This window comes from Oncorhynchus tshawytscha, linkage group LG16 (assembly GCF_018296145.1).
Source record: "Oncorhynchus tshawytscha isolate Ot180627B linkage group LG16, Otsh_v2.0, whole genome shotgun sequence".
NCBI classification, from domain to species: Eukaryota; Metazoa; Chordata; class Actinopteri; order Salmoniformes; family Salmonidae; genus Oncorhynchus; species Oncorhynchus tshawytscha.
In genome coordinates, this window is record NC_056444.1 from 50,382,154 (window position 1) to 50,526,332 (window position 144,179).

The window sequence follows — 144,179 nt, forward strand, 5'->3', positions numbered from 1 at the left end:
TACAATATCAGACATTCACAGCCCAGTAAGCTGTACAACATCAGACATTCACAGCCCAGTAAGCTGTACAATATCAGACATTCACAGCCCAGTCAGCTGTACAATATCAGACATTCACAGCCCAGTCAGCTGTACAATATCAGACATTCACAGCCCAGTGAGCTGTACAATATCAGACATTCACAGCCCAGTAATCTGTACAACATCAGACATTCACAGCCCAGTAATCTGTACAACATCAGACATTCACAGCCCAGTAAGCTGTACAACATCAGACATTCACAGCCCAGTAATCTGTACAACATCAGACATTCACAGCCCAGTAATCTGTACAACATCAGACATTCACAGCCCAGTAATCTGTACAACATCAGACATTCACAGCCCAGTAATCTGTACAATATCAGACATTCACAGCCCAGTAATCTGTACAACATCAGACATTCACAGCCCAGTAATCTGTACAACATCAGACATTCACAGCCCAGTAATCTGTACAATATCAGACATTCACAGCCCAGTAATCTGTACAACATCAGACATTCACAGCCCAGTAATCTGTACAACATCAGACATTCACAGCCCAGTAATCTGTACAACATCAGACATTCACAGCCCAGTAATCTGTACAATATCAGACATTCACAGCCCAGTAATCTGTACAACATCAGACATTCACAGCCCAGTAATCTGTACAACATCAGACATTCACAGCCCAGTAAGCTGTACAATATCAGACATTCACAGCCCAGTAATCTGTACAACATCAGACATTCACAGCCCAGTAAGCTGTACAATATCAGACATTCACAGCCCAGTAAGCTGTACAATATCAGACATTCACAGTCCAGTAATCTGTACAACATCAGACATTCACAGCCCAGTAATCTGTACAATATCAGACATTCACAGTCCAGTAATCTGTACAACATCAGACATTCACAGCCCAGTAATCTGTACAATATCAGACATTCACAGCCCAGTAAGCTGTACAATATCAGACATTCACAGCCCAGTAAGCTGTACAACATCAGACATTCATACAGATGGGCCCAAAACAGCACAGAAGAATACCAGAAAGCAACCTGTAACCAAAATATCCAAAAACTCTTAGATAACTTTCTGGATACCACATTCTCTCACTGTAAAGAAGGTATCAATCTATCAGTACAAAACATCAACCATATATTCACGCAAACGGCAAAAGAAGCACAATTGAAATGGATAAAAAACAAAAGAGAAAAGACCACAGATGACAACTGGTTTGATGCAGATTGTAAAGTTATAAGGAATAGACTTAAAACACCATCCAACCAAAAGGATAGAGACCCACATAATGGTGAATTACGCCTTCATTCCTGTGAGACTTTAAAACTATAGACGTACACTCAGAACTTAAAAAAAGCACAGTACAACAGCAGGCAGCTGACACTAATTGAGGAGTCCATAAACACAGACAACTTGTGGCAAAATTGTAAAAAACGTAAAAAATCGAAACAAGAGGAATTAGCGATACAAAATGGTGACATATAGGCAACCCATTTTAAAACATTTTAAAACACAACACCGTTCAAAATGACACAAATGCAGAACAACGCCAAATACAGGCTCAGTGAGCACAGCCTTGCCATTGAGAAGAGTAAGACACAGGACAACCTGGCTCCCTGTAGAGGAAAGGTTGTGCAACCACTGCACAACAGCAGAACCTGAGACATTCTGCATTTCCTGACAAAATGTAAAAAATATAAAACAATTAGAGAGTCATTTCCCCAAATTTGAAACCCTTATTCAAGGTTTCAAAGACCTCTCTGATGAGAGTAGGCTACCCGTCCTGTTGGGGGAGGACGCAGAGAGCTGTGGGTTGGCAGCGCACTACATTGCTGCCTGCCATAAGATGAGGGACAGTGTCTGACAGACCAATCAACCTGCACATGTACTCTACTGTATGCTTATTGTTATTGTTGAATGTATGGTTATTTTGACACTTGGTTATTGTTGTTACTGTTGTCCCGTTGACAATTTTGATTCTCATTTTTATTTAAAAAAATATATATATATATATATTGTAAATATCCAAAATAAGCTTTGGCAATATGTACATTGTTACGTCATGCCAATAAAGTGAATTTAATTGAATTGAGAGAGAGGGAGAGAGAGAGAGAGAGAGAGAGAGAGAGAGAGAAAGAAAAAGACAGAGAAAGAGAGAGCGAGAGAGAGGGGGAAGTGAGAGAGGGAGAGAGCGAGAGAAAGAGAGAGAGAGAAAGAGAGAGAGAGAAAGAGAGAGAGAGAAAGAGAGAGAGAGAGAGAGAGAGCGAGAGCGAGACAGAGAAGGATATTGCAAAGATTAAAGAATAGAGAGCTCAACTGCATTCCCTCTGGTTGTGACCTGAGTAACAAACTGATCTCTCAACCAGAGGTTGCCTGTGACAGGGAACATTATATATAATGGTATATGTTTCTGTTGATCTCAACTAGATGAATTACTGCATTGATGTTTTTGACTGTCTCTCACTCTCTCTCTCTCTCTCCTCTCGTCTCCCCTTTCTCTCTCTCCTCATCCAGTCTTTACATGTGGAGAAAGTTATGTAAATGAAACTGAAAAAAGACCTCGCTCCCTTAATATGCAGAAAACATGCATGAATGTGTGACGGCTGAGCACAATGGAGATATGTGTTTTTATGGGATGAATGGAGTGAATGAATCAATGAAGGAGGAAGGAAGGAAAGAAGGAGAGACAGAATAAAGGGGCGCCTCTCCTCTGAGGATGCTGAGGGCCCCAGGATTAAGAAGGAACCAGAGGGGTCTCTTTGAGGCGAGACCTGCAACCCACAGTGGGCCACTGAGGCCTGGGGAGGTGGATGAGACATGAGCTTCAGGACAGCATAGCGTTACGGAAGGCAACCAGGCGCCACGGAAAACCTCCCCACACAATGCAGAGGGCAGGCCAGGGTCAAGTGGAACTCAAGTCCCTGGTTGTGACCAGGCCTGTGGGTGTCTCTGACCCTCTTCTCTGGGCTTGGGGAGGTCCTGGGAGCGGACAGGCTGTCTCTCAGCAGACCCTTTCTCTCCTTCAGCCAGAGGTCTTCATCGCTCCTCCAGGATCCAATCAGGGGTCTGAAAGTGGGGCCTCGCCAAAATGAACACAGTTTTCACACGTGGTTGCTCTATATTGAGTTATATGACAACTCATGCTGAGATACCCATTACGTCACCATGCGATATTGCGCTCTACAGCACTTCATCACCACTACCTTTACTGACAGTTCAGCTTTTGCCACTGGTGATCTTTTGCCACTTTTTGCCTGTGATCATAATATGGTTATTGAGTAGGGAGCGTCTGACAGACCAATCAACCTGCACATGTACTCTACTGTATGCTTATTGTTAAATGTATGGTTATTTTGTTGTTACTGTTGTCCCATTGTAAATATCCAAATTAAGCTTTGGCAATATCTACATTGTTACGTCATGCCAATGAAGCAAATTATATTGAGAGAGAGAGAGAGAGAGAGAGAGAGAGAGAGAGAGAGAGAGTGAGAGAGTGTGAGAGAGTGTGAGAGTGTGAGAGAGTGAGAGAGAGAGAGAGAGAGAGAGGTACGTGACCCATTATTGACCTACTGAATACAAAGCTGAGAATCTCTCATTCGCCGTCTGGAAATTCTTAACACATGACTCTCGCTCTTGCTGTTAGAAACATATGATCCTTATACCTATCCTCTATGTCCCTACATTCAGGTCAGAGGAAACACGACTACCATGAGGCTGGCACTCACTGGTCACTGGTCATGCTGACCACCTGGTGACCCTGGTCAGCTAGACCAAAGGCTGCGTGGGTTCACAGGCATCCTGTTTACGTATGACCTCTGACCTCACAGTGGGTAAGGCCTCAGATGTGTGGATGAGCTACAGGGAGCTGGTCAAAGGTCCAGTCTTCACAGAGCAGTGCAGTGAACCTGAATTAAACTGGGTAGCTGCTGCCCAGCTCCCATCACACTGGCTTTTAAGGCTTTATGGTCACACAGGCCCTTCGGCGAAGCCCACTCTCGCAGACACACACACAGGAGTGTCTGACTCTACAGTATCTCTGACAGCGGGGTTGGTGTATAAGTAGAGAATACAATGGAACAGATTACTGTTGTGTGGAGTTGTGTAGGGAGACCCTGTGGTCATTTCCACAGATTTCTGCCCAGCTAGCATATAACAGTCTGTGAACCATATGTTTCTTAGGTGGGACTTTCAGTACATTTCCTACAGGCTTCCTCATGATTGTATTTCAGGTCATGCTCTCAAATTGTTCCCAAGAACATTAAGAAACAAAAATTTTCTGTGTGAATTTCAGTACTTCAGCATACTGTTTTTCTGCAGGATTCATCAAGGTTCTAGTTAAAGTCATGTACTCGAAACGTTCAGAGAACATTAATAAGCAATGTTCTCCTGTGTGAATTTCAGTACTTCAGCATACTGTTTTCTGCAGGTTTCCCCATGGTTCTAGTCAAAGTCATGTTCTCAGAACGTTAAGACAACGTTCCATAAAAAACACAAGAAAACACTAGTAAGAATCTTCTACGTCCTCATAGTTGTGTTCAGGTGTGTTGGCCGCGCCCACTAATTGGCCACACCTGATCTTAATGAGTGCGTGTTTCCTTTGAAATGGGGTCTATTTGAATTTACTAAAATGAACAGCTTAGTATGAATACAAATATAAAAAACACAGAATGCTAGCTATGTCCTGGTGGCACAGTGGACTAATTCCATGAATAGAAAACAGAAAGTAACAGGATCAAATCTCACTGCCTGAATACAAAAAGTGTTTGCATGATTAATGCCTAAGCAAATTAATTTCCAAGGGTCCTATCTGCGCTTGGAATTAAAAAGAGTCAAACTAACCAAGCAGTGTTATTAAAACATGTTCTATGAATGTTATTTAATTACCTTCAAATAACCTATAATTTCCATTCTCGGAAGGTTAATAAAACATCCCATGAACACTTTCAGGGAACCATAGTAATACATTCTCAGAACCTCCCTGCAACCTAAAAATGTACTTTCCCAGAACAGGAGAAATGTTCACTTCCGTTCTCAGAACATTTAAAAAAAAGTTAAGTTTACCCGTCAGGAAACGTATGGCTTCGTTCACAGAACCAATGGGAAACCAAAAACGTTGTTCCCACAATTTCCAAGGAACCAAATGTGTTAACTGGGTACAGACTAAGATTCTGATAAACAATGAGTAACAGGTAGGGAGGTATACAAACAGACACTATGACATCAACACGTGACACACAACAGACAATAAGGAAACAGCCCTCACACAGGCCACAGGCCACCATTGAAATACAGAACCGTAACACAAAGGCCAGTGTATAACAGAGCCATATTTCTACAGATCGGCCCACTTCTCTCGCACTGTGCCACTGGGTCCACTCTTGCCCCCCGACAGTGCTTGTGTTTCCTTCCGCCTGCCTCTCTCTCTCTACTGGGTTCTGATCTTATGTTTTAGCCATCAGGGTACTACTGTTACCTCTCTGCTCAGTATTGACACCAGCCAACATCAACAGCAGAGGTGAGGACACGATGATGACTTAGCCATGCTGCCATGGTCAAAGATAGAGTCGTCTCAGCCAACAGCACCACCACCCACTACTGCTCTCTGGTGGTGGATACCAGAACTGCACTGCACTCCACAGGATTGTAAATTGAGATCCGGTTGGATAGATCAGATTAACTAGAACCACATGTTTACAGATGACCATGAAATATGGTTAAGCGATGGCGGCTTGGGTTCAACCCATCATAAATTATAGTAATCTAGAGGTATTGCTGTTTTAGCCCTACAGTAACAGAAACATTCATATTCAAATAAATTTGTCATTGAGGAAAATTTAAAACAGGAGTACATTTTTGAAACTGCATTTTTTCCCCTATCCTCAGATTCTGTCTGAACATTGTTTTGGGTTCTTTCAATCTCACCAAAGGAGGGCTGAAGTATTGGATTCTACACCATCTGCCTGAAAGAGACTACTTTACCATGGAGAGATAGTCAGTTCTACCTTCATACCGAGTGTGAATGGTATCTATGAAGGTGTGGTTGTGTCCCGTGTATGTTACGTTATCTGTAGAGGTGCCACTGTTCCCTTGTGGGAGTGAGTGTTGTCTGAACATGGCAGGTATGTTTTTGTCTGCAGTTGACTATGGTGTTTTGCAGTGTTGGGGAGTAGGGAACTAAATTCAGTAGTTAATTACTTGTTGTGCCATGTAGTGGTGTAGCTAACTACCGAAGCTAACCTATTTTTTTCCCACAAAAATAAAATATGCAATAATTGTGTTTATTTTTCGGCATCAGACCTGCCGGTAACACTTTACATGACACCTAGAGTCATAACACTGACAGTCACAACCTTGTCATAACTGCAGACATAACTTGTCATAAGCTGTTATAACAGTCATGACACATTTAGACCGGTTGTGCCATATATTGCGTGTCAGGCCTGTTGTGTCAAACTCACAAAACCTACCACACGAGGCAAAACATTGTCATTTTTTTAAATTGACTATATTAAATTGTAATTGTCTGACATGCAACTACCCTAAAGCTCAGTTGCTGATGACCAGGATGAATGCAGGAGCAGGACAAGACACTCTTTTTGACTGACGTCTGATAGAGGGCATGTACCTGATAGAATCATATATGCCAGATAGGCCTGATGGTCATAAGGCTTCTTGACAGTGTGATAGTGTATTTTCTTAGTCCAAGTCAAGTGACACAAGATGGTCAATATGCTTCACGAAAGTGTCAAAGTTAGTTTCCTACAAGCTGAATTAAAATATAAGAAAAAAAACAAGAATTCATGAAAGGATTTAACAAACTTTCAAATGAAAAGATTCTTGGCAGGGAGAAAACTGATTTGAATGAATGTGGTTTGAAACTTAGGTGTCAGTAAAAGCCACAATACAATGTCACACCAGGTGTAAACATATTGGTCATATGACAAGTTATCAGCTGTTATGACATATGACACCGAGTGTCAAGTAAAGTGTTACCGACCTGCCTAATTCTCACTTGAAACATACTGTTAAATAGAATAATTCACATTATTTTAACATACGACCACAAAGTGATCAGTCTTGCAATTTGTAGTCTGACATTTCCAATTGTCATATGAACACAAAGTAATTTGGATGCAGTGAACTACCCAGCTAGCACATAACGTTCTGAGAACCATGTTTCTTAGCGCTTGGTGAGAACGTGGTTTTTATTTGCACACAACTTTCTGGGAATGGTGCAGGATAGTTGCTTGGCTTTTGAACACTCAGCACATTTAAGGGACTTCACAAAAGAGAACCTAATTACTTTAATAGAACGTTCCCTAAAAGTTCAAACAAGGTCACATTTTAGGTCATGTTCTAGGAACGTTCTCCAACTGGTCTGACATTGGGAATGTTCTCAACTAGTTCAGAGAATCCTGAGAAACAACTGTGTAAATTTCAGAATAATGTTTCCTACAGGTTCTCGTGGTTCTATGTACAGTCCAAGAACATTAAGAAAACTTCCCATAAAATCCACAAGGAAACTTTAGTAACGTTCAGGTGTGTTGGCTGTGCCGACTAATTGGCTACACCTAATCTTAATGTGTGTTTGTTTCCTTTGAAATGGGGTTTGTTTGAATAGACAAATGAACAGCCTCGTATGAGTTTAAAAACAACATGACACACTAGCTCCATTCTGGTTGTGCAGTAGACTAATTCCATGGATAGGAAACAGAAGATAAGTTTGAATCTCACTGACGCCATGTCACAATAAAGAAATGTCTTAGCAAGATTAATGCCTAAGTTAATTCAGTTCCAAGGGTCCCATCTGTGCTTGGAATTAAAAACAGTTAAATCAGCTATGTCTCGCTTCAGTATAGCTTAACGTCTTCCAGTGTGAAGTAATGGGACGGCAAACTAGAGAAGCTTCCCCAACACTGGTGTTTTGGATGCTTTCCAGACAAATCCACAGGAATCTCACATCTGCAGTTCAGTAAATCATCCATTGCCACATGGAGCTCACGGAAGGTTGTGCACAATTTACAATCAACGCAAAAGGATGTCATATTTTTCAACAAAACATTTATTGCTGGCGTGACATGATGCAACCATAGAAAACCAACACCAGAAGAACCTGGTAACAACTGAAATGTACAAAGGGAGTGCAGTACACACACGTGTGGCTGTCTTAATTCCACAGTTCTTCTTTGTGCGTGTTCCCAGTCATACCAGTAGAGGCTCAGTGCAGGTGGAGGTGCTGCTGGAACCAAAGCACCACGTTGAGAAAGCAGTCAGCCTGAGTGTCCACACGAGCCAGAGAGTGGGCGTCCTCCGCAAACCAAAGCAACCTGCAAGGGGGGAAGCACAGTTGTATTTATGAGCGGACAATGTAGGAAAACAAAAACAACAAGTGTCTTATTGGACAAGTTCAGGTAGTTCCGCCCTGTTTCAGGTTGTTTTGCTTCCGTCGGGTACCTAACAAACACGGCCCAGAGTTCACACAGGTCAACGAACCGTCTAATAACATTGGTAAACTAGGACGGCGCTGCATAGCTGCCGTCTTACAGGCTCCTGACCAAATCCTGCTATTTTGTGTGGATTTTTCCTCCACTGAGCTTAAACTTCATTTGTACATAATGTTTCCGCCGTCGTTTCCTGTGACGGAAAACAGCTTCTGGACATCAGAACAGCAATCACTAACCTCGATTCGGATATAGATTCGTACTTCAACGAGTCGGCAGCTCTGGTTGTTGACCCCGGACCTGGCCCTGATCCCCGGGACTCGAAAGTGGAAGCAGCGGGGAAAGAGCGGCGGCGTCATGATTAGGCTCTGATGTCGGCGCGCATCTAGACGGCCATTGACATCTTTTGTTGGCGAACGTACAGAGAACAAACTAGACAAGCTCTGTGGGCGACTATCCTATCAACGGGACCTGAAGAACTGCAATATCCTATATGTCGAGAAGTCTTGGCTGAACAAGGACAATACACCTCACTGGCAAGATCAGAAGGCAGTGTTGGGTAAGCTGAGAGGGGTAGGAGGAGTGTCAACAATAGCTGGTACACATACTCTAATTTTAAGGAAGTCTCAAGTTTTTGGTCACCTGAGATCAAATACCTCAAGATAAGCTGAAGACCATACTATGGTACCAAGAAAGTTCTCATCTACAGTACCAGTCTAAAGTTTGGACACACTCATTCAAGGGTTTCTTTATTTTTACTACATTATAGAATAGTGAAGACGTCAAAACTATGAAATCATATAGTAACCAAAAAAGTGTTAAATCAAAATATATTTTATATTTGAGATTCTTAAGAGTAGCCACCCTTTGCCTAGATGCCAGCTTTACACTCTTGGCATTCTCTCAAGCAGCTTCATGAGGTAGTCACCCGGAATGCATTTCAATTAACAGGTGTGCCTTGTTAAGTTATTTTGGGGAATTTACTTCTTAATGTGTTTGAGCCAAATTCTATAGTCAGTACTGTGGTATTCTATAGTAATCTGTAGTTATTTTCTCATGTGGGCAGGATGATGGATAATATAACAAGCGGTTGTCACCTGACGGGGGAGCCCCTGCTCTTCAGAGAGCGGTACAGCTCCAAACCTTGGTGAGGGGACACTCTCCTGTCTTTACCCCCCAGCATCAGGAGCACTGGGGACTTGATCTGGACACAGAGGAAACCAAATTATATGCTTGTCTCATTGACAGCTTATAAGGGAGCGTGCTTGTACTTGTGTGAATGAACATCAAACCTGAGGTGCGTAGGATATGGGGGATTTCTGGAGCATGGTGGTGAGAGCCTCTGGGGTGGGCAGCTGGTCATAAGAGTACTGCAGCCCCACACAAGAGTAACGCCTAGGAAAGGTAGAGGGAGACAAAGGACAACTATCCATCAACCAACCAATTAATCGCATTGTAAAAATAACCATTTAAAAAAAACTGTTTCCATCCCCCAACTAGTGCACTTTAATTAGTGTTTTACAGTCTCCACTCTCCAGTCCTATACACTGATAGACAGGGACAGAGAGTGTCAAGTCTCACCAGTCCACGATGTCACTGGTTCCCAGTAAGGTGGCAGCGTTGATGACTGGGTTCCTGACTGCACACGCCTTGTAGAAGTCTGGGTACTGGCCAATCAGGTGGCAGGCCAGGAAGCCCCCGTGGGACCCACCCATCACCACCACTTTATCAGGGTCAAGGGTTAAGAGCTTCTCAGCAGTTTGGTCAGCAAGGGCAGTTAGTACAGCCCTCTGGGAATGATAGTTAGGTTGAGGTTAGTTGCTCAAGATGGGTTAGTAGTATCGAGTTCGAATACAAATTAGCAACCTGACTAGCACCGTGGGTTGAGAAACACAGTTGTATTGAAGGCTCTGGCTGTAGATATTTTCAGCTGAGAGCTCACTCAGTACCTGCACATCCTTGACGTCTTGGCTCCCGATGTTACCGGCCAGAGAGAGGATGCTGTCCTGGCCAAAGCCAGTGGAACCCCGGTAATTCACTACAACACAGAGAGCGAAACAATATTCTATCAGTGGATACCAGTGTGTGGGTGTGAGCCAAGGAGGAAGTCCACTATCTTACCCATGAGTACAGCAAAGCCCAGTTTGACCAGGACTGCTGTAGTGACATTCCACTCTGCAAAGAACTGGGAGTGCGGCCCGCCTGGGAAAGAACACAAATAAGCTTCAGTGAGTCCGCCGAGAGCTCTTTCATAGATCAGTTCCCATATACATAAAAGCGTCTCAGAATAAGAATGCCGATCTAGGATCAGTTTTTATACAAATATACAGCGAAGATTTGATCCTAGACCAGCGCTCCTACTACGAGACGCTTTATGAATATGGGCCCAGGATCTAGATTGTCCAGAGGTTTCTCTCACCATGGATAAACACCACCAGAGGGACCTTGGTGCGTGACGGAAGGTGGTTTGACGTAACCAGCAGGGCCCCGAAGTCTAGGCCAGCTGCATAAGAGACACACAACTTAATATGATTTTTTCTCAAGGACATAGTTATGGCAACCAGACAAGTTCTAAACTGCTATTGACTGACTCACAGTACTCGGGGTTCTCCTCCTGGGGCGTAGGGATGATGTCCAGAACATTGACGATGGCGCCACGTAGACACGACTCACCCAGAGGGTCCCAGGACACCTCCTCCTCCCCCCCGGCCAATGGAAGAAAAGCCACTGCCTGCAATTACACAATGCATATATGTTAATGTACTGCAACTGTACATGATGGGATTTGACCAGGTAACCTAAAGGACCACAGTGTGGTATAAGGGGTAACCTAAAGGACCACAGTGTGGTATAGGGGTAACCTAAAGGACCACAGTGTGGTATAGGGGTAACCTCAGTGTTTCCCACAAGCACATGGAGTAGCTAACCAACTATAAAAAAAAGTAACCAGGTGGGATCACCCAGGCGGTTAATCATTTTCTGAGAAACAAGCTCCATTTTGGTGGCCTCTAATACATTCTAATGCCTTGATTCCAGCCGAAAGTCAAATTATTGAATACTTTGAGTTTAGCTCCTAAATTTGATTTTTCTCTGGTATTGTGTTTAAAATTAAAAATGACTGAAATGTATGAATCCAGTGTATCGTTAGTGTTTATTAAATATTGTCTAGGCTTAGATGATCAGGACTAGTTTTTTTAAGTAAGCAAAGAATCCTTTATAAAACATTTATCCAGTCTTCTCTTGAGATTAAATCATTTTACTGCAAGATATGAATTGCCACAATGTTTGTTCTTCAAATGGTATTTTATTAAGATAAGACAAAAAAAACTACCAGTATGCGAAAGATGAAGCCAAATGAACTCCTACCGATGCGATTCGGTAGACTACTGACAAGTCACTCACTTTAACGTCACTGTGTGGCAAGTCCTGATAGAGTTCATATCGAAAATACAAAACGAGATCTTTAGTTTACTTGTCCCGATGCGATACCATGGACGTACAACGTATTTGTAGGATTTATGAAATGGTAAGGATATGAGATTGACTCTTTTTCAGGTTCGACAACTTTTATGAGTCAAGCTTGTTTGTCAATCAAATCACAGTTCTGCCCTACCAAGCAGAGCAGTAAATGCTCATAGAGTGAAACTGAAAAAACAAAAGGACTTGTTTTATTGTCCAGCCAAATTAATTGTAGGCAGATCATTGGAGATGTGGTTGTCTTAGTAAGAGATCATTTTTTATTTACATTGACATGATCTTTGACCCTAGATGGCAGTTACTGCCTTCTTGCTTGATACAGCAAATTAAATGCCTTTCCATGACGATTTTGTTACGTGTTCCCTAGTTGCGCCTTGATTGGCTGTGTTCTGTCACTCACGGGGACATTAGGTCACAGCAAAATCTACAGGTAGAGTTCGAAAACTCAAGCCCCTTGGGTGCTGTCATAGGCTGCATTCCAAACACTTAAAAGACATCCTTTCCCCTCAGCTCTCAAATTAAGTGGACACTTCTGATGACGTATCATGACGAGTACACACTTGCAGAGCAAGGGGCGAGGGAGGAAGGAATGATTTTTAAATGGACCGTCCTTGACCAGAAATTCATCACTCATTTATCCTGCGATGATTGTGTTTTCAGCCACCGGTGGCTTATGGGTGCTTTATATGCCCTACAGTCAATGAGTGCATGTCTATTTATATTAACTATATATTTATTAATATTACGCCAACTGTATGATAGCTAACGTTAGCCTGCCTAGCTGGAACTTAAGGAACATTTTTTAATTCTACAATTTCCAAAAGCTAACCAAACAAAAACATATTTATGAGACGTGTTTGTATTAGCAGCACAATTTCTAACTTATTTACATTCGTTTTTACTTACTGTTGACTCCATATTGACCTTGAGGTTTTACGTTTTGGCTGACTTCTCTTAGCGGATGTACAATAATCGAACTGAATTATGGGGCGTTTCAGGACCCGAAGTGAACATAATTGCACAACTGCAAATTCCATTAAAAACAAACTTCCCTTGCTTGGCTAATCATTTGGACCGACGACAAATATAGCCGCAGGGATTCCCCCAAGGGCATAAGGCGAGGGTAAGTGGATGAGAGAGGCTTTTCTGTTTCAAACACATCCATTGAGTTACATTAGCAGTGCCCATCCAAGAAGGCTCAAGGTCGTTGGCCACAGATATGTGATTTGACGTCATTTTTATCTACCGTAGCTTTGATTGTACTGACCATGTCAACGTCATACATTCAAAATCTTAGCGAGCAGTCATCATGAATTAAGTCGACAATCTACTGGCAAATCGTTGTCATATGAAGAGAAATGACGACAAAACTTATCGGTGCTCGTCGGCCGTTGGACATCAACATTACACACCCAGTTGGAAATCGCTAACTCGCTAATTCAACAATGAGTGATTTGGAAGGAATCAGTGCCTAACTGCAAACGTTGCAAAGCAATTACTAGCCTGCTATTCAGTGGAGTGGGTGTTTAAAAGGATAAACATTGAACACGATGGACCAGAAAAGGTTGAATACATTAGCCGTGCTGTCAATCCAGCATGACTTCTGCAGCATTCAAAACAACTGGAAACTCGGAAATCTCAAGACACATTTATTTAATCTCTAGTGACACCCCATCCCGTGAACGGGACAGTTGTCATCATCTGACACTAATTAGCATAACGCAACAGACATAAATCTTCCTAGAAAATAATCCTAATTCATGAAAATCACAAGTGAAATATTGGAACACAGCTTAACCTTTTGTTAATCACCCTGTCATCTCAGACTTTCAAAATATGCTTTACAGCCAAAGCTAGACAAGCATTTGTGTAAGTTTATCGATAGCATAGCATTATGCCTTGCTAGCAGCAGGCAACCTTGTCACGAAAATCAGAAAAGCAATCAAATTAAATCGTTTACCTTTCATGAACTTCGGATGTTTTCACTCACGAGACTCCCAGGTAGATAGCCAAAGTATATTTTTTCCCAAAATATTATTTTTGTAGGCGAAATAGCTCCGTTTGTTCTTCACGTTTGGCTGAGAAATCGACCGGAAATTGAGGTCACGACAACGCCAAATTAGCTCCATACGCCAAATTAGCTCCATAATATCGACAGAAACATGGCAAACGTTGTTTAGAATCAATCCTCAAGGTGTTTTTCAAATATCTATTCGATAATATATCCACCGGGACAATTGGTTTCTCAGTAGAAGCGATTGGAATAATGGCTACCTCTGTACTTTACGCAAGATTTTCTCTCCAGGAGCATCATGTGACCACTTGCGCAATGTAGCCCCCTACGGGTATTCGTCAACATACCTACGTAAAACTACGTCACAATGCTGTAGACACCTTGGGGAATACGTAGAAGGTGTAAGCTGGTTCATAGCACATTCACAGCTCAATGGGGACTCATTAGCACGCAACGCTTTCAAAACCTGGGGCACTTCCAGATTGGATTTTTCTCAGGCTTTCGCCTGCAACATCAGTTCTGTTATACTCAGACAATATCTTTACAGTTTTGGAAACGTTAGTGTTTTCTATCCAAAGCTGTCAATTATATGCATATTCTAGCATCTTGTCCTGACAAAATACTGCCCCTAGAGTCTCAACAGGTTAAGCAAGTCAGCCATATCAGCTATTATTTTTTAAAGACAGCAAATGTGGCTGAAAGACGGGTTTCACTGCCAGACAAGGCTCCGCTGACAGGCAGGTGTAGTAGTGATAAGGATTCACTCTGGCGCTGAAAAGACAGCTCTATAGCTGGGACAGCTTTATGTAGGTCTTAACCGTTTTGTGGGCACTGTTGGTCACCGTTATAGTGCAATTAAATGTACCGTTTAGTGTTGTGTAGTGGCTTTGCTAACATTCACCGAAAAATAAAAAACTTGGAGGGGGAGTTTGTCCCACCAAGATGTACATGCTAAAATGGCCATGGAGCATAAGAAAATAAATTAATGTGCCAGAAAATAATGTACTAAGTGGATTTCGACTCATTACCACATATGGGACGTGCAAATTGACAGACGATGAAGGAGCATCATGCTCTCTCAGAGGAGCTACAGAAAGATGGGCTCATTGTGATGGCTGGCACAGAATTTATGGAAACCACATGTTTGACTCGGTTCCATTTCAGCCATTACAATGAGCCCATCCTCCTGTAGCTCCTGCCACCATTCTCCTCTGTGGAGGTAGAGAGGCGGGACAGACAGGAGACTGTCAAACCAGCAGCGTCTCCCTGTCGTCGCTCACTGACTGACACGCGGGATAAGATGCATATCATTCATTCATTTTAGTGGGAGAGGGCTCGGTGGACTTTCTTTCCCCCAGACTTGTGAATTGTAAAAAGTAGCATAGTTAATTTAAGTGGAAAAAGTACCCGGGTGAAAATGTGTGTGTAACCGGCTGTATAGCCGACAGCCGGTGCTAATGGAAAATACTGTAACCTGAATGCCCAGACCTCTGTATAGGCGTAACCTGAATGCCCAGACCTCTGTATAGGCGTAACCTGAATGCCCAGACCTCTGTATAGGCGTAACCTGAATGCCCAGACCTCTGTATAGGCGTAACCTGAATGCCCAGACCTCTGTATAGGCGTAACCTGAATGCCCAGACCTCTGTATAGGCGTAACCTGAATGCCCAGACCGTTGTATAGGCGTAACCTGAATGTCCAGAGCGTTGTGTAGTGGTAACCTGAATGACAGGAGCGATATATGAATGACCACAATACTGTATTACCAGGCGTGGGGCCTCGTTCAGATGGGAACAGTGGACCACCATCAGGTTATTCTGGATGGTGAGAAGCTTCCAGCTCCCAAATTTCTCAGCTGAGGGGAGAGAGAAAGATTGAACGGTTTGCTACAGTTCGGACTAGTTTCAGTTTGAGAGGCTCGAGATGAAAACCTAACAGACTAATAATCATATAAAAGGAGAGGAGAGCTTACGGTCAGAGATGCGGGTTACTCTCCTAGTGATCCTGTCCACTACAAAGAGGTCCTGGGAGAGGGGGAGAGATGGGAAAGTGAGATCTTGGAGTACAAAGTTATTTGCGTCCGCTTGTGTGCATGTTTACACTATACCCTCCAGTTCCTCCGGGCGCTACTGAAGACCACTCTCTGGCTGTCTGACGCCCAGCAACGAGGTGGCAGAGCCTCATACAGCCCAGCAAACTCATCTAGGGACAGACAAGGGGGAGGGGGGGGTCACAGGAACGGGAGGGAGAGGGATTGATAGATTGGTCCGGGGAAGGAAATGGGTGAGAAGCAAGAGATGGAAAGTGCAGTAGGAATGAGGTGCCATTCTATGTCAAGTTCAAAATGTTGCATTAAAGTTATTCAATTTCTGTACCTTTCTTTGGCCTATTGACTACGCCCACCAGCAACGAGATATTCCTCATCTCCAGGTCATACTGTGGACAGAGAGAAGGTACAGATATAACAGTATAATAGTGCAGAGTACCACCAGCGAAGCATAAACAGCACTCCCCACTGACCTCCAGACCATCCTTGCTTCTTTCTGATAAGGCGATAACAGTTCCTTCATGAAGGGGCTGGGAGCAGGGGTCTGGAGGTAAGGCTGAGGACTAGGGGCAAGGCTGGGAGCTGGGGTCTGGAGGTAAGGCTGAGGACTAGGGGCAAGGCTGGGAGCAGGGGTCTGGAGGTAACGCTGAGGACTAGGGGCAAGGCTGGGAGCAGGGGTCTGGAGGTAACGCTGAGGACTAGGGGCAAGGCTGGGAGCTGGGGTCTGGAGGTAAGGCTGAGGACTAGGGGCAAGGCTGGGAGCAGGGGTCTGGAGGTAACGCTGAGGACTAGGGGCAAGGCTGGGAGCAGGGGTCTGGAGGTAACGCTGAGGACTAGGGGCAAGGCTGGGAGCAGGGGTTTGGAGGTAACGCTCAGGACTAGGGGCAAGGCTGGGAGCAGGGGTCTGGAGGTAACGCTGAGGACTAGGGGCAAGGCTGGGAGGGGAAGGGTCTGAGAGTTGGGAGGCTGGGGACTTACCTGCTGCATGGTGAGACACTGGCTGTGGGGACCAAACACCTGTCCCTCCAGGTACACCAGGTAGCGTCCATCAGGGCTCAGACGGGGGGACGAGACGGAGCTGGTGTCCCCAGACAGACACTCTGTGTAAGGATAGACAAAGGGTTGGAGGTTTGAGAGGAAAGATTAGCTTTGCTGTTAATTCACTGCGAATTAACAAGTTGTTTACCATGACAATGAACCAATCAAGAACACATAAAATACTCACCACAGTTTCCTTCCAGGTCCAGACAAAACAGAGCTGACCTGAAACCAGATGTTTTCATTTAGTCTTTCTAAAATAACACACAAGGGCATCTCTTGATCAGTCTATTACTCTGGAATATTGATTAGTGAGATGATGTAAACCTAGTAGACTACACAGGCTGCTCCTTACCTCCTATTGGAGCAGAACCTCAGGCCCAGTCTGAAGGGCTCATGCCACCAGCCCACAAAAAACACACACTCGCCATCATTGGCCCAGAGAGCCTGTGTTAACCAGACAGATACTCAGCATGACAACAATTACTGTACATTACATGATATTACATAGACTTACAAGACATGTGACTGGTGATCCTTCCAGTGAAGTTTCAAATACCATATGATGCTCTGCTAATACCTTCATGGGTGTGTGTGTGTGTGTGTGTGTGGCCCTTTTTCCGCTCACCTGGCCTGGGGAAACATGTGAAGGGACACCCTGCAGCACTGTTACCGTGCCCTTGGCCACGTCGGCCACACACAGCACTGGGACACTTTTACTGGTCAAGCCTTCCCCCCAGTCCTCCCAGTACATACTCCTGTCCTGATGCACAACAGGGGAAAAGGGTGTTGAAGCCATGAAAATAAAATAAACACTGGATCATGTTTACGCAACATAGCAGCCATCCTAAGAGTACTTCCAGAACCACCCGAATGTCACAGACTGCATCCAACTGAATGTATGGCTAAACATACAAAGACAATGAATAGAGGAGTGACCAGGGTGTTTCGGATACCTTCTCAGAAGGGCTTCCCAAGGGTCTTGCTGTTGACTCTCCAGCTGATGGGCTGGGGGCTGAAGTGTATGACTCTCCTATAGACCTTTTCCCCTCAGCTACATACAACAGCCTGCTCTCACATGTAGACCAGGCCAGGCAGCCAAACTGAGCTGCACATAAACAGACGGCGAACAAGAGACAAAGACAGACCGACATGGAGAGAGTGACTGGCTGAAGAATTCAAGCAAATGGACCCGATTAGGTCCACAGTGGAAAACGTCTAGCATCAGACAGAATACTCAGAGCACCATAGGCATTAAAACCACCCAAGAAAAGGCCTTTACCATCCTCATACACTCTCCCATGTTTGTTGAGAGCTGTGAGATGGATGATCTTTTTTAAGCTGCTGTTGCTCCACACCTGAAAATGAACAGACCCTATAAAAGTTCAAGCAAACCAGTATGCACCGTATCCAGATGGGTGAAGGAATTTAGCCAAATGATGACCGACACAGCCAGACCCCTCCATCCTTACCTCTAGGAACTGTTGTCCAGCAAACTGACCGCTGGTTTCCCTGACAACCGCCTTCAGATCTCCAGACAGGGAATAGGAACTCAGCAATCTATTTGAGCAGAAAGGAAGAAAGCATGGAAAATGGCAGCTTAGTGAAGGACCTATCGTACCTTTAAATAAATACCTACACAAATCTCACACACATTACGTCATCAACACCAGACACTGGGATGGAGAATGAGTGGTGGAGGAGTGTTAATCTGCCCGTCTGTCTACTTACTCGCCATGTAAAAGGCTGCAGGGGCTTGGTGGTTGGATGTCTATGTCGGTCTCTTTACTGTAGTTTTGAATCAGTGTCCACTGCTGGGCATAGTGCAGTCTGGCTCCCCGGAAGGTCTCACTCTGACTCCACTCTGATAGGTGTAGGCAAAGGAGAGGTTAATAACTATGTTTTTTTATTTTTTTTATAAATACATTTAAAAAAGTAATTCAAACTATTTTTTCCAACCAAGCAAACATAATAGCATACCTGCAGTCAAAAAAAATAAAATAACACACTTCCAGGTTTATGGCACAGACACAAATGTGAGTCCTCTATGTAACTCTAAGGTAGCAGCAGAGACCTAAGAGGAAGCGAGAAACCCCACACCCTAATTGTTTCTGGTTACATTACAGTCAGTCATTGTTAATAAGAATTTGTTCTTCACTGACTTGCCTGGTTAAATAAAAGGTTCAATTTTTTTTAAAATACGCCCTTTCAGTTTGTTAACCAACTCAGAAGCAGAAGTAAATTGACGACTTCAAAATGGTGATGGCCTCAGGCGCTACCGGTGGGCACAGACACCATAGTGGGACAGTTACGTTGCGATCTCTATTGTGTGTGTGTGTGTGTGCGCGCAGTGTCTCACCTGCAATTAAAGTGAAACTCGTGCCGTTTAATAGTGCCATGTAGTCATTCGCCGTCACGAAGGCAGAAATAGGGGTGGGATACCCACTATATTCACGGTACAAAGTGCTGATAGCATCGGGTTCCATTCGTGCCTAGGTGCAGTAGCGTTAGTTAGACATGCAGCTGTCAACTGTTTTTGGGAACACTTTTACAGTGCATTAGCTAGCTAACTAATCACTTCCATCGATTACAGGTGATATTAAAGCCATGTGACTGCATGCATTCAACAAACATTATGTATCAGCTTCATTTTAAAGGCTAGAGAGACGAATGTTAAAATAAACATAGACGGAACACAAATGTCAATGTTGAGCTAAAGTGGTACTTGTAAAATAAGTAATAATAACAATAGTTGTCTTTTACCAGGAACTCCATGTCGACACGACGGCCGATACCATTTCATACAGGGGCTGATGGAAGAGACCAAACGCAAGGTGGCGGCAGCAGCAGCAACACATTTGTAGGATTTCACAAAGGAAGTGATTAATGGCGCCTTGGGATTTCACCCCAACTCTGACGTCACCCCAACTCTGGTCCAAAGAATCCCAGATAACACTAACCATAAAAATAAAAACAATCTCCTGCCCCATCCAATCCCACAGTGATACATAAACTCAGCAAAAAAAAGAAACGTCCCTTTTTCAGAACCCTGTCTTTCAAAGATAATTCGTAAAAAAACAAATAACTTTACAGATCTTCACAGATCTTCATTGTAAAGGGTTTATACACTGTTTCCCATGCTTGTTCAATGAACCATAAACAATTAATGAACATGCACCTGTGGAACGGTTAAGACACTAACAGCTTACAGATGGTAGGTAATTAAGGTCACAGTTATGAAAACTTAGGACACTAAAGAGGCTTGTCTACTGACTCTGGAAAAACACCAAAAGAAAGATGCCCAGGGTCCCTGCTCATCTGCGTGAACGTGCCTTAGGCATGCTGCAAGGAGGCCTGTGGACTGCAGATGTGGCCAGGGCAATAAATTCCAATGTCCGTACTGTGAGACGCCTAAGACAGCGCTACAGGGAGACCAGACGGACAGCTAATCGTCCTCGCAGTGGCAGACCACATGTAACAACACCTGCATAGGATCGGTACATCCGAACATCACACCTGCGGGACAGGTACAGGATGGCAACAACTGCCCGAGTTACACCAGGAACGCACAATCCCTCCATCAGTGCTCAGACTGTCCGCAATAGGCTGAGAGAGGCTGGACTGAGGACTTGTAGGAAGGAAGGTCCTCACCAGACATCACCTGCAACAACGTCGCCTATGGGCACAAACCCACCGTCGCTAGACCAGACAGGACTGGCAAAAAGTGCTCTCACACGAGTCACGGTTTTCTATCACCAGGCAGGGGTAATGTTTCCATACCCTACATTACTCATCTCATATGTATATGTATCTTTATGTAATACATGTATCACTAGCCACTTTAAACTATGCCACTTTGTTTACATACCCTACATTACTCAACTCATATGTATATACTGTACTCGATACCATCTACTGCATCTTGCCTATGCCGTTCTGTACCATCACTCATGTACATATTCTTTATCCCTTTACACTTGTGTGTATAAGGTAGTAGTTTTGGAATTGTTAGGTTAGATTACTCGTTGGTTATTACTGCATTGTCGGAACTAGAAGCACAAGCATTTCACTACACTCGCATTAACATCTGCTAACCATGTGTATGTGACAAATAAATATGATTTGGTTGGATTTGCGTTTATCTTCGAAGGAATGATCATTACACTGAGGCCTGTACTCTGGACCGGGATTGATTTGGAGGTGGAGGGTCCGTCATGGTCTGGGGCGGTGTGTCACAGCATCATCGGACTGAGCTTGTCATCATTGCAGGCAATCTCAACGCCATGCGTTACAGGGAAGACATCCTCCTCCCTCATGTGGTACCCTTCCTGCAGGCTCATCCTGACATGACCCTCCCTCATGTGGTACCCTTCCTGCAGGCTCATCCTGACATCCTCCTCCCTCATGTGGTACCCTTCCTGCAGGCTCATCCTGACATGACCCTCCCTCATGTGGTACCCTTCCTGCAGGCTCATCCTGACATCCTCCTCCCTCATGTGGTACCCTTCCTGCAGGCTCATCCTGACATGACCCTCCCTCATGTGGTACCCTTCCTGCAGGCTCATCCTGACATCCTCCTCCCTCATGTGGTACTCTTCCTGCATGCTCATCCTGACATGACCCTCCCTCATGTGGTACCCTTCCTGCAGGCTCATCCTGACATGACAATGCCACCAGCCATACTGCTCGTTCTGTGAATGATTTCCTGCAAGACAGGAATGTCAGTGTTCTGCCATGGCCAGCGAAGAGCCTGGATCTCAATCCCATTGAGCACATCTGGGACCTGTTGGATTGGAGGGTGAGGTCTAGGGCGACTCCCACCAGAAATGTCCGGGAACTTGCAGGTGCCTTGGTGGAAGAGTGGGGTAACATCCCACAGCAAGAATTGGCAAAGTCCATGAGGAGATGCACTGCAGTAAAATGCAGTTGGTGGCCACACCAGATACTGTTACTCTTTACCCCCCCCCCCCTTGTTCAGGGACACATTCAATTTCTGTTAGTCACATTTGTGAAACTTGTAGTTTGTCTCAATTACTGAATCTTATGTTCATACAAATATTTACGCATGTTAAGTTTGCTGAAAATAAACGCAGTTGACAGTGATAGTACGTTTCTTTTTTTGCTGAGTTTAATTGGTACCTTTTCATGCCTTGCCTTTGGTATCTGCAGTACAATGTCAACATTCAAATATATTTTTTAAACCCACTTAAGGAAAATAATCAACAAATAGTCTTGGTGTGAGTGTTTATTACATTTAATTTATCCATAATCAATTAATTTGCCGAACCCTTTGGGTTATTATAGCATTGCTTGTCAAAATACATCTCCATTCTTCAATGCACTCCTTGAATACATACATATGCATTTGTATATACATATGCATTATTATGCACAACCAACCTGCATAAAAATATACATGAAAAATTACACCATAATTCTCTTAGTCCTCTTCCCATATTTGAAGTCTAAAAATAACTTACTTTAAAAACCATACTGTTCTCCCACTTTCAATAAATTAGAAAGTAAAATACATGACCAAAAATGGTTTTAGACGTTCTTCCAAAATACTAATTTAAAAAAAAGGTACAATAAACTACCTTTTAGTTTTATTTTCAGGCATCTCATAGGTCAGTTTTATTGAGGTGTTAAATAAAATAAAAACACGTTTGCACCATCTGCAAAGTCCCTGGTATGGCAGCAGCCACTGGGTCCTGTGAGACGAAGGGTAGGGAGCAGGATGACAATGCAACGTTACAGAAGGTTCACTATAGAAATGTACTGTGTAGAACAGATAGGATTGTCTGTCATTTTGACTAGGAAATCATGTCAGCTCTATTCATTACATTGGTCTCCAACATTCCAGACCTTTCGCTTCAATGAATACACCTCAGTATTCTTCTCAGTCCTCGTCCTATATGGCTACGGCACTTTCGTCAATTCCTCACATCACATCTGCTCTCTTGTCCCTCACTTTGTTCCTTAGTTTAGTCCTGGCTTTGAATGCCGCGGAGTTGAACAGATGCTGTGAGAGGAAAATAAAAACAGGTTAGACTTACACCCTTCAAAATAGAGAATGCCAATATGGAGGGCAGTCCTGTGAAGACTAGGCAAACTCATAACATTTCATGGTACTGCTAAATCAAAACGGACCAGTACATTTTTGTTTAACCGACATGCATTTACACTGAACAAAAATAAACACAACATGTAAAGTGTTGGTCCCATGTTTCATGAGCTGAAATAAAAAATCCCAGACATTTTCCATTCGCACAAAAATCTTATTTCTCTCAAATTTTGTGCACACATTTTTTTTTTTTTTTTTTTTTTAAAACACCCCTGTTAGTGAGCCTATCTTTCTACCTGACCAGTGTGGCATATAAAGAAGCTGATTAAACAGCATGGGCATTACACAGGTGCACCTTATGCTGGGGACAATAAAAGGCCACTTTAAAATATGCCGATTTGTAACAACAGAAGGCCACATATTTTTTCAATTGGCATGCTCACTGCAGGAATGTCCACCAGAGTTGGTGTCAGAGAATTGAAGGTTCATTTCTCTACCATAAGCTTCCTCCAACGTTTTAGAGAATTTAGCAGTACGTCCAAACGGCCTCACAACAGCAGAGCATGTGTAACCACGCCAGCCCAGGACCTCCACATTCGGCTTCTTCATGTAGTGGATCGTCAGTGGGGGGCTTCTAAGGAGTTTTTCTGTCTGTAATAAAGCTATTTTGTGGGGGAAAACTCATTCTGATTTGCTAAGCCTGGCTCCCCAATGGGTGGGCTGGCTGCTAAGTGGGTGGGCCTATGCCCCCCAAGGCCCACCCACTTGGCTGCACCCCTGCCCAGTCATGTGAAATCCATAGATTAGAGCCAAATGAACTAATTTCAATTGATTGATTTTCCTTATATGAACTGTAACTCAGTAAAACCTTTGAAATTGTTGCATTCTAAGTTGATATTTTTGTTCAGTATAATTAGACAGTGGAGTTCTCACATGAAATGCACCATGTGGTTGTTGAACAGGTAAGTGTCAGGTTAAGTGGGTATTTGTCAGTGGTTGTGGTTTCATGACGAGTGGTTATGTGCTGGTGGTAGGTGTGTTTGGAGACAGTCATAGGCCATGGGGGTCACCTTCTCGAAACGGGAGATCTTGCTGGATTTGACAGACGAGTCCAGTATCAGGGGGGGTCCCAGGCCAAATATGTCCCTCAGCAGCGGGTTAAACTAGAGAGACAAGACCAGGCACACCATTTAAAACTAGCCATTTCCAAAGGATATGTAAGAGGCAAGCAAGCATCAAACACCTTCCAGAAAGGTTTGATTAGAACATGCTGGTTGCAGAGATAGTCTTTTTATAGCATAGATATCAACTATATCCTACAAACACAATTATAGACCTAGATGTTTGTTCAAACCTGAAGATGGTGTCTCACTCCAGACTCCAGCACCTCTTTGAAGGCGTCGTAGACCCTCCTGCGCATCCAGCTGTCGATGTAGATGCCCTCCACACCAAAGCGGATCTTCTCCTCGGAGAAGTCCTCGTTCTGCACGACGTTGGGCAAAAATGTCATAAAAATTTTAAAAAATCAACATGACATATTTCTCTCACTGACTGACCAACGGTCTCCAGTTACAGTGACTGGCCTGGTGTGATTTAAAAACCCTCGAGCAACGTTAGAACCTTGCACCGGTTCAGGGCGACTCGTGGTTCCTCACCTCGATGTAATGTAGCACCTCTCTGAATATGGTGCGCTGTTTCCTCCTGTCGTTCTTGGCACGGTGCTTGTTGCCGTCGGTGGCCAGGCCCTTCAGGGACTCGCACAGCGTGTCGCTGTCTTCAAACTCAAATTCCTACACAGAAAAACAAAGATCAGCGGGGATTTCCCCCCCACTTCCTCTACATTGCCTGCATATTGTGTTTGAGCTGTCGAGCGAGTAGAACCAGAGCCTGTATTCACAAAGTGTTAGAGAACGTCGGTGCTGATCTCAGATCAGCCCCCCCCCATGTAATCATATTCATTGTGATCGAGAAAGCAAAACTGATCAGAAATCAGCACTTCTACTCAGATGCTTGATCCATACAGCCCCGGGTTGTTCATTAGGCAAAACATACCCTGTCTATATCTCTTCCCAGTTCAACCAGCAAGGCTATGGTCTCCCCCACAGCTATCCTGTAGTTCACGTCGCTGCTCTCCAGGCAGGCCTGTAGCTTGGGTAGATGTCTGAGCACAAGAGGAGACCGATGACGTGTGATGAGCAACGTGGCAGGTTATATATATATTCAGATCCTGGTTGTGTCTCAAATGGCACCCTATTCCCCACGTCGTGGTCATGCAGTGCACTTCTTTAGTCAAATATGCAGGACAGCACTACGGCACTAAATGGGGAACGGGGGTGTCATTTGAGACACTGTCGGTCTGTGTGTGTCACTCACAGGTCCAGCAGCACAGTGAGGCGGGAGGCGGGGCAGAGGGTGACGAGCAGGGCCCAGGCATGCAGGGCGGCGCCGTGGAGCCCAGGGGTACCGGCATTGGGGGTGGGCAGGGTGCCCTCGCGGTTGGGGTACGACATGGTGAACACACTCTCCAGGTGACTCATGGATTTCACCAAGTCCTGCCACAGAGGGAAAAGAGGAAAAAATTATGACAGAGAAAAAGCGAGAGAGAGAGAGTTCAGACTCAATTTCTGGATCTTGATTTTCCATACTACATCTCTTTTCCAGCTACAGAGAAATAGGATGAAAAGGATTTCTAGAGAATCTCACCTCTCCGTCTTCCGCAGCAGAAACGTAGCAGCACATACCCAGCGCTCGGGCACACTGCAAGAGGAAGAGGGATGAACAGCTTTAAAAAAAAACAGCGACTTACAAGAAGGCACTATTAGTGGAAAAACTGCCGTCGACAACAGGAGTGTGACGAAGGCCAACGGTGACACTCACGCTCTGGCGGGCGGCCACACTGGCACAGCCGTCAATCATGATGGCGCTGAGGACGGGCCGGAGGATCTTGAAACCCTCCTCACCCTCGTCCCCCCCGCCGAGCTGCACACACAGCTGGGCACACACAGTGGCCGCTGCAGCCTGCTCCTCTCCACCACCTGAGAGAAGAACGGAGAGAAGGGACAGAAACAGAGCAGAGGGACAGAAAAGGGGTCAGATCCCTTTTTACAAGCTCGACAAGAGAAGTCCGGCTATCGCGGGACTCGGTCAATCAGAAGATTAACTGAATTCGTAGAGCCTAAATTCAGACTCGATGAGGGTCCATTTAGGATAGAAATAGTTACATTTCAAGCCAAATAAAAAGGTATGGTAGAGCAAGTGTAAGTCCTAATCATCTTTTCAAGTTTTTACTCTGACCAACACCACCTAAAGTGATGTACGTTTGACTATATTTACCACTGTAATTCATAGACCACAACCCACACACAGTGCTGTGGCGTCTCACCCTTGCGCAGGCTCCTCTCCAGGCAGTCGCTGACGGTGAGGCGTCTCTCTAACAGGAAGTCATAGAGCAGCTTGGAGGAAAAGGCCCCTCCCAGAGAGTCTAGGGCTGCCAGGCGCGTCTTTGCACTGAGCGGGACGGGAGGAAGAGCCACGTCAGTACGTCGCTACACATCTCTGCCTAATGCTGTCGTTACGAGAGGACAACTCTTACACCATTGTTGGAAGTATTCACACCACTTGACTTTTTACAGAGTGGGATTTGTGTAGATTGTTTGTCAACGATTTAAACAAAACTCTCTCTCATTGGAAGATTTGTATAACATTTTTTTTTTTAAATCTACATATCATGAAAAATAAAACACTAATATATCTTGATTAGATTAGTATTGAGTCAATACATGTTAGAATCACCTTTGGCAGTGATTATAGCTGTGAGTCTTTCTGGGTAAGTCTAAGAGCTTTGCACACCTGGATTGTACAATATTTGCACATTCGCTTTACAATTCTTTAAGGTCTCAAGTTGTTTGTTGATCATGCTAGACCGACATTTTCAAGTCTTGCCATCGATTTTCAAGCAGATTTAAGTCCAAACTGTAACTAGGCCACTCAAAAACATTCAATGTCGTCTTGGTAAGCAACTCCAGTTGACATTTGGCCTTGTGTCTTAGGTTACTGTCCTGTGGAAAGGTGAATTTGTCTCCTGGTGTCTGTTGGAAAGCAACAGACAACCAGGTTTTCCTCTAGAATTTTGCCTGTGTCTAGCTCCATTCCGTTTCTTTTTATCCTAAAACCTCCTTAGTCCTTGCCAATGACAAGCATACCCATAACCACATGCAGCCACCACCATGCTGATGTGTTGTGTTTGCCCCAAACATAATGCTTTATGTTCAGGACAAAGTCCATTTCCGTGCAACATTTTTTGCAGTTTTACTTTAGTGTCTTATTGCAAACAGGATGCATGTTTTGTAATATTTCTATTCTGTACAGGCTTCCTTTTCATGCTGTCAATTAAGTTAGTATTATGGAGTAACTACAATGTTGTTGATTCATCCTCAGTTTTCTTCCATCACAGCCATTCAACTGTTTTAAAGTCACCTTTGGCCTCATGGTGAAATCCCTGAGAGGTTTTCTTCCTCTCCAGCAACTGAGTTAGGAAGGACACCTGTGTCTTTGTAGTGACTGTCTACACAGTCATAGACTGTTCTCTCTACTACCGCATGGCAAGCGGTACCGGAGTGCCAAATCTAGGACAAAAAGGCTTCTCAACTGTTTTTACCCCCAAGCCATAAGACTCCCGAACAGGTAACCAAATGGTTAGCCGGACTATTTGCATTGTGTGCCCCCCCCTCCCAAACTGCTGCTGCTACTCTCCGTTTATCATATATGCATAGTCACTTTAACTATACATTCATGTACATACTAACTCAATTGGTCTGACCAACCAGTGCCCCCTGCACATTGGCTAACCAGGCTATCTGCATTGTGTCCCACCACCCACCAACCCCTCTTTTTACGCTACTGCCATTCTGTTCATCATATATGCATAGTCACTTTAACCATACCTACATGTACATATTACCTCAACCAGCCCGACTAACCAGTGTCTGTATATAGCCTTACTACTGTTATTTTCAAATGTCTTTTTACTGTTGTTTTATTTCTTTACTTACCTACACACACACCTTTTTTCACACTACTGGTTAGAGCCTGTAAGTAAGCATTTCACTGTAAGCATTTCTACACCGGTTGTATTCGGAGCACGTGACAAATAAACTTTGATTTGATATTGATACACCATTCAAAATGTAATTAATAACTTCACCAAATGGCTCAAATGGATATTCAATGTCTGCTTTTTTATTTTAAAAAGTACTTGTACCCATCCACCAATAGGTGCCCTTCTTTGCAGGGCATTGGAAAACCTCACTGTTCTTTGTTGTTGAATCTATTTTTGAAATTCACTGCTCGACTGAGGAACCTTACAGATAATTGTATGTGTGGGGTACAGAGATGAGGTAGTCATTCAAAACTCATGTTATACACTAGTATTGCACACAGGCCATGCAACTTATGTGACTTGAAGCACATTTTTACTCCTGAACTTATTTAGGCTTGCCATAACAAAGAGGTTGAATGCTTATTGACTCAAGACATTACATTTTTTTTATTAATTTGTAAACATAATTCCACTTTGACATTACGGGATATTATTGTGTGTAGGCCAATGGCAAACAATGTAAATTAAATCCATTTCGAATTCAGGCTTTAATGACAAAACGTGGAAAAAGTCAAGAGGTTTGAATACTTTCTGAAGGCACCGCATGTTCCTATTGTCCATTTAGCCAAGTACTAGCAGCAACGGTGGCTTTCGTTTTTTGTGCAGTTAAAATGTGTACAATAAGTCCTTTCGTAAAAACATTTTAAAACCTGTGAGACGCACCTTTTGTCCATCAGGTTATCTATACATTGTTTCAGCTTGTCCTCTGTCTCCTCCTGGGCAGTCTGTTCATCTACTGGCTCACCACCTCCCCCTGTGGTGGACCAGATACACAAGGCAATGATGCTGTCCTCTCTGTCTGTCTGTGTCTGTGTGTCTGTGTGTGTGTACCCACCAGTGGCCTCGTCCACGACTGAGGCGCTCTCGCTGGCGCTGCTGTAGTGACTGAGCACGTCAGACGCCAGCTCATCATCACTGGCACCCGACTCACCCTTCACCCCATTCCTCCCGCCTATGGGAACGAGAGAAAGAATTGAGGACAGAGAGGAGAGGAAGTGAGAGCAGAAGACGAGTGAGCTCGAAGTGAACCATGTCGCTGTCAGTGGCTCAGCTGTTGGTGTCCGTCAGTAATGATATCCTAGGAGCCGCTCCTTATAGAGAGCAGGGTCTATTCTGTCCACGGAGCTGACACGAGCACATCCGCGTAGCTAAACTGGGAATGCTGGCCGCGTTGTTCCTGCGCCCATGACAGCACCACTCCTGTGCCCATGCCCGCACCACTCACGTCTGTCACTATGAAGTGCTTTGAGGGACTAGTTAGGGACCATATCACCTCCTTACACCCTAGACCTGGGGTTCTTAAACTTTTTCAGCTTGATACCCAAATGAGAAACTAACAGTCAACCCATGACCCAAATCGTCCTCCATAGGGCCAAACTAAGAAATAACTGTGATCATAGATGTATTCTCATAACTCGTGACCCACCTCTAACATGCCCAGGGCTCACTTTGATTCCCGAACCATAGTTTATGAAATCGCTATCCCACTTGGACAAGAGAAATACCTATGTACGAATGTTGTTCATCGACTATAACTCAGCCTTCAACACCACAGTACCCTCCAATCACATCACTAAGCACAGGGCCAATGGGTCAGAACCCCTCCCTGTGCAACTGGGTCCTGAACTTCCTGACACCAAGTGGTGAAGATAGGCAACCACACTGATCCCCAACAGAGCCCCCCTCCTGTACACCCTGTTCACCCATGACCGCGTGGCCATGCACTCCTCAAACAAAATCATCAAGTTTGCTAACGACACAACAGCCTGGTTACCAACAACGGTGAGACCGCCTACAGGGAGTAGATGAGAGCCCTGGCAGACTGGTGGAAAGAAAATAACCTCACCCTCAACACAAATGAAGGATTGTGGACTACAGCAGAAAGCAAGCCCCCATCCAAATCGACGGGGCCGCAGAGGAGAGGGTCAAAAGCTTCAAGTTTCTCAGTGTGCTAATCACTAACAACCTGAAACGGTCCTTTCACACAGTGTGGTGAAGACGGCCTAACAGTGCCTCTTCAAACTCAGGAGGCTGAAGACTTGGCTTGGGCCCTTACGACCTTCACAAACTTCTACAGATGCACAATTCGAGAGCATCCCGTCAGGGTGTGTCACCGCCTGGTACGGCAATCGCACCATCCGCAACCGCAGGGCTCCCCAGAGGGTGGCACGGTCAGCCCGATGCATCACCAGAGGCACACCGCCTGCCCTCCAAGAAGATCAAAAGGACCCCAGCAACCGAGCAAAGGCCTGTTCACCCCGCTAACATCTAGACGGCGGAGACAGAGGTGCATCAAAGACCGAGTGACTGAGAAGCAGCTTCCATCTCCAGACCATCAGACTGTTAAGCAGTCAACAATTGCAGCCCTCTGCCCAGTATCCTGCCCTGAACCTTGAGACTCCTGCCCTATGTACATACAGTCACGGAACACTGCTCACTTAAATGTTTACATACTACACGTAATATACTGTATTCTAGTCATGGCTCATCCTAGGTACCCTTAGAGAATTTTTCTGGATTATGTGTGTTTTATTTGTTGCTAGGTATTACTGCATTGTTGGAGCTTGACGCACAAGGATTTCGCTGCACCTGCGATAACATCTGCAAATCTGTGAATGCAATAAATGAATAACCTTTGATTTGAACCGACTGGCACTGCCAGTAGCACAGCTACCGGACTGTGGCCCTGACCTGACAGGTGGCAGAAACATCATAGTCTCCATAACATTAACATTTGACTGGTTCTACACTGTCTGCTATTAAAACTACAGATACCAACTGTTGGGCAAATGTTGATTTCCTGCCTTAATTCAATGTGAGGGACAGCTCTTCAGGACAACCTCTCACAAGTCTTTCAACTTGTACATGTGCTTCAATTAAATCAACAGTATTTCTGGTCAATTGGATAACATTTGACTTGTATTTTTCCATCTTGATTTGACAGTTCGTCTACCATGGAGGGCTTTATGGATATCAATGAGATCCATGACCTCAGTGGCCCTGACACAGGTATGACCTTTCCTCTTACTACAGTACTGTTCCCTGTAGACGCCATAGTTTCCATGTTCCACAGTGAGGTAGTACCCTCTGGGTCACACTGACACGACCTGCCTGACCCCCATCCCACACAATGACCGGTCGGCTCACTGCAACGACTATGTGACTGGCCCACGGTAATCCTGACATTAGAAAGTCCTGAGCCAGCATGGGAGCCTAACCCAGTCCTGGCCAGGCTGACCCCCCCACAGCCCAACCCCCCCACACCTTCACCTATATCTCTGTCCCACTAGCCCAGCCAGTCATCTGGCCTGCCCTAGCAGAGAGAGTTTTACTGGAGGAAAGTTCACCGGGCTGACAGACCTGGACGGAGGGAATCCAGCGATACAATCCCCTTCCTGTTCAATACAACAGTATTGTAGTGTCCTCAGGCTTGTATAATAGTATGACCTCCAAGCTTATGTAATATGGGCTCCCAAGTGGTGCAGCGGTCTAAGGCACTACATATCACTACAGACCCTGGTTCGATGCCATGCTGTATCACAACCGGAATTGATTGGGAGTCCCATAGGGCGGCACACAATTGGCCCAGCGTCGTCCGAGTTAGGGTTTGGCCGGGGTAGGCCAATTTGTTCTTAACTGACTTGCCTAGTTAAATAAAGGCTTACATAGTATGACCACATTTACTATGAAGTCCAAAGATAAACAATGGCTTCCAGAAAACATGTCCATTAATTTAGTTTCTATTCTACAATGACTGCCATTGATCTAATTCAATAAGTGTCACTCATCTCACCACTCTGTTACTAGTGATCCTGAGTGGGCCTTTATCAGTCACGTGACTTACTGGTCAACCTTGACACCCCCCCGGGGAGTGTGCGTGCCTGTGTTCCGAAACACCATGCACGTGTCAGCCCATAGCGATCACTCAACGTTGCCACAACTGTCTACAGTGCACCTCAGTCATGCCAAGGGGAGGCGCTTGAGTGGCATTGGCTTCCTGTGCCCACATATAGACTTAGTCTTGGCCAATTGGGTCTTTAACACAGATTTTCACAAGCAATTTCCCAGCTGCTCAAGGTTAAAAACCTACGGTAAGTCAGATTCTGGCACATCACAACATGACTGGAATTACAAACAGATTTCTCTGAGGAAAGAACGTGAACCATAGAGCATCAAAACAACACAGGGTGTATGCGATAGGAAAGCTGACGTATGGTAATGCTATGGTTTTGAGAGAGTGCCATGCAGCATTCTGAATGAAGCCTCTATGAGAAGAGTGAGGTCAGTGAGTTGGCTAACATGGCATCACAATCAGGAGAGGGGAGGGTGGCGCTGGGAGTATCCATCTGGTGATACAGCGTTAGCAGGACAGAGGGGGAGAGAATGCTGGGAATCCTGGGACATGAGACCAGCTGAGGTGATGTGAGGCAGGGGAAAACATATGGCAGTCAACTCCCAAAAGACAAGAGCTGTGTACAAATACTCATACGAATCACACTATTTGTGACATAAATTGAGTATGTAGTACTCAACTGGTCATAGTACGGATATAGTTAGTACGCCAAAAGTTCCCGGATGTTGTTCTAAATTCGCCAAAATATGAAGTATACAAGCAAGTGGACACTATTTCTGTGCTTTTTGGGCCAATAATGCATTTCTTCAGCAAATGGGCATGGCTTCACAATTCTCAGATTTGAAGAAAACGGCAAAAAATATGCTGCCAAAGTCCGACGAGAGAATGGATACAAATTCATAGCTTTAACTATGACAAATGTTAAGAAAATGTTGCGCAATGTCATAAAGTAATGACTTTTCAAATTAGTTACGTTACACATTGTTGGCTGAATTTGTTAGCTACGCTATCCTTATGAACCACATCGCATTACAGCAGTAATATGTACCGGTATGTTGTTAACTAGTTACCTAATGTTAGTTGACTACTAATACTTTGAACTTGCCAGGCAGTATATTAATTACAATCCAACTAACCAACGTTTATTGAGTTGATTATTCGCGTCATTCTTAGCTAAGTGTCATTGTGCGTTCTCAATGGACATAGACAGAATTAACAATCTACTTCGATTTCAGAGCACTCTCGTCTGAGTGTGCCAGAGTGCAGAATAACGGATGAATTTATCGAACGCTCAACACCCGTTGAATATATGTTGGCAAAAAAAAGCGTAATTAAATTGTTGCCAGCAGCACAGTTAAGGTCACCAACACTCTGGATAACAAACAGTCTAAGCAGCTCTGCTAGGGCGAGTAAAATGGTCAGAGTGAGTTCTGTTCTCTCATTTGTGTCTGGAAATAGCTAGCAAGCTAGCCAACGTTAGCCAGGTAGATTGGGTGCTTGACTGCCGTTGTGAGGTCAGAAAGCTCGGATCAACCCTACTCCTCAGCCAGAGAGCGAAGCACTCTAAATTTACAAACGGACAATCTGACAACGCTCTGGATTTACAAACGCCCAGAGCGCACTCTGGCACTCCAGATTGCATTTACGAACACACCCGAATTCGTAAAATGTCTAGCTAGTCATTTGTTATGCTAACAAGCTACCAAGAGGTTGCAAAGCAACAGCATCAACTTCCAGGTAGACAGGCGAAACGCTAGTACACTCAACTGAAATGATACCGATGGTTTACAGTATACTAAAATGACCTAATAGTATATAGTATGTTGTATATACCAATTAAGTATGTAGTATACACTATGTTAGTATGGGTATTTGAACACAGCTATGGTTAGGAACGCTTGAAGCTATTACACCTGCAACGTCATGGGCCATGCAAGACCATATTAATTGTGACAATGACGTCTAATGGTAAAGAGGAGTTAAGTGGGTGGGGAAGTATTGGAATGTGATGGTCAAACGGGAATAGTTGACAGATGGCCATAGGCATAAAATGGGTCCAGGTGACAAATGAGGAGTAAGGTTTGAAGCAGGCCAAGGGGTTGGAGCTCTGCTGTGTTACCTTTGAGAGACAGGGGGCCCTTGGCTGACAGCTGCAATTGTAGAACCTCATGTCGGAGAGAGCCTGTAAAAGGGGTTCAGGTGGGGAGGGGAGGATGGATAGCAAGTTGGCCGTGGGTGGAGGAAGAGACTTTTAGACAGAGACTAAACCTCCTCATGTTGCTTTCAGAAATATATCGCTTGCTTCCCCCAGACAGTCTTCTCTGTAAACCTGTCAGGACATTTTCTACAGTTGGATAATTCTCATAAATGGAACAAGATGAATTCTGCCATCTTTAGTATTGTCATATGGAGAGTTGTGTGTAAGTGTAAAATCTACTATGAGATTAGTCTGTGGTTGTGATAAACCTGGATTTTACTTGGAGATAGCTAGCTAATGCATTCTAGTTGAGCAGAAGTTCATTATGATCCATAATTTGGAGGTTTCTGCCACACTTCTGAAATTTGGCCACCTGTACATCTGGCAAAACTGAGTTTCAGCTTCAGCAATCCGACACAGAGAAGAACCCAATGGCATGCTCCTCTTCTACCCCTCGTCATATCCTTCTCAAAATCCATTGGATGAGAAAGCCAGAGGTCCCTCCCCTCTGATCTTCTCCTCCAATGGGTTTTGAGAAGGAGACGAAAACGTGAGGAGTACGCCATTGAAATGTCCACGGGAGATGTGTTGCGTCAGCATGTGATGTGCACTACTCACATCAAACCACAATTTACCAGGGGCGGCGAGCAGAACGCCCTGCTAGTTATATTGCTACAAGCTCTGGCAAACCTGTGGTCGGCACACAATAGGTATTACGAAAAGCGCACACACAATCATTGTAACTGTATGTCCCGCATTCCGATCTAAACGTGTGAAATGTGACAGCATTGCCGGTCAAAGAACCAGGCTCGAGTCGTGTTGGCCCATCACAGGCAAATGACCTCACTTGAGACATTTTCAGAGATTGACACGAACCCTGCTAAAAAAGTATCTCAGGGACAAGCGTTTTACCGTTAATGCTTGTCTCGCTTTAGAGCAGACTTGCCACTAACGTTATGTTACACTGTTTTATTGTCACTATTGAATGATCAAGTGGTAAATTATACAAACCAAAGTTAGCAAAGGCAAGATGAATTGGCTAGCTAGGAATACAAAAATAAAACAATGCATAGCATACAGTTGTCTTATAGCCGTTATAATGTATTAGTATCAAATAAATGTACATTCAATAAGGAAGTACTATAATAGCTAGTAACTTTGTTCCATATGCAGATCAATTCTGGCAGTTGCACAACACTTAGCTAACTAGCTATGCCATCTTACTTTGTCCAGTATAGAAGATATTACTTCTACTACACATGATCGTGTGTTGGTATAAAAAAATAAAGGGTTAGCAGTTAGCTTACACTTGTTTGAACCACGTTTCCCTTTTTTAATCCTTGGCATGTCGCCAGTCAGGTTTCTTCACCACTTCCCTTCCAATTGTCAGCAGGGCACCACCGGTGTCAGTCTTTTGAACACAATCCCAGAGGATATTCAAGTTCTCCGTTTGTGCGATGACACCAGATTTCCAAAACAAATATAGCCAAAACTTGGCTAGCCAAACTAACAATACACCCACGTCGCGTTTTCAGTGGCACCACGCTTCAGCCACCACGGCAGACAATATCATTGAGTTAGCTTTACAACTCGATGAATCTCGTTTTCTTCAATGTTTCAGAATATATTATCTGTGGTTGTCTCCGGGTAGCCGATATCTAATGCCAGGTTGAGATAGAAAATATTTGTCAAAGTGTTTGGGACAGAGTATCGAGCACATTACTGTTTCAAATTCCACCATCTTCTCCTCAGTAACCGCTTTCCAGACCGGACATGCTCCACCTCTTTTTAGATATTGTAGGCGAAGTTGGGTATTGTAGTCATAGGATGATTCTCACTCAAGTGTCCAAAGCATTAATTCATCGAATCAACCTGTTTGGGTTGTCTGTCTGAGGATTTGTGTGGTGAGGAACGGAAATAACACTAGCAGTTTGAAACTAATTCATTGGTTTATTTTGTGCCTTTTATCGTGTTTAATTATTTATAGAATCATTTATAAACAACACAATCTCAGTTAAATGGACAAAAACATAGTGTATTAATCAATCCCCATTGACTAATGCATGAATAAACAGTGACTATAGTCCATACAAATATGGCAATCGTACTCGCAGCTAATGAGCACATTTTAGCAAATGAGATCAGTGAAAGATAATATTTAACTTTGATCTAGTGGAGTCATGATGCCATGAAATTAGTGACCTCCAAAAATACAAAGCAATTTCTTCAAAGTTAAGGCATTCCACAACGAAGGGAAATGTGTATTATATTGTGAATTACACCCTATATGACAAGGAAAATAGAAGGGTGCTAGATACAAAAATGACATAATTACCTAGCTATACAAAATGAAGGCATTCACACGTCAATCCCAAAACATTCGTACAAGGGAGATGCGAGACCCCGAACACCTCTAAGTTACTTTACAATAGTCCCACTTCTAGTTTCTAAAGCTTTCCTTGTAAGTTTTTTGGCCACATGTTAACGCATATCATCAGTGATGTAGTGGTGGGAAGAAATATATAGTTGTGTAAAACTGATCGCCGGTCCCCTGTGAAAAAAGTAAAGGTCTCTATACTTTCGACGAATTTCTCCGTAAAAGGTGGGTCATTTGTTGAAGGTTAAAAAAAGGGGATGAGCTGCACTTACCCTCCACTACACAACATGTATTGTATTGTTAAGTTTCACTTTGTTGGGAATGTTGTTGGGAACTAAGATCATTGTACAAGCCTATTTGGAATCATATGGAGCGTTTGGTCCTGTTGATATATAGTATTAGGTTAGTAATTAGTGAACATTTATGTAACACACACGTCATTGGGTCACTAAGCCTGCAAAATGCACGTTTTTAAAAAATTCAACGTCTAATTGGTATTAGAAAGGAGAAAATAAGTTTTGCACACTAGTCCTGTTCAAGCGACATCCTGCTTTGTCTCTTGGTTTACGTAGCACGTTACGCTGCTTTTGAGGACCAGTCAGCGATTTCCATGCCCTGTCCTTCCAACCGTATGCAACATTCATACAACTCACTGTGGTCTGAGGACCATTAACACGCTTCAGATAACAGGAGTGAAAAGCCTCATCATCAAGGGTTCAGCTGTGTTTATAGTTGAGTTGAGCTGTGGCTGCAGGCGAGGCCACACACACACACACACACACACACACACACACACACACACACACACATAACCAGTTCTCTGTTGCTAAAGAAGCCTCGCAGTCCTTCAGCTTTGAGTGTCAATGCTCGAGGTAAACACAAGGGGGCAGAATTGCTCTGATAAACTGATCTCTGGTGGGAGAAGGTATGTCTGGTCAGGTCACTGTCCACTGGCATGCAGGCTGATCGCATAAACTGGGTGTCCATTGAGAGTAGTAATTCGTAGGCATAAAGGGCATCTTGGTGACCACCGGCTTCTTCCTCACCTCCACCTGAATGGGAGTTCCATTCTTGGCGTATGGCGCATCCACGTAACCCATGGCAATGTTCTGCTTCAGGCAGGGGGAGGGGCAAAAAAAACAGATGAAATGAAAGTTGAATCTAATCTCAAAAGCAATCCACACACAGCTGCATTTCAACGGAACAGTGGGCCAGTTGGGCCTAAATAACACTCCAGTGTAGGCCCACTGAAAGATAACTGAAATAATCAGGCGTGGCATCCTGATCCTAAGTAGGTATGATAACATTTTTACATATGATTATTCAAACCTCACCACAGTGAAAATACATAGATTGTTCTTGTATTTTGTCATAGCTAGTAGAGATCCTCTAACCCGAGGACACCAGACCCACACGCTTCCTTGCTGTCTTTGCCTTTATCTGGGGGAGAATGATTTCCGCACTGGGGAAATCCTTCGCCTGAAGCCGCCGCTTTCCTGCAAGTCCATCAAACAACCCAATTAGCACAAACAGAGACACAAACGCACACATAAACCAACACAAACACTGATGCACACACACACGCACGCACGCCCGCCCGCCCACCAACCCATACTGCTCTATAGGGGAGTGTATAATTTTGAGGAGTCACCTATAGTCCACAACAGGGTTGCCTCCACAGGGGTAGTAGAGTCATCGATGTCGTTGCCATAGAGACAGAGGCCTGCCTCCAGCCGCAGACTGTCTCGCGCCCCCAGTCCGGCCAGCTTGACCTCACTGTTGGCCAACAGGTGCTCAGTCACGGCCACCACGCCAGACTTAGGCACTGAGATCTGAGCAGGAGCAGGAGGAAATGTCTAATACTTGACAGGTTGCTTCACAGGGAAATAAACACATTCTTGTTTACAAAGGCCTACTGCTTTCAGACAAAGGATACTTGAAGGAAATGCACACAAGAACATCCACCTCTACTGAAGTACTAAGAACGAGTGAAAGAGACACCTCCACTCCATCCTCTCCGGGGGAACCACAGCGGGTCAGCCTGCAGCCCTGGGTCCCAAACACTGTGGCCAAGGTGCTGGTCATGAAGGTCAGCTTGCTGAGGTCATCTGTCAGACCCGACTGGAGCACCTGGGCCATGGAGGTACCTGAGGAGGACATGTACAGGGTTGTATTCATTAGTGCACACTGTAGCCAAATGTTTTTCAAATGGAAAACAAAAACAAGTGTTTCTTATTGGACAAGATCAGTCACTCGCTCCCTGTTTCATTCAGTCTGTTTTCTTCCATTTGGTGCCTAATGAATACGACTCAGGTCAAACACTACTTTAACGCAGGGCCATGTTCAGGAGGGCACAACGTTGTGGAACCTTCCGATATATAAACATATCGAGTAGAACTGTTGCCATAAGAGAACTTCCCTTGAACGGGCAATCAAACATTCCTCCAGAAACTCCAGATCCACACCATGGCCATCTGCTTTAAACTCTGCCAGTCTAGCTTACAGCAAGCACAGAAAGTCTCACATAAACGAAACACATACAGACATGACATATTATCAAAGCATTACAAATCCATCCAAAACGTGGATGTCTGCGGACTACTGACCTTCATGTTGGCGGAGTCCTTGTCTGCACAGCCAGCGTTGGACACCCCGTAGAGGTAGCCTTGGTCTGTCTTGGTGACGATGATATCATCATTCATTCCTCCCTTGTCATTGGTGAAGAGGGTGAGCGTGCCCTTGAGATTTAAAAAAAAAAGTGGGAGGAGAGAGTGTGTGTGTGTGTGTGTGGGTGTTATGTGTGCTTGTGTCTGTGTGTGGGCATGCACACACATGTGTGCCTTGGCTTTCAGACATTTTTCTCACCTGGTTGTCCGTCAGCTCTGCGACGTCTCCAACAATCATAGACTCCATGAATATCCCTCGGTCTCTCCCCCATGGACTTTGCTCTGATAGAGAGAGACACAAAATGGACGCTATGGCCAATACAATGACCGCCGGATATCTGACAGTTCCCAAATCTGCATAGTGAAATCCCTCTCGCCTGTAACACGTGGCTAGACGTCGAAGATGGAGCGGTACTGGCGAGTGCTTGATAGGTACGATGCGTTCAGTGTTCCCGGATGTCTACCTACCTATTCTTCTTAATTGACCATAGACAGTGAACGACAGTCCTACATACATTCTTTACAATGGTAAATAGCAGTGAGAGGTGTAAACAAGGTCTAAACAAAATATAACATGCCACTCTTAAAACGGATTAGTACTCAACCCCTCATTTTTCCACAGGGATACTATTAATCGAAGGAAGATTTCAGAGAAGGACCCTGTGACTTGCAGTGGATTAGTGTAGCCTTGGAGAAAGACATTACATTCTATTAACATCTGGCAGTAAATCTCCAGCAGCGTAAATTATGAAATGAAATCTCACGAGAACTGAGAATCGGGACATTCAAATAGATTCGTTCTCGAGATAATGGTTCTGAGGCGGGGCTATCAATAATCCCCTACTCTCATGCTTTTAATTAAAATCCTCATCTGTAGCAGCCAGTCAAGTGAGGGCATCGGTGCAGGTGCGGAGGCATTCCGCTGGGACAGATGTAGATTTGACTTGCGTGACCAAGTGTGTCACAAATAAGAGAGGGAAAAAACGTGGAGCATGAAAAACATGATCACTGTTCTGTCATATTGCAATGGTTTATGCATCAAAATAAGAACAAAATCAAGGTTTGATAACAAAATATATCGAAATCTTGAAGTCAGTTGAAGTCATAAACTATAGTTTTGGCAAGTCGGTTAGGACATCTACTTTGTGCATGACACAAGTCATTCTTCCAACAGTTGTTCAAAGACAGATTATTTCACTTATAATTCACTGTATCACAATTCCAGTGGGTCATAAGTTTACATACACTAAGTTGACTGTGCCATTAAACAGCTTGGAAAAGCTTCTGATAAGCTAATTGACATCATTTGAGTCAATTGGAGGTGTACCTGTGGATGTATTTCAAGGCCTACCTTCAAACTCAGTGCCTCTTTGCTTGACATCATGGGAAAATCAAAAGAAATCAGCCAAGATCTCAGAAAAAAATTGTAGACCTCCACAAGTCTGGTTCATCTTTGGGAGAAATTTCCAAACACCTGAAGGTACCACGTTCATCTGTACAAACAATAGTATGCAAGTATAAACACCATGGGACCACGCAGCCGTCATACCGCTCAGAAAGGAACATTCTTTGGTGCAAAAAGTGCAAATCAATCTCAGAAAAACAGCAAAGGACTTTGTGAAGATGCTGGAGGAAACAGGTACAAAAGTATCTATATCCACAGTAAAACGAGTCCTATATCAACATAACCTGAAAGGCTGCTCAGCAAGGAAGAAGCCACTGCTCCAAAACAGCCATAAAAAAGCCAGACTACGGTTTGCAACTGCGCATGGGGACAAAGATCATACTTTTTGGAGAAGTGTCCTCTGGTCTGATGAAACAAAAATAGAACTGTTTGGCCATAATGACCATCGTTATGTTTGGAGGAAAAAGGGGGAGGCTTGCAAACTGAAGAACACCATCCCAAACGTGAAGCATGGGGGTGGCAGCATCATGTTGTGGGGGTGCTTTGCTACAGGAGGGACTGGTGCACTTCACAAAATAGATGGCATCATGAGGGAGGAAAATTATGTGGATATATTGAAGCAATCATAAGACATCAGTTAATTAAAGCTTGGTCGCAAATGGGTCTTCCAAATGGACAATGACCCCAAGTATACTTCCAAAGTTGTGGCAAAATGGCTTAAGGACAGCAGAGTCAAGGTATTGGATTGGGCATCACAAAGCCCTGACATTAATCCTATAGAAAATGTGTGAGCAGAACTGTAAAAGTGTGTGTGAGCAAGGAGGCCTACAAACCTGATTCAGTTACACCAGCTCTGTCAAAAGGAATGGGCCAAAATTCACCCAAATTATTGTGGGAAGCTTGTGGAAGGCTACCCAAAACGCTTGACCCAAGTTAAACAATTTAAAGGCAATGCTACCAAATACTAATTGAGTGTATGTAAACTTCTGATCCACTGGGAATGTGATGAAATAAATAAAAGTTTAAATAAAATCTCTACTCTCTCTACTGTTATTCTGACATTTCACATTCTTAAAATAAAGTGCTGAACGTAATTGACCTAAAACAGGGAATTTTTACTAGGATTACATGTCAGGAATTGTGAAAAACTGAGTTTAAATGTATTTGGCTAAAGTGTATGCAAACTTCCGACTTCAACTGTATATGAAAAAATAATCCAAAAGTAGGTTCAAATGAATATACAATATTTCCAAGCACAAGGCCAACTGCATATACAAATCCTTTAGCATTGTTATGTTTTGGGTGGCTTTTAGTGAGCTGCATACATTTGCCCTGCAGGTTGATGGAACAGTACCTCTGAATTTGAAGCATGCCTCTCCTGCCTCGCGGCAAATCCGAGTCCAGCGCTCTGTAGACACTCCCTCGGGTCTCGGAAACCGAATCCGAACCCGCCAAACAGCATCCGAGCCCACATCGTATCTTCCTTGCAGACGAAACCACGTTCCATAAACACCTCGCCGTCGCCAACTCTTTCGACTCCGTACTCGGAATTCTGCTTTCTCAATAAAACAGCGACCATGGTCAGACCAAGGAATTTTGGGAAATGTAGTTGATTAAGTTACACATTCTTCAAACATTTGGAGGAAAAACACTACACAGGCTGGGATTGTGTATCAACACTAACATGTTGCTGTCATGAACAAAGAAAGATCGTACATGATTTGTTTCTACACTTCTCTTTCTTTCTATACATAAATAGTATGCATATTGTAGTACTTTATGATTGTATAGGAATGATGACGTTATAACAACATTTTCACACAAGCTTTGTCTTACTGTCTTTGCCTATTTTTAAAAACGTGAATACGCCTACTGTCAGGACACTTTCAAAACACAACCATCTCTGTCAGGAGGTCTGGACTTTCATGGCACAGATAGTAGGCCTACACTGAAGTCTGCATAAGGTACTGTAGCCCAGGGAAGGGCAACTAGTGGCCGAGGGGAATTTCAAAATTGGGTTCCCCATCAACAGTTTTTCTCTTGTTATGTCAGTGACTGATAGTCAGGCAATTAGCCATATGTCAGCAAAACGAAATGTGATTGGTAGTTACTCTAGCAGCCAGCAGAGAGGCTCCCATTGATCTTGTTTGTCAGTCTCACTCAGCTCTCACATTAAAAACTACAAACATCTTTTTCCACCCCATGGCAAAATGATTAGAATTGCATCAAATGTGTTATGAAATTGCTCAATCTTATCTCTGTATGGCAAAATGTGTAGAATTGCAGCAAACTTGCTTAAAACTGTAACATTTCTGGATCTGGGGTGATGGTACAGTAGCCTACCTCTCAAGCAGTAGCAATGTGTTACACTATATTGTGTCTCCTCATCCACTTCAATATAGCCTGATGTGTCTCACATTGAATAGATAAACTGTTAGCTTTACACTGTCATTGGATCACTTGTTGAATTGCATATTAATAACATATTAACACACTAAAAAGCAGTCTATTCGGGGACCTTTCACTTTGCTCTGTTGCTCTGTTCTGTTGCTTACTGTGTCTCCTCTGCCCCTGTTGGATAATGGAATGATCCTATGGCCCAGTAGCAGCTATTAATACCACCTTAGTTCCAGCTTCTATTTTAGGGTCGAAGCTGTTAGGGTAGGGGCTAGCAGCAGGGAACAGGGCAGGGTTCGGGGTCACAAGACACAGACTCAAAACACTGGGACTGGACTCACTTCCATGTGACGAGGCAGTATTTCAACCTGGACTCTATTTAGAAGGCTAATACCGTGGTGGATGAATATTCTGTTTGTGTGTATCATGGTCCTGCGTTCATCTCACCTTTTCCATCATTTGTTGACGACACGTATCGGGAACGTATTGAAAGCAGCTTTCTGTTCTTGTGGAGACACACTCAGAGACACGTGAATTCAGTATCTTTCTCCTGTATCATCATTAACAGAAGGTAAGAACAGAGAGAGGGAAGAACGCAAGGTGGCTGATTTTGGTGGATGGCACTAGCTGGACACTTGATTGATTGTGTGGATATTGTGTCCCGAAAGTTTTTGGGTGAAGCCCTGATACCAGAATAGGAAAAGGGGTAGACATGCTTGGTTTGATGAATCATCCATGTGTTTTTGTGTGTGTGAAAGTATTTCATGTGTCCCTTACATCATCAAAATAATAGTGCCTGCCTATCAATGCCATCATGCTGATATGTAGCAGCTTAGTGTGCTTATAGCATTGTTGTACAGTACATTTGTTCTGATATCAACTAGGCTGCATGGCTAAAATGGCTTCTTATTTTGGCTTGACGTGGGGGAGAAAATCACAGCCGGACAAAAGGCCTGTTCTCAATCAACTCTCCACTGGTCTTAGCCCTGAGTCCAAATTCCACGTTTCAGATAACAGTTTTATATAGATTTTCAGCAGTAACATTTAGAAATCTGGTGTCCATGACAGGCCATGTGGGTTCAATTTTGTCGCCCTCTTCTCTCTCTCTCCCTCCTTCCCTCAAGGGGAAATGGCAAAACCCCCTCCATCCCCTACCACTCCAGTATTTTTTACCCGGATCAGTGATCGGGACCTAACTGAGATCGAGCTACATTCCGTGGAGTCCATCAACGACCTACACCGAACCCACCCAGAATACAACCACAAAGGTACTAGACATTGCCGTGCTGTATCATACATTTATAGACTTGCATCCAAAGGCACCACTGAAATGTGCTGCTCATTGCTCCCCATTGGTTATAGTCGCTATAATCTCCACTGTCTCTATGCTCTCTTCAGGCAGCAGACGACCTCCTCTTCCTCCTGCTCCCTCCACCAATGGGAACCCCCATCTCAGGGACAGACCGGTGGTCTGTCAGACGGGGCATCCAATGACAAGTCGATGGCAGAGGACGTTCCGAGACCTGTTGACGCCCACCTCGTTTCGATACACCGTGATAGCACTGATGCTATTGATGCTACTTCTTATCTTCTATTTCTTAGGTAAAGCTATTCATTTGCTCTTTCTCAATCCAACGGTGCCTGCACATTTTGCCTTGGTGTCCCTTTGTATGACTGTGTTTCTGCGTTCCCCCCCCTCCCCCCCCTCCAGTGCAGCAGGGCAGCACTCTCCGGTCCCTAACTAAGGCAGTGAGGGAGAGACAGGCTGCAGCCCTAGAGATCTCCCAACTCATCCAGGAGCTGCAGGCGCTGCGCCATAACCTCTCAGCCATCACAGGAGGACTCTGAGGAGCAGAGGTCAGAGGTCACTGAAAGGAGAGGTCACTGAAAGGAACACCCTTCACCCCCTGGCCCCTGAGGGACCTGTCCTACAGGCCCCATGGACAATGAGACTGTTACACCAACATCAAGTCAAATCCCTTCCCTGCACATGGTATTGGAACTTGGGCCCACCCAGAAACAACTCCTAGCCCCTACTCCCGTATGATCAGAGCCCAGGTGTTATAAAACCCACAGAGAATGTTTCCTGATTTGGTAGACATATAACACAAAGAAGAGACTCATACAGTATGAATGCAGGGTTCTGAACACTGTACTCACACAACTGCACTCACACAACTGCACTGGGATACAGACATGGTTCAGGTTCGATTTGATCTAACTTTTAGAAGTGGTATTCTTTTGCATTTATGCATTTGACAGGAAATGTATTTTGAAATGCCACACCCATTTTGTTACTGAAACACTGTGCCGATTTGGGAAATTCTGTCTGACTATCACAACTTCAACATGTCACGCGTGGAATCGAATTGTGTTTAATGAGTACGCCGAGGAAGTGCCTTAGCATGGCAACTGCCACTGTTCTCAATTTGATACCCTTGGTGGAATTGCAATGAGGCCACTGTCCAACAACTAAATAAACAAGAGGTATTATTATATTATATATTGGTGATAGAGGCTATCCTTTCCTGACACTCCTCACCTAAGTATTAGTGATCGAGGCTACCCTTTCCTGACACTCCTCACCTGCCCAGTCCTGATAGCACTGGCACAGGAAGTTAGCGAGAAGGCGACAGAGGTCATGACACGGCTCAGGGAGGAAGTTGGAGAAGGGGCCAGAAAGTAGGATCATGTGGTCAGAGTATGGGTCCTGTCTGGCACAACAATCGTTGCCATGGCATCGCTCTTCGCTGCACCCCTCTCTTCAGGGTGCTGATGTACTCTCTCAGTTCAGAATGAATGTAGTCCCTCAGTATCACACACTGACGAGAGGGAGAGAAAGATTCATTTACAAATACAAAAAGATAATCTAATAGAAACTGAACTGCATACAATGTCTTGGTAATAATGGCTGTAGAGGTATGTATGCGTACAATAAATGTACATTATAGTGGATGTGCATGCACAGACTGAGGTCTTTAGGATCTGATCTTTGACTTAGCGAACCTCAGCTCCCCCCACAGCACTGCTCCTGCTTTCCCCAGCGCTGCACTCTCTCCCAGTGTGCGCACACACACACGCACGCACGCACACACACCACAGGAGGTTGGTGGCACCTTGATTAGGGAGGACGGGCTCGTGGTAATGACTGGAGTGGAATCAGTGGAATGGTATCAAATAAATGATTTCCAGGTGTTTGATGCCAATTCATTTGCTCAGTTCTGGCCATTTTTATGAGCCGTTCACCCCTCAGCAGCCTCCACTGACACACACACACACACATCTTTCCTGGTGTGTGCTGGCATCTCCTGCCAGGTGTGCCCATCTGGGCACTGTCAACATGCCCAGATTAATGGGAGACCAACTTTACCTAAAACTTAGATTCATATCATCCATGAGAAAAGTACATTCTGCCAGATATTATATCAAAGACGGTATAATATTCATAACATAAGAGCATCAGTGGTAGTGGGTTTTTCAGAAGTGATTATAACTCTGTAAAAACACAGTAATTGTCAGAAGGTGAGTGTAGCTGGTGCATGAAGTCAGGCGCAGGAGAGCAGAATGAGTGAGCAACGTACTTTACTCAACAAGGCACAAGGTAAACAATTACACTTGACCAAAACAAAGGGGAAAGATAAAGCACGGGTGCACCCGACAAAAAAACAGCCATCAACATTAACCTGACTGATCATGTAATAATCCCGCACAACACCATGGGGGAAACAGAGGGTTTAAATACAGGAACAAAATATTTGTGAAATGGAAAACAGGTGTGTGAAAACAAAGACAAAACCAAAGGAAAAAGAAAAGTGGATCTGCGATGGCTAGTAGACGGTGAGGCCGACCACCGAGCGCCGCCCGAACAAGGAGAGGCACCGGAAGTCTGGACAGTAAATGTTATACTTTACCTTGTTGAGTAAGTGGAGTGTGTGGGTGAATGCCAGTGCAATGCATAGGACAGTACAGGAGTGGCATGGGTGGCAGTGGGGTATTGGTTGACCAGGAGGGTGGCAGCAGATCACTAGCAATTAGCAATCTTAAAAGGTGACTCATAGAAAACATGTAACAAGACACTTAAATACACAGTTCTTTATTTCAACAGCAAAACGATTGAAACATGAGGCACACAAAATATAGCTGTGATAATTATTTAGTTAACCGTTAAGTTCATACATTTTCTCTTTCATGACAAGAAGAAAAACTACTTTGGAACTTTGGTATTATTTGGTCAAGTATTTTCTCAGTCTACAGCAGCAAGAATATCTCTGTTAGGTCTTAGGGACTACACAGTTCACCAGAGAGCAAGCCAGACCCATAAAATATCTTTCCTTTTCAGTCTGTCAAACCCTTCAGGATGTGCTACTAAATAGGCTAGAGGGACTGACCTTTCCCCCATGAACTTTAACCTCTGTCCTGAGCATGTGTGTGTGAGGCTGAGTGACATGGGTGAATGGCCTGTGGTCAGCCAGGCCCTCAAACTCAGATGTCCTTGAAGATAGGAACTCCTTTAGACTTCTCGGTAGGGTGTCTCCTCAAGGGTCCGAACCACCAGCTGGGCCGGATACTGAGGAGGAGGAATAGAGGCAGGAGGAGGTGGAGGAGATAGACAATAGGGAGGAGGTGGAGATAGAGCAGAGGGAGGAAGGGGAGGAGGTGGAGGAGGGGGTATAAAGGGAGGATGAGCTGAAGGAGTAGGAAGACTAGAAAGAGGAGGAAGACAGGGAACACTAGGTGGGGGAGGAGGCGGAGGCCCTAGAGGAAGGACCATGTTACTCATTATTTCACCCAGTTGTATGTTTTATTTCCCAACACCCAATTTTAAAGACAAAAATTATCGTTATTGCTTAATTATACCACAGCTGTCAGCCAATAAGCATTCTGGCTCAATCTACCCAGTTTATAATGAAAAATTACAGGAGGATAGGCGCTGCAATACACAGTAGGTACACACTGCCAACCTTTACTCACACCACCAAATAAGGGTAGATAAAAAATAAAAAATAGTGACAGCGCTTTACACAATGTAACCGTTTTTGTCCTAAATGCATTGGGTTTACAGTACAGAATGCAATAAATAATTTGGAGGCCATCTCTGTGAACTCCATCAAAGGCAACATAAATCGAGCTGGTTCGGTAGTCTGTTTCTTAAAGTGCACTGAAACAGACTATTCTAAAGGATGCCTCGACCTCAAGCACTCATCTAGGAACCTTTCTTTCAACATATTTCCAAATATCCAAGACCTAACTGCCAATGTTTGCATTCGGTTAAAGTGCAAAGCAATTGTGAAAAAAATGTATGCTCTTATAGCCTAATGCCACAACTAATACCTACATTTTCGGGGTTTCACGCTTCTCCCGCTGAAAGTGGGATGCACCGTTCCTGGATCGGTGATCAAACTAATCTGTCTATGGTTCAGTCACTTTGTCGGGAAATACACTAGAAAATCTTTGGCTGTGAGCTCGTTTCCATGTGGGCTCCCGAGTGGTGCAGCGGTCTAAGGCACGTCCCTGGTACTGCAGTCCCTGGTTGGAATCTAGGCTGCGATTGGAAGTCCCATAGTGCGGCGCACATCTGGCTCAGCGTCTTCTGGGGTAGGCCGTTATTGTACATAAGAATTTGTTCTTAATTGATTTGCCTAGTTAAATAAAGGTATACAAATGGGTCATAGCATATTTTAGAAAACGACAGGAAATAAACCATATAAACTCAGTCATTGGATGATTAACCATAACATGAAATAAATGTATATTTTCACCCAATACAACCAACACACTGACACAGCAATATAATAAAAATGTTTGCTTTATTCTTATCCAGGACAACTCATTCAGAATGATCAAGGAGAAATAAGCACTATATTTTTGTTTGACATTGTCGGAGATGGTGCTTTATATCTGAATTGGTCAAAGTAAAACAAAATAATGAATATATAATAATACATTAATCAATACAACATGTGTGGATTAATGATAATAACAATAGCCCTGAAACTTAGGGTCCTCTGTGATAATCACCGGCACTAACTGAATCAATCAACAACAGCAGGAGAGCTTTCAGAAAGGACTCAACCCCAAATGAACACTTTTTTATTTAAATCATATTTTATCAAAGCTTCGGTTTATCTTCATAAAATGATTCTAAAACTTCTCTTTAAACCTTTGCATTTTTTCCTTTTTTAATTTGCTCTCTTTTTAAATGTTTTTTCTTTTTCACCAGGTGTCTGTATTTGAAAGTGTGGGTGGTGCCTGTGTGTGCGCATGGGTCCTTGGCTGAGGTTTGGTGTGTGTGTGTGTGTGTGTGTGCATCTGTGAGAGAGAAAGGACAAGCCTTCATGTCTGAGTGCACGCGTGTAGTATGTCCTTGCTGTGCTGTGGCGGTGGCAGGGTTGTATCAGCAGGGACATTGCTTTTTCAATTCAAACAAAGAGGCTGAAAGCAGGTTCAAGCAACTGTAAGAGGGCGTGTGATATTTTGGGGTGAGTAGAAAGTGTGTGTACACCTATTAGTGAGCTTATAAAGGAGGGTTGAGCTAGAAAATCTGTGTGTCAGGGTGTACTTATACTATGTAAGTGGTGCGTCTGAATGTGTAGGTATCTTTTCATTCATGTAAATTTGCTTGTGTAAGGCACGGAGAAGGGTGGTCAGTCTCTCAGGTCCATGCTGGAGCCAAACAGAGCTACCAGCTGCTCCTCGTAGTGGGTGATGTTCCTCTTCATGATCTCCTTACAGGAACCCAGCAGACGCTCAAACGCCTGAATGTCTATTACTGAAAAACACAGGAGACAGCATCACTCACACAGCTGCACAACAGATAGTGAATATGACCCAGGTGTCAATCTAACAACCAAACGGAAGCAAACAGGCCGAAACGGGGAGGGACTTCCTGAACTTGTTTTCGTGTTCCGTTGCAAAACGCTTCACTACGGTGCGCACTAATGAATATCACTCTGTTGTAGCGTACCCTCCTGTATAGTTTATTTGAGAAGGTTCTTTGCCATGCTTAGCGTAAACACTCCAGACCTTCCAGTCAAAACATTGCAGTAAAACTATAGTGGAGCACGCTAAAGTGAGCAGATATTGTTATTTAATTCATATGACAATGTCGGTACCCTAACCATACGCCTGGAGAATTGTGAGATGTGCAAACACTTTTGAATTCATAAGAGCTGAACATTATCACGAGTACGTCTAAGGGAAACAGCTGTGTAGCTATGCGTTTGTGTAGCTATGCGTTTACAAGCCAGTAATCTACCATTAAGAGATTCAGGGAGACACAACAGACAGAAAATCTCTCTCGCTGTCACGCAGATGGACACCCACTCATGTGTGTGTCTGTGTCAAAATAAACACAAACACACACGCATGCGTGCACACACATATCTGTAAACGTATGGAGGGGCCTTACCCAAGCACTTGACCTCTCCCACAGCATACACTGATGCAGCGCGGGGCTTGTTGGTGACCAGGGCCAGCTCCCCAAAGTATTGACCCCTGCTACAGCGGGTGATCTCAACCTCCACATTATCCTCCTGGTTCGCCTTTGTCTGGGGGAGAGAGAGGAGGGTCACAGAAATTATGATTTGATTACTCTTATTTGAATTAATATGAAGCGGATTCAAAATCATTGGTTGCCGATTCAAATATTCACTAAATTATGTTTGTTTTAGCATGGAGCACGAGCACCAAGGAAGCCCAAACGTGTTGTGTATAGGCTATGTCTGCTGCAGAGGGACAGAGTCAGACCTGGGTTCAAATATATGGGTATTTTTAATTTAAATACTTATTTTCTGTGTATTTGAGTATTTTCAAATAACGTGGCCAAGTCAGAGACAAATAACTTCCTATAGATAGCTTAACAGTTTAAATGCATGGTGTATTTAATATATTTGTATTTTCAAATACACGCCAATATTTTCCAAGTGTACTTTGAAATACATTCCAATATTCAGCTACTTGTAGAAAATCAAAAGACTTCCTTTGTAAGACATTTTGAAAGTAATTGAAATACCCTAAATAGTATTTGAACCCAAGTCTGGACAGAGCCATGAGAAAACTCACTATTGAGAAAAATTACATTACTGATCACGAAAGGGGAAATTTGACTGCAGCAACTAATACATACAACACCAATTAATACACAATAATGGACATGCAGACAAAGCAGCACACAAACAATGTGTTATGAAAACTAAAATGTTCATATATATATATTAAAAAATATATATAAAAAAACTCATAGCAGAAGGTTGACAGGATCTGGAAATGTGCTGTCTTGCACCGTTCTGTCTTATATAAAAGTGCTGGAAACAAAATGGTTGGCTCACCATTTACTAAAAAGGTATCAGATGGAGAAGTTATTTGGATGAGAAGGAATTTTGGCGCTGGTACAGCCAACTAGCGCTAGTTAACGTTAGGAACCATAGCTACGTAGCTAGCTAAAATATCATTTAAAAAACATTTTGTTGATTATGAATGACAAATATTCAGATTCGAATCACAATTGTTCGATTTTTTTCAAAAGGATCACTGTGCTCAACTCGTATTATTCTTCATATTAATATTACATATTACAATGATCAGTCATACCATCTTTGTCTTTGGGCGCAGGTGTGTTATGTAGTACATATGAGAAAAAAGGAGAGAGAGAAAAGAAAAAAAACAGGGTGACTTGAACATAAAACAAAGCCATTTAAATTTTTTTTTTTTTTACATTATCTGGTGATGAGGCACAGACAGAAACGAAGGGATGAGAAAAGGAGGAAGTAGACTTACTTTGCTCTTCATCATAATCTTCACTTCTCCGGTCTCCACGATGTAGAAACAATCTGCCCTGTCCCCCTACGCCGCAACACAAACCAACAGGGACTGTCACATTTACAACTCTTCCCGGTCGTCATTACAGTAATGTCAAGACAACCTCCAGTACGTTAACAACGGAGAACTGTCCTACCTGCATGATGATGCGTTCTCCATCGGAAAACGTCTTCATTCCTAATACATCCACAATTTTCATCCTCTCAGATAACTAAGAGAGGTAAAAGAGCAGGAGAGAGGTTTGATAAGGAAAAGCAAAGGCAAGTTGGCCATTTCAGTGCTACAATGTATCACTGTCCATCTTCCCCTCACCTCCAGAGACTTCAGTAGAGGCACAGACTCCACAAATTGCTCGTACAGCCTTCTCTTCTTGGCATTGTTCTTCACAATGAGCCTACGGAACGTGGCCCGGTCCTGGTAGTGTCACAGACAGCATCGGTCACGGTCACAGACAGGCAGGATAACACTCAATCACACCAACATAGGCTAAACACAGACCGGCTATTTCCTTCTTATGTTATACATTTCTAGTGGGGGAAAGTTATGGATAGATCTGCCATCATTTCCTATAATATCCATCTACTAATCTTCTATAACATTTACAATCATCTAATAATATAAACAATAAATCATTAATTCAACTGTTATAGCGCTATTCATTTACACAAAAGAGTCTTAAAGCTCAAAGAATCTCAAAAGCACAATATCTAAGAAGTATCGACGACACATTAAAGACCCACTCCAGCCTCCCTAGCACCTAATATTTAACTTTTCAAAGACCTGAAATCATTGGCCACTTTAATAAAATGGAACACTAGTCACTTTAATAATGCCACTTTAAAAATGTTTACATTTCTCACATATGTATATACTGTATTCTATACTATGTATTGCATGTTAGCCTATGCCGTTCTGACATTGCTCATCCATATATTTATATATTCTTATTCCATTCCTTTACTTAGGCTCGTGTGGAAAAGGTATTTGTTGTGGAATTGTTAGGTATTACTTGTTAGACATTGCTGCACTGTTGGAACTAGAAGCACAAGCATTTCGCTACACTCACATTAACATCTGCTAACCATGTGTATGTGACCAATAACATCTGCTAACCATGTGTATGTGACCAATAACATCTGCTAACCATGTGTATGTGACCAATAACATCTGCTAACCATGTGTATGTGACCAATAACATCTGCTAACCATGTATGTGACCAATAACATCTGCTAACCATGTGTATGTGACCAATAACATTTGATTTGACCTGATTCACTTCAAAGTTCAATGTTCCTTTAAAAAAGGATCATTCTTTTTTTTTCCAATAGCAAATCATTTCTGGGTAACAATTAAGTACCTTACCGTGATTGTTTTCAATTAAAATAGTAAAAAATAAACAAATCGCTTCTTAGCAAAGGGCAATTTTAGAAGCAAGAATGTTGCTAGGACTGTTTGGGAGTGGTCTGGGAGTTGTCTGAGTGGGGAGGGGAAAACTGAAACTAGCTGTTATTGGCTGAGAGGTTTGGAGCTCTTTCTTATCGGTCTATTAACTTATATATTGCCTGGTGATGTAGGCCGAAATCACCCCACTAAAAGAGGCTGAACTGGCAACACCTTGAACTGGCAACTTGAATTTAGCAATGGTGTCTAAAAAAACAACAATTATTTTGCTCAAAACATAATGTATCTCTAATATATGGCCACTGTGTTATTCTCCCTGGTGTCCACAGGGAGGTGCTGTGGTAGAGCACAGCAGTGTGAACTTGAGGTCAAGGGTCAGGGCAGTGTGGGTGTATCTCTCACCAGGCCCCAGAGCGCCCCCTCCTGGGTGGCAATAATAGTGGCAGCGCGGGGGGTGTTGTACATCAGAGCCAACTCCCCGAAGCTGCCTTTGTTGTCATACTGCCCCACACACGTCCCTACGCCATCAATCAGTACCACTATGTCATAGATTCCTCTGAAAGAAAGGAGAGAGAGGAAAATAGAAAGAAACAGGGGCGAGAGAGTAGAGAGAGAGACAAAAGAGAAATTAAGAACAGACTAATAATATTAGAAAACTCAAACATGAGATATTTGGAAACCATGCAGACTACTCTTCATCTACAATAAAGTTGATCACTGATCTAAATCTCTCATCTGTAGCTTGGAGCTACAGATGAGTACTACGAGTACTCGTCTGTAGCTTGGACCAAGAGTACTACCAGTTCAGTTCTGGGAATTTACTTTGTGGTTGCCGGTGGAGCATTAACTTTGTTTGGGGGGGGGATTAGTATGATGGTCACCTGGCCATGTAGGTGACCAAAGGGTTTCCCATGATGCTTTGCAAGGCAGAGCGTAGGGGGGGAATTGGTTTAACATGCTTATGACGTGCATCTAGACCTAAGCCTCCCAGGCTGAGGTACTAGCATGACTGAGGAGGGAGCTTAAGGCGCGGAGAGAATAAGCCCACTCACAGGGTGCCATTTGGGACACACCCTATTACCGATGTAGCCCACTTCTATTGACCAAGGCCATATGGGCTCTGGTCAAAAGAAAGTGCACCATATAAAGGAAAAAAGCTGCCATTTGGGACACAGACATAGAGGCCCAGGACGCACAGCAGACAAAACAACTAGAGGATCATGCCCAAGGGGGGCTTGTTGGAAGATGAGTGGAGGTGTGTTTGTTATGAATGCTGCTTTCTAGTGAATGCCTTGATTGTTAAGATTCCTAAGTAACTACACACACACACACACACCTCTCGATAACGTAGAAGTTGTCTCCGTCGTCTCCCTGGTCGATGACATGCTCCTGGGGCTGTACGCGCAGTTCAAACATGGCGTCCAGGACTTCCGAGAACTGCTCCTGTGAGGGAGAGGACAGGCAGGCAGGAGAGGAGGGGGTGATTAACACCCGCCACCTGCCAAATCCAGATAGATTTTGGCATTGGCGGGTAGATGTCTATTTCACTAGCCACGTTGGCGGGAGGTCAGGGTTCCACAGTGCATTTCACTCGCATTTGTGAGTTCTACTAAGCATATGGAATTGTTTTAAGATTGTCATACCAAGGATCATTTAGCTATTTGATTTGGAGTTGTAGGCCCCCTTAAGGTACCAAACAAATATATATATTTTTTTTAAAGATTAGATTTGATGTAACAGAATTTGGTCTTACTCAGTGCCAATTTGAGCATGAAAATCTTGGTGGGGCAAACTCGACCAATTTAAAAAACAGAAAAAGGCATGCCAGCAAAGCCACTAGACAACCCAACACATGAATTGCACTGTAAATGGTGACAAACGGTGCCCAAAAACTATTAGGGCCTAGATAAAAGCTGTTCCGACAGCAGAGCTTTCCTTTCAGCACTGTGGCGTGAATCCTTACCACCGCTACACCTTATCAGCTGGGCTTCATCTGGCAGTGAAACAGCTCATTCAGCCTCATTTACTGCCTTTCTAAAAACCATAGCTGATACGGCTGACATGCTTAAATAAAACTGGTTTCTACTGACTCCTTGTGTATTCGTGTAACTTGATAAGAACCGCGTTCTCCTTCAATAATAACCAATGCCGACACGCCTTTTGAACCGAACCATACACAACCATTACATTTATGTTCAGTAAATTCACAATCTTTGTTTTTATATCATTAACACTTAGAGCTAAGTATAAGCAAGTGCAAGCAAATGAGCTATGACAAGGTAGGCCTGTTCGTTCAGCACTTTTCAAAATGGACACCGACAGAAATTCAGGTAGATGTCGCAAGACGTTGAGGCCTTAACTTGACTCTTCTTTTAGTCACCACACATAAAGAGAGAAAACACTCAGAAAATATGTCCCAACCAAATCATCACAAAGCAAAAATGAAGATATCACCTATTAGAAAGTCAACAAAAAAATCTAACTTCAATGCTAATCGTCTCTAAACAGACAGTACATGGTGTCAGACTGTCTGACCACTGTGACAGACAGAACACTGAAGAAAACACTGACTAGGTACAGACTCAGTGAGCAATCTGGCCATAGGGACCGGTCATCACAGGCAAACCTGGTTGCCCAGAGAGGACAGGCTGTACTCGGCCTCGTCTCAGGATGGTAAGTTGGTGGTTGAAGATATACCTCTAGTGGTGTAGGGGCTGTGCTTTGGCAAAGTGGGTGGGGTTATATCCTTCCTGTTTGGCCCTGTCCGGGGGTGTCCTCGGATGGGGCCACAGTGTCTCCTGACCATTCCTGTCTCAGCCTCCAGTATTTATGCTGCAGTAGTTTATGTGTCGGGGGGCTAGGGTCAGTTTGTTATATCTGTTATATCTTTGTTATATCTACTTCTCCTGTCCTATTCGGTGTCCTGTGTGAATTTAAGTGTGCTCTCTCAAATTCTCTCTCTCTCTTTCTTTCTCTCTCTCTCTCTCTCGGAGGACCTGAGCCCTAGGACCATGCCTCAGGACTACCTGACATGATGACTCCTTGCTGTCCCCAGTCCACCTGGCCGTGCTGCTGCTCCAGTTTCAACTGTTCTGCCTTATTATTATTCGACCATGCTGGTCATTTATGAACATTTGAACATCTTGGCCATATTCTGTTATAATCTCCACCCGGCACAGCCAGAAGAGGACTGGCCACCCCACATAGCCTGGTTCCTCTCTAGGTTTCTTCCTAGGTTTTGGCCTTTCTAGGGAGTTCTTCCTAGCCACCGTGCTTCTACACCTGCATTGCTTGCTGTTTGGGGTTTTAGGCTGGGTATCTGTACAGCACTTTGAGATATCAGCTGATGTACGAAGGGCTATATAAATAAATTTGATTTGATTTAGAGACAGAGTTGCATTTTCTATTACACTGTGATAAATACTCAGACCTAAGAGAATATTTATTTCCCAAAACTATCAATCAGTACAAAGAATGTTAAAGTATAAAAATGTGAAGAAATGTTATTTAAATATATTTATTGGGTGAAAAGCCTAAAATGTGCAGTTTTGGCAGCCAAAATGTGTGTCCTCCTGCCACAACCTGAGGGACAGCCAGTGAAAAGTGCAATGTAACATTTCCCATTTTGGTTTTGTTTTGTTTCTCATATCCTGTCATGTGGCTTCTCAGTCATGTTGAGACGGGTCTACTACTATTGCTTTAATGTATTGTTATTCTCATTAATATTGTTGTTGTAGTTGCTGTTAATGTGAATCACATTTCCACTACTATTACTGATGCCTTATTGCTGTTGGTCTCACAATTGTCTGTTATATGTATACTTTGACAATGTAAGTCATTTAACTTGCCATGTCAATAAAGTCAACTGAATTGATTTGAAAATTGAGAGCGAGAAAGACAGCCTAACATTTGAAGTATTTTAATAGGCCTATGTGGTCTAAAAAGTAAGGAAAATACAATCACGAGGATCCACTTATAGACAATATACCGACGCACAGACAGCGCATTGCGCAAACAAAACAACCCTCGCAATATCAACTGGAATTACATGGGTCCATTACTGAACTTTTTGTTGAAAAATAAATAATTTGGGCTTCCCGAGTGGCGGGGCGGTCTAAGGCACTGCATTGCACGGCAAGTGGTACCGGAGCGCCAAGTCCAAGATAGGTCCAAGATGCTTCTAAACAGCTTCTACCCCCAAGCCATAATACTCCTGAACAGCTAATCAAATGGCAACCTGGACCATTTGCATTGCCTCCCATCCCTTCTAAACTGCTGCTACTCTCTGTTATCATCTATACATAGTCACTTTAATAACTCTACCTACATGTACAAATTACCTCAATTACGTGGACACCGATGCCCCCGCACGTTGACTCTATACCGGTACCCCCTGAATATATCCCCGCTATTGTTATGTACTGCTGCTCTTTAATGATTTGTTATTCTTATCTCTTACTTTTTTTGTGGTATTTTCTTAAAACTGTATTGAAGGTTTAAGGGCTTGTAAGTAAGCATTTTACTGTTGTATTATGGTGCATGTGACAAATAATATTTGATTTGAAATAATGGGGGCATATAAGCAGACAACGAAAACTCTTACAATATTCAATGACATTTCTCTAAAATCAGGCAGTAGGCTACATGTGCACCACCAGGTCAGAACAGTGTATTCTAAGGGTGAGACACATGGGCTACTGACAGCTTACAACACAACATACACTAAAGTATTACTTTCTTAGCTACAGTATTCATATATCCCTGGAATATTACATCATTTACTGTATGTAGTAGCATACCAGACATATTTTTGGACTTTGTTGTGCTCACTTGAACAGGAAGGTGGCGCGGCGGTCCGCCTTGTGGGCAAACTGTCATCAAACGTAGTCAAAGTCTGGCATTCTCTGGATGAAGTCATGCTGGATTGACAGCGTGGCCAATGTGTTCCAGCCCATGGTGTCACGTGTGAATGTTTACCATTTTAAAGTTTGGGGGGAAAAAAAGAGGCCCTTTCAGACGTTTTAAATCCTTAAACCCAGACTTGGACCACACTCCCTCTCCACTGAATAGCAAGCAGGGAAAGCAAAATAGTGATTGCTTTGCGACACTTGCATTTTCCGACCGATTCCTTCCAAACCACTCATTGTTGAATTTGCGATTTCCGACTTGTTGTGTAACGCTTATGACCAATGGCCGATGAGCACCGATATGTTTTATCTAGATTTTCTCTTCATACGAGAAGGATTGGAAAGGGTTTTCCAGTAGATTGTCGACGTGATTCACGATGACTGCTTGTCTAGCTAAGACTTTGAAAGTATGATGTTGACATGATCAGTCCAATCAAAGCTACGGTAGATATGTGATTTGACGTAATATTCTCTGAAATGTCTGTCCTATACCTTTTATTTGTTTTTGATGTATTTAACCACTTTAGGCACCAAACTATCTATACATCCATACATTTAAAAAAAAACTAGTACCTAGCTACCTTCTGAATAGTCTTGTGAGGGGTCCTAGAGCAAAACATCCGACATGTATGCGTTTGTGAGAGACTCCTTTCCGTAGAGTGATGCTTCTGGGGGGCGTAGTGCAAAACGGAGAACACCATCGTGTTCATGAGAGTCTCATCTTTCCACAGAGGGGTTTGTAGGCCAAACCGTTTGGACTCTACGTGAGAAGATCGATTTTCGGGATGTCTCATGGTCTGACAAACACCGCTCTAGCTCTGCCACCTTTCACCGCAGGTGCGACATCGTGCAACAACAACAAAAAGATACCATCTCTAGCTAAAACAGACGGATTTTGATGCCGATTATTTATTATGCTAATTGATTCCACTTATCGGGGGTTATTGACAGAAGGTGTGAGTTGTGCCCGTCTGGCAGCTTCTGTATTACTGTGCGTTACCGAGTGTACCAGGAAATAAACAAAGAGCAGTAACCCTTTATCCCAAAAGACTGAACGATTCATTTCAATGCTTTAGAATTGAATGAGTGTTCTATTAGGTTGTGAATGTGCCGATGTGAAACTACTACAACCTATTAGAACAGAAGCGCATGAGACTGTGTAGCTCATCGTAGACTGGAATAAAGTGAAGGGGTTTCCTGTCACTGTGATTACGGCGCGTCTGCCTCGTCTTCATACCTGTTCCAGGGTCTTGAACAGTAGAATATCTTTGCAGGCGTCCTGCAGCCGGCAGCGCTGCTCGTCTGTTTTGGGATGCACCACCCTCGGCTCTTCCACCTCGTCATCGTCATCTGGGTTGAAGGCCTCCGCGCACACTAGTGGGGGAACACTTAGATTGTAACACAACACCTAAAGTCATAGTAAGGCATTCCTCACTGTGCTAGTCACAACGAGGGAACACATTGAAAAGCACACTTCAGGGGACTAATACCAGTGTGACACACCCTGAGAAGTTATCAGCATATAGTGTGATACACCAAGACAACCAGTAGTAACTTAGTGTCAACACCAAGGAGGCATTCAGAGGGCCGGTAAGATTACACCAGAGCAAAGATCTCCAGCTACACCTACTTAACATGCAAAACGTCGCCGCTGAAGATTACATTAGGGAGTAGTGACGTCAAACAGAACTCACCTGACACTCTGCGGTTGTATCTGCTGGGGGGAGGGGCTGGAGGGAAAGAGAGAGGGAGAGTTAGCAGTGAACACTCTCTCCTGTTCACAGTTCACACGTCGCTGCAACTGTAGAGCCTGTGGTTCCGACCTCTGACATAAGTGCTAGCAGAGCGCTCTCGAACCCGGCAGAGAGAAACAACTCAAACACATGAAAGGAGACCCGACACGCATACATTTATGTATTCACACTCTACACTGCTATAAAGCCAGACAAAATATAAAAATCACACAAAAGAAGAAAGCACACCACCAAACCCACACATTTCCCAAATTCCCAACGCACAGCCTGTTGCGTGGGTGTCTTAGACGCAGACTCTTCGGGCTGTGACAGTAGGGTCGGACAGACAGAGGAACATGGATTGCCTGGAAGGCCCGTGTTGATCATGAATATGTATCCAGTGTACTCCGGTTGTGAATATGAATGTTTAATGAGTAAATGGAGGAACGCTCCTATAGAGAGATAGATAGAGGCCTGTGATGCGAGTGTGTGTACTGTGGGGTCCGTGAGGAGGTGGGGGCAAATGACAGGACAGTGTCAATACCACAGCCCAGGGTTCCCATCCTCTGTCTCCCTTCACACTCTATTACCAAGCTGTCAGCAACCATTAACTGGGCCATGTGAACGCAGGCCCGACGTAGAGGCACACATTTCAACCCCCTCACCTTCCCCTTCCTCATTGGGACACACTTCAGAGTTTATCCCCTAGGGCCCATGGCCTACAGCTTAAAGACATCCTCCAGCTCTTTTGTGAAAAGCAATGTCCCAAGTATAAATACAGTAAAGTACACACACTTAAAGTTGCACTCTTAAACTCCTGGATCATTTCCGCCTGTAGTTTTGAAAGTGGTGCTCCCGAGCCAAAAGTGGCCCCGTCACCCACTTCGTACGACATTACGTCCTACAATTTCATTTTCTGCAAATTGGTACTATACATTTGTACGGCTTGTGGGAACAATAGAGGAGCAAGAGAGAACAAAAGAGGGAAAAGGTCCAACCCCCAGGGTTAACACCCTCCACCCAAATGTGGGTGGAGACATTGTTGGGTAAGACGTCAGCAAGTGGTCACAGAGCATTTGGGAACATTTCAAATGTATTTTTATCCAAAGCCCACATTGGTTGAATTGACCCAAAAATACTATGTCCTCGTGTTTCTTGGCTAGTTACATCGTTTTGTTCACACGCTATGTTGTTTTTCCAATATTAGTTTGTGTTTTCTGCAACTGCCTGCTGTGATGATCCTCTGACAGACACAGAATGCCCTGTTACCATGGCAAATGCCCACCCCTTAAAATAGGCATCGAAACATTGTCCTCTCACCTAATGACTCAAATATTTGAGGGTACATTGAGATTGATTGAGCATGGACCACTCCATAAAAAACATTTCATTCCTCATTAAAAAAAAACTCCCAAATACTTCCATTGTGCTCATAAAAGAGTCTGCACGTTATCGTTTCTTGATGTTCATTTGTAGAACTGTTTCTGTTTTTACTATTGTACCTAAATTATTTCATTTGACATATTCAAGAAACCACATTACTACTTCTTACTAGCAATATTACAAAGCATTCTCATCCTTTAGTGATTTTTTTGTGCATTTTTTTATTTTTCTACCTGCCATGGTGCCTAGTTCATTTCCTACCCTGCCCATGAGGATACCTGGAACACCTACTGAGAGGATACCTGGAACACCTACTGAGAGGATACCTGGAACACCTACTGAGAGGATACCTGGAACACCTACTGAGAGGATACCTGGAACACCTACTGAGATGTGCCTTTTCTTAAGGGCAATTCCACGGTAACAGAGCGATGCTGAGACTTTAAAATGCATGTCAAACAAAAAACAATGATTGTAATTGTATGGTTTGCAAAGTTAAACAATTTCCACGGAAAAGTTAACAAAACACACTTGCTTGAAGAACAGTGCAGACGCAAAGTTGGGTAACAGAACTACGGTTTGTGCGGTCATTCTGTTAGCAAACCTTGCATCTGCACTGTTCTTCAAGTAAATGTGTTTTTATAACATTTTCAGTGAACATTTTTGAAGTCGTCCTTGTGCATAGAGTTGTATGTTTTGTTTAACTATACAATCATTGGTTGTAAAGTATAGACTTTTAAGTGAAAAATCAGAGTCAGCGTCACTCTGCTACCATGGAATTGCCAATAAGTAAATCAGTTGATAAATAAGGTGAAAAGGAGACTGGAGTAGGACCTTAATTCTTGCCGTTGCCCTAGATCTGTCCGTCTTCAGGACAGTCAGTGTTGTTTTTCCAATATTTCCAATGTTTTTCCAATATTAGTTTGTGTTTTCTGCAACTGCCTGCTGTGACATCTGGGCCTGTACATTTCAAGTGTCTCAGAGTAGGAGTGCTGATCTAGGATCAGGTCCCCTCGTCCATGTAGATTAGATTAGTTTATTAGTCACATGCAGGGTACAGTGAAATTGTTATGCTACGAGTGCCAACAGTGCAGGCCCATTTAAAACAAAAACAAAAAAAAATCACATTCATTGTGATCCAAATGGCAAAACTGATCAGCTTATCTTACCAAACAGTGAGCACTGACTGAGTAGAATTGGATTTGAGGAAATATAGGCATGACTAAGCTACTTAAAATAAAATTAAAATAAAAAAAGTTATTTCACTTCAGTTAAATCAATTCACAGCCAGAGTGGCCTTTGCCTGAATCTGGCACAAAGGGCATCAGCTTGCCAGGCATAAAGTTAAATAAGTGATTCATCATGTGAAAGCTGAAACAGCAGGCTAGTTCTAGGCTACTTTATGTGTTTTCAATCTGTATCGTTTGATTATGTGTATTGATTTATATTAACATAATGGTCGTTTCAGGGTGTCATAATCATTATACTAAAGTGCATTTCTGGGAACGAGTGTAGACTAAAGTGTGCCATTGTGCAAGGACATGTGTATTTGCGTGTGCTGCTGGGTTTGTAAGGAGAGTGTGTGAAGTGCTCTCGCCTGTCGTCACGTATGGGGGATATCAAGTGCCTGAAGTTGCCTTGACAACAAAACACAAGGAAGACCTCATTGCCATAACAACAACCCCCCCCGCCTTTCCCTCCTGAAACTACCTCTTCCTAAATGCCAGATTAACCCTCTATCTAACCCGGTATTTTTCCCCCCTCTATCACGATAGCAATTCATATGCTGCGCTGGCTGACGTCTAAATTGATTTCTATTACACGTTATCACTGTCTGCTGGCCCTGCTAATTGCAGCTAGAGCTGAAGATGATCAACGTGGCACTGCTCTACTCAGCCTGCCCATGTGAGAGAGCAGAGGAGAAGGGGAGCAGTCAGAGAGCACTTCCAAACAAAGAAACGGTGTGAGTGGTTTGTTGCATCCCACTCTTGTGTACAGAGCATAAACAAAATGGTGATAACGGATAGTGCGAATATTGACCAGACTGGCTGTGTACGGACTGTCCTGCTGTTAGTTGAGTAGGCTTCCCTCACCCGCCCTCAGTGTTGCTTTCTCACCTCTCAATCCCCACTCCCACTCATTATTTGTCAGTCTCTCGCTCTCCCTCTTTGTCCATTTCTTCCTCTTCCCCCCCCCCCTGTTTATCTTTCACGTACTCTTCCCTCACCCCCCTCCCGGGTGTTATAGTCAAGGCCTGTCTGATAAGCACGGGGTCATATGAAGAGTTGCCCGGGGAGGGAGCGGTGCGGCTCACGTGTCTCCTCGGCAACCACAAGCTCAGAGGGTGTGGCTTCGTTGATGGAGTGGAACATTGCAAACGGGGGGGGGGGCGTGGTCATCAAACATGGGTACAGTTAGTGGTTGGTTGTTGTCGCTGGCTGCGTTCTTACCAGATTCTAAGATCTCACAACGCCTGGACGAGTGTTTATCTCTTGGCACCACATGAACACTACAGAGCATTATCTTATATGCGCAGACAAAGCGACTGTTAATAAAGACAGGACTGTGAAGTAGCAACCAGTGTCAATGGGTTGATCAGGAACACACAAGGACATTAACAAGGGAAATGTTGTGAGGCTGTAGGGAAAGAGACTAGGAGGGGACGGGGGTTTAAGTCAGAACACGCTCTGTTGGCATACTGTTGTGGTTAGAGCACCGCAGGGACAGGGCAGGATAGGGGCATCCGTGTCTCCAAACCAACATGGCCGACCTTGCCAATGGGGCGAAGCCAGCCATGAGAGCAGTAGGGAGAACAGAGGCGGCTAGACTGGCTGGGAGCTCTCTCGCGCTCTCAGATACTGCCACAGCTGTATACGACTGTAAAAGAGTCTATTGTAGTCAAGGCTGTCACACTGCTCAGATGATCAGATCTCACAATGCCTGGAGAAGTGTATAATGACTACAGGAACCACTACATTAACAAGATTTATACCATGGCACTGTTAAACTCTACATTCTAAAGTGTGCATTAATACCTTATAACGCACGGTATAATTAAATGTTCCATTTTTGAGCTGCTTTTGAAAGCAAAAGTCAAATTGAAAACATTGAATTCGATTTTCATAATAGCAAGCGGTTTGGTTAGCGACGCTAGCAAGTCTTTTTGGTTACCAAGGCAGCTATTGTAAGTAAACTTGATAGCTACTTCGGTGGATGTTGTCACATTTCTATTGGCAAATCAATACATTTCTAGCAGAAAAGTTTGCTGACGACACACCAACAACGAGACAGCCTATAGTCAGAAGGTCAGAGGCCTGGCAATGTGGTGCCAGGATAACAACCTCTCCCTCAACATGATCAAGACAAAGGAGATGATCGTGGACTACAGGAAAAGGAGGACCGAGCACACCCCCATTCTCATTTACAGGGCTGTAGTGGAGCAGGTTGAGAGCTTCAAGTTTCTTGGAGCCCACATCAACAACGAACTGTCATGGTCCAAAAACACCAAGACAGTCGTGAAGAGGGCACGACAACACCTATTCCCCCTCAGGAGACTGAAAAGATTTGGCATGGGTCCTCAGATCCTCAAAAGGTTTTACAGCTGCACCATTGAGAGCATCCTGACTGATTGCATCACTGCCTGGTATGGCAACTGCTCGGCCTCCGACCGCAAGGCACTACAGAGGGTAGTGCGTACGGCCCAGTATATCACTGGGGCCAAGCCTCCTGCCTTCCAGGACATCTATGCCAGGCAGTGTCAGAGAAAGGTTCTAAAAATGGCCAAAGACTTCAGCCATCCTAGTCATAGACCGTTCTCTCTGCTACCACACGGCAAGCAATACCGGAGCACCAAGTCTAGGTCCAAAAGGCTTCTTCCCCCCCAAGCAATAAGACTCCTGAACAGCTAACCAAATGGCTACCCGGACTATTTGCATTGACCCCACCCATTTTTACACTGCTGCAACTCATTTATTATCCATGCAGTCACTTTACCTCTACCTACATATTACCTCAAATACCTCGACTAACCAGTGCCCCCGCAAATCGACTCTGTACCCGTACCCCCTGTATATAGCCTCGTTACTGTTATTTTAATTGTTGCTCTTTAATTATTAGTACTTTTTTTAAATGACATTTTCTTCATTTATTATTTAGTAAATACGTTAACACTTGTTTTTTTTATCTTAAAACTGCATTGCTGGTTAAGGGATAGTAAGTAAGCGTTTCACTGTACGGTCTACACCGGTTGTATTCGGCGCATGTGACAAATAAAATTGGATTTGAAATATGTTCATTTATAGCCATGGTATAAAAAGGCATAATCAACTCCAGGGCTCTATGCGTTCCCTGGAAAATAATGCAACTCCGTGGAAGGTGAGTTCCACTCTGCTAACGCGTTGTGGAACACACCTTCCGCATCATGCACTATTTTCCAGGGAACGTATAGCCCCTCGTTGATTATCCCTTACTTAGCCTATAGCCTATGGATTAAGATAACTTATGAGACACGCGGCAGCACAGAGGCAATAGACGAGCTGGAAGGCAAGCCATTGGCTGCGTCTGAAATGGTTATCCACCCCCCCCAAAAAAAGACAAATCTGCGATACTAAATAGGGTGCCACTTCGGACGCAAAAGTGGTTGTGTCTGCAAGCTTGTTGCTAATTCTCCTCTGTGCGGATGCTGGACATCTGCTAAGCTGATTGCTTTGACACAACCTCTTAACCGGTGATCAGTGAGGCCCAAGCCGCAAGGAGACAAGGTTAGCCTTACCCTCATACTTCACTATGTTACTCTGTTATACACACGCATGCACTCACTGACTCTCTCAAGAGGGCACAGCTGTGTGTGTGTGTTTCCCCTGTACGTTTATAGCCCTGTCACTTTTTTATTTATTTATTTCGCCAGGATAGTCTACTCGGTAACAATTGCCACTGTTTAACAGAGAGTCCTGTCCAATTTCAGCCTTGCTGTTTATCCTCACATCTCTGTGTTTAATGCATACGTGTTCCAAAACAGGCCCGACGATGATGGGTCAAGGAACGTTGCGGTTGGCTTCATTCACCCTTATAGTCCTCTGTGCTATCAATAATGTTCTGCATTTAGGCGTCACCAGTCAATGTGGCCCCTCCCCAAAGTGCACCGCTCAGCACTTGACAGCACTGTATAGACCAGTCACTAGGCTGAGTAAATCCAGCCACAACCACAGTCTAATCCGCCATTTTCCCTGAACATCAAGGCGGTGGTGTGGCGAGGAGGCGTGGATAAGTGATCATGGCGAGTGAATATGCACCGTGTTTTGCGTTTCACGCTGCTTCAGAAACCTCCCGTCATGTGAGAGTCATCTGTGGATGCTGAGTTTGTACACAAAAGCCAGTGATAAATTGTTGTTTCGCTACCAAATTGTAGAGGCCCTGGACACGCTACAACGAGCCATGCTAAGCCAGGACTGTTGAAAATGATTTGACATTTTGGTCATTTAGTAGACTAAGAGCAACTTAAAGTTCATTCATCTTGAGGTAGCTAGCTAGGTGGGACAACCACATATCACAGTAAGTACATTTTTCCTCAATAAACTTGGCTCCCAGGAAAATCAGCGATAGTAAGAAAGTAAGAAAGAAAAAAGAAAAGTCAGCTAGTAAGGGGAAAAATGTATGGTATGTCTGTGAAATTACTAGGGCAGGCCAAATGCTGGGAAAACATGTACTCAACGGCCTACTTTTCCCACAGCCACCACAAGTTTACCACTGTGTGACAGAGAACATTACACACACAGGCTGTTCGATTTTCTGCTCTTTGCGAGAGGATTTCCACTACAAACTGGAGTACAAGAGATTACTCCGAATTTTCAGCTCGTCTTCAACTGTTGTACTCATGGAAATGAATCATATATATATATTTTTTTTTAAATCTCCCCGTGTCTTTTCCCGGCTTTCCCTCTCTCCCTGTCAATCTGCCTCCTTTACTATGCCCAACGCTCGCTCTTCGTCACTCCACATTTCCCTCCCCCTATCTAACTCTCCAGACTAAAGTCCTTAAAAGGAAGTGGCCCTGTCCTGTTTAGTGCTTGCGATGTTAACCCCTTCATGTCGGAGAGGTCTGGGTGCCAATTTTATGGCAGATGCACTAGCTAGGACTTTGGCCAAAGATGTAACAACTCCACATTGGTAGACTAGAGCCTAAATCAAGTGGAAGCTTGTTGCGTGGGCAAAGAAACAGCAGCGACGCATTCGAGGGTCTAGAGACTGCCATGTTCAAACCTAGTCCTGGTGGTGGTGACAAACAGCACTGACTCACATGTGCCCATTTACAGTAACAGCCTTTCTACTTTGTGTTTAAACTTCACAATTGAAAGCTTGTAAACCAGTGGTCACCAACCAGTCGATCACGATGGACTGGTCGATCGCCAAGGCATTCCTAGGTGATCACCTAACATTTCTGTAAAAAAAAAACAACGATAAAGCCTTACGTTAACATTTTTATATTTGGTTTCGGGGGCCGTTGGCAGAGGGTGCACTTGATTCAGCAACCCTAGCGACGGGAAGGCAAAGTGTTCCCATTTTGAACCATTTCATGCGTCCGAAGGTAGAACTCCACCTGCCCGGCAGGCCCAGAGAGCGAATCAAGTGCACCTACAGGCCTACCGCTGGCCAATCAGGTAGCTCAGATCACCGTGCCCACACAGTTCCCTCGAGCCATAGACTGTAAAAGAAAGCAGAGTGCACAGCATAGTTGATATTGTGAGATTTCAAAAACGGTTGGTGACCACCGGTTAATAACAAGCTTTCAAATTGTGAAGTTGAAACACCAATAGAAAGGCTTTGTTACTGTAAATGGGCACATGTGAGTCGGTGCTGTTTGTGTTACCAACACCAGAGAGCAAAGCACGGCTGTTTTTATGAGTAAGTTCATGTTGAAGTTGTTATTCAGCACTGTCAACACTTTATTCAACACTTTCATAAGCCATAAAATGTGCGTTCTCCCTACAACGTGTGCTACAGTGCTTCGATAAGCTTGCATTTTTATTAGCGGCTTGTCGCTTTTATATGGAGCAATATTTCACTTTCTCTGGAAATCGGATTAACAACATGAATTGGTGGAGGCAGAAATAATGCATCAGCTGGAAGACTGTCCCCTTTTCTCAGTGAAGGGAGAGAGAGCGGAGGGACGGTGAGCCTCACCGTTGCTCCCTCCCTACCCTCAGACGCAGGCCCTCAGTCCAGTAAAAAAAAAAAAAATAGTAATTACGCTCACTCAGCTAAGGAACACCTGCTCGTTCCATGACAGACTGACCAGGTGAATTCAGGGGAAAGCTATGATCCCTTATTGATGTCACTTGTTAAATCCACGTCAAAATCAGTGTCGATGAGACAAAGAGACAGGTTAAACATTCACTACGCAGAAATTGCTGACATTTCCTGGTTGCTAAAATTGTATATAGTTCCGCTAATTTCAGTTTGTGACAAAACAAGCTAGGAGTGGAGAGAGTCATTGTACCATCTAAACTGCTGTGAAATACCTTTCCCATAATCAAAAATATTGTATTTTCAGCTGTTTGAAGTTGGTGCAACCGAAAGTAAAAGCTGCAAAACTGAAACTTATGAACGGGAAGCATAGAAATAACGTACATAGAACAGATCTACCTCTTCATAGACTGGCTTTCATTGAGAATGACAGATCTATAACTACATTTGGTCGGGTCGCCCAAAAAGTTACATATTGCAGCTTTAAAGAAGGATTTTTAAGCCTTAAAATGTGGATTGTGTAGGTTTGCCATTCAGAGGGTGAACGGGCAAGACAAAAGATTGAAGTGCCTTTGATAGAGCCCTAGGTGGGTATGGGATATAGTGCTTCATAAGCTGTTCATTCGATTGTGGGGTTTGAATAGTGTGAGAAGACAACATATTTGGTGAGAATCACAACATAGGGTACAAAACCAATTCTAGCCCTTAAAAGGGGCAGTAGCAATGGGTGTATAATTTTCAATTACAGGATTACTTAACCTGCAGTTATTTTTCTGCTGTTTATGCGGTTACCAATAATAATAATACATTTATACATTTGTTTTCTTCTTAGGGAGAGGATCAACTTTAATATTGCAGCTTCCATCAATATAATTGTCTGCAACATTTCAAATCCACCATATATTTTTTGGGTAAGCACACACACAAAATATATTTTCCTTTATTATTCCCTGCAAACCCTACCACCCCTCCCCTACTTGGAGTAAACTAATAAACAATAACACTTAGGCTTCTACTTCCGGCTTATACATTTTACAGGCACAATCCATTTGATAATAGTTATATTAGGTTTGTTTTTAATCCTGGCCTTCCCTTTATTTCTCATGTCCATCCAGTTCTGAACCTACATACATTTTACAGATTATTTTACAATTGTTATCTTGTTGTCATTAGTCCCATCCTTCGGCTTCATGCAACCCCTACCGTCTAGCTCTTAACACCATCCATTTTGGATTTCTATTTGCCATATATTTTTCAACTGTGCTGTGATGCTTCACAAAAGTTCTGAACCTTTCTATTCTTATAGTTACTACAGATTGTACATTTTCTTTTGATCAATTGACTAGGACTTCTCAAATTACCCAGTATTGCTATCTGCAGAGTTAGCTCCAAGTAAAATGTTGCATTTCTTCAGCCTTTCCTGGACCTGTGACCAAAACTAGTACCCGCAAAACACCAGTCTCGACGTCAACAGTGAAGAGGAAACTCCGGGATACTGGCTTTCTAGGCAGAGTTCCTCTGTCGAGAGGCTGTGTTCTTTTGCCCATCTTAATCTTTTCTTTCTATTGGCCAGTCTGAGATATGGCTTTTTCTTTGCGACTCTGCCTAGAAGGCCAGCATCCCGGAGTTGCCTCTTCATTGTTGACGTCGAGACTGGTGTTTTGCGGGTACTATTTAATGAAGCTGCCAGTTGAGGACTTGAGGTGTTTTGAATGCGGCATCGTTTTGCGTGTGAATTCATAAACCATGTGCCATGGAATCAGGACATCGCAATCTATATGGCACACCTGTCAATTATTTGGTCCTGAAATGAAACTGGTATATTTTTTATTCATCACAATTTTCTTTTAACCAATTTTGGTCTTTAATGCATGGCCAACAGACAAGTTCCTTAATTTTTTCCCCTTCCACTTGCCTCTTCCATTTTTGCGGTAATGCTGCAATTCATTGGTTGTAATTTTGGGTAGAGCAGACATTTCCATTTATTTGTGTTAGCTGCACATGTGACATAACTCCACCAGTCCTACTTATGATATACAGTGGGGCAAAAAAGTATTCAGTCAGACACCAATTGTGCAAGTTCTCCCACTTAAAAATATGAGAGGCCTGTAATTTTCATCATAGGTACACTTCCACTATGACAGACAAAATTAGAAAAAAATAATATCCAGAAAATCACATTGTAGGATTTTTAATGAATTTATTTGCAAATTATGGTGGAAAATAAGTATTTGGTCAATAACAAAAGTTTCTCAATACTTTGTTATATACCCTTTGTTGGCAATGACAGAGGTCAAACGTTTTCTGTAAGTCTTCACAAGGTTTTCACACACTGTTGCTGGTATTTTGGCCCATTCCTCCATGCAGATCTCCTCTAAAGCAGTGATGTTTTGGGGCTGTTGCTGGGCAACACGGACTTTCAACTCCCTCCAAAGATTTTCTATGGGGTTGAGATCTGGAGACTGGCTAGGCCACTCCAGGACCTTGAAATGCTTCTTATGAAGCCACTTCTTCGTTGCCCGGGCAGTGTGTTTGGGATCAGTGTCATGCTGAAAGACCCAGCCACGTTTCATCTTCAATGCCCTTGCTGATGGAAGGAGGTTTTCACTCAAAATCTCACGATACATGGCCCCATTCATTCTTTCCTTTACACAGATCAGTCGTCCTGGTCCCTTTGCAGAAAAACAGCCCCAAAGCATGATTTTTCCACCCCCATGCTTCACAGTAGGTATGGTGTTCTTTGAATTCTTTGCCCTCCAAACACGACGAGTTGAGTTTTTACCAAAAAGTTATATTTTGGTTTCATCTGACCATATGACATTCTCCCAATCTTCTTCTGGATCATCCAAATGCTCTCTAGCAAACTTCAGACGGACCTGCACATGTACTTGCTTAAGCAGGGGGACACGTCTGGCACTGCAGGATTTGAGTCCCTGGCGGCGTAGTGTGTTACTGATGGTAGGCTTTGTTACGTTGGTCCCAGCTCTCTGCAGGTCATTCACTAGGTCCCCCCGTGTGGTTCTGGGATTTTTGCTCACCGTTCTTGTGATCATTTTGACCCCACGGGGTGAGATGTTGCGTGGAGCCCCAGATCGAGGGAGATTATCAATGGTCTTGTGTCTTCCATTTCCTAATAATTGCTCCCACAGTTGATTTCTTCAAACCAAGCTGCTTACCTATTGCAGATTCAGTCTTCCCAGCCTGGTGCAGGTCTACAATTTTGTTTCTGGTGTCCTTTGACAGCTCTTTGGTCTTGGCCATAATGGAGTTTGGAGTGTGACTGAGGTTGTGGACAGGTGTCTTTTATACTGATAACAAGCTCAAACAGGTGCCATTAATACAGGTAACGAGTGGAGGACAGAGGAGCCTCTTAAAGAAGAAGTTACAGGTCTGTGAGAGCCAGAAATCTTGCTTGTTTGTAGGTGACCAAATACTTGTTTTCCACCATAATTTGCAAATAAATTCATTAAAAATCCTACAATGTGATTTTCTGGATTTTTCCCCCTCATTTTGTCTGTCATAGTTGAAGTGTAATTATGATGAAAATTACAGGCCTCTAAGTGGGAGAACTTGCCCAATTGGTGGCTGACTAAATACTTTTTTGCCCCACTGTAATTTACAAAGATTATACCTTTTCTAAACATTTTATCGAAAAATAGTTATTTTTATCAATTAGTATATTGGAGTTTAACCACAATATTTGTTGTGTCTTTTCTGGTCGATTAAACTGAAATTGCAACCAACTTTCTATGGCTTCTTTAAAAAATAACCATATTTTGGACATTATTTCACTTTCAAATAACCGAAAGTGAGCATTTGTAATCTGAATAAAGGGAAAAGGGCCATTCTTGAACATGGGGTGAGACATTCTTACTAAGTTGCTAGAGAACCAGTTTGGATTGAAGTATAACTTTCGTATGACTGATGCATTTAGTGAGAGGTCTAACGCTTTAATATTTAATTATTTCTGCCCTCCGAATTCATATGCATTTACATGTTAATAGTATCATTTGATTACAACGATGTCTCATATTTGAACTAAAACACAATCTATTAGCTTCCAGAATTTAAGTAGGTATATCTAGCTGTCAGATAACACGTTCTGATGAAATGGCTTGTCCTGAACTTTGTAAAAAACCCATAGTGCATTGTGTGAATGCTGGAAAAAGGTCTAGGTTCCTTTCTAAAACAGATATGTGAATGTAAAGAGGACTTGAACAACAAAAACAGGTAAAGTGAACTGGCAAGGGGCATAAAGAGAACAGAGTTACTTAGCTTCTTTTTATCCCAGAGTTTTAAAGAGGACTCGGGCCTCTATTAAAATAACTGATCTATATGTGAAAACACCCTTAGTGAACTACTACTGAACCCCTGCGCTTATCTACTGTCTGATTAGGCAAGGTCGCTGCCTGTCCACTTTATTCCCACTCTAATTGGTTTAGAGAGGACAGGGCCGAGGTTGTGGCCTGGACAGTATTCACTCTACTTTGACAAGACAAGGTCATTTCAGACAAAAACCTGGAAAATGTCAGACATCTTCCATGACTATTTTCATGTATTGTAGCCAGTGTTTGAGATGTAACTACATTTTGTAGTAGCTTGGTAGTAGTTGAACTAAATTCTAATCTTGGTAGTGTTTTCAGTAGTTAAATCACTTTTTTGCAATGTAGCGGTGTAGCTAACTAATGGCACTCCACTAGTTTTTTTGCCAAAAATATAGTGAAATGGGCAAGAATTTCCCTTGAAACAGTTTGCATTTAATAGGCTAAATTACACATTCTGTTAACATCCGAGTCGAGTGATCGGTTCTTGCAATTTGTAGTCTATGAAATTTCAGATTTAGATATGAAAATGTATCATGACGTAGTTTGGATGTAGTGAACTACTTTTTCAAAGTAATTTCAGTAAACTATATTTTTCTTTAGGGTAGCTTAACTTCAAGTGTTGGGGAAGCTACTGAAAATATATTTTACCAATTACCTAACACTGATTATAGCCCATATTATGCCTACTCTACTAAAATACCATACATATAAAATCGGTACTGTTTGTTAGAGCCAGGCGATTAGCTCCCTCAGCTCCAGCACCTTTCCAGTGGTGTAAAGTATTTAGTAGTACTTTAAAGTATTTTTACTTAAGTCGTTTTGAGGTATGACAACTTTTACTTTACTACATTCCTAAAAAAAAATGTTGTACTTTTCATTCCATACATTTACCCTGACAACCCAAAGTACTCGTTACATTTTGAATGCTTAGCAGGACAGGAAAATTGTGAAATTCACACACTTATCAAGAGAACACATGGTCATCCCTTCTGCCTATGGTCTGGCGGACTCACTAAACACAAATGCATCTTTTATAAATAATGTCTGAGTGTGGGAGTGTGCCCCCTGTCTATCCATTCATTTTAAAAACAAGAAAATGGTGCCGTCTGCTTTGCTTAATGTAAAGAATTTGAAATGAGTGATACTTTTGATACTTGAGTATATTTTAGCAATTACATTTACTTTTGATACTTAAGTATATTTAAAACCAAGTACTTTTAGACAAGTACTATTAAAAAGTTCTGTACTTTTACTCAAGTATGGCTATTGGGTACTTTTTCCACCACTCCCCCACCCTGACAGCATCTATCTCTGTCTTGTTAAGCCCACTCTCCCTAAACTAGTGTACCCCCCCAACTCCTCGAGTACCCCCAACAGCACATTTTTGATGTAGTCCTTGACAAAGTCACCTGGTTAATCCAGGGCTTGATGATTAGTTGGCAAGTTGAATCAGGTGACGTTGTCGGGGGGGGTACTTAAGGACAGGAGCTGGGAAACACTACACTAAACCACCTTGTATAATCAGATCAAGAAGCTATGCCGTCACACCCAGCGCGGGGAGAGTAAGATCTGCGTGTTAATCCTGACGGCTACTATGTGCCTGAGTGAGAGAGACAGGGCAGTCTTGGCGGTGTGTTTTAAACTTGATTTCAATGTTAACGATATTACAGTGGACCGGTAGTATCAAGATAAAGTCAGGCAATCTGGGGCACAAAGCCACAGATTATTAACTACATCAAAGCATGCAACAAGTTAACACTTTTTGCAGTCTCATTGTTAGCTACGTCATAGGTTATTATGCATTCCATAACAATATGTACAGCGCACTGAACAAAAATATAAATACTACAGAGTTATAGTTCATTGTCCCGGGTTTGTGGCTGTCGAGATCGCTGCTGTTTGTTGTCATCAATCTTCCACCTGACCTGCCCTGTCTGGAACTGCGAGGAGTAACCTACGTTGCTAGCTACCATGACAAAGACCAAAGCCGGCGGGAGTACCGTTGAGGACAGTGGTGTCTATCACACATGTAGGATTTAAATAAATAAAAGATACATACAAGCAGTTGTTACAACAACAAGAAAAAAGCTTCAAGTGTTTTGTCCAAATAGTCGTGGATTCCAAGAATGGACGACCTGACCAGAGAGGTCCAGGACCTGAAGAACAGCTAAGTTCTGCCAGGGTCAGCTCGATGAGTTGAAACAGGAGAACGGCAAGATGACAGCAATCTGTAAGTCATTGAGAGAGGACATCAGTTGTGTGTGTGAATCCATGACAACAATGACAGATCTGATTTATTTCGAGAGACAATCAAGGCGGAACATGGTTGTGGACAGAATTGCAGAATCTCCACATGAGACCTGGATGGAGTCTGAGGACAAAGTGAAGGAAATGATCTCTGAGAAATTGAAGATGGACCACAGGAAGATTGAGGTGGAGCGCGCCCACAGAACTGGAAAACCCACCCCCGGGCCAGGTGATAGACCCAGGCCGATAGTGGTCAAGTTCCTGAGGTTCAAGGACCAGGTAGCTGTTCTGGAAAGAGCCAAGAACTTGAGGAACTCATATCTTCCTCAACGAGGACTATCCTGAAGCTGTGAGCCAGAAGAGGACAGAAATGATCCCAGCTATGAAAGCTGCCAGAGCCCCTGGGGACATTGCTTACATCCGCTATGACAGGCTCATTGTCCACTCTACCTCCCAGAAGCCTGGAAGGGATGAGAGAGCCAAGCCTATGGGTTTGTAGCTTAAACCCCGCAGCACGTACACACAGAACAATTGATTAATGGACTGCTGAATATATACATTTTTTCTTTTGCTTTGTTTGCTCGTTTCAGTATTAAGCCCATCTCTGATAAGCTACCGAGGAACAGGCTGAAAATAGCCCATATTAATATATGTAGCCTTAGAAATAAGGTTCATGAAATCAATAACTTGCTAACATCAGATAACATACATATATATTAGCCATTTCTGAGACTCACTTACTGTAGATAATACATTTGATGATACAGCAGTAGCAATACAGGGATATAACATCTATAGAAGAGACATACATTCTTATGGAGAGGTGTTGCTGTACACACATATATTCAGAGCCATATCCCTGTAATGCTTAGAGAAGATCTTATGTCAAGTGTTATTGAAGTGTTGTACCAAGTAAACCTGCAACCATATCTAAAGCCTCTTCTTTTGGGGTGTTTCTACAGGCCACCAAGTGCTAACAGTCAGTATCTAAATAATATGTGTGTGAAATACTTGAGTGTATGTGATGTAAACAGAGAGGTCTACCTTCTTGGGGACCTGAATATTGACTGGTTTTCATCAAGCTGTCCACTCAAGAGGAAGATTCTTACTGTAACCAGTGACTAATCAGTGACTAATCAGTGAGAAATTGTATTCATGCATAAAGGAAAAGAAAAGCATTGCAAGTTTGAATTTTGTAAAGTTATTGTGGGAGAGGTGGAAAAATTGTTATCGATCAATAATGACAAACCTCCTGGCATTGACAACTTAGATGGAAAGCTACTGAGGATGGTAGCTGACTCTATAGTCACTCCTATCTGTTATATTTTTTATCTGAGCCTAGAGGAAAGGCTTTGTCCTCAGGCCTGGAGGGAAGCCAAAGTAATTCCGCTACCCAAGAGTGGCAAAGCAGCCTTTACTGGTTCTAACAGCAGACCGATCAGCTCGCTGCCAGGTCTTAGCAAACTGTTAGGGAAAAATGTGTGTTTGACCAAATACAATGCTATTTCTCTGTAAACAAATTAACAACAGACTTTCAGCATGCTTATAAAGAAGGGCACTCAACACGTACTCCACTAACACAAATGAAGGATTGGTTGAAAGAAATTGATATTATTGACCATAACCCGTTGTTGAAAAAAACTTGAGTTATGGCTTTTCAACCTCTGCCATATTGTGAATTCAGAGCCATCTAATAGAACTCAGAGGGTTTTCTTTAATGGAAGCTTCTCTAATGTCAAAAATGTAAAGTGTCGTGTACCGCAGGGCAGCTCTCTAGGCCCTCTACTCTTTCTATTTTTACTAATGACCTGCCACTGGCATTAAACAAAGCATGTGTGTCCATATATGCTGATGATTTAACCATATACACGTGTCAGCAACCACAGCTAATGCAGTCACTGAAACCCTCAACAAAGAGTTGCAGTGTGTTTTGGAATGGGTGGCCAGTAATAAACTGGTATTGAACATCTAAAACTAAGAGCATTGTATTTGGTACAAATCATTCCAGAAGTTCTAGACCTCAGCTGAATCTGGTAATGAATGGTGTGGCTGTTGAACAAGTTGAGGAGACTAAATTACTTGCCGTTACTTTAGATTGTAAACTGTCATGGTCAAAACATATAGATTCAACGGTTGTAAAGATAGGGAGAGGTCTGGCCGTAATAAAGAGATGCTCTGCTTTTTTGACACCACACTCCAAAAAGCAAGTTCTACAGGCTCTAGTTTTGTCGAATCTTGATTATTGTCCAGTCATGTGGTCCAGTGCTGCAAGGAAAGACTGAGTTAAGCTGCAGCTGGCCCAGAACATAGCGGCATGTTTTGCTCTTCATTGCAATCAGATGGCTGATATAAATACTATGCATGCCAGTCTCTTTTGGCTAAGAGTTGAGAAGAGACTGACTGCATCACTTATTTTTATAAGAAACACGGTGTTGAAAATCCCAAATTGTTTGCATAGTCAACTTACACACAGCTCTGACACACGCTTATCCCACCAGGGGTCTTTTCACAGTCCACAAATCCAGAACAAATTCAAAAAAGCATACAGTATTATATAGAGCCATTATTGCATGGAACCATTTTCAATAATAGGGATGTAAACAAATATGTGCAGAACATTTTAGAGAAAAAAAGCTTTGTGCGCATATGGAACATTTCTAGGGATTTTTTTTTTTAAATCAGCTCATCAAACATGGGACACTTTACATGTTGCATTTATGTTTTTGTTCAGTCTAATTAGAATGATGAGAGAGGATGGTTTCCATATCATTCCGCGTAGAGCGGCCAAGCCGCATAAAACCCACGAACAAGTGACTGAACACGGTGACTGCTCGTGTTCAACGCAGGGACTTCATAGTGCACAACCTGGCACGGGAGCGGGCACCGTACGAACTGCAAATAAAAGCGAGGATGGGCTTTCCCTCAGTTTCCTGCCACATGTGATGCACAGGGAATTAGGAAGTGCCAAAAGTTCAGATGCTTATCAAAACGCGGCTGAAAATACACCAGTAAACTGCATGCAGATGTCTAGATGTTTGCCTCCCCATTCACGCTCACATGGAGAGACAGGGAGCAATTTTAAAGCCAGTTTAGAGTGGGTATCGAGGGACGCTAACCATTAGATTATCCTACATGCACAATCGGGCCTGGTAATTAGGTCACCTGTTGGACATCCGATAGTGACCACATTTGCTCCTTTACTTCAGTGAATGGCACAAAATTATGCTCGAAAACAGTCATCTATTCTCATGTCATTGCATGCGTTTGATCCCACTGCCACCGTTTTCATTAAGGCATAGGGGCAATAACGCACACTAGGGCTAGGCATTATAGTAGGCCCAATCTCTGTCCATTCCACATGAGTAGAGTGACTAAAATTTGTTGCAAAAAGTAGCTACACATCAGTCAGAGCGCTGTCTGCTGACAGAATGCCCGTTCGTGAATGCGGGAATTTGATTGTTAGACCAACGAGCAAAGATTTCTCATCTGAGTGGAGAAGGGCAACTGAAGCACAAAAGTCTGAAGTCAAGCAGAAGTTACAATAAGAAGCATTTTAGATCAGCGTTTGCAAAACGCAGCAAGATATTTCTTATGCTTCTCACCCCCCCTATGTGAAAAACATAATTCTGGGTTAACACAACCCCTGTGATACAAAATCTGGTTACAGTAACCCATCTGCAAAGTGTCCTGACAATTGCCTGCAGTCTGTCATGTTTTCATTCAGGTGATTCTCCTCTATTCACGAGGCCTTGTAATGCACTCAGACAAGTTATGAAGTGCCTGTGTAAATCGTTCTTCCTCTTCCTACAGGCTCGCTCTCTCTATACAGCCAGTCTACTCCTCCCCCTGTCTTTTACAGCCCATCTATTCATCTGTCTCTCAGCATTTAAAAAAAACGTTGTTTAAAAAAAAAAACATCAATATACCATTATTCATTCATTTCCCCTCCTCGCAATAATAAAACAAGGTCAGTGAGGAAAGAACGAAAATGTGCAAAAATGTTAGGAGGCTAATTGGTTAAAACGAGCTCTAATGGAACTTCTACTTCGATGACAATAGGATTGAGGCAACAGTTTGTTTTCAAAACTATATTTTAATTCCTTTAAAAAAGGTGCTACAATTTCTCCACTATGTGGAAGCTAGGTGAATTGAATACAGGACTAGACTGCATTCAAAACAAAATCTCTCCCTCATCCAATTTCCCCATAACATGGAGACTCACGCTTGAGCCTTTTACTTTTTGTCCTCAGCTGTAAAGTGTTTTTTTGCTTGTTATTGAAAATATATTTAGACAGTACAATGACTCCCTACACTATTCAGTGCTTGTATTCTCACATAAAACAGAAATTGAACAGTGTAGAATTTTAGCAAACAGGAAATTACAGCGATTTCTACACTGGCCACTAAATAGTCAAAACAGCTTTCCCATTTTGACAACAGATACCGCTTTAGCGGGAGAAATAAATATGCGATTAAGACAGCCAATCACAACATTCACGGGTATTCAACACGGTAAAACACTTATTTAACTATTGCTGCAGATATATGGTCATTTTCTGAAATTACAATGCAAAAAATGTAAAGAAATCCTATTTATAGCACCTTGAAGTAGCTTGAAGGGACAAACTGCAGTTCAAAGGGCAAGAGAAATGTAACCACTCAAATTCATACAGAACTATGGACGCAAGGACTGACCATTCATTAATTCAAAATGACAGTTTTAATCGTGTTGAGGCTACCCGGCGTAAGTGTTTAAGTCAAAGAAGCATATTTTGGGTAAGACAATTGAAGTCAGCGCAAGAGGCATTTATATTCTTTAAGAATCAATGGGTATATATATATATAAGGAATTTAGTCAATAAATAGATGTAGCAAATCGCCAATTGCCCCTTTAAGTATGGCGCTGAATATTACTGCAGCTACGGTCGTTTACACAATAAACAAGTTACAAAACAGTGTCAAGTTTGATGATGGGAACTTCCATTATCATGGGGACCAAGGGTCTGCCATAATATGCCAATAACATTTTAAGAAACTGTCCAAGCGTGCCAGTGGCTGAAAGTAGTGGTGTTATGTGTGAGCGATGGTTTCCACGCCAAGAGAGGAATTCTCAGCTTGAATGTCGGGCCCACCACCTCAAGCTCAACAGGACTGAGCTGCTCTTCCTCCCGGGGAAGGCCTGCCCGCTCAAATACCTCTCCATCAAATCGACAACTCTACGGTGCACCCCTCCCTGAGTGCAAAGAACTAAATAAGCTTTGTTGTACAATTAATGGACAATACACTGCATTTCAAACAGTCAGGAACAATCTAATGAATTCAGGGCTTGTAAAATTATACCTAGGCTAAATATCAGCATTCCACAACCGCATGGACCACATTTATAAAAACACAGACTAGACAGCTAGCACATAATAGTATTGTGGCTAAAATGCAGCGAGCAGTACCACAATGCCGCACGCAGCAGAAACTGAGCATACATTTTCCCAGAATCATATTCATTGATACTGTTGGACCAAACCTCAAACGCAAATAGCGAGTTGAAAATGCTTGTTGTCAGAGAGGAGGAAGTGATCTTTCGTCTTTGCTGTTGTAAGTGGCAGGGGGAGGGGTCTTGGTGTCTGTGTTACGAGTGAGAAATTGCATAGTGCGCACAGAAAGAGCGAAGGAGACGAGACCAAAAATAAATAATTATCATAAAAAACTAAAATAAAACTTGATTCTTGTGATACAGGCATTTGGAACATTGCGCTAAAACACAGTACCGGTCAAAAGTTTGGACACACCTACTCATTCAAGAGTTATTCATTTTGACTATTTTCTACATTGTAGAATAATAGTGAAGACATACAAACTATGAAATAACACATGGAATCATGTAGTAACCAAAAAAGTGTTAAAATCAAAATATATTTTAGATTCTTCAAAGTAGCCACCCTTTGCCTTGATTACAGCTTTGCACTCTCGGCATTCTCTCAACCAGCTTCACTTGGAATGCTTTCCCAACCGTCTTGAAGGAGTTCCCACATGCTGAGCACTTGTTGGCTGCTTCTCCTTCACTCTGCGGTTCAACTCATCTCAAACCATCTCAATTGGGCTGAGGTCGGGTAATTGTGGAGGCCAGGTCATGTGATGCAGCACTCCATCACTCTCCTTCTTGGTGACATAGCCCTGACACAGCCTGGAGGTGTGTTGGGTCATTGTCCTGTTGAAAAACAAATCATAGTGCCACTAAGCGCAAACCAGATGGGATGGCGTATCGCTGCAGAATGCTGTGGTAGCCATGCTGGTTAAGTGTACCTTGAATTCTAAGATCTTCCTTTCACCTACTCTGCGTCTCACAAAGACACGGTGGTTGGAACCAAAAATCTCACATTAGGACTCATCAGACCAAAGGAAAGAATTCCACTGGTCTAATGTCCATTGCTCGGGTTTCTTGGCCCAAGCAAGTCTCTTCTTATTATTGGTGTCCTTTACTAGTGGTTTCTTTGCAGCAATTCGACCATGAAGGCCTGATTCACACAGACTTGAACTCCGTGAAGCATTTATTTGGGCTGCAATTTCTGAGGCTTGTAACTCTAATGAACTTATCCTCTGCAGCAGAGGTAACTCTGGGTCTTCCTTTCCTGTGGCGGTCCTCATGAGGAAGTTACATCATAGCGCTTGGCGGTGTTTGCGACTGCAATTTTCTGGATTGATTGACCTTCATGTCTTAAAGTAATGATGGACTGTCATTTCTCTTTGCTTATTTGAGCTGTTCTTGCCATAATATGGACAAATAAAGTACAAATAAAGAAACCCTTGAGTATGTGTGTCCAAACTTTTGACTGGTAGTGTAAATAAGTTAGAAAAATGGGATTGTATTTTTCTTCCCTTTTTACATTACAGGTAAAAATGGAAATCGACAACTCTCTGACTCAGTCTTCATCGGTTTCTTTCTTGTAAGCATTTTCCTATCCTGGAGTCAGACCTTGTGGAAATCTGTGGTAGAGAAGATAAATGTATGACAATTTAGCATAGACACTACATTCCATCTAGTGATCATCATGATTTTTATAGTTTAGGCATATAGTTAGCTAGTTGTGGTGTTACCCAGCTTACAATAATAGTCCTTGCTAACACTAATAAACAAGTTACCTGCATTGAAAATGAACTAAGTGTATTGACACAAGTAGCTAGCTAGCAAGCTAGTGTTAAGATGCTGAGTGTGTCTCACGTAATAACCTTGGGTAATGGATACCCCGAGAACAAGGTTAAGGGAAGATCAGACCATCGAGCCCAGTTAACGTTAGCTAGCTAGAGAGTAGCAACTATACCATATTTCACCACCTTTAGCTAGCTAGCCTTGGTTAGAAAACTAGCTAGCTAATAAAAAAAGTTGAACACCCCCTTTGCATGGAAAGTCTATTCTGTTTTAGGTAACACGCTAGCTAGACTAATGGGCAAGCCTGTCAAAAATGAAAACGTACCTTCGCTCTCCCGTGTTGATGTTTTTTTGACCTACAACACTGTTTCTTTCTCTGCAATGTCTGGATTTTGTACACCGACTTTCTCGAACCCCATTCTTTGCACACTTGTTAAGGTCAACACGTGGGCTTGTTTGAGGTGGTCGTTATTTCGAGCGTGTTGTGCAGATCAATGTTCCCTCAAATTTTTGTTCAACACTGAGCAAATTTCAGGTCGGCTGAGCACAAACTCGAATGTTGTGAAACTTCTGTGCAAATTCCAGCGTGCGTTTACAGTGAATTGAAGCTGTACCCACATTAAGTTAGTTTCAGAAAATGGTCAAGTAGGCTACTGTGGCTGCCAGAGTGACCTGCCATAAAAAACAATGGAGAAAATACATCCCATAACATTTTAACGTGGAAATAGACGTGTTATCATTCAGCCTACAGTAGCAGCCAATGTGTGCTTTTCAATGTAGGCCTACATTCCATGAGACTTTCGAAAGAAAAAAAAAGTATGCAGAGCTTGACTGTAACCTGTTTATCCACTTGTCCGTCAGACAAGGAGGTGACTAAGGTTTGTTTTGTTTGATGCAAGAAACCACTTTACAAAAATAAAATTCATTATTATTCACATACCATTATTAGAGAGAATCAGACAAACGATGCTAACATATGCCTATTGGCTACTTAGCTTATTCAAGCCCGTCTCAATACAAAACTGCTCCTTTAAGAAGAAGAAAAAGAAAAAAACTCTTTATCCGACTCACTTTTCAAAGATGTATTGTGCCCTTGTAAGAAACAATCCCTCCCCCATTGCTGACTGAAAACGATCTAGGACCGGACTAATAACTCACTAATTAGCAAAGGATATGAACAAATGTGCACACGTGGCTACATGCAGCTCTGGCTTTGATATCAAAACAAGCACATTTACTCACTACCACTCATGCTGTAAACACAGTCAAGTTCAAAGTGAATGGCACAGATCCATTATAGCAACGGTCTATTTGCATAAAGTCCTGCAGCTCTGATTGGTTAGGCCGCACTGGTCTGTGTAGAGTACGGGCTGGGTCGTGCATGTTTACACAATAGAATCCTACTCCGATGTTCCGCCTAAAACAAAATCTCTTGTATAGTTTGTTTTGTTTCGGTATGTTGCATTGAAAATGGCTAATATTGCGTTGACTTGATCACAATTCCCAAAGTAAAGGGAAACGTTAATAGTGTTAACTAAGGCGGAAAACACTTAGAACTTAGAAAATGTAGTTCAGTTCAATCTCGTGCTTCTCTGTGAGGGTTGATATTTATTCTGCACCAAGGAATCTCATCCAAACGTGAGACTGTTCCTCAACAGTGAAACCCTTGCAAGGTTACAGTGCATTCGGAAACTATTCAGACCCCGTACCGTTTTTCACATTTTATTACGTTACAGCCTTATTCTAAAATGGATTAAATAAAATTCTTCATCAATCTACACATAATGACAAAAGCGAAAACAGGTTTAGAAAGACAAAACAGAACTACCTTATTTACATAAGTATTCAGACCCTTTGCTATGAGACTCGAAATTGAGCTCAGGTCTATCCTGTTTCCATTGATCATGCTAGAGATGTTTCTACAACTTGGAGTTCTGTGGTAAATTCAATTGATTGGACATGATTTGGAAAGCCACACACCGGTCTATATAAGGTCCCACAGTTGACAGTGCATGTCAGAGCAAAAACCAAGCAATGAGGTCGAAGGAATTGTCGGTAGAGCTCCGAGACAGGATTGTGTCAAGGCACAGATCTGGGGAAGGGAACCAAAAAAATATTCTCCAACATTGAAGATCCAAGAACACAGTGGCCTCCATCATTCTTAAATAGAAGAAGTTTGGAACCAACAAGACTCTTCCTAGAGCTGGCCGCCTGGCAAAACTGAGCAATCGGGGACGAAGGGCCTTGGTCAGGGAGGTGACCAAGAATCCGATGGTCACTGACAGAGCTCCTCTGTGGAGATGGGAGAACATTCCAGAAGGACAACCATCCCTGCAGCACCCCAACAATCAGGCCTTTATGGTAGAGTGGCCAGACGGAAGCCAATCCTCAGTAAAAAGGCACATAACAGTCCACTTGGAGTTTGCCAAAAGGCACCTAAAGAATCTCAGACCATGAGAAACAAGACTCTCTGGTCTGACTAAAACAAGATGTAACTCTTTGGCCTGAATGCCAAGCTTCACGTGTGGAGGAAACCTGGCACCAACATGCTATGGGGATGTTTTTCAGCAGCAGGGACTGGGAGACTAGTCAGTATTGAAGGAAAAATGAACTGAGCAAAGTACAGAGATCCTTGATGAAAACCTGCTCCAGAGCACTCAGGACTTCAGACTGGGCCGAAGGTTCACCTTCCAAAGGAAGGACAACAACTCTAAGAACACAGCCAAAGCAACACAGGAGTGGCTTCGGGACAAGTCTCTGAATATCCTTGAGTGGCCCAGCCAGAGCCCGGAGTTGAACCCGATATAACATCTCTGGAGACCTGAAAATAGCTGTGCAGCAACACTCCTCATCCATGCATGAATGTATAGAACTACTCGACTAAAATAATCTCGGTTGACCAACAGCCTAACAATTGACCAGTCAACTAATTGGTGTCAGCCCTAAAACCATTATTCAACCAAGCTTTATAGGCATACAATTTGGCAAGCACGAATGACTCCCACATTCTTAACCATAACTTTTTTGAATGTGTCAATTTTAATTGATGGTTTATTAATTCACCCATTGTCAAATGCAGTCAAATGATTCAACAATTTAAAGTATTTTTAAAACATGTATCGTTTCTGAACCCGTTTTGCCATCAAGACTCCAGAGCCCTTTATTGCAGAGATGTGTCAGCGAGGTGGTAGGTTATCAATTGGCTAACAATTATCACGTGGTTTGTGCAGGCAGAAATATTGTGAGTTGGGATGCTATAGGACACTTGAACACTTTGTAACAAGCATGGTAACATGCTTTGTTACACCACTATAATTAGACTGCAATTACAGTGTAGTTGTGAATTATCACAATTAATTACAATACTTGTTACAGTGTAATTACTTATGTAATAAGGACCCCTTAAAATGAAGTGTTAACAAAAATGACAATTAAATTCATTTCAATCCCACTTTGAAACGCAACAAAATGTGAAAAAGTTCAAGGGGGTGTAGATTACTATAGGCACTATTATTATTATACTATTTACTTTGAATTAGTTACACTATTTTGATATTGATTACTGCACTGTTGGGTAGAGCTTGCAATTTAAGCATTTCACTGTACTTGTGCATGTGACAATACAACAAACATGGCATCTTATGTCCGGCCAGGGCTGGCAGACATTAGCTGGCTGCATCTTTTTTTCTGTAAATATGTTTTTCATGGCATGGGTGTGGGGTGCATGCACTTATGTCATCATTGAAGACAATTAACCAACCAAATAAGATCCGCAGTGGGATCTAATATAACATGTGCAGCCTATAGGATGTCACTGACAGTTGCAGTCATAAGACTAATTAGTTTTAACTAAGGTTCTCCAACTACAGTCCTGAAGTGCAGACTTAGTCCATCTGTACTCATCTCTATCACATCTGTTTCAAATGACCAACTAAGCATGATCGTATTCAGTCTGGGCCATATTAGGTGGAAGGCCTTATCAGGCAGTAACTTACGCTCGAAATCAGACTCGTCGGACCCGTCTTCGTCTCCATTTGACTCGGTTTGCATCGGCTCCCCATCAAACATCACTCCTTTCCCGAACTTGACAGCAGCACCCGCCCCATCTTGGCTTCTGGTGTCCCGCAAGCGCGTGAAATATTGCACGGCGAATTCCACCAGGTCCGGTGGCCTCTGTCGAAGCACCTCCACCGTGTAGCCTTGCAGCAATTCCGTCAATCCCACCGGTATCTCGATACTCATGACTGTGTTTAGATGGCGCTACCTAACTACAAATATGTTCAGGTATACTGTGTTTTTCTTACAAAAATATAAATGTAGCTAGCTACGAATTCTATCAGTCCATGTGTAGCACGCTAGTTAGCTACTGCTACTGTGAGATAGATGACACTGGTAATAGCGTCAGAGAAACTGGGTTAGCTTGCTGACATTGATGAGCAGTTCACCGGAGAGGTTGCTTAGTTTAGCCAGCTAACACAATGTCCAAGCAAATAGTGACACTTCTTTTTGTCGAAGGGAGTACGGTCTTGTGTAAAGAATGAAATATGACCAGTGACGTTAGCGTTAGTTTATGATATCTGACTGAGCTGTCAAGTTGTGTAAGTTAGCGTTAGCTAGATAGCTCGCTCGCTAGATGCTTTTATGACAGCTGACCCGTAAACGTTAGCACAAATGATAACGACCGTTAGCTGGTTCCCTCGCTGGCCTCCCTGTTCTCTTTATTTCGCCTCCTCTTTTTCGCCCGTCTCCTTGCCAGGGTAGCGGCTCAACCCCTCCGGCTAATTCTATAACGGATCAATATCAACAGCACGGAATAATTGACCTAGCTAGATAGCTAACTAATTATATCCAATCGGAGTTAAACTAGCTAGCTGATTAGCGAACAGACGACGTAGCTACTTACTACTGTTACACCAGCTAGCAAACTATCCAGCTAATTTAGCATATAATTAATGATACTTTGGAGGGTGGGACTTGTGAATGTAAGTTAACTTTAGCTAGCCAGGTTAGCTAACAGGTTTGTTCCGATTAAAGAAACTAACTAGAACATATAATTAAATAGCCGAGGGATGACTTAGTATTATACGCATAAGTAACGGCGGTTATAGCTAATAGATCACGTTACTTTAGTTAGCTACCGGTAACTAAACTAGCCAACAAGCTGGCTAGCTAGAAGCGTCTGATGTTACGATTGCAGACAGTTCAGACAATCCGAAACCGGTGTATCCCAAGCTCCTGTAAACAAGGAGCGTCAGGGACAACCTAGACGTTACCTTGAATCCAAATTACCCAGTGTTTCAAAAAAATGTGTGGTATGTTGGTATCGTCACTTGTGATATTCGATAAATCCGTTTCTGCCTACAGTTGAGGCTCTTCTTTTTTCTTTTTTTTTTCTTGCTCCACCACACGAGCGTTATTTTCGGGGGCGTGGTCACTCTACAGGGATGAACGTAAGACACTGTTGATTGACCAATCCCCTCGAAGACTCATGACGCGCAAGGATTTATCGCGTTCATTTAAGGCCGAAGGGGCGTGCAAAGAGGAGGACGATGAAGGAGGGGGCGAAAGACGCTGACCAGTGACGTCTGTCTGAATGGGCGCGTTCGATATTGCAGCCGGCTTTAAAGGCGAGTAAAGATTGACTAATCGACAAATCACCGTGCATCAGAAATAACTACTCAGTATTGTTTGTAGATCACGCAGTCGGTCAAAAATTTACCCATGAATTATCATGGTTTTGATGCTCTCGAACACGGCCTTAGAGTGGCGCACCAAGCATATCAAAGGGAAGGGATTGGGAACACAATTGTATTATAATCGATATATATTTGTTCAATGATTTTCAATAAGAATACACAGTGTATTTGTTTTTCTTCCAAGATAACAGTATTTGTATTACCTGTAGTTGGCCCCGTCTGTTTTATTGGGGTCCAACAGGTAGGCCCTATATATTTTGACCATATTTGGCCCATATGGGCCAAATCAAACAGACCCTAGTTGTGGCCTTTCTTACAACTGTGTTAAGAATCTCCCCACATAATCACAGGAGCCAATTCATGCATGGCTTTCCCACATGTATGCAACATGTTGTATGGCAAATATAATGCAGCCTATTCCTGGTCTCCCTTACCTCAGAGGCATAGGTAAAGCCGTTGCCATGATCACTTTGGAACTGGCTGACTTCAAATCCTCAGATTAACCGACCACTTGTAGGAGAGTCTTGCCTTGAGTCTCCCTCTGGTGGATAAAGTAGTACAATAGCCAAAGAGTATATAGTTATGCTACAACAACAGTGTCGTTCTGAACAATATTTCCCAGGCCCTGTAAAATGAGCTACATAATACTAGTGGTTAATCTCTATGGTTATACAGTGATTAATTCCCTGGGGAGGTTAATCTTTTGGCACAGGCTCTGTTTTTTTTACTGGGTAAAAATGATGCAGCACTGAGAATGATTGACAATGACAGATGGGGATCCAGATGTTTTGGACCTCTCCAATTGGCTCACAGCTCTCCTTGTTATTTATTTTTCGAAACAAGGCTTTAGTGTTTTTCGTTACGGTAATGTGGGTCCCAGCAGTCTGTGTATATAGTGTGACAGTAAGGCCTGGCTATTCATGACTGTTTGTTTGTTGATTGCAAGAGAACCAAACAGTTGAATAAGGTGGACACAGCCAGACTTACTAATGCTGTGTTCATCATCACAGACATCCATTCTGCATTTACCATTCTATTGTGCTCCCAATATGGCATCAGTGGTGTCAAACCCCATATCATGAAATGACTGGACAATTCACAAAATTGCTTTATGGAACACTACAATTCTGTACTTTGATATGGCGTGTTACAATATGATAGATTTAAAAAAAAATGTATAATAAGTATTTGTATTGTATTTTAATGTTTTAAATGTTTATCTATGTGAGTTGTTTACAGAAGTCCAGAGAGGACATATGAAGAAAAACAAAAGCACTTGTGTCGAGATCACAACTTATTTATCGCATGATCCCAACATAAAAAAAGTTGTTTTGTTGAGATCACGAGATCATGCTTTCATTTGTGTTTGGAGCTCATTATCAGTTCATAAGTTAGAATGGTAGCAAGCTAATTGTCTGTTACCTTGAGCTAAGAGCTCTTGGGGAATCTAAGCCCTTGTAGGGCATTTAAGCCCTGAACATGCCTGACAGGCAACACTGTCTCCCAGGCTGTATGCCACCCCCAAGACCACAGCCAATCGCATGCAAGCAACAACGCAGCTACAGTGCCTTCAGAAAGTATTCATACCCCACCCATCGACACAATATACCCCATAATGACAAAGTGTAAACATGTTTTTAGAAATGTTTGCAAATTGATTGAAAATGAAATACAGAAATATGTAATTTACATAACAAAGGGGTTGAATACTCAAGACTCAAGACATTTCTGCTTTTCATATTTGATTAATTTGTAAACATTTCCTAAAAAACAATTCCACTTTGACATTATGGGTTATTGTGTGTAGGCCAGTGACAAACAAATCTAATAATATTTACATAGTGGGTGAGCTTATCAGATTCAATTTCAGCCTCGGAGCTTGATCAGATTCAATAGCAGTCTCAGAAGCTGATAAAATCAGGATTCTACCTTGTAGGCTGTTTCATAGGTAAAGCTCCTTGCAGGCAGATTAGCAGGCAGTGCATTATGTATATGATCAAGACTGGGAGCTCTATTCCTGGCAGGCTGACCTGATTCAATAGTAGCCACAGAGGCTGTTAAATCAGGATGCTGCCTAGTAGGCTTCCTGCAAGGAGCTTTACCTATGAAACAGCCTCCAAGCCAGCATCCTGATTTATCAGCCTCTGAGGCTGAAATTGAATCTGATCAGCCTGTCAGGAATGGAGCTCACCCACTGTAAATGTAAATATTATCCACAAAGCATGAAGTGTCCCTTTTAATTATACACATATCACTTATGCAAGTTAACAACCAGCATAGATAACAAGCTAGCTTGCTAGCTATCTATCTAACAAGACTACGTATCTAACTAGCTGGCTCACAAGACAAAGTTAGCTGTGTTGTTCCTTACATGCGATTGGCTATCATGCATCTGACCAAATTAATGGCTAATGCGTAGTACTTTTGATTATCTTGTGATCTCGACTAAACAACTTTTGTTATGTCATGATCTTGACATAATGAGGGAACCATTTATTTGTATTCATATGCCCTCTCTGGACTTCCGTAGTTGTGTCTGTTGAGTTAGAATCAGAAATGCCAGACAAAGCCCTTTACATGGCTGGGAGAAATGTGACATTATATCGCCATCTATTGGCCAATGTGTAATGTTATTGTGTACTGTGTAATTTACTATAATAACCTACTTGCTGATGCCTGGGCGATCCTCGATGAGAATCTCATAATTTCCCAGCTATCAAACAGACAAGCATCTCTCACTTCCCACCATCCCCGTAGTGACAGACCTGATAATGATCACAGTCAACAGTTTAGAAAAGAAAACGAGTCAAGGAAATAGCTCAAGTCAGCTCAACAGTCAAGGTTTATTTATAACATTGTTTGAATAGGTTTTAGCTAGTTTAATAAGTTGCTTGTTTCACAGTGGTCACACATCATTTCAATATATATCATAGAACATATACAGCAGTTAGTGTTCCACAGTTTTTTCAGTTTGAGGAATACAAACGACAGATCCTTAATCATTGTTCCACCATCTTTTCATCAGTCTCTCATCAACATCTTGCATGTAACCAAAACCGTCATAGCACCAGACCTAGGTCAAATACATGCTGTATGTCCAATACTGTATTTGAAGTGCACTCAATTAACTTGGCGTTTGCACTATTTCATTGGTTCCATTGTAGGCAAGCCAAATCAAGTGCAGCTAATCTAGTTGTAAGTATTTATCTATTTGACCTAGTAGGTCTGCAGAGAACACCTACTGTATGAGGTGATTCAAAAATAACTTTTGATTGGCTCCAGGCCCTGTCTAGACTGACTGCTGCGTGGCTTGGCTGATTCTAGTGGGTCACATGAGAATGTAGCTTAAGCCCTTCAGCAATGTTCAGTCAGTCTTTAAGTGACCAAGGAGTAGAAGTTATTTTCACATAGGTCATGGGAATAAGGCACAACGCAACACGAATCACACACCAAAATAAACTACACTTTTAATAGAAATGTGGTTTGTTCAAGTAGATTCTTGGTCAAATCAAATTGTATTGGTAACCTACACATGGTTAGCAGATGTTATTGCCAGTGTTGTGAAATGCTTGTGCTTCTAGTTCCGACAGTGCAGTAATATCTAACAGTAATCTAACAATTCCACAACAACTACCTAATACACATAAATCTAAGTAAAGGAATGAGAATATATACATATAATTAAATGGATGAGCTGCATAGGCAAGATGCAATAGATAGTATAAAATACAGTATATACATATGAGATTAGTAATGCAAGAAATGTAAATATTATTAAAGTGGCATTATTAAAGTGACTAGTGATCCATTTATTAAAGTGGCCAATGATTTCAAGTCTGCAGCAGCCTCTTTGTGTTACCGATGGCTCTTTAACAGTCTGATGGCCTTGAGATAAACAGCTTCTATCAGTCTCTCAGTCCCAGCTTTGATGCACCTGATGGTAGCAGGGTGAACAGGCAATGGCTCGGGTGATTGTTGTCCTTGATGATCTTTTTGGTCTTCCTGTGACATTGGGTGGTGTAGGTGTCCTGGATGTCAGGTAGTTTTCCCACGGTGATGTGTTGTGCAGACCGCACCACCCTCTGGAGAGCCTTGCGGTTGTGGGCGGTGCAGTTGCCGTACCAGGCTGTGATACAGCCCGACCCGATGCTCTCAATTGTGCATCTGTAAAAGTTTGTGAGGGTTTTAGGTGACAAGCCAAATTTCCTCAGACTCCTGAGGGCCTTCTTCACCACACTGTCTGTGTGGTCGGACCATTTCAGTTTGTCCGTGACGTGTACGCCAAGGAACTTAAAACTTTCCACCTTCTCCACTGCTGTCCCGTCGATGTGGTTAGGGGGGTGCTCTCTCTGCTGTTTCCTGAAGTCCACAATCTTCTATATATACATATACATATATATATACAAGTACCAGTCAAAAGTTTGGACACACCAACCCATTCAAGGGTTTTTCTTTATTTGTACTATTTTCGACATTGTATAATTATTGTGAAGACAACAAATCTATGAAATAACACATATGGAATCATGTAGTAAACAAAAAAGGGTTAAAAAGAAAAAATTTGCTTTGATAGCTTTGCACATTCTTGGCATTATCTCAACCAACTTCACCTGGAATGCTTTTCCAACAGTCTTGAAGGAGTTCCCACATATGCTGAGCACTTATTGGCTGCTTCTCCTTCACTCTGAGGTCCAACTCATCCCAAACCATCTCAATTGGGTTGAGGTCAGGTGATTGTGGAGGCCAGGTCATCTTATGCAGCACTCCATCACTCTACTTCTTGGTCAAATAGCCCTTACACAGCCTGGAGGTGTGTTGTGTCATTGTCCTGTTAAAAAAACAAATGATAGTCGCATTAAGCACAAACCAGATGGGATGGCGTATCGCTGCAGAATGCTGTGGTAGCCATGCTGGTTAAGTGTGCCTTGAATTCTAAATAAATCACTGACAGTGTCACCAGCAAAGCACCATTACACCTCCTCCTCCATGCTTCATCGTGGGAACCACAAATGCGGAGATCATCCGTTCACCTACTCTGCGTCTCACAAAGACACAGCGGTTGGAACCATAAATCTCACATTTGGACTCATCAGGATAGATTTCCACCGGTCTCATGCCCATTGCTCGTTTTTCTTGGCCAAAGCAAGTCTCTTCTTTTTATTGGTGTCCTTTACTAGTGGTGTCCTTTACTAGTGTTTTCTTTGCAGCAATTTGATCATGAAGGCCTGATTCACGCAGTCTCCTCTGAACAGTTGATGTTGAGATGTGTCTGTTATTTGAAATCTGTGAAGCATTTATTTGGGCTGATAACTCTAATGAACTTATCCTCTGCAGCAGAGGTAACTCTGGCTCGTCCTTTGCTGTGGAGGTCCTCATGAGTGCCAGTTTCATCATAGCACTTGATAGTTTTTGCGACTGCACTTGAATAATTTTTCGGATTGACTGACCTTCATGTCTTAAAGTAATGATGGAATCTAATTTCTCTTTGCTTATTTGAGCTGTTCTTGCCATAATGTGGATTTGGTCTTTTACTAAATAGGGCTATCTTCTGTATACCACCCCTACCATGTCACAACACAACTGATTGGCTCAAACGCATTAAGAAGGAAAGAAATTCCACAAATGAACTTTTAACAATGCAAATAAACCTCATGAAGCTGGTTGAGAGAATACCAGGAGTGTGCAAAGCTGTCATCAAGGCAAAGGGTGGCTACTTTGATATATTTTGAATTGATAATATTTTCAAATTAAAATATAGTTTGATTAGTTTAACACTTTTTTGGTAATTACATGATTCCATATGTGTTATTTTGTAGTTTTGGTGTCTTCACTATTATTCTACAATGTAGAAAATAGTAAAAATAAAGAAAAACCTTTGAATGAGTAGGTGTGTCTAAACTTTTGACTCTGCATTTGGGCAGGTAGCGTTCTCCTGTCATCTGCCAAACCCAGATGTATCCGTCCGACTGCCAGATAGTGAAGCATGATTCATCACTTCAGAGAACACATTTCCACTGCTCCAGAGTCCAATGGCGACGAGCTTTACACCAATCCAGCCGACACTTGGCATTGCGCATGGGGATCTTAGGCTTCTGTGCGGCTGCTTTACACCAATCCGCGATGCGGATCCTGTGTTCTGCCTTACAACCAGTGCCACGGAATGGTTCCCATGCAGCGACCCAAAAAAACGACTCAGAAAAAGAGGGAAACGAAGCGGTCTTCTGGTCAGACTCCGGAGACGGGCACATCGTGCACCACTCCCTAGCATTCTTCTTGCCAATGTCCAGTCTCTTGACAACAAGGTTGATGAAATCCGAGCAAGGGTAGCATTCCAGAGTGACATCAGAGACTGTAACGTTCTCTGCTTCACGGAAACATGGCTAACTGGAGAGACGCAATCCGAAGCGGTGCAGCCAGCGGGTTTCTCCACGCATCGCGCCGACAGAAACGAACATCTTTCTGGTAAGAAGAGGGGCGGGGCGTATGCCTTATGGCCAACGTGACATGGTGTGATGAAAGAAACATACAGGAACTCAAATCCTTCTGTTCACCTGATTTAGAATTCCTCACAATCAAATGTAGACCGCATTATCTACCAAGAGAATTCTCTTCGATTATAATCACAGCCGTATATATCCCCCCCAAGCAGACACATCGATGGCTCTGAACGAACTTTATTTAACTCTCTGCAAACTGGAAACGATTTATCCGGAGGCTGCATTCATTGTAGCTGGGGATTTTAACAAGGCTAATCTGAAAACAAGACTCCCTAAATTTTATCAGCATATCGATTGCGCAACCAGGGGTGGAAAGACCCTGGATCATTGTTACTCTAACTTCCGCGACGCATATAAGGCCCTGCCCCGCCCCCCTTTCGGAAAAGCTGACCACGGCTCCATTTTGTTGATCCCTGCCTACAGACAGAAACTAAAACAAGAAGCTCCCACGCTGAGGTCTGTCCAACGCTGGTCCGACCAAGCTGACTCCACACTCCAAGACTGCTTCCATCACGTGGACTGGGAGATGTTTCGTATTGCGTCAGACAACAACATTGACGAATACGCTGATTCGGTGTGCGAGTTCATTAGAACATGCGTTGAAGATGTCGTTCCCATAGCAACGATTAAAACATTCCCTAACCAGAAACCGTGGATTGATGGCAGCATTCGTGTGGAACTGAAGGCGCGAACCACTGCTTTTAATCAGGGCAAGGTGTCTGGTAACATGACTGAATACAAACAGTGCAGCTATTCCCTCCGCAAGGCTATCAAACAAGCTAAGCGCCAGTACAGAGACAAAGTAGAATCTCAATTCAACGGCTCAGACACAAGAGGCATGTGGCAGGGTCTACAGTCAATCACGGACTACAGGAAGAAACCCAGCCCAGTCACGGACCAGGATGTCTTGCTCCCAGGCAGACTAAATAACTTTTTGCCCGCTTTGAGGACAATACAGTGACACTGACACGGCCTGCAACGAAAACATGCGGTCTCTCCTTCACTGCAGCCGAAGTGAGTAAGACATTTAAACGTGTTAACCCTCGCAAGGCTGCAGGCCCAGACGGCATCCCCAGCCGCGCCCTCAGAGCATGCGCAGACCAGCTGGCCGGTGTGTTTACGGACATATTCAACCAATCCCTATACCAGTCTGCTGTTCCCACATGCTTCAAGAGGGCCACCATTGTTCTTGTTCCCAAGAAAGCTAAGGTAACTGAGCTAAACGACTACCGCCCCGTAGCACTCACATCCGTCATCATGAAGTGCTTTGAGAGACTAGTCAAGGACCATATCACCTCCACCCTACCTGACACCCTTGACCCACTCCAATTTGCTTACCGCCCAAATAGGTCCACAGACGATGCAATCTCAACCACACTGCACACTGCCCTAACCCATCTGGACAAGAGGAATACCTATGTGAGAATGCTGTTCATCGACTACAGCTCGGCATTCAACACCATAGTACCCTCCAAGCTCGTCATCAAGCTCGAGACCCTGGGTCTCGACCCCGCCCTGTTCAACTGGGTACTGGACTTCCTGACGGGCCGCCCCAGGTGGTGAGGGTAGGCAACAACATCTCCTCCCCGCTGATCCTCAACACTGGGGCCCCACAAGGGTGCGTTCTGAGCCCTCTCCTGTACTCCCTGTTCACCCACGACTGCGTGGCCACTCACGCCTCCAACTCAATCATCAAGTTTGCGGACGACACAACAGTGGTAGGCTTGATTACCAACAACGACGAGACGGCCTACAGGGAGGAGGTGAGGGCCCTCGGAGTGTGGTGTCAGGAAAATAACCTCACACTCAACGTCAACAAAACTAAGGAGATGATTGTGGACTTCAGGAAACAGCAGAGGGAACACCCCCATCCACATCGATGGAACAGTAGTGGAGAGGGTAGCAAGTTTTAAGTTCCTCGGCATACACATCACAGACAAACTGAATTGGTCCACTCACACAGACAGCATCGTGAGGAAGGCGCAGCAGCGCCTCTTCAACCTCAGGAGGCTGAAGAAATTCGGCTTGTCACCAAAAGCACTCACAAACTTCTACAGATGCACAATCGAGAGCATCCTGGCGGGCTGTATCACCGCCTGGTATGGCAACTGCACCGCCCTCAACCGTAAGGCTCTCCAGAGGGTAGTGAGGTCTGCACAACGCATCACCGGGGGCAAACTACCTGCCCTCCAGGACACCTACACCACCCGATGCTACAGGAAGGCCATAAAGATCATCAAGGACATCAACCACCCGAGCCACTGCCTGTTCACCCCGCTGTCATCCAGAAGGCGAGGTCAGTACAGGTGCATCAAAGCTGGGACCGAGAGACTGAAAAACAGCTTCTATCTCAAGGCCATCAGACTGTTAAACAGCCACCACTAACATTGAGTGGCTGCTGCCAACACACTGTCAATGACACTGACTCAACTCCAGCCACTTTAATAATGGGAATTGATGGGAAATGTAAATATATCACTAGCCACTTTAAACAATGCTACCTTATATAATGTTACTTACCCTACATTATTCATCTCATATGCATATGTAGATACTGTACTCTATATCATCGACTGCATCCTTATGTAATACATGTATCACTAGCCACTTTAACTATGCCACTTGGTTTACATACTCATCTCATATGTATATACTGTACTCGATATCATCTACTGTATCTTGCCTATGCTGCTCTGTACCATCACTCATTCATATATCCTTATGTACATATTCTTTATCCCCTTACACTGTGTATAAGACAGTAGTTTTTTTTGGAATTGTTAGTTAGATTACTTGTTCGTTATTACTGCATTGTCGGAACTAGAAGCACAAGCATTTCGCTACACTCGCATTAACATCTGCTAACCATGTGTATGTGACAAATAAAATTTGATTTGATTAGATTTTTTTGCTCGGCTATAGAAACCCATTTCATTAAGCTCCCGAAGAACAGTTCTTGAGCTGACGTTGCTTCCAGAGGCAGTTTGGTACTCAGTAGTGAGTGTTGCAACCGTGGACCGATAAGTGCTTCAGCACTCGGTGGTCCCGTTCTGTGAGCTTGTGTGGCCTACCACTTCACATTTGAGCCGTTGTTGCTCCTAGACGTTTCCACTTCACAATAACAGCACTTACAGTTGACCGGGGCAGCTCTAGCAGGGCAGAAATTTGACGAACTGACTTGTTGGAAAGGTGGCATCCTATGACTGTGCCATGTTGACAGTCACTCGAGATCTTCAGTAAGGCCATTCTACTGGCAATGTTTGTCTATGGAGATTGCATGGCTGTGTTCTCAATTTTACACACCTGTCAGCAATGGGTGAGCCTGAAATAACTGAATCCACTCATTTGAAGGGGTGTCCACTTAGTTTTTCTCCTGTAGACCTTGCTGCTGGCGAGGGCACACTCCTCACCCACCTATAAAAAAGTAGAACAAAGTAAAACACTACACAAAGACATGGCATAAGACCCGAGAGACAGATTCCAACATCTGTCAAATTTACACAGGAGAGCAACATTGGTTTTCGAAGTGGGGGGGGGCATAACCTGGCAGTGGGTTTAGGGGTCCTCCTCTCAGAATTTTTTGGGCCATCTAAAGCTCATTTCCTGCATTTCTACTAAGGCTGTCCCCGACAAAAAAAAAAAATCTTATTCAACCAAGAGTAGTCTTTTCTTTAGACCAATCAATTGGTCATAATGTTCAAATGTGTATTTTTCCATTTATAGACCCAACCTACGTGTTTTAATTAAGTGCCATTAAGCTCCTGAAGTTGCCGGTAATAGGCTACACCAGCGGTCGGCAACCGTTTCAATTTGGAGTGCCAATTTATCTGACCATTTCTACCAATCTGTGTTATGATTTTCATATGCACAGTTTAATTTAGTTTATAATAGTCTTTGTGTCTCAACATCATTGTCTGTGGTTAATCTACTTTCCAAATCTAAATGAAAATGATACAAATCAAAAAGTAACTTTTATTGCCATTGCCAGCTATGTAAAAATTGGCTATGTAAAGCCAACACATAAAAGCAGCCTGCAAGGTAGAAAATATCCTGATCAAAATACATATACTATAAATCACATTGGCTACGCAGGGCCTGTCTGCAATGAACTTGAAACATTGTATGAACTATCAACTGGGTCGGCCCGAAACTCGGGCTAGCAAACTTGACACATTGTATAAAATATTCTTGTCCCAAGCTCCAGTGAGCCGTCTCTGCTCAGGACAGAGACAGCTCTCGGCTATTTGTACAAGAGATAAGAAATAATCACATATTTCAGGACGTTTCCACTGGATCTCCAGGGCGTTACATTTTTCCCTTTCATACCGAGTGGCTATAAGGGAGAGGGAGAGAACGGGAGAGAGCTGGAAATATTGTTCAAATCATTTTGAGGATTCTAAAAACAGACTAGGTTTACTTGCTGTTGGAGGTAAAGAAGAATTAAGTTGAGAAGCTCCACAGCTCATTCATTCATCAGTGATGGTGAGTTAAGAAAATCAGAAATACTGTCAGACATCCCCAACTGGGCACATTTTTAAGCCTAAATTTGCACACAAGCCGGGTGAACTAGTGCTACTTCTATATGTGTAAACAGGTGTGAGTCCTGACTCAACATATAAGGCACCCAGACCTTATGAAAGTTGCACAGTATAGCCTTAATCTGGAAAATAAATCAAATCTGCCATCCATTGTGACATTGTGGGAGGATAACCAACCTTCCAATTCATGGCAATGCATTTCTTAGCCACTATAAATGCTAGGTTACACAGTTTCTTCTGAGAACAGTCTCCAGTATCAACATTTCCAAGCAAACAAAACCAGGGAGAAGGGAGAATCTGCAGACATGCTGAGATAAAAGAACATACTCTTTGCCAGAATTCAGCCAGCCTTCACAAGACCATAACAAATGCAAATATTTCCCCTTTTGTGTTTTACACCTCCAGCAGAGGAATGACATTTCTGAGTGCATGATATTCAGTTCCACTGCTATATTGTATGTTTGTTCTCTGGATGGTCTTAAACTTCAGTAATTTATGTCTGAGATTATATGACCATGAGCGGGCATTCTAACATATCTGCATCCATTCATCATCATCAATAGCGTTTTCCTCACGTTTTTGTTTGACATGTTTTGTGTCATCGGGAAAAAACAATATCAACCCTTTGACACAGAATGGACTTCCCTGGTTGCCTGACCCTGCTGAGACCCCTGTCACCGTCTGATCCTGCTCAGATGAGGCATGACAAATCATTATCTCCATGTAGATGTACATTTATACATGATATTATCCAAGAATAGAATCAATGGTTCAATAATTGAATGTGCACAGATGGCGCTTTTAGTATCACAGTGCAATTTTAGAATGGGGGGGGGGGGTCATGTCCACCCCGTCCGCAGTGAAAGTTGCGCCCCTGAATTTACTATTGTTCTTCAGCCCTGTTTTGCTGGGTGTGAACCCAAAGAATGAATGTTGGACAGGCTGGTGTGCAGGCCTGGAAGTCCCCGTGTTTCCCTCTGACTGGACTTGTGTTGTGTCTAGATCTAACGTTTTCTCCCATGCCAGCTGCTCGTTCTCTGGTTTGTGTGGTGTCCGGCTGGCCCACTGCTGAAGTTTCGATGGTTCAGTAAGAACTGCAACACTGCTCGAGGAGACATCCTCAGCCATGTTCAGTGGCTTGAGAACAGTAGGAGCACCAGGCTTGGGGTTGTCAACCTCCCCCCAGGTGAGGCACTTATGCTTAGGAGGAATGACAGTGTCCTTTCCGAGTCCAACTCGCTCTGCCCTGGCTGGATCCCCTCCTTCCCCTCTCAGAAGCTGTTGGGGCTGGGAAGCTGTTGGGGGTGGAGATGGCTACCTTGTAGTGTGCAGGGAGTTGTGTAAGGCTTTTCAGTTCCACCCACATCTGTTTCACCTCATCCAGCATGGACTCATCTTGTTTTGGTGACATACTTGGGTCCTTGATTGTTGTTGGATTATATGCGTCGAGCCCCGAGTTTTACGTCACTGTCACGGCCAATGGTAGCCTTGAAGTAGGGCTCATGTAACACCACTACCTGCTGTGCTTGAGCCAGGATTCCAGGGTCACGGTTCATCACCTCATATGCTACCTTTTGATTTTTAAGTCCCTGATTTTTAAGTCCCTTAATAAGGAAAGCATCGGTGGCAAGCTGGTCCTGAAGTACCAAGCCAACACTACCAGCAGGTAGCCTAGTGGTTAGAGCATTGAGCCAGCAACCGACACATTTCAATTCAAGGCATTCAGTTGTACAGCTGACTTGGTATCCCCCTTTCCCTTTCCTCCTCACAGCTGTGGGTGGTTTGCTCTTTCCAAAACCTGGTCTGCGATGAGTTGATCATAGTCTTCCCTAATGTGCTCCGAGAGGGAGTACACAAAGCGAATGGTGTCGGTCCTCAGACACTCGTGCAGCCTGACAACTTTCTCCCCCAGTCCCAGTAGTACTTGTGTGTTAGGTCCTCAAATGAATTATGAAGGAACCCAAGTCCTCCTTCCCCTCGAATGTAGCCAGCGTGGCCTTCGGACCATCACCTCCATAGAAGTGACCCTCGTTACTCATGGGAGTGCTGTGCATGGGCCTGCAACTCTCCTATGTGTGTCCCTCCTCTACCTGCTGACTGACCACGGGAGAAATGGATATGGGCCTGCGGGTACTGTCCAGGGAATGCCCAACCATGGTGTGTTCGAAGTCCACAGGAGGGTTCTGTATAGGCCTAAGCCCGGCTCCCTCTGTCTGACTGAGGGTTTGGGGGAAGCTGAGCTGTGGGCATACTGGTCAATGACATGTAGTTCTGCTGCAAAGGGTTGGAGGATGACCTTTGGAGGATTGGAGGATGATGTTTGGTAGAACCCCACTGTGAGAGAGACCAGCTGCAGCACCATGGTATCTGTGGTTAGGTGGAGCAGACTCATGTGACCTCAGGATGACGTCAATCTTCCTGTCCATCCTCTTTTCCATTTGGTCTCACCTGAAGAGGAGATCCAGGAGCCTGTCTAAATAGCCTGTAATGTTTTTGAAAAGGGAAATGTTTGTTAAATGGGTAAGTCATTTAATTTCCTTTTTATTTACTGTTCTGAGTTATGATGCTATCAATTTGTTGATGTAGTGATCTACTCATTCTACAATGTGTTTCCTGGTGTATTTGAAGTACTCATTTAGAAATATGCAATATTTGGTTGTGCACTTTTCTGTTAAACTTTTTAACATTTGTATTTTGAATTTGTGTGTGCCTGAAATAACTATGGGAGTTTCTCAAAATGTATACTACCATGTTCCGAGTACGCAAATTGGAGTTTGGGAGGCTCAGAGTGCGAGTCCAAATCAAAGTATGTGAACGGAGCACAGAGGGCACTTCTCAAACGCGTACTCAGTTTGTACATATTTTGAAGCATGCATCGATGCAAGCTTAAACGGAAAGTATGCAAAGAAATATGCCGCAACAATGACGCAAAATGTATTGAAGTCAATGGCGGCCAACTGAATGTTGCCTATTCACAATTCATATGTTGCCTGACTACAATATGTTATCTTGATACGTTAATAAATACATGCTGTGTTAACATGGGCATTTCTACCTCCCTATATGGCAAGGCCATAAGTCAATAGGGCTAACTGGCTAGCTACTATCCCAGAAACCCTAGACACTAAAATTTGAATACTGCCCCAAGAGATCCACAGATGATGCAATCTCTATTGCTCTCCACAATGCCCTTTCCCACCTGTACAAAAGGAACACCTATGTGAGAATGCTATTCATTGACTACAGCTCAGCGTTTAACACCATAGTGCCCTCAAAGCTTATCACTAAGCTAAGGACCCTGGACCTAAACACCTCGCTCTGCAACTGGATCCTGGACTTTCTGACGGGCCGCCCCCAAGTGGTAAGGGTAGGAAACAACACATCTGCCACTCTGATCCTCAACACGGGGGCCCCTCAGGGGTGTGTGCTCAGTCCCCTCCTGTACACCCTGTTTACCCATGACTGCATGGCCAAGCACAACTCCAACACCATCATTAAGTTTGCCGACGACACAACAGTGGTAGACATGATCACTGATAACGATGAGACAGCCTATAGGGAGGAGGTCAGAGACCTGGCAGTGTGGTGCCAGGATAACAACCTCTCCCAAAACGTGATCAAGACAAAGGAGATGATTGTGGACTACAGGAAAAGGAGGACCGACCACGCCACCATTCTCATCGACGGGACTGTAGTGGAGCAGGTTGAGAGCTTCAAGTTCCTTGGTCTCCACATCACCAACGAACTATCATGGTCCAAACACACCAAGACAGTCGTGAAGAGGACACGACAACACCTATTTCCCCTCAGGGAGCTGAAAAGATTTGGCATGGGTCCTCCGATCCTCAAAAAGTTCTACAGCTGCACCATTGAGAGCATCATGACTGGTTGCATCACTGCCTGGTATGGCAACTGCTCGGCCTCCAACCGCAAGGCACTACAGAGGGTAGTGCGTACGGTCCAGTACATCACTGGGGCCAAGCTTCCTGCCATCCAGGAGTTCACCCAGCATTTCACCTGTTGTATTCGGCGCATGTTACAAATACAATTTGAATTGATTTGACTTACAGTATGTTGGGTTTGTCTTCACAGGCTTCACAGCATATCCTCCTTCTTTGCCTTGGGAAGGCAGATTTTTTTTGTATCACACCATTCCTGCTGTGGTGGTTGCCTGGGAAGCTGTGCAGACAGAGTAGTTGTTGAATTTTCAGCTAATTAGCCCCAATGACACAAACATCAACTGTTTTTAAATACATTTGTTTACATCCCTGTTAGTGACAATTTCTCCTTTGCCAAGATAATCCATCCACCCGACAGGTGTGGCATATCAAGAAGCTGATTAAACAGCATGATCATTACACGGGTGCACCTTGTGCTGGGGACAATAAAGGGCCATTCTAAAATGTGCAGTTTTGTCACACAACACAATGCCACAGATGTCTCAAGTTTTGAGGGAGCGTGCAATTGGCATGCTGACTGCTGGAATGTCCACCAGGGCTGTTACCAGAGAATTGAATGTTCATTTCTCTATGGTAAGCTGCCTCCAATTTTGCTGTATGTCCAACCGGCCTCACAACCGCAGACCACGTGTAACCACGCCAGCCTAGGACGTCCACATCCGGCTTCTTCACCTGTGGGATCGTCTGAGACCCCACAACCGATGAATTTCTACACAAACTGTCAGAAACCGTCTCAGGGAAACTCATCTGCATTATCGTCGTCCTCAGGGTCTTGGCCTGACTGTAGTTTGGCATTGTAACCGACTTCAGTGTGCAAATGCTAACCTACGATGGCCACTGGCATACTGGAGAAGTGTGCTCTTCACGAATGAATCCCGGTAACAACTGTACCGGGTTGGTACGTCCCATTCATCCGCCACCCAGTAGCGGTGCGTGGGTAAAATTAACAGTACAAACAGTTATATCACTGTCAACATGGTCAAGCAAGTTCATGTTTTAGACAGTTTACTAAACAACTACTGATTTAGAGCCAAAGAGTTACCGCAAGTCAGCACAAAGATAACAGGAGCCCTGCCTCCGCTATTCCAGCTCCATTTCAACTTAAACATTTAAACATCATCAAATCAACAAGGCTATATATGCTCAATTTAATATACTGAAAACAAACTTAGAGATAGCAAAAACAATAAAGTCCAATCAATGTTGCTAAATACCCTGTGGCTGTCCATGGTACTGATTTCTGTTTGTCTGTGTGTGTGTGCGAACAAGTAAAACTAAATGTTGACTGACCATTCTTGTAGACTAGTTGAACGCCAATGCCATCCTCCTCTCTTTCATGTTGGCAAAACAGTCTATGTCTCTGTCATACAGTACACTTGTAGTTTTTGTTGTCATAGACTACCTAGCTCAAATGCATGCTAGGCTAACTTCCTGGCTTGGGCAACAATGAACCAGCTAAGTTAGCTAGCTAGTTAATGCGAGCCTACATCTAGGCTACACATTGAACTTCAATTGTCTCAGGCCAGTGGCACAACATATTTAATTATGGTTAGATCAGGATCGTGCCATAATCATTGGCCTGTATGAAGAATTAAGTCAAAACCACAAGTCCAAATCCCCACCTCCATCCATGGCTTAGGAACGTTTTTTTGCAAGCCAGCTACTGCAGGACATCAACACAAGTAGACCAGACACAGACATGTTTTCCTGAAAATGACGTTTTGCTTAGGGAGTGATTTGATTGATGTGATGCCAAAACCAAACTGGCCTTCATTGGGGAGCATGTTGCTGCACCAAGACAACCCACAGTTGAGCCCAGCTCAACGTTAATTATTATTCATTTTTTACCAAGGGAGGCCAAATGCTTGTTGGCATCAACCAATCAAATGCTATAGCAGCAACATGTTGTACTCTTTTGGTCCAGACAGCATCAGATACATGGGCCACACATACTGAGACAGAGGGGCGCTGATTCCCTCCCTCGGGTACTTGTGAATTGACAGAAAATTGTGAAAACAGAGAAAAAAGATAAATGATTTTATAATTTTTAAAAAGCCTGGCCTCCCTTGGCATCCATGAATACACGCCACTGCCACCACCATCACCGCATGTTTCAGCATGATAGTGCACAGCCCCATGTCGCAAGGATCTGCACACAATTCCTGGAATTATCCAGCAACTTCGCACAGCCATTGAAGAGGAGTGAGACAACATTCCACAGTCCACAATCAACAGCCTGATCAACTCTTTGCGAATGATATGTGTTGAGCTGCATGAGGCAAATGGTGGTCACGCCAGATACTGACTGGTTTTCTGATCCATGCCCCTACCTTTTTTTTTAAGGTAACTGTCACCAACAGATGCATATCTGTGTCCCCAGTCATGTGAAATCCATAGATTAGGACCTAATGAATTGATTGCAATTGACTGATTTCCTTACATGAACTGTGACTCTGAAATTATAGCACGTTGCGTTTCGATGTTTATGTTCAGTGTACAAATGCTATACACACACACCACAACTCCCTTTGTGGACAAAATTCCTTTGTGTCAGCTGTGTGCTGGCAGTTCTCAGACTCAACGTAGGGGGCTTAGGGACGGAAGAACAAAAAAAACATATAGTGACTATCGGGTGTGTTACAGAAAATATACCATTCACAAGTTATAGCAGCCACAGTTATAGCCACCGCCACCGTGTCAGATTCATCAAACTCTGATACTTACATTATGGTCAGCGCTTGAAAGATCCCCTGATCCACTGTCAATGATGGTACAGCATCCGTCTTCAGGATTAGTTTCCTGGCAAGACCCATCGAATGGTCTCCCCGATTGATAAAGCAAGTTAAATGTGCACTGTACACACGTGACATGGTGTACATCTTTGGTACACTGTCCACCCGAAATGAAAAGCAGCCACTGCTGTCAGATTTCGGAAAATAGTGTATCGTGAAAGTGGAACAGAGTGTATATGAAACAAACAGACAATCATAATATCAGTCCGAAAGATCCAATTCTCAGTTTATGCAATACAAACTTCATAAAAAGGTTTTAAAAGCAGGTTATATTTCACTCAATGCATAATTAATATAAACCACCAATATATTTCTTAGTCCAAAATATATTGATGTCAGGTTGTAAATCACAGCTGGCCTGATACATTGTTTGCTGAATTCACCCATTCGGGATGCACTGTTTCAGTGTCAATGACTCAATATTTTGAACAAAAACGTACGACTGTAACTAAGGCTGGGATTGTCAATAGAATCATACAAGCAGTGGCGATTTTAGCATGTAAATCTATCTTATTGGGGAAAAAAATTAATACAAATGTTTAGCAGCATGCCAGCCAAGACACTACATTAATTCCACTATAACGGCGACAAGCGGTGCCCACAAACTGTTAGGGCCGACATAAATAAAGGTAAAAAAAATAAATAAAAGGAACTAGGCAAGTCGGTTAAGAACAAATTCTTATTTTCAATGAGGGCCTAGGAACAGTGGGTTAACTGCCTGTTAAGGGGCAGAACGAGAGATTTGTAACTTGTCAGCTCAGGGATTTGAACTTGGAACCTTCCGGTTACTAGTCCAACGCTCTAACCACTAGGCTACCCTGCCGCCAACAGCAGAGCTTTCTTTTCAGCACAATGGATTGAATCCTTACCACCGCTACACCTGGCTATCAGCGGAGCCTTGTCTGGCAGCGAAACAATTAATTCAGGCTTGTTTACTGACTTTTTTAAAAACATACCTGATATGGCTGACTTGCTTAAACAAATGCAGTTTCTACTGACAATTGAGATGTACAAACTATGGCATGAGGGAACGATGAGTGGATAATAGGCATTCTGTATTTTTGATTAAAATATTAATGAGTGAGCAACAACATAACTGTGTTCAGCACTTTTGAAATGTACAGTGACAGAATGCAGAACATGGGCTGCTTTTACAGTATTTTCCCTGTACACCAAGTCAGAACCATAGGATTAAAAAAGGGGGCATATAAGCAGACAATGAAACCTCTTACAATATTAGATGACATTTCTCAAAAACAGGTTATGAGCTACATGTGCAGCACCACCAAGTCAGAACAGTAACATTAGGTGAAATCAAGAGGTGAAAATAGACCAAATTATTAGGGTGAGGCACATGGGCTACTAACAGCTTACTATCAAATCAAATCAAATTTATTTATATAGCCCTTCGTACATCAGCTGATATCTCAAAGTGCTGTACAGAAACCCAGCCTAAAACCCCAAACAGCAAGCAATGCAGGTGTAGAAGCACGGTGGCTAGGAAAAACTCCCTAGATAGGCCGAAACCTAGAGAGGAACCAGGCTCTGAGGGGTGGCCAGTCCTCTTCTGGCTGTGCCGGGTGGAGGTTATAACAGAACATGGCCAAGACGTTCAAATGTTCATAGATGACCAGCAGGGTCAGATAATAATAATCACAGCGGTTGTAGAGGATGCAACAGGTCAGCACCTCAGGAGTAAACGTCAGTTGGCTTTTCATAGCCAATCATTCAGAGTTAGAGACAGCAGGTGCAGTCCGGGACAAGGTAGCACGTCCAGTGAACAGGTCAGGGTTCCATAGCCGCAGGCAGAACAGTTGAAACTGGAGCAGCAGCATGACCAGGTGGACTGGGGACAGCAAGCAGTCATCAGGCCAGGCAGTCCTGAGGCATGTTCCTAGGGCTCAGGTCCTCCGAGATAAGAGAGAAAGAGAGGGAGAGTGAGAAAGAGATAAAAGGGACAGAGAGAATTAGAGGGAGCATACTTAAATTCACACAGGACACCGGATGAGACAGGAGAAATACTCCAGACTGGCTGAGACAGGAGGGGTCGGGAGACACTGTGGCTCTGTCTGACGATACCCCCGGACAGGGCTAAACAGGCAGGATATAACCCCACCCACTTTGCCAAAGCACAGCCCCCACACCACAAGAGTGATATCTTCAACCACCAACCTACTACCCTGAGACAAGGCTGAGTATAGCCCATGAAGATATCCCCCACGGCATGAACCCAAGGGGGGTGCCAACCTGGACAGGAAGATCCCGTCAGTGACTCAACCCACTCAAGTGACGCACCCCTCCTAGGGACGGCATGGAAGAGCACCAGTAAGCCAGTGACTCAGCCCCCGTAATAAGGTTAGAGGCAGAGAATGCCAGTGGAGAGAGGGGAACCGGCCAGGCAGAGACAGCAAGGGCGGTTTGTTGCTCCAGTGCCTTTTTGTTCACCTTCACGCCCCTGGGCCAGACTACACTCAATCGTAGGACGTACTGAATAGATGAGTCGTCAATAAAGACTTAAAGGTCGAGACCGAGTCTGCATCTCTCACAGGGATAGGCAAACCATTCCATGAAAATGGAGCTCTATAGGAGAAAGCCCTGCCTCCAGCTGTTTGCTTAGAAATTCTAGGAACAATAAGGAGGCCTATGTCTTGTGACTGTAGCGTGCATGTAGGCATGTAGGTAGGAGCAAGCCCATGTAATGCTTTGTAGGTTAGCAGTAAAACCTTGAAATCAGCCCTAGCCTTAACAGGAAGCCAGTGTAGAGAGGCTAGCACTGGAATAATATGATCACATTTTTTGGTTCTATTCAAGATTCTGGCAGCCGTGTTTAGCACGAACTGAAGTTTATTTAGTGCTTTATCCAGGTAGCCGGAAAGTAGAGCATTGCAGTAGTCTAATCTAAAAGTGACAAAAGCATGGATTCATTTTTCTGCATCATTTTTGGACAGAAGGTTTCAGATTTTTGCAATGTTACGAAGATGGAAAAAAGCTGTCCTTGAAATTTCTTGATATGTTCGTAAAAAGAGAGATCAGGGTCCAGAGTAAAGCAGAGGTCCTTCACAGTTTTATTTGAGATGACTGAACCATCAAGATTAATTGTCAGATCCAACAGAAGATCTCTTTGTTTCTTGGGACCTAGAACTAGCACCTCTGTTTTGTCAGGTTTTAACTGTAAATGTCACGTTCTGACCTTCGTTCTTGTGTGTTTTCCTTGTTTTAGTGTTGGTCAGGACGTGAGCTGGGTGGGCATTCTATGTTGTGTGTCTGGTTTATCTATTTCTATGTTTGGCCTGATATGGTTCTCAATCAGAGGCAGGTGTTAGTCATTGTCTCTGATTGGGAACCATATTTAGGTAGCCTGTTTTGTGTTGGGTTTTGTGGGTGATTGTTCCTGTCTTTCTGTTTGTGGCACCAGATAGGACTGTTTTGGTTTTTTCACGTTTCATGGTTTTGTAGATTGTTGTACTTTCATCTTTATTAAAGATGCACAAAACTAACCACGCTGCATTTTGGTCCGCCTCTCTTTCCCCAGAAGAAAACCGTTACAGTAAAACATTTGCCACCATCCACTTCCTTATGTCTGAAACACAGGCTTCCAGGGAGGGCAATTTTGGGGTTTCACCATGTTTCATCGAAATGTACGGCTGTGTAATGTCCGCAAAGCAGTGAAAGTTAACATTATTTTTCCGAATTACATCACCAAGAGGTAAAATATATAGTGAAAACAATAGTGGTCCGAAAACGGAACCTTGAGGAACACCGAAATTTACAGTTGATTTGTCAGTTGATTTCCACCGAGACAAACTGATATCTTTCCGACAGATAAGATCTAAACCAGGCCAGAACTTGTCCGTGTAGACCAATTTGGGTTTCCAATCTCTCCAAAAGAATGTGGTGATCGATGGTATCAAAAGCAGCACTAAGGTCTAGGAACACGAGGACAGATGCAGAGCATTGGTCTGACGCCATTAAAAAGGTAATTTACCACCTTCACGAGTACAGTCTCAGTGCTATGATGGGGTCTAACACCAGATTGAAGCATTTCGTATACATTGTTTGTCTTCAGGAAGGCAGTGAGTTGCTGAGTAACAGTTTTTTAAATTAAATTAGAGAGGAATGGTTTAGTTTAGTTGGAATAGGGTCCAGTATACAGCTTGAAGGTTTAGAGGCCAAGACTATTTTCATCAAGGTGTCAAGAGATATAGTATTAAAAAACTTGAGTGTCTCCCTTGGTCCTGGCAGTGTTGTGCAGACTCAGGACAACTGAGCTTTGGAGAAATACGCAGATTTAGGGTGGAGTCCGTAATTTGTTTTCTAATAATCATGATCTTTTCATCAAAGAAGTTCATGAATTTATCATTGCTGAAGTGAAAGCCATCCTCTCTTGGGGAATGCTGCTTTTTAGTTAGCTTTGCGACAGTATCAAAAATACATTTTGGATTGTTCTTATTCTCCTCAATTAAGTTAGAAAAATAGGATGATCGAGCAGCAGTGAGGTCTCTTCGATACTGCACGGTACTGTCTTTCCAAGATAGTCGGAAGACTTCCAGTTTGATGTAGCGCCATTTCCATTCCAATTTTCTGGAAGCTTGCTTCAGGGCTCTGGTATTTTCTGTATACCAGGGAGCTAGTTTCTTATGACAAATGTTTTTTGTTTTTAGGGGTGTGACTGCATCTAGGGTATTACGCAAGGTTAAATTTAGTTCCTCAGGTAGGTGGTTAACTGATTTTTGTACTCTGACATCCATGGGTAGGTGCAGGGAGTCTGGAAGGGCATCTAGGAATCTTTGTGTTGTCCGAGAATTTATTGCAAGGCTTTTGATGATCCTTGGTTGGGGTGTGAGCAAATTCTTTGTTGCGATTGCAAACGTAATTAAATGATGGTCCAATAGTCCAGGATTATGAGGAAAAACAACTCAGAGAGGAATGCTGTACACCTCCCAGGAGGCCTGTAAACAGTAGCTATAAAAAGTGATTGAGTAGGCTGCATAGATTCTATGACCAAAAGCGCAAAAGACAAAAACGCAGTCTTTTTTTTTTTTGTAAATTGAAATTTGCTTTCGTAAATGTTAGCAACACCTCTGCCTTCGCGGGATGCGTGGGGGATGTGGTCACTAGTGTAACCAGGAGGAGAGGCCTCATTTAACAAAGTCAATTCATCAGGCTTAAGCCATGTTTCAGTCAGGCCAATCACATCAAGATTATGAACAGTAATTAGTTCATTGACTATAACTGCCTTGGAAGTGAGGGATCTAACATTAAGTCGCCCAATCTCTTTCAATAATGACAGGAATGGAGGAGGTCTTTATTCCAGTGAACACCACCATGTTCAGTTTTGCCCAACTTAGATTGAGGCACAGACACGGTCTCAATGGGGATCGCTGAGCTGACTACACTGACTATACTAGTGGCAGACTCCACTAAGCTGTCAGGGTGGCTAACAGCCTGCTGCCTGGCCTGCACCCTATCTCATTGTGGAGCTAGAGGAGTTTGAGGCCTGTCTATGTTAATGAGCACCGAGACGTTTTATCTATAATTTCTCTTCATTATTTTTCGTCATATGACAAGGATTAAAACGGATTTGCCAGTAGATTGTCGACTCATGATGATGACTGCTAGCTAAGACTTTGAAAGTACAAAAAGGGAAAGGGAAAGGGGATACCTAGTGTGGCGGAAGAATCCGAATTAGTTAGGAAACATAGATCATTAAGATGTCTTATCTGCATAATATGCATATATGATATGCTTGTTATTGGAATGTATCCCTTCGGACTCTGGTGTTGGCAGTTGCACTTCCTCCCTCAGCTGGGGCTCAGTCACCTGGGGCCCAGAGAGGGGAGAAGTCAGGCATGTCTTCCACATGTCTATGGTGCTATGCAGAATATCAGAAAGAGAAGAGGACAGGAGGGAACATTTGTCTTCATATGTGAATGTGTCTTTACCTATTCTCAACCATGTGAAGGGATGGCGTGATTGATGGGGAACCATGTACTTGTCTCCACAATGTCTGTGAGCCAGTCACTCCCTCCTTGGGGGAGATAAGGTCTGAGAAAAGATATGTGGGGTAGTGTCTGGAACCATTGTATGTCATCTCTGATGTCGCACCTATCCTGGGGGAGTGTATGACCTAGAGGCTCACTCCCCTCAGCGAGCTTGTCCAGGTGTGTGGTCATGAAGGGGTTTTACTTGAGATGGGAGTATCTGGAGTTGACAATTGATTTATGCCATAGAATGAATTGGTGTTTCTATGCTATGAAGTACCAGGAAAGACATCGGAGCCTCATCTTAGCTGCCAGGCTAAACAATAAAAACAGTCTTTATAGCAAATGCTATCTGGCGGTATACTCCTTTCTCATATATCAAGTTTCACCTTGTGACCCATTCCATACAGCTGTTGTTTGTGAAGAAGACTAAAAGGGCATATCTTTTCTATCAAATATATTTTGTATTCCTTGCATGTCAGAGCTACTCGCCACAACACTTGGAAGTGTTGAGCCGACCAGCCTCATCATTATAGAAGCAATTGACCTATGCTTTTCTACTTAATACGTTTTGAATTAAGTAATATTCTGATTGGTGATTGACCTTGTCTCTCCTTGTTGTTGATTAGAATTTCCACCACACTAGTCAGTTCTACAACTGAATGCCTTCAATTGAAATGTGTCTTCCTCATTTAACCCAACCCTTCTGAATCAGAGGGGTGCGGGGGGCTGCCTTAATCGTCATCCTCGTCTTCGGCGCCCGGGTAACAGTGGGTTAACTGCCTTGCTCAGGGGCAGAACGACAGCTTTTTTACCTTGTCAGCTCGGGGATTTGATCCATCAACCTTTCGGTTACTGGCTCAATGCTCTTAACCACTGGGTGGTGACATGATCAGTCCAATCAAAGCTACTGTACATATAACGTGATTTGACGTCATTTTATCTGTGGCCAATGACTTTGAGCCTTCTTGGAAGGACACTTGTAATATAACTCTATGGCAGGACCCAAAGGGCTGAAATTTTGGATGTCTACCCTTACCAAGGACATAAACTTCACGATGACGTACTGTCCCCATGAGTGACACAACACTGAGTCAATCACGGCGCAATGCTCCTATTTTTTGCTGGCTCGCCCCACCACCACAGAAAGCATCGAGCTAGGCTGAAACACCTGCATTTTGGAGCTGGCTTACTCAAGAAAACCAAAAAGAGTATGTGTATTATCTCAATTATATATATTATTTTTTACATTGTTTTCAAACTGATATGTGACATGTATTAATGCCAAAATAACATGCAAAGCAGGCAAGACCAAAAAAATATATATATATCTATATTATTTTGCTTTGCAAAAAATGTGGGGCTCTACCCCACCTGCCCTGAATGACAGGTCGTCACTGCATACAAGCAATGGCAATGATCGCAAGTCTGTCATAAAGTGGCTAATAGGCTAGCGCAAGTCTGTCATAAAGTGGCTAATAGGCTAGCGCACGTTTGTCATAAAGTGGCTAATAGGCTAGCGCACGTTTGTCAAACACAAGGCCTGCGGGCTGAATAGGACACACAAGTGAGTATAAATAAGTTAACAGTTTATTCATCTACTTTATGAAAATACAGCCTGATGAGCTCACATTGGTGAATTCAACAACAATTGCACTGCTTCGTGTGTCCCAGTGGAGGGAATGTGTAGACACATGCCACTGTCCTAGCTAGGCTACTGAAATGTTGCAGTCTAGCTTTGGTTTTCGAAGCTCGACATTTAATAACCCATAAAACAAAACGCCATGCAAAGGAGAAACATGTAGGCCTATTACAGCAATATTTGAGCATCAGCCTTGCTACACAACAACAATACATTTTTTACAGCACCATGCAACTGCACTGTTGATCCATGCAGTGCACACAAATGTTACAACAACCTATAGCTAGGTTTTTGTTATTTGGAGTTATTAAATATTTTTTAATTAAGCAGCAAGAGGTCGGCAAATATTATTTTGCTTCTTTTGTTTAAATATGTTAAAAGGCTACTGTTGAAGTCTACATACACCTTAGCCAAATACATTTAAACTCCGTTTTTCACAATTCCTGACATTTAATCCTATTAGAAATTCCCTGTCTTAGGTCAGTTTAGGTTCACCACTTTATTTTAAGAATGTGAAATGCCAGAATAATAGTAGAGAGAATGATTTATTCAAGCTTTTATTTCTTTCATCACATTCCCAGTGGGTCAGAAGTTTACATTCACTCAATTAGAATTTGGTAGCATTGCCTTTAAATAGTTGAACTTGGGTCAAATGTTTCAGGTAGCCTTTCACAAGCTTCCCACAATAAGTTGGGTGAATTTTGGCCCATTTCTCCTGACAGAGCTGGTGTAACTGAGTCAGGTTTGTAGGTCTCCTTGCTCACACACGCTCTTTCAGTTCTGTCCACAAATGTTCTATTGGATTGAGGTGATGGCCACTCCAATACCTTGACCTTGTTGTCCTTAAGCCATTTTGCCACAACTTTGGAAGTATGCTTTAACTTCCTGACTGATGTCTTGAGATGTTGCTTCAATATATTCACATCATTTTCCTCCCTCGTGATGCCATCTATTTTGTGAAGTGCACCAGTCCCTCCTGCAGCAAAGCACCCCCACAACATGATGCTGTCACCCCCTTGCTTCATGGTTGGGATGGTGTTCTTCAGCTTGCAAGCCTCCCCCTTTTTCCTCCAAACATAACGATGGCCATTATGGCCAAACAGTTCTATTTTTGTTTCATCAGACCAGAGGACATTTCTCCAAAAAGTACAATCTTTGTCCCCATGTGCAGTTGCTAACCATAGACCAGTAGTAACTGGTCCCCTCCCTCAGTGGTATGACGGCTGTGTGGTCCCATGGTGTTTATACTTGCATACTATTGTTTGTACAGATGAACGTGGTACCTTCAGGCATTTGGAAATTGCTCCCTAGGATGAACAAAACTTGTAGAGGTCCACAATTTGTTTTCTGAGGTCTTGGCTGATTTCTTTTGATTTTCCCATGAGGTCAAGCAGAGGCACTGAGTTTGAAGGTAGGCCTTGAAATACATCCACAGCTACACCTCCAATTGACTCAAATTATGTCAATTAACCTATCAGAAGCTTCTAAAGCTATGACATAATTTCCTGGATTTTTCCAAGATGTTTAAAGGCACAGTCAACTTTGTGTATGTAAACTTCTGACCCACTGGAATTGTGATACAGTGAATTATAAATTAAATAATCTGTCTGTAAACAATTGTTGGCAAAATGACTTGTGTCATGCACAAAGTAGATGCCCTAACCGACTTGCCAAAACTATGGTTTGTTAACAAGAAATGTGTGGTGGTTGAAAAACGAGTTGTAACGTCTCCAACCTAAGTGTATGTAAACTTCCGACTTCAACTGTATATACAGCCTCCTGTGGACATGAGTGGACATTATAAAGGGACATATTTTTCTTATAAAACAATGGCCAGTTTAGGTCATAGTTTCATGTTTTTTTATAACAAATAGGCTAAGTCTGGCCCATGAATTCATTGTGTTTTTTCAATATGACCTGTGCGCTGATTGAGTTTGGCACCCCTGGGCTAGAGTATCTATTTATGTAGCTAGCTATTTATTTAGCAAGCTAAAATCATGGAGCCGTTAGCTAGCTAGCTGCTAGGAGGATGTCATTGGAGCAGTGGGTGAGTGACCAACCTTTTTTCGGTGGCTACAGCTAGAGGTGCAGGTGTCATTTGGTTTACTGCCAATATGTGAATCGTTTTGCTAGCTACTTATGCTGAACTTGAATGACTGTTATCCACAGTTAGCATATCTCTTAGTTGTCAGTCAAATGTATTTGGTATCGATCAAATGGGCGGGCAGGCAGGCTAGTTCCCATTCAGTTGTCAAAACGTGTGTTGGAACAAGCATGCATTGGAGCCGGCTACAATTCACCATCGTTTATTAGTTACTATATGTCATTCCCAAACATTCTATGAATTTATCAAAATGTGAAAATTAACATATCTAAGTGCTCGCTTGTCAGATTTTTTTTTTTAAGTGTAATATTCTTCCTGGGGAGCATATGAACAGATTTGAATATGTTTTCATGTTGCTTAAAGGCTGTCAGTTCCATTTTAAATGAACACTATGGCATTCAGTTACAACACAGTGTGCTTTTTCCGGCATGCTGGTAAGTAGCTTGCTAGCTAAAAGACACAACCCAGATGAAGAGGTTAGTTACCAGCAGAGGTGGGACTAAGTCATTGTTTTACAAGTCACAAGTAAGTCTCAAGTCTTAGCACTCAAGTCCCAAGTCCTAAACTTTGAGTTTAGAGTCCTAAACAGGTCATAATGTGCTCTTCACCAAATGTAATACCATTTCGTATTTTTAACAAGAGTAATAGTTAGTATATTACATTTACATTTATTTAAAAAATAGATATATTTATTACTTTCCAAATAAACATAATTCCATGGAAATACATTGGTAGCCATGAGAAAGACCCCCCATAGCGATCGACTATCGAGGATCGCAATCGGGCGAGGTAGGCTTGTACACAATCGCCGAACACACACACACACACACACCCTATCTGTGTGTGGTTAGAGTAGGCTAGCGTATGTTAATGGTTTCAGGAACCGCAGTAACATCACGCAGGATTTAGGCTACCAACTGCCTAGCCATTTGTTGCTCAATCTTGGGTGCAATGATCACGTTCCCGCACTGACTGACTGTGTGGAGGTTCATTGATTTAACGTTACGTTAGCCTACATGCTACACAAGCAAAGTTATTTATATATAGCTGTCGGCTATATTAGCCGCGACTTACCGTTCTTTGTGCAGCTTCAAATGTCGAACAAAGTTGGAAGTTGTTGCTCCTCCGTCTGTAATTTTCTTCCCGCATGTTTTGCAAGTTGCAATCTGTTTTTTGTTGACTATTTATATTCGAAAATAATAATTTGGGGTATCATCTTTCCAAAGGCTCCGACTGAATTCACCCGCCGACATTCCTCTGCACTGCCACGTGCAACTTTTTCTCAGCTGCCACAATTTGATTGACTGCTGTCCGATTCAAACTGTAATCTGAACTTCTTAAAGAGAGTTGATGCGCTGCACACTTTTTTAATAGCATCATTTTTAACATTTGGGCTTGGGGAGGTTATCAAGTCAGTTCGAGTCAAAAGTCTAAAGTCCAAGTTAAGTCACGAGTCATTGGTGTTAAAGTCAAAGTCGACTTGCAAGTCATCATATTTGTGACTAGAGACTGACTCGCTTTCACGTTCTGCTTGAAGCTATCTTAGGGTTTGTAAACAAAGCTGTATGATGTGCACACGCGATGACGGTTTTAAGGCGTATTTACATATTTAAATTAGTTAAGATTACAGGACACTACCATTAGTGTACACCATGTCTGGCTTTACGTGATGTTGCATAAGGAAGTACCTCCTGAATCCATGCGTTTGACATGGGGGGAGGGGACCAGTAACTCTATGATCAACTTTGTCAATGTACCAGATAGTAATTTTTCATACTTGGGTCAACCTACTATGAACTTGTTTCATCTGAATATTTGATGAAAAACATGATTTTCACTATTCGGGACCTTTAAATAAAAGTATAAAATGAAGCACTTCCGACACCAGTGTTGTGTTGGCTCCTTAGAGTTGACCAGCTAGCCTCTTCAGTACGTTAGCTTCACAGTTAACGTCACTAGAGTTATCTTAGCCAGCTACTGTACTGTACCTGATAAGTCCCGTCTTGTTCCGGTTAGCTCCTCGTTGATTGATGTTGGCGTGGGAAGAAGGAAACCACGACCTTCTCTCTTTCTGCTGTTTATTGACAGTTTGTTAACCACACAAAGACGGACAGGCTCCAGCACGATAACTATGTGTTCCATGCCGGGGCCATCTGTCAAGTCAATCTGACACTCAAACAATATAAGAAGAGAGCTTTCATCCGATTGGCCAGTAAGCATCAATCATAAATGTAACAAGATAGGTGGGTTTTCCACTCATAACAATACATTGTAATCTGTATTAGTCCAATGCAGACTATGGGGAACACCCATAAATGTTGATGTTGCAGGTGGTACCCTAAGGCCCTGTCAGCTTCATAAATGCAGAGTCAACTGCAGCGAAGTGATGCCTTTGTCTGTACACTGCATCTACTGTATAATGGGTCACAGCATGCCTCGTTTTACAGTGGCGCTCCAATGGATTCAACCTTTTTTTTCTGAGATGCTGCCATGGTAACGGGCAGCTTCTGGTCTTGGGCTGCAGCTACCAAAACCCTGCAGTTCTGACAAATAACCATTGGGGGCAGCAGTCTGGGGCGTTCAAAAAAGTCCAAGATGTTTGACTCTATGATCAGACGATCTGAGATATGGAGGGGAGAACAAAGGCCAGTTGTCTCCACGGCAACACACAAAAGGGAACGCCGCAGCATGGGGGGAATTCAACACGTTTCTGTCGGCCTGGTGATCACCGTGGTTACAAATTACAAAAATGCCTCTGTGAATTGCGCTTGGCCCAGCTCTCAGCATGGCTCTCTTTGAACTCAGTACAGGGAGACATGGCTGATATATGTACTATGACCTGCTGCCTGGCATCTGGGGCACAGCTGTTGTCCCTAATGTAGAGCCTGGGAAATCAGGACTTCCCTACAATGGCCCTAGGGGTCCAAATATTACTGACAAGTTGGCATTAGTATTTCAAATGGTCAGTACAAATGTAGAAAGGTTTGAGGTTCATACAGTAGTAATACAGCATGGAGGGCAGGGTTGGTTGGGATGGGGGGGGGGTGCAGAGGAAGAGGAGACTAGGACCCCTGAGAAGGAGACGCAGGGAGACGCTCGGAGATCCAGCCGGTGACTTCCTTGAGCACTGACGCCGCAGTCTCTGGGAGTTCATGGTGCAGGGCATGGTATGCTCCGTCATATACCTGAAAGAGAGAGAACACACACGATAAGCTCTATCTGTTACCTCTCTGTGTTCCCTATTTCTCACCCTCTCTGTTCCCCCTCTCTTTAGTGTGACAAGTGATGATGATGTATGGACTTGGAACAGCCAGTTAAACAAATAGAGAATGAAAAGAAAAAGAGAAGTTCAAGAGCAGATAAGATGGTGTCCATTCTAAATATACTGGCTTGTCTATATCAGTTTGTATGACTCAGTGTCTGAGCTATTCAGGTCTGTCGACATTTCTGTTTCGGCCTGTGCAGGGCTAGTCAGAGACATACACTACTGTTCAAAAGTTTGGGGTCACTTAGAAATGTCCTTGTTGTTGAAAGAAAAGAACATATTTTGTCCATTAAAATAACATCAAATTGAACAGAAATACCGTGTAGATAGTGTTAATGTTGTAAATGACTATTGTAGCTGGAAACGGCAGATTTAAAAAAAAAAAAATGGAATATCTACATAGGCGTACAGAGGCCCATTATCAGCAACCATCAATCCTGTGTTCCAATGGCACGTTGTGTTAGCTAATCCAAGTTTATCATTTTAAAAGGCTAATTGATCATCGAACCCACAAATGCTGATGCTCCAGATACTCATCTCGTCTAAAGAAGGCCAGTTTTATTGCTTCTTTAAGCAGTACAACAGTTTTCAGCTGTGCTAACATAATTGCAAAAGGGTGTTCTGATGATCAATTAGCCTTTTAAAATGATAAACAGGGATTAGCTAACACAACGTGCCATTGGAACACAGGAGCGATGGTTGCTGATAATGGGCCTCTCAAAAACAAGGACATTTCTAAGAGACCCCAAACTTTTGAACGGTAGTGTATATTTAACCATACCATATATTTATCTAAATATATTTGATCTAAATATATGGCTCTGGTGCTATGGCTCTGGTGCTAGTCCCACCTTGATCTTCTTGTCCGTGCTCGGGGCCTTGTCAAACATCATCTGGGACCCTCCGATGTCACACAGCTTGTCGACGTCGCCGTGGAGAAGCAGGAAGGGCCAGGTGATGGCGGGGATCACTCTCTCGATCCGCTCCGACGCGCCTATCATCTGCATGGCAAATGACACACGTACCCCACCGTGATAGATCAACTCGTCAGTGTCATATGCTTCCACCTGCAGGGTAAAGGAAGTGACTGTTGAGTGACCATTTCCCTTAGATGTTCACTGATAGTAACCCATAGGGCGCTTGGCTTTCTCAATATTGACCCATGATGTGCATACTACTGTATAGGACATGGCCTGATATATCAGATATGGTGGTGGGTCGCTGCTAAATTGTTGCCGCCACACCAAAATAAAAACTTTAAACCTTTTTCTAAATACATTTTCGGGATAGAAAAACGCTTTCAGTGTAAACTTAAACGACTAAAACTAGACAGAAAGTACCTTCATTAGTCACGCCCCGTGACTTTTTCCACGTTTTGTTGTGTTCCAGCCTGAATTTAAAATAGATTCTATTGAGATTGTGTCACTGGCCTACACACAATACCCCGTAATGTGAAAGTGGAATTGTGTTTTTCAAATATTTTTTACAAATGAAAAGCTGAAATGTCTTAAATCAATAGGTATTCAACCCCTTTGTTATGGCAAGCCTAAATAAGTTCAGGAGTAAAAAAAATTGCATAAATCACATAAGTGGAATGGAATTACTCAGTGTGCAATAATAGTGTATAACATGATTTTTGAATGACTACATCATCCCTGTACCCCACACAACCAAATTATCTGTAAAGGTCCCTCAGTCAAGCAATGAATTTCAAACACAGATTCCACCACAAAGACCGGCGAGGTTTGCCAATGCCTTGCAAAGAAGGACACTTATTGGTAGATGGGTAAAAATACAGAAAGCAGATATTGAATATCCCTTTGAGCATGGTGAAGTCACTAATTCAACTTTGGATGGTGTATCAATACAACCAGTCACTACAAAGATTCAAGAGACCTTCCTAACTCAGTTGCCGGAGAGGAAGGAAACAGCTCAGTGATTTCACCATGAGGCCAATTGTCACGAATCTCGCTGAAGAGGGTGCCTCTTCCTGTTCGGGCGGGGCTCGGCGGTCGTCGTCACCGGCCTATTAGCTGCTATCGATTCCTTTTTCCGTTTGTGTTGGTTATTGGTTAATTGGGTACACCTGTTTTGTATTAGGGTTTGTTTGTAGGGTATTTAAGGGCACTAGGCCCGCTGGGTATTTGTGCGGGCTTGTTAATTGTTACTCTATGTTTGATGGTGTATTTTGTTTTCATATCTTTATTCTCCGGTCTATTTTGTCCTGTTGTTTTGGACTGGCAACTTATATACGCCCTGTGTGTTGGCGTGACCGTTTTGGTTGCACCGGTGAAATAAATTTGATAAACGACAGAACCCTGCTCTCTGCGCCTGATTCCACCCACCACTCATAGTTATTCGTAACACCAATGGTGACTTTAAAACAGTTACAGAGTCTAATGGCTGTGACAGTAGAAAACTGAGGACGGATCAACAACGTTGTAGTTACAGCACAATACTAACCTAAAAGACAAGAGTGAAAAGGAAGCATGTACAGAATACAAACATTCCAAAATATCCATCCAGTTTGCAATAAAGTAAAGTAAAACTGCAAAAATCCAGCAACACATCACTGAGTACCACTCTTCATATTTTTAAGGATGGTGGTGGCTGCATCATGTTAAGCTTGTCATCGCCAAGGATTAAGGGAGATTTTTTATATTTTAAATAAACTGAATAGATCTATGCACAGGCAAAATCCTAGAGGAAAACTGAATTCAGTTTGCTTTCCAACAGCCCAAGGTGATAATAACATGTATTGAATCAGGGGTGTAAATACTTATGTAAATGAGATTTCTGTATTTCATATTACTAACATTTGCTAAATTCCATTTGGAATTCAGGCTTTAACACAACAAAATGTAGAATAAGTCAAGGGGTACGAATAGTTTCTCAAAGCACTCATTGTAGAAAATACAATTGATCTATATATTTTTGAATAATATAACCTTTGACACCTAGAAATCACCAAAAAGAAAGCTAGACTGTCAGGGAGAATCGAAAAGTCCCAAAACGATGAATTTAGGAGTATTTTTGGCATGGTTGGATTACTGACAGGGCACGCAGGGCACCGACTGGGATCCCCATTGGTTTTGTATTAATGTTTGAGCATAAGAACACAGAAATAGCCATGGCAAAATGCGTGGAAGTGCAGCAAATTAGTTTTCACACTGCAACATTTTATCTCAGCTCCATGGAAACAGTTCCAGAATTGCAGGAAAATAGCTGGGGGGAAAAAACCATTTTTTCTCTCTGTCGCCAATTCCCGACCGGTTCAAAACAGAGAGCTGGACGATCTGGATCTCAGTCAAGCCTCTATTGTGGAGCTGAGGACGCACACACACATTCCATAGACCAGACTTACCTGTGTTTGGTCCCGTGAAATCCATTTAGACTTAATCAAGCCCAGAGTGAGACTGGGCACAATGTGATTTGCGACTTTAGCCAGGAACACCTGCAGAACAAAGAGGAACAACCACAGAGATTACAAAGGCATGTAATGGGGAGCTAATACAGCTCAGGTCAGTGGTCGTTAAAGGGATTAATGGAGTGGTTAACATTGGTGACAGGCTAAATGTGAGGGGACTGGGTGCAGGTGAAACCCCAGAAATAGAATTCCTAGAACGGGCATCCCCGTTAAAGAATAGGTGGGTAATGAGTGGATAGGAAGAAAAGCCTATTTCTATGGGCAAAACCCACCTTGAAGGGCGTGGCAGACTCTGGGTTCATCCTGACCATAGGAGCGATCAGAGCCACGCCGGCAAAGTCGCTCGGTCGTGCACACGCCGTCAGAATTGAGATGGCTCCACCCTGAAGAAAAAGGATGGAGAAACGATGACGTCTTTTGTGATTTAAAGGAAAACTCCACCCAAAAACTATCATTTGGTATTTGTTTCATTAATCCATTGCTGATATCCCAAAATGTTTTGCATGTCAGCAATGAAGTTTTCAAGATCTAGAACTTTCAAAATACAGAAATACAATTCAAAAGGCACTCACACATCTTTGTCTTTACCAGCGTCGACCCTTACACTATCTTTGTCTTTACCAGCGTCGACCCTTACACTATCTTTGTCTTTACCAGCGTCGACCCTTACACTATCTTTGTCTTTACCAGCGTCGACCCTTACACTATCTTTGTCTTTACCAGCGTCGACCCTTACACTATCTTTGTCTTTACCAGCGTCGGCCCTTACACTATCTTTGTCTTTACCAGCGTCGACCCTTACACTATCTTTGTCTTTACCAGCGTCGACCCTTACACTATCTTTGTCTTTACCAGCGTCGACCCTTACACTATCTTTGTCTTTACCAGCGTCGACCCTTACACTATCTTTGTCTTTACCAGCGTCGACCCTTACACTATCTTTGTCTTTACCAGCGTCGACCCTTACACTATCTTTGTTGCAGGTGTACGGTAACAATTGAATAACATGAGCGAAAAGAGAAACCCGTGCACGGCTCATACCGGCTATACACTGTGTATACCAAACATTATGAACACCTTCCTAATATTGAGTTGCACCCCCTTTAAAAGTCCTTCTTTAACCCCGTCTCCTCCCCTTCATCTACACTGATTGACGTGGATTTAACAAGTGACATCAATAAGGGATCGTAGCTTTCACCTGGATTCACCTGGCCTATGTCATAGAAAGAGTTTTGTATACTCAGTGCATTTCTGTATTTTGAAAGTAATATATCTTGAGAACTTGAGTGCTGACATGCAAAACATGTTGTTGGGACACTATCAACAAAACAATGGACCAACGAAACAAATATCAAAAGATAGTTTTTGGATGGAGTTTTCCTTTAAATCAAATACGCAAGGGTAAACTAATTAGGAGTTACGCAACGGCTTCCTAGAATCAATCAATTTGGCACGGATAATTGTGGAGGGCTTTTGGGAGGCAAATTTGTTTGAACAGTGTTTGTCTGCCCTCTCTTTGTCAGATGTTTGAATATTCATGAGAGTGGGGGCCTCTATCGAGTGAGCCTCTAAAGAGATGGGCTGTTGAGAAAAACATTTCCCACCAGCGAATGAAATGAAAGTCAAATGCACTGAACATCGCAAACACGGCTAAATCTATATAGCGATAACCATACAATTTCATTGAATAAATGTGTCTCTATGTAGGTGATCTCTATGTATATCTATACTAACTAATCGAGAGACCACAAACAAGTTGTTGATTGAGTAATGCTTATTCTGTTTTGTCAAATCCCATTCAGGGTTAGTTTCAGCCTGATTCAACTGTCTGGTCAAACAGTGAGTGAACTCCAGTGAATTTAGGGAATCTTCCCTGCTAGTTCTGAGCTGTTATTGGAGGGTTTGCTAGTGATATCGGCACCAAACGGGCCATGTTGGGTCACGGCCTTCCCATACCAAGAAAGGCTTTCTGGGGTAACGGCTCCTGACTGAAGGAGCCAAGAATGAATGGAGAGAGAGAGAGAAGCCTTTGGAGGGTTGGGCAGGAAGGGTGAGCGTTGGGAACAGAGGTGCTCTTTAAGGAATTGATTATACCAAGAGAGGCCTCCACCAGAAACACACACACAAGCTCATCCCCTCTTGCACTGAGGGAAAGAATACTTGCATTGTGTTGCGTCCCCTCACACTATGAAGACTCTGATTGTGGTTATGTAAGGCGCGAACATACTGACATTACATAAAGGCCTAGCACTGAAGAAGTGGGACATGGAAGAGGGCCAGACATACAGAGCCAGGGGAGGAGAGAAAGAGAGGAGGAGAAGGAGGGACGGAGGGAGGATTTGGCCAGTAAAGGAGCAAGGGTCTATATTGCTCACTAATCAGAACCGCAGTGAACGGTCAGTAGAAGAGTGGACAGTGTGGGCAAGGTTTAGCCTCGATTAGCGGGTACACTGGACTTTGTTGTTGAGTGCAGTGAGGTCAGTGAGGGTCACCAGTCAATTCTGTCACGCCCTGATCTGTTTCACTTGTTCCTTGTGATTGTCTCCACCCTCTCCAGGTGTCGCTTATTTTCCTCAGTGTATTTATCCCTGTGTTTCCTGTCTCTCTGTGCTACTTCGTCTTGTATGTTTGTCAAGTCAACCAACGTGTTTAACCCGTTCTCTTTTTGATCGTCTTCACGGTTTTGACCCCTGCCTGACTCTGGACTACTTTTCTGCCTGCCTGATCATCCTGCCTGTCCACAACCATTCTCTTGCCTTCCCCTATTGGATTAATAAATATTGTAAAACTCCAACCATCTACCTCCTGTGTCTGCATCTGGGTCTCGCCTGGTGTCATGATAAATTCATCAGCTGCCAGTGCAAGTATTGGAGTAAAGGATTATTTGGGACCACATGTATCTGGACTAGCCTGTTTCTGGATTAAGATTATCCTCTGTAATCTGAAACATGCCATTTGTGTTGACTGAGACCACAGGCTTCGGGGCTTTAATGTCGATAATAGTGGTGGTGGAATTTGCCCCTGACACAGGAAATGCCCAATTTGACACTGCTCATACATTACAGTCTAATGGGTTCTAAGCATGGCTTGTTCACATACATTTGAAGTCGGAAGTTTACATACACTTTAGCCAAATACATCTAAACTCAGTTTTCCACAATTCCTGACATTTAATCCTAGTAAAATTCCCTGTTTTAGGTCAGTTAGGATCACCACTTTATTTTAAAAATGTGAAATGTCAGAATAATAGTAGAGTGATTAATTTCAGCTTTTATTTCTTTCATCACATTCCCAGTGGGTCAGAAGTTTACATACACTTAATTAGTATTTGGTACCATTGCCTACATTGTTTAACTTGGGTCAAACGTTTTGGGTAGCCTTCCACAAGCTTCTGATAATAAGTTGGATGGATTTTGTTCTATTCCTCCTGACAGAGCTGGTGTAACTGAGTAAGGTTTGTAGGCCTCCTTGCTCGCATACGCTTTTTCAGTTCTGCCCACACATTTTCTATAGGATTGAGGTCAGGGCTTTGTGATGGCCACTCCAATACCTTGACTTTGTTGTCCTTAAGCCATTTTGCCACAACTTTGGAAGTATGTTTGGGGTCATTGTCCATTTGGAAGACCCATTTGTGACCAAGCTTTAACTTCCTGACTGATGTCTTGAGATGTTGCTTCAATGTATACACATAATTTTACTCTCTCATGATGCCATCTATTTTGTGAAGTGCACCAGTCCCTCCTGCAGCAAAGCACCCCCACAACATGATGCTGCCACACCTGTGCTTCACGGTTGGGATGATGTTCTTCGGCTTGCAAGCCTCCCCTTTTTCCTCCAAACATAACGATGGTCATTATGGCCAAACAGTTCTATTTTTGTTTCATCAGACCAGAGGACATTTCTCGAAAAAGTACAATCTTTGTCCCCATCTGCAGTTGCAAACGGTAGTCTGGCATTTTATGGCTGTTTTGGAGCAGTGGCTTCTTCCTTGCTGAGCGGCCTTTCAGGTTATATCGATATAGGACTCGTTTTACTGTGGATATAGATACTTTTGTACCTGTTTCCTCCAGCATCTTCACAAGGTCCTTTGCTGTTGTTCTGGGATTGATTTGCACTTTTCGCACCAAAGAATGTTAATCTCTAGGAGACAGAACGCGTCTCCTTCCTGAGCGGTATGATGGCTGTGTGGTCCCATGGTGTTTATACTTGCGTTCTATTGTTTGTACAGATGAATGTGGTGCCTTCAAGCATTTGGAAATTGCTCCCAAGGATGAACCAGACTTGTGGAGGTCAACAATTTTTTTTCTGAGGTCTTGGCTGATTTCTTTTGATTTCCCCATCATGTCAAGCAAAGAGGCACTGAGTTTGAAGGGAGGCCTTGAAATACATCCAAAGGTACACCTCCAATTGACTCAAATTACGTCAATTAGCCTATCAGAAGCTTATAAAGCCATGACATCATTTTCAGGCATTTTCCAAGCTGTTTAAGGGCACAGTCAACTTAGTGTATGTAAACTTCTGACCCACTGGAATTGTGATACAGTGAATTAATTATAAGTTAAATAATATGTCTGTAAACAATTGTTGGAAAAATGACTTGTGTCATGCACAAAGTAGGTGTCCTAACCGACTTGCCAAAACTACAGTTTGTTAACAAGAAATTTGTGGAGTGGTTAAAAAATTAGTTTTAATGACTCCAACCTAAGTGTATGTAAACTTCTGACTTCAACTGTACATTCATGGCTGGTTTGCTGGACACAGATTAAGCCTAGTCCTGGACTTTAAATGGAGCTTCCCCATTGAGAACCTTCAGTCTTAGACTATGCTTAATCTGTGTCGGGGAAACTGGCCAACATGCCTGTAAAATGCAAGGCCGTACCTCACTCCACAGGTTTTTCCATTACAGTAACTTCCCAATGAAACGTCCTGTTTAAACATTTACTAAAATTGCCTTTATTCCGCTCCTAGTAGAGCTAAGTTATCTAATTTGAACTGCATGTCAAACCTAAAGGAAGGCTGTCTAATTGTGCACAGCTGGTGGTGCATGAGAGAATCTAAAGGACGTTATCACAACGAGGATCTCGACGTATAGGCTATAGGTGGTTTCCATTGTTCGGGCGCTTTACAGCAGAGATCAGTCACAGAACAGCAGAACAAGCAAACAGAGGCAAAGGCAGAGCAGCAGGGAAGGGAAATGAGGCCTGTAACGCTAAATACGTCAAATCCCTTTTAAGGCCTGACTTGGCCCTGTTGGTATTTACATAGCTAGACTTTCAAAGGACACCGTTTCCCATGAGCATAGACGCACGAGCTGTGATGTCAGAGCATCTGTGGTCATCTAAGTCACACCGAGTGTGTGGAACGAAGTCCTTGTATAATGTTTGTGTAATGGATATAGCCTCGAACTAACCCTGGCCCTATGACTTCTGAGAACTGTGTTGAGAGGTAAACACCATAGCCGCTGGCAATGATACAGCCTCAGTGTTTGGACAAGGAATAAACTAGAGACGGTACGGTACCATGGAGACATTTTACATTTGGGTAATTTAGCAGACGCTCTTATCCAGAGCGACTTACAGTTGGTTCATCTGAATACAGTGCGGTAGGACAACCACATACCACAGGCGAGTGTTAGTTCATGAATGTGACCCCAGTATTTTGACAAGGAAGATACTAGATACCTTTATTGTTTTTTTCACTTTTGTATATTATCTACCTCACTTGCTTTGGCAATGTTAACACATGTTTCCCATGCCAATAAAGCCCCTTGAATAGAATTGAATACTAGAGAGGGTACCGTACCACAGAGTGGCCCCAGTCTTTGGTCAGAGAGCAGACTACAGAATGTACCGTACCATAGAGTGTCCGATGATGAAGATAGGCAGGTCGGGGTGTCGGCCCTTCATCAGATCAATGTGCTGGAGGGAGTCTCTGACAAACACCTGGAAGTCCTTAATATTCATCCGGTCTCCTTCACTCTGGCCATGGCCAACTGATGGAGGGAAAAAGAGATAGATATAGAGGGAGAGAATGAAAGATTTAGAGGAAGATTTATATATATATAAATACATATATAAATATATATATATATATGAGAGATTTAGAGGGAGAGAGAGAGAGGGAGAGAGAGAGGGGGAGATTTAGAGGGAGAGAGAGAGGGGGAGATTTAGAGGGAGAGAGAGATGAGGACAAGGCACCATTGTAATTGACAGAGACCATAGAGGAATACATTTCCCACTCTACCCTTCATTACTCTCTGTACAGACGAGCCAGATGAGACGGAGAGGGAGAGCCATTCTCCATCTCCGTACGTGCCAATCCATCCTATGTTATCCTGCCAGCTGTCCCTCCCTCCTCCCATTACCTTCCAACACCTTGCTCTGAACATGCCGCTGAAGCTATGTGAAAGGTGCGTTGCCATGGCACCACGGCACCAGCTACAGTTTCAACATTCAGAACATGTGCCGTTCACCCTCTCTCCCTTTCCATCCTTCCACCCCCCCTCACACTTTTCTCTCCCCATAATATCTTCCCATTGGTGTCTGTCAGTCGCGGGATGCTGTTAATTTTTCTTCTGCAGTGAAGTGTGTGTGTGTGTGTGTGTGTGTGTGTGAGTGTGTGAAAGCTCGTATGTGTCAAAAATCCCACTCTCACCTCGTGATTTCATTACTTCTGTGATTACTTTGAAACACAACATTTATTAACATTCATTCTCGTTACTGTATAATAACCTTGGGGGGGGATCCATGTTAGTAAGTCAAGTTTTACTTTGATACAATATGAATCATTAATGAAGATGACATTCCCAGAGGTCTGTACAGGTCTGAGTGCTGTACACTGACACAACTCTCATTTGGTGTTGACTCTTAGAGCTGTTGCTCAACTCAACTGGGACCTGCTCTACTTCACTATGAGACTGGGTGACACTCACTCAGTCACCGTTCCTATTCTAAACTAAAACTTACAAACTGTTCTAGCGATAACAAACATATTACGCCGTGGCATCACATTTGTCTCTGCTAAGATTTCCACTGGTATTTTACTAGCAGTAAATGATGTGGCTGCAATGGGTAGTAGGACTTCTCCAGTATTTTTGGTGGCAATTTCTGTACTGTAAAATTAAGTGCTACTTCTGTGACTCTACTAAGAAGCGCTGCATGACAGTGATGTAGTCAAGTCACTAAAGCCTCGAGTTGCCAAGTTGCTTTCCAACCATTTTTTTTTAAAGTCACATTTCATTACAGTTGCACATTTGTAATGCTGAAAGGATAATACAGCTATCTAACATTTGATGTTGCAGCTAGTATGTTGAATTACGCAAAAGAGAGAGATTTTCTAACAACCAACCGGTCGAGTCCAACCGGTCGAGTCCAAGTGGTCGAGTCCAATCGCTACTTGAGTCTGAGTCAAGTCCGAGTCCTGGACTCAAGTACTACAACACCGCTGCAGCGTGCTTTGGCTCACCGTGGTCGTGCGCAAAGACGAGCAGGGACTGCTCCTTCAGGGTCTGGCCGATCTCATCATACGGCCCAGAATGCTCTCCTGCCCCATGTGCCACGAACACCAGAGCCCTGCAGGACACGAGGAAGAAGAGTGAAGTCAGACACATTTCATGCACACCTCTTGCACTATATTCAAACACTCAGAGGGAGTGTTGCAAATTAGTTGACGAGGGCACTCCGATTATTTTTGATTTGTCGCTAATTGAGTTGGCGAGCCCTCTATCGGAAGGACGTGGTTGGGACTTGAGTCCACTCATCCAGTGACTAGATAGGGATCATATCAACAACGCTGTGAGAACATCCTCTTGATCGCCCATCGAGGGGTTTGGTCATAATAAAACATTCCACATCTTGTCTTTCAGTGAAAGCAGTTATCTGAACCGCACCGCACCCTTGTTTGCCCACAGAGCAGCAGAGTTAACTGGAACCAGACAGAGGTTGGAATCTCCAATAACAGACACATAGCCATGGGAAAGAGTGGCGAACCAACTCAGCTTGCCAGTAAGGCTTTGGTTCCTGCTTATAACCAGTCTACAAAACGGAGTGAATCTCTCAGTCAGATGCAATTAGCCTGAACGTGTTCAGAGAAGGAGAGTGAATGGAAGAGATTGAGAGAGATGGAACAGAGGGAGAGAGAGAAAGAGAGTAGCTGTTCATCAAGCTTGATTAGTGGTTTCTCTGTTCCAGTTTCTCTCTCTCTCTTTCATTCTCTCATTCTTATTTCAGAGCCTCCGGCTAGCTAGAGATTGCCATGCACTTGTTGGCTGAGGAGCCGCTCATAGTTCGCCTTTTGTGTGAACATAATGTTCCCAACACACATGGGACAGTAGGGCTTCTATAGAGCTTATCTCAGTGGATTGTGGCGAGTATATTCAGTGTCTTGGGAATGGGAGTGGGGAGTTGAAATGTTCTCTCTCCCTTTCACTTTCTCCCTCTCTCTTTCTCTCCCGCTCCCTCCCTCTATCTCGCCCTCTTCCTCTCTCTCTCCAAGGAATTTGAAACCCACTTGTCTCACAGAATGTGGCTTCGACCCAAATGCTGCCTCCAGCCCGAAATAACATAATGTTTTTGACACTGCATTCAACAAGCCATCTTCGTGAGACGCAGACTGAACTCTGACTAGTCACTCTGTATGGCGTATCAGTCTGTATGTGTGTGGTCGAGGGAGGGAGCGAGGGAGCGAGCGATAGAGGTAGAGGTTGTGAATTGGCCAGGGCCTGAACACTGACGGCTTAATCACATTAAGAGTCTGAGCCGCTCAACACTTAAGGGTCAAAACCCTCATTTAACTGACTACAGCAGGACTGGGGACTGAGGACAGCACAGGTGAATACTGCTACAACCAGAAGTTCCAAATGAGCATGTCTCGGTGCAGATGTCATTTCCACTTTGATCACGGAAAATGTAGAGTAATAGACAGTGAGAAAGCCAGAGAGAAGGGAAGAGGGGAAAAAAAGCAGTAAGACAAACATTCAAGCCTGCCTTGTCTGGTAGGGAATTGTTGTAATCCTGACTCCAAACATCAACATCAATAGTGTAATGACCCACTTAACTATATGCAGGCTGTGCGTGTATAATTTATAATACATCATTTGGTGGGTGTTTTTATATTTGTCATATTTCACACATGCACTGTGTGTGAGGGATAATCTACGAGGGGCCATGTGTTCTCAGGTAAATAGTGGAATAATGGAAGGAGTGGAACTGACCTTCGACAGAGTTATTATATTCCAGAGAACGCATAGAGCCCTGAGTTGTTTATCCCTTTTATACCATGGCTAGAAATTGACATACTGTATTTACCGCTAGAATGTATTCATTTGCCAGTAGAAATGTGCCAACATCCACTGAAGTAGCTATCAAGTTTACTAGCTAGCTAGATAGCCACATAGGTTGCCTTGGTAACCAAAGAAACCGACTTGCTAGCATAGCTAACCAAACCATCATCCTAGGTTGCTATTATGAAAATGGAATTCGACAATGCCAATAATGTTTTCAATTCGGCTTTTGCTTTCAAAAGCAGCTCAAATATAGAACACGTAAGAATGAATTTCATATTCATGGATCTATACCGTGCAATTACACCGTGCGTTATTTAAGCAATAAGGCCAGAGGGGGTGTGGTATATGGCCAATATACCACGGCTAAGGGCTGTTTTTAAGTACAACGCAACACAGCGTATTCAAGACTCGAACCACCCAGTTTATAAGTGTGTATTAATACGCATGTGTGAATTGGAAATGTGTTTTTTTCCCTGTGTCTCCCTGAGACACCCTTGGAGAGTGGGGTCACGGCCAGGGTCTGCCATTATCAATGATGACCCTGGAGCAATTAGGTTTAAGTGCCTTGCTCAAGGACAGATTTTTCTTGTCTGCTCTAGATTTTGAACAAGCAACCTTTAGGTTACTGGCCCAACGCTCTAACTCCTAGTGTGTGTGTGTGTGTGTGTGTGTGTGTGTGTGTGTGTGTGTGTGGGTGTGTGTGTGTGTGTGTGTGTGTGTGTGTGTGTGTGTGTATGTGTGTGTGTGGAGCCAGGGCTGTGGCCAGGGTCTGAGGTTTAGTGAGGCCTAGACAGGGGGGATTCGAAATTCTTCAAATTTCCAAGACATTTTTAGAAAGTTTAAGCTTATTTACTGCATTTCTGTACAATTAAAAAATTATAAAATTCCCGGAAACTTTCCAGCCCGGAAACGGCGGCTGAACTCCTCAAACTGGTCCAACGCCGCATCTCCCTCTCTCCACACGGCGTTGGTCCACTCCAGGGCTTTCCCGGTGAGGCACGAGACGAGGGCGACCACCCTCTCACGGCCCAATGGAGCCTGGTGGACGGTGGCTAGGTAGAGGTCTAATTGTAACAGGAACCCCCGGCAGTTCGCAGCCCTCCCGTCGTACTCCTGCGATAAGAAGAGACTAATCCCACTGGGTTCAGTCGGGAAAGAGTCGCTCAGGGAAGACCCCGGTTGTGTTGGTGGAGGCGTTGGAAAAACTCCCTGTCTCTCCCAGCGGTCCATTGTCTGGACAACGCGGTCCATGGTGTTGCCAAGATGGTGTAGTATTGCTGCCTGCTCCTGGACGTGCTCCTCCACCCCTATGGCCGGGGTACCTTCTCCTACTGACTCCATAGTTTCAGGTCAGTGATTCTGTAAGGGTGTTTAACTGGCGGCAGAGAAGTCAGACACAGGAGAGAAATAGCGGAGAAACAACGGCGCAGTTTTTTACACAAAAAAACACCGGAAAACATAATAATAAAAATCAATGGGTAACAAAACCCGACGCACACCAGTACAGACGTACACATACACTTACAATAAATAATCACTGACAAGGACATGAGGGGAAACAGAGGGTTAAATATACAACATGTAATTGATGGGATTTGGAACCAGGTGTGATGGAAGACAAGACAAAACCAATGGAAAATGAAAAATGGATCGGTGATGGCTTGAAGGTCGGTGACGTCGACCGCCGAACAAGGAGAGCGACCAACTTCGGCGGAAGTCGTGACAACAGTGATGCAGACAATTACATTGATGGAAGCCACAATCTATCTGAAATATTAAAGCTGATCTACCCATAAAATAATAATAATTAAATAACTGAATATTGCTATCTGCCAACCTTTACGCTACCCAGTCGGTAATTCGGCCATGATTACTACAAGTTTAGATAGCTGGCTGGACTAACTAGACTAATTTACCAATCTAAAAAATATGAACTGAAATGGGCTAATTGAGTGTGTGTCGATAAGTGACATATAACAAGAGGAAAACCGCGGATGCACAACCAAGTTTTGAAATTGCACCTTGTATATTCTACTATTCTAACTCTCAACAGTAAGTTGAGACCCCAACTGAGTAAAAATATATATTTACACTACTGGTCAAAAGTTTTAGAACACCTGCTCATTCAAGGGTTTTTCTTTATTCTTACCATTTTCTACACTGTAGAACAGTAGTGAAGACATCAAAACTATGAAATAACAAATATAAAATCATGTAGTAACCAAAAAAGTGGCAAACAAATCAAAATATATTCTAAATGTTTGATTCTTCAAATTGCCACCCATTTCCTTGATGACAGCTTTGCACACTCTTGGCATTCTCTCATCCAGCATCACCTGGAATGCTTTTCCAACAGTCTTGAAGGAGTTCCCACATATTCTGAGCACTTGTTGGCTGCTTTTCCTTCACTCTACGGTCCGACTCATCCCAAATCATCTCAATTGGTTTGAGGTCAGGGGATTGTGAAGGCCAGGTCATCTGATGCAGCACTCCACCACTCTAATTCTTGGTAAAATAGCGCTGACACAGCCTGGATGTGTGTTGGGTCATTGCCCTGTTGGAAAACAAATGATAGTCCCACTAAGCCCAAACCAGATGGGAATGTGTATCGCTGCGGAATGCTGTGGGTATTGAATTCTAAATAAATCACAGACTGTGTCACCAGCAAAGCACCCCCACACCATAACACCTCCTCCTCCATGCTTTACGGTGGGAAATACATGTGGAGATCATCCATTCACCCACACAGCGTCTCACAAAGACACGGTGGTTGGGACCAAAAATCTCCAATTTGGACTCCAGTCTCTTCTTCTTACTGGTGTACTTTAGTGGAGGTTTCTTTGTAGAAATTCGACCATGAAGGCCTGATTCACACAGTCTCCTCTGAACAGTTGATGTTGAGACGTGTCCCTTACTTGAAATCTGTGAAGCATTTATATGGGCTGCAATTTCTGAGGCTGGTAACTCTAATGAACTTATCCTCTGCAGCAGAGGTAACTCTGGGTGTTCCTTTCCTGTGGCGGTCCTCATGAGAGCCAGTTTCATCATAAAGCTTGATAGTTTCTTCAAGTGCAGTCGCAAAAACAGGCACACCTGTTAATTGAAATGCATTCCAGGTGACCTCATGAAGCTGGTTGAGAGAATGCCAAGAGTGTGCAATGCAGTCATCAAGGAAATGGGTGGCAATTTGAAGAATCTAAAAAATAAAATATATTTTGATCTGTTTAACACTTTTTTGGTTACTACACGATTCCATGTGTTATTTGATAGTTGTGATGTCTTCACTATTATTTTACAATTTAGAAAATACTAAAAATAAAGAAAAACCCTTGAATGAGTAAGCATTCTAAAACTTTTGACCGGTACTGTATATGCTTTTAAAAAATTTTTTTACAGAGGTCCGGACCTCGGTGTCCTCATACATTTTGTTATGTTACAGCCTGATTTTAAGATTAATTCATTTGATATTTTTTGTTACTGGCCTGCACACAATACCCCATAACGTCAAAGTGGAATCATGCTTTCAAAATGTTTACAAATGAATTAAAAAGGAAAAGCTGAAACGTCTTGAGTTAATAAGTATTCAAGCCCTTTGTAATGGCAAGCCTACATAAATTCAGGAGTAGAAATGTGTTTTACAAGTCACCTACCAAGTTGCATGGACTCTGTGTGTGCAATAATAGTGTTTAATGTGATTTGTTTAATGACTACCTCATCTCTGTACCCCACACATACAATTATCTGTAAGGTCCCTCAGTCGAGCAGTGAATTTCAAACACAGATTCAACCACAAAGACCAGGGAGGTTTCCAATGCTTCGCAAAGAAGGGCACCTATTGGTAGATGTGTAAACATATATAAAGCAGACATTGAATATCCATTTGAGCATGGTGAAGTTATTAATTACATTTTGGATGGTGTATCAATGCACCCAGTCAATACAAAGATACAGGTGTCCTTCCTAACTCAGTTGCCGGCGAAGAAGGAAACCGCTCAGGGATTTCACCATGAGGCCAATGGTGACTCTAAAACAGGATCAGAGTTTAATGGCTGTGATAGGAAAAAGGTGAGGATGGCTCAACAACATAGGAGTTACTCCACAATACTAACTTAAATGACAGAGTGAAAAGAAGGAAGCCTGTACAGAATAAAAATATACCAAAACATACATCTTGTTTGCAACAGGGCACTAAAGTAATAATGCAAAGAATGTAGCAAAGCAATTCACTTTTTGTCCTGAATACAAAGTGCAATGTTTGGGGCAAATTACTGAGTACCACTCGCCATATTTAGAAGCACAGTGGTGGCTGCGTCATGTTATGGGTATGCTTGTAATCGTTAAGGACTAGGAAGTTTTTCAGGATAAAAAAATGTAATTGAGCTAAGCACAGGCAAAATCCTAAAGGAAAACCTGGTACAGTCTGCTTTCCACCCGACACTGGGAGATGAATTCACCTTTCAGCAGGACAATAACCTAAAACACAAGGCCAAATCAGCACTTGAGTTGCTTACCAAGAAGATAGTGAATGTTATTGAGTGGCCAAGTTACAGTTTTGACTTACATATACACTGCTCGAAAAAATAAAGGGAACACTAAAATAACACATCCTAGATCTGAATGAATGAAATATTATTATTAAATACTTTTTTTCTTTACATAGTTGAATGTGCTGACAACAAAATAACACAAAAATGATCAATGGAAATCAAATTTATCAACCCATGGAGGTCTGGATTTGGAGTAACACTTAAAATTAAAGTGGAAAACCACACTACAGGCTGATCCAACTTTGATGTAATGTCCTTAAAACAAGTCAAAATGAGGCTCAGTAGTGTGTGTGGCTTCCATGTGCCTGTATGACCTCCCTACAACGCCTGGGCATGCTCCTGATGAGGTGGCGGATGGTCTCCTGAGGGATCTCCTCCCAGACCTGGACTAAAGCATCCGCCAACTCCTGGACAGTCTGTGGTGCAACATGGCGTTGGTGGATGGAGCGAGACATGATGTCCCAGATGTGCTCAATTGGATTCAGGTCTGGGGAACGGGCGGGCCAGTCCATAGCATCAATGCCTTCTCTTGCAGGAACTGCTGACACACTCCAGCCACATGAGGTCTAGCATTGTCTTGCATTAGGAGGAACCCAGAACCCAGGGTCTGTCACGTGCTCAGTATGACCCTGCTTTCATCTGTGAAGATCACAGGGCGCCAGTGGCGAATTTACCAATCTTGGTGTTCTCTGGCAAATGCCAAACGTCCTGCACTGTGTTGGGCTGTAAGCACAACCCCCACCTGTGGATGTCGGGCCCTCATACCACCCTCATGGAGTCTGTTTCTGACCGTTTGAGCAAACACATGCACATTTGTGGCCTGCTGGAGGTCATTTTGCAGGGCTCTGGCAGTGCTCCTCCTTGCACAAAGGCGTAGGTAGCAATCCTGCTGCTGGGTTGTTGCCCTCCTACGGCCTCCTCCACGTCTCCTGATGTACTGGCCTGTCTCCTGGTAGCGCCTCCATGCTCTGGACACTAAGCTGACAGACACAGCAAACCTTCTTGCCACAGCTCGCATTGATGTTCCCTCCTGGATGAGCTGCACTACCTGAGCCACTTGTGTGGGTTGTAGACTCCGTCTCATGCTACCACTAGAGTGAAAGCACCGCCAGCATTCAAAAGTGACCAAAACATCAGCCAGGAAGCATAGGAACTGAGAAGTGGTCTGTGGTCGCCACCTGCACAACCACTCCTTTATTGGGGGTGTCTTGCTAGTGGACAGTTTGATTTCACAGAAGTGTGATTGACTTGGAGTTACATTGTGTTGTTTAAGTGTTCCCTTTATTTTTTTGAGCAGTGTAGTTTAAAATCTATGGCAAGACTTGGAAATGTTTGTCTAGCAATAATCAACAACAAATTTGACAGAGTTTTCAAAAATTTTGAAAAGAATAATGGTCAAATGTTGTACAATCCAGGTGTGGAAAAATCTTAGATATGTACCCAGAAAGACTCAAAGCTTTAAACTCTGCGAAAGATTTGACTACAAAGTATTGACTTAGGGCTTTGAATACTTATGTAAACGAGATATTTCGGTATTTTGTTTTCAATAAACGTACAAAAAAATGTACAAACATCTTTTCACTTTGTTATTATACGCCATTGTTTATAGATGGGTGAGAAAAAAACATATATTTAAAACATTTTTAATGTGGAATATGGCAAAGGGTATGAATACTTTCTGAAGGCTGTATATAGCTACGGCCCTGTGTATACAAAGACAGCCAGGTCTCACTGGTTCACAGCCCCCAGATTATTTATTGAAAGATCTGTCAATCATTGTAAAGGTGCCCTCCCCTCTCCCGGCACCTTTCACCTACTTCTTTTCCACCAGCAGCCCCTCACTCTCTAGCCTCTAAATGCCCAGTAAGCGATGTCATCAATGGACATGTATGGCAGAAGTTGTATGAATTTGATGTTGTAAACAGGCATTTATTTGATTCCAATCTTTAAAACCTGAGGCTGAATCTCACAGAATCTCTCGTCATAAAGGGGAGAATCCATAGCATAGCTTGTAGATATCTATACCAAATGTGCATTTTTTTATAGATGATGCCACCACACGAACAGAATGCCCTAAAGATATGTTTCTATCTGCTTTTCCCACCTCCATATGAGGTGCCCAGACTAGCCTTCAGTCTAAACTATAGCTCATTGCTAAACAAACTACTATGAAAGTGCACTACTATAAACTGACCCACACTACTGTTAATAGAAGTAATTCAATTAGCGGTACTCTAGGGGCAGATGGTGGTAATAATAACAATAACAATAAAATATGGGACTTATATAGCACCTAGACCGCGGTGAGGTTGGGGGGGTACCGGTACAGAGTCAATGTATGGGGGCACAGGTTAGTCGAGGTAATTGAGGTAATATGTAAATGTAGGTAGAGTTAAAGTGACTATGCATAGATAATAAACAGGGAGTAGCAGCAGCGTAAAAAGGGGGGGGGGGACAATGCAAATAGTCTGGGTAGCAATTTAATTAGATGTTCACGAGTCTTATGAAGCTGTTAAGAAGCCTTTTGGACCTACACTTGGAGGTCCGATACCGCTTGCCGTGCGATAGCAGTGAGAACAGTCTATGACTAGGGTGGCTGGAGTCTTTGACCATTTTTAGGGCCTTCCTCTGACACCGCCTGGTATAGAGGTCCTGGATGGCAGAAAGCTTGGCGCCAGTGATGGTGCAGCTGTACAACTTTTTGAGGATCTGAGGACATAGGCTAAATCTTTTCAATCTCCTGAGGGGAATAGGTTTGGTGTGTTTGGACCAGGATATTTTGTTGGTGATGTGGACACCAAGGAACTTGAAGCTCTCAACCTGCTCCACTACAGCCCTGTCGAGAATAATGGGGGAATGGGGGCGTGCTCGGTCCTCCTTTTCCTGTAGTCCACAATCATCTCCTTTGTCTTGATCACATTGAGGGAGATGTTGTTATCCTGGCACCACACAGCTAGGTCTCTGACCTCTTCCCTATAGGCTGCCTCATTGTTGTCGGTGATCAGGTTGTGTTGTGGGCAAACTTAATCATGGTGTTGGAGTCGTGGCTGGCCATGCAGTCATGAGTGAACAGGGAGTACGGGAGGGGACTGAGCATGCACCCCTGATGGGTGCACCACTGAGGGGCCCCCGTGTTGAGGATCAGCGTGGCAGATGTGGTTACCTACCCTTACCACCTGGGGGTGGTCCATCAGGAAGTCCAGGATCCAGTTGCAGAGGGAGGTGTTTATTCCCAGGATCCTTAGCTGAGTAATGAGCTTTGAGGGCAGACTACAATGGTGTTGAACACTGAGATGTAGTCAATGAATAACATTTTTTCCAGGAGAGAAAGAGCAGTGTGGAGTGCAATAGAGATTGCATCATCTGTGAATCTGTTGGGTGGTATGCAAATTGTTATGTGTCTAGGGTTTCTGGGATAATGGTGTTGATGTGAGCCATGACCAGCCTTTCAAAGCACTTAATGGCTACAGACGTAAGTGCTACGGGTCGGTAGTCATTTAGGTAGGTTACCTTAGTGTTCTTGGGCACAGGGACTATGGTGGTCTGCTTGAAACATGTTGGCATTACAGACTCAGTCGGGGACAGATTGAAAATGTCAGTGAAGACACCTGCCAGTTGGTTAGTGCATGCTTGGAGTACACATCCTGGTAATCCTTCTTGCCCTGCGGCCTTGTGAATGTTGGCCTGTTTAAAGGTCTTACTCACAGCGGCTACAGAGAGCGTGATCACACAGTCATCCGGAAACAGCTGATGCTCTCATGCATGCTTCAGTGCTGCTTGCCTCGAAGTGAGCATAGAAGTAATTTCACTGGGCAGCTCGCGGCTGTGCTTCCTTTTGTAGTCTGTAATAGTTTGATGGTTCGTCCGAGGGCAGAGCGGGGTTTTTTATAAGCGTCCGGGTTAGAGTCCCACTCCTTAAAAGCGGCAGCTCTACCCTTTAGCTCGGTGCGAATGTTGCCTGTGGCTTCTGGTTGGGGTATGTACGTACAGTCACTGTGGGGACGACGTCATCGATGCACTTATTGATGAAGCCAGTGACAGATGTGGTGTACTCCTCAATGCCATCGGAAGAATCCTGGAACACATTCCAGTCTGTGCTATCAAAACAGTCCTGTAGCTTAGCAACTGCGTCAGCTGACCACTTCTTTATTGACCGTGTCACTGGTGCTTCCTGCTTTAGCTTTTGCTTGTAAGCAGGAATCAGGAGGATAGAATTATGACAAATGGAGGGTGAGGGAGAGCTTTGTATGTGTCTCTGTGTGTGGAGTAAAGATGGTCTAGATTTTATTTTACCTCTGCTTGCACATTTAACATGCTGGTAGAAATGAGGTAAAACGGATTTAAGTTTCCCTACATTAAATTCTCCGGCCACTGCCTCTGGATGAGCGTTTTCCTGTTTGCTTATTGCCTTATACATCTCATTGAGTGCGGTCTTAGTGCCAACATCGGGTTGTGGTGGTAAATAGACAGCTACGAAAAATATAGATGTAAACTCTCTTGGTAAATAGTATGGTCTACATCTTATCATGAGATACTCTACCTCAGGCGAGCAAAACCTTTAGACTTCCTTAATATTAGATTTTGTGCACCAGCTGTTGTTTACAAGTATACACATACCACCACCCCTTGTCTTACCGGAGGCGGCGTAAACCCCGCCAGCTGTATGTTATTCATGTCATCGTACAGCCACAACTCGGTGATACATAATATATTACAGTTTTCAATGTCCCATTGGTAGGATATTCGTGATCATAGCTTGTCTATTGTACATTGGCTAGTAGGACTGATGGTGGAGGCAGATTATCCATTCGCCATCGAATCCTTACAAGGCACCCCAACCTACGTCCCAGATATCTCTGTCTCTTTCTCATGCGAATCATGGGGATTTGGGCCTTGTCGAGTGTCTGAAGTAAATCCTTCATGTTCGACTAGTTAAAGAAAAAGTCTTCATCCAGTATGAGGTGAGTAATCGCTGTCCTGATATCTAGAAGCTCTTTTCAGTCATAAGAGACGGTGTACAAAATCAATTACAAACAACTCGAAAAAACACACACAATAGCACAATTGGTTAGGAGACCGTAAAACAGCAGCCATCTCCTCCGGCGCCATTCTTATCAAGAGAATGGCGCAGTGACATGTTGCAGACTAGCCTATGTGACAGGAGCTGTGTGTGTGATGCGAGACAGATTCTCAATACGCCCACAAACAAGGAACATGATCACATCACTAGAGGTAGTTTAGAAAACTAAAAAGTCTCGTGGTTAAGAGCCTTGGGTCAGAAACTGAAAGGTTGCTGGTTCAAATCCCTGAGCTGATTAGGTGAAAAATCTGTTGATGTGCCCTTCTTCACTCTGCTAAATTACTCAAATGTCAAATGAAACCAGAGCGAGGGTGAGTCTGTTACACTGCAGGCTCCATGGTTTGGTGTGACACTACAGTCCAGATGTTGTGTGGGCCTCTCTGTTTCCAGGGCCAACTCTCTGATGTAGTGGAGTCTGTTCCACTTTAGATGGCATGAGGGAGCAGGGGCAAGCACAGGACTGTATAACTCCCTGAATGGAGAACATTAGGTTCTATTTTAGTTGAATCTATCACAGTCTCTAGCATAGCATACATGTCTGTTTTTTTACACCTCACATGACATTTCATTTCACCTTGGGGGGGCCTCTGGCTCCCAGTAGCGGCAGAATAAGTGCTGTCCGTCGGCGTTGACGAAGTGCTTCAGGTCGGCGTAGGAGACACCTTGCGGAGTCCGCCGCGGATCTTCTGGTTCGGGCATGTAGACGCCTAGGAGCCACTCTGCAGCATAAACAGGGAGAAACAGATAGTAGGTCGATGCTGTACAGATATGACAGACCAGCGAAAAGTGGCCGAGACATGCAAGTGACCAAGACATTCATTGTTTGCAATTTTTCACTAATTCTCCGGCTGGCACTCGGCAGAAAGCGACTCAACGGCTCCAAAGGAATGTTTTCAATTCGATACAGCGACATAAGTCATGGAACCATAAACCTATGTTGAAATCTCCTCTCCCCAGGTGACTGTGGTCACATTCACCCTCCACTACAACATTCAGCCTCCACTACAAGTTTTATGGTAATGGCGAGTGCAAATGGGTTGCCATCTAGGCTATGTTACAGTAACAACAGGCTACTGTGCAGTCAAGGTGAGTGAGTTTTTATTTCACCTTTATTTTAACAGGGAAAACATATTGAGACCTAGGTGTTCTTGTACGATATGTTAGATTAAAGAAGAAAGACAGACACAATTGTCAAGTTCAATAATTGTACAACCCCTACATACTGGGTCCAGGGAACAGCCCAGCTAGTCGATTATCTATCAAACTGGTCTCCGTAACACTAGGTCTCTTTTACAAAGGTGTATATACAACAAAATTTTAAGCCTACCCATTATACCCAAACGTGTACACATTAAAATACAAATCATGGGAATGGGAATCACGGGAATGGGAATCACAAATACAACACCACAAATCAACCAGAAAAAACGTTACATTCCGACACAAATAAGACCCCAATCAATACTTTAAATTACTGAACGGCACCAGAATATCAAGATGAAAATGTATTTTGAATTTAGTTCCAGCAATATAGTGCATTAAAACTAAAAGCAGATTTACCTAGCTCAGTGGAGACCCTAGCAGCCTCAATAGTTAACCAATCCTGTGAACGGTTAATCAACTCGGGTGTCTATACTTGAAGAGCATAGTTAGATAAGACAGACGTTTATGAAGAATGTAGGCTAGAATGAATGTCGTGGAAAAGGGTCTGCCAGTAAAAATAGACCGCACTATTTCCTGAAGTCTAGTTTCAGCTATTGCCTAATAATAACCTACGTCAAGTTTATGTAGGCTTGTGAAACCAAATGTAAATTTTATCCAATGTGTGCCTTGGAATAGCCTATGAGTCAATTATCTATTGATGGCAGTGCCATTGATATAAATATTGGTAGATAGGGCCTAGATAGATTAAAGTCTCAAGGGACATGATGTGACACTGTCGACTCACACTACCAGCTTTGGCGCGGTCATAAGAGGCGTAAAATAGCCTACAAAAAAACTCGACCTCCCTCCCCCATTGTAGCTGTGACAAATATTTAACCAGAAATGACAGAAAACCTTTGATGTTATTTTTGACAGGCTGAATGTGATATTTACATTGGGCCATATGGGTCCCCCGTCCACCTCAACCTCTGAATATTGTTTCAACCCAACCATGTTGCTACTTATAACAATGTAACGAAACGTGACATTTTTGTCATGTAATTGGCATACCCGTCACATTTGTCACATTGTTATAAGGAGCAACAGTGTATCTGTTGAAACAGTATTCAGAGGCTGGGAATGGAGGCAATGCAGGGCAGGACTTGTTTTTTTTAATGATGATAAATGTCCAAAAAAAAGTTGACCAACCTTATGTCCTGAAAGGTCTGTAAAGTTGCGCTTCCTCACAAACGGCTCTGCCTTCTCCGCGCTCTCTGCTGAGGTTGCGTGGCCGCTCGTAGGCTGAAGAATGTAGAGAGAGAAGCGTGCGCGAGGAAACATCAATACACACGGACTGAAACCCGTTTCCCAGTGGCGGAGGCACCTTTTAGTACTAGACCTCCTCTCTATCCGCTCTGTCATTCTGCTGAGCCCCAAATGGGGTCTCCCCGCCCCCCTCTCTCTTGCTCTCTCATTTCAATTTCTCTCTCTCGCTCTCTGTCTATATATATATATCTTTGTTTAGTTACATCTGTCATTCCGCATGTGTTCTGCATGTCCAGAGCAGAGCTGGTATTAGCTAGAGGTTATGGGGAAACAGATAATGGGTGAATCAAAATCAAATCAAAATCAAATCAAATGTATTTATATAGCCCTTCGTACATCAGCTGATATCTCAAAGTGCTATACAGAAACCCAGCCTAAAGCCCCAAATATCAAGCAATGCAGGTGTTGAAGCACGTTGGGTAGGAAAAACTCCCTAGAAAGGCCAAAACCTAGGAAGAAACCTAGAGAAGAACCAGGCTATGAGGGGTGGCCAGTCCTCTTCTGGCTGTGCCAGGT

General features: G+C 43.2%; 5 protein-coding genes across 7 annotated transcripts; all 5 read right to left on the reverse strand.

Moving 5' to 3' along the window:
- Positions 1-8,089: 8,089 nt before the first annotated feature.
- zgc:136971 (S9 family peptidase) lies at positions 8,090-19,990 on the reverse strand. The gene is made up of 22 exons (XM_024375267.2): positions 19,830-19,990; positions 19,426-19,558; positions 18,798-18,930; positions 18,539-18,626; positions 18,349-18,424; positions 18,023-18,174; positions 17,695-17,829; positions 17,422-17,513; positions 17,254-17,291; positions 17,007-17,128; positions 16,357-16,417; positions 16,089-16,183; positions 15,954-16,005; positions 15,748-15,836; positions 11,085-11,220; positions 10,909-10,992; positions 10,611-10,691; positions 10,439-10,527; positions 10,071-10,279; positions 9,782-9,884; positions 9,587-9,693; positions 8,090-8,375 (listed from the first exon to the last, which is right to left on the reverse strand). The coding sequence occupies exons 1-22, from the start codon at positions 19,839-19,841 to the stop codon at positions 8,267-8,269; spliced, it is 2,196 nt and encodes a 731-aa protein (XP_024231035.1). The 5' UTR covers positions 19,842-19,990; the 3' UTR covers positions 8,090-8,266.
- Positions 19,991-22,296: 2,306 nt separating this feature from the next.
- Positions 22,297-36,089, reverse strand: LOC112215841 (interferon-related developmental regulator 2). 2 transcript variants are annotated; one of them, XM_024375268.2, is made up of 13 exons: positions 35,646-36,089; positions 34,261-34,323; positions 29,124-29,240; positions 28,952-29,042; positions 26,513-26,637; positions 26,008-26,165; positions 25,834-25,887; positions 25,504-25,682; positions 25,183-25,291; positions 24,786-24,920; positions 24,485-24,613; positions 24,201-24,293; positions 22,297-23,088 (listed from the first exon to the last, which is right to left on the reverse strand). In XM_024375268.2, the coding sequence occupies exons 1-13, from the start codon at positions 35,683-35,685 to the stop codon at positions 23,008-23,010; spliced, it is 1,374 nt and encodes a 457-aa protein (XP_024231036.1). In that variant the 5' UTR covers positions 35,686-36,089; the 3' UTR covers positions 22,297-23,007. The 2 variants fall into 2 exon arrangements, with proteins under 2 accessions (XP_024231036.1, XP_024231037.1); XM_024375269.2 differs by lacking the exon at positions 34,261-34,323.
- A 142-nt stretch (positions 36,090-36,231) lies between these two features.
- On the reverse strand, positions 36,232-39,628 carry LOC112215842 (aminomethyltransferase, mitochondrial-like). Its single transcript, XM_042299914.1, has 6 exons — positions 39,581-39,628; positions 39,318-39,453; positions 38,717-38,862; positions 38,367-38,547; positions 38,044-38,211; positions 36,232-37,852 (listed from the first exon to the last, which is right to left on the reverse strand). The coding sequence occupies exons 1-5, from the start codon at positions 39,626-39,628 to the stop codon at positions 38,105-38,107; spliced, it is 618 nt and encodes a 205-aa protein (XP_042155848.1). The 3' UTR covers positions 36,232-37,852; positions 38,044-38,104.
- Positions 39,629-48,971: 9,343 nt separating this feature from the next.
- Positions 48,972-87,830, reverse strand: prkar2aa (protein kinase, cAMP-dependent, regulatory, type II, alpha A). Of its 2 annotated transcripts, XM_024375271.2 has the most exons (11): positions 86,379-87,829; positions 60,004-60,039; positions 59,547-59,683; positions 54,739-54,845; positions 53,805-53,958; positions 52,313-52,414; positions 52,137-52,211; positions 51,959-52,024; positions 51,773-51,781; positions 50,592-50,730; positions 48,972-49,952 (listed from the first exon to the last, which is right to left on the reverse strand). In XM_024375271.2, exons 1-11 carry the CDS (start codon positions 86,623-86,625, stop codon positions 49,828-49,830), a joined length of 1,197 nt encoding a protein of 398 aa, XP_024231039.1. In that variant the 5' UTR covers positions 86,626-87,829; the 3' UTR covers positions 48,972-49,827. The 2 variants fall into 2 exon arrangements, with proteins under 2 accessions (XP_024231039.1, XP_024231040.1); XM_024375272.2 differs by lacking the exon at positions 51,773-51,781 and having other exon boundaries at positions 86,379-87,830.
- Positions 87,831-117,656: 29,826 nt separating this feature from the next.
- On the reverse strand, positions 117,657-143,735 carry mgll (monoglyceride lipase). Its single transcript, XM_024375273.2, has 8 exons — positions 143,547-143,735; positions 141,769-141,913; positions 129,749-129,855; positions 128,140-128,276; positions 122,557-122,667; positions 122,222-122,311; positions 119,709-119,924; positions 117,657-118,777 (listed from the first exon to the last, which is right to left on the reverse strand). The coding sequence occupies exons 2-8, from the start codon at positions 141,891-141,893 to the stop codon at positions 118,655-118,657; spliced, it is 909 nt and encodes a 302-aa protein (XP_024231041.1). The 5' UTR covers positions 141,894-141,913; positions 143,547-143,735; the 3' UTR covers positions 117,657-118,654.
- Between the last annotated feature and the right edge of the window lie 444 nt (positions 143,736-144,179).

Coding starts and splice junctions, on each gene's coding strand:
- LOC112215841 (XM_024375268.2), bottom strand. CDS start 35,685: ATGCCAAGGATTAAAAAAGGGAAACGTGGTTCAAACAAGT. Junction 34,324..35,645: donor GAAACGTGGTTCAAACAAGT/GTAAGCTAACTG, acceptor CCCCTTTTACAG/GCTCTCTCCGACATGAGGTT. Junction 26,638..28,951: donor GATAACCTGATGGACAAAAG/GTGCGTCTCACA, acceptor CGTCCCGCTCAG/TGCAAAGACGCGCCTGGCAG.
- LOC112215842 (XM_042299914.1), bottom strand. CDS start 39,628: ATGGAGTCTATGATTGTTGGAGACGTCGCAGAGCTGACGGACAACCAG. Junction 38,863..39,317: donor CTCCGCCAACATGAAGGTCA/GTAGTCCGCAGA, acceptor TGTCCTCCTCAG/GTACCTCCATGGCCCAGGTG. Junction 38,212..38,366: donor AACCCTGTTGTGGACTATAG/GTGACTCCTCAA, acceptor ATGGACTTGCAG/GAAAGCGGCGGCTTCAGGCG.
- zgc:136971 (XM_024375267.2), bottom strand. Junction 17,292..17,421: donor AGGTTCTGCTCCAATAGGAG/GTAAGGAGCAGC, acceptor ATCTGGTTTCAG/GTCAGCTCTGTTTTGTCTGG. Junction 17,129..17,253: donor GGACCTGGAAGGAAACTGTG/GTGAGTATTTTA, acceptor ATCCTTACACAG/AGTGTCTGTCTGGGGACACC.
- mgll (XM_024375273.2), bottom strand. CDS start 141,893: ATGCCCGAACCAGAAGATCCGCGGCGGACTCCGCAAGGTGTCTCCTAC. Junction 128,277..129,748: donor CGTCTTTGCGCACGACCACG/GTGAGCCAAAGC, acceptor TCCCTCCATCAG/TTGGCCATGGCCAGAGTGAA. Junction 118,778..119,708: donor GCACGGACAAGAAGATCAAG/GTGGGACTAGCA, acceptor TCTCTCTTTCAG/GTATATGACGGAGCATACCA.
- prkar2aa (XM_024375271.2), bottom strand. CDS start 86,625: ATGAGTATCGAGATACCGGTGGGATTGACGGAATTGCTGCAAGGCTAC. Junction 60,040..86,378: donor CGACGAGTCTGATTTCGAGC/GTAAGTTACTGC, acceptor CTTTCCCTCCAG/CCCCTCCCCCCAGCAGATAC. Junction 59,684..60,003: donor ATACAACCGCAGAGTGTCAG/GTGAGTTCTGTT, acceptor TTCCCCCACTAG/TGTGCGCGGAGGCCTTCAAC.